The sequence below is a fragment of the Balaenoptera physalus genome (assembly GCF_965194825.1).
Source record: "Balaenoptera physalus genome assembly, chromosome: 18".
Taxonomy (NCBI): Eukaryota; Metazoa; Chordata; class Mammalia; order Artiodactyla; family Balaenopteridae; genus Balaenoptera; species Balaenoptera physalus.
Window position 1 is genome coordinate 50,625,463 of NC_138899.1, and position 144,179 is coordinate 50,769,641.

General features: G+C 34.1%; 1 long non-coding RNA gene across 1 annotated transcript; it reads right to left on the reverse strand.

Annotated features, from left to right (window-relative positions):
• Positions 1–10,276: 10,276 nt before the first annotated feature.
• On the reverse strand, positions 10,277–119,087 carry LOC309647950. The gene is made up of 2 exons (XR_014256408.1): positions 118,314–119,087; positions 10,277–16,453 (listed from the first exon to the last, which is right to left on the reverse strand). It is a non-coding gene; the product is annotated as an uncharacterized lncRNA (long non-coding RNA).
• Positions 119,088–144,179: the final 25,092 nt, after the last annotated feature.

Here is a 144,179-nt window from a genome sequence, read left to right on the forward strand (position 1 = left end):
TAAGGAGATTTGGAGGGATCCCCAGGATAGTTACATTGCAAGATAAGTAAAATTAAGAACACTTACTGGTAACTGGAAGTAATAGCCAGACGTCCATCACAGTTACTCAATCAAAAAACATGTGGAACCTGCATAAAAATGGACTCCAATAAGTGTTTCAACATTATGTCAAATTTCAAAATATATTTGTCAACCTCTCTAAAGAAAATAAAGAGAACCAGAAACCTCTCAAAAATAAAGAAATTTAATTTATAAATTACTACAATGTTTCTTAAAATTCTTCCTCTTGCTCTCTCAGTGCTTAAGATGGATATCCTTTTCACTTTCTCTTGACTCCCCAAACCTTCCTGCAGGTTCCCGTGACCTGTGGGTTTTGTCTCTCCCTCCTTGTTTCTTGCTTTCATACACTATCCTTTTCTGCTGTGGGTGCCTCTCTGCAAAGGAAATTGTACTTGTTCTAGAAACTCTGGTACTTTGCTTAGTTTATCACTTTTTTTTTTAGTAAAATAAAGTGCAGGACAGACTGCAGCATCAAAGACATCTTAGCAGCTGAAGGAGAAAAGTATTTCAGTGATAGTGGTCCTATCACAAAAGTAAACAGTGTTTCTAAAACTGGTTTCTTGAAACCAGGTTTTCAATGATGGCTTTTTAGTTTGACCGAAATCTTAATATGTGCATACTCTGAATTATTTGATTATCTGTTAACCAAATATTGACCTGTGCTTTCATCCACTATTTTCTTTTGTGCTCATTGTGTTCATTGTTCATGGCTAATTTTCATAGCATAATGAGAAAAGAAGAGAAGTGATCTTAAATGTAAATGATGCTTTCTCACCACCCAGAAGCTAAATGATGCCTCTTCAGGGCCCTCAAATTATTCACAACTGGGAAATATTGGTGTAACCAATTTTCACTATTCATCTGAGTGTTTTTTTAGAAGTTATTAATGATTAGATTCTTGATTTCAATTTTGAATATTAAAAATGCTTAATGTCACTTGCATATTTTCTCATTAAATGGGATACATAACGAGGAGAATTAAAGCAGTGTGTGTGCCCATGTATGTGTGTAGAACTACCAGTATCCATGTGTGGTAATGCTCAAACTTTTTTTCAAACTGCTCTAAAATTCCTCCAATAATTTGACATTTTCACCTTTTTTATGCTTTTTTTCCCCCCTCATTCATACTTAAGCTATATTTTTGCTTAAGTTAAGAGTGGTCTGCTTACTGTACACATGGCTTTGCTCTCCTCTTCCTTCCTCTTACCAAGTGTTTTCTACTTGCCTAAAATAACCTTTCTCACTCTTCTCCACCAAAACAAAACAAATCAAAATAAAACCTGCGATTATGTCTATGCTTCTTCTTCCTTTGTTACCATTCAATCTCTATGAAAGATTTTGAATGACATCTGATTTGGATCACAATCACAAATATATAAGAGAACAGGGGACTTCAAGATATGCAAAAACAAAATAAAATAAAAAGGAAAAAGAAAATAGAGCATGGCCTCTTAGCTTATCAAGTATTTGTCTGAAGTTCACTCACTTTAATTGATCTCATTCAAACAGGAAACTACTGACTCAGAACTGTATGCACAGTTAAGTTTATTGATTTAAAAAGATTGGTTGTCTGGTTTGTTGCACCTGACAGCAGATTAGAAGGAACTTCCCTGATAGCTTAACGCATTGAGCTATAACAAAAAAGTAAGAGATAAGAGAGGTGGATCACCAATTAGAAATAAATCTGTGTAATGCAAATTAATGTTTGTAAAACTTAAATGTTTTACAAACTCCTGAGAACATCATTCTATAGACCCTGATACCAAAATAATGTGAATAATGATAATTAAGGTATAAACAAAAGGTATTTATAACAATAATATTAATATCTCATTTAGAAGTATGTAAAAAGCATAATAAATACAGAATTATAAAATCATGTACAGTACTTGGGTAGATCATAATATAACCTAGAGCAGCAACTGCTTCTTTATCATTTCTGACACCTTACCTTTTCTTGAACACTTCACAAGTCAGCTTATTCCATTCTTGGGCAAGTCCAAATTAATAGAAAATTATTCTTCATACTCAATTGAGCCTTGCTTCTCTCTAACAAAATAATTAATCCTAGGTCTTTTTCATAAAACAACTCTGAAAATATGTGCTTTCTTTTCTAAATGACAGCATTTTTAACCCTTAAAATAGTTATGTCTGATTTAAGAAGTATATTTCTTTAGTAGAGTTCATCAGTTTCCATAATAATTATTCTAAATATGTGCCTTCAGTTGTTCCTATCACATATTTTCCAGATTTATTTATCATCCTAGTTATCTTCTTCTGCATAAATTCTAGTGTTTAGGATCTCTTTTTAAAATGTAACTTAAACTAATCTCAGTATTACAGATCTCATAAAAAATAGGATTAATAGCTGTTCATCTGATTAATACTGTTGTATAATTGTAAACTTTACCTAGACTCACTTGTTTCACTTAATTTTATCAAGTAATATCATTTTTACTTGTTAACACACATTTTTTTATATATTTATATATTTAACAAGACCGACTTTTTTGACAGAGTCTATATATTATTCATTTTAAAAGTACTTGACATATAGTAGACACTTGAAAATATTGTTTGGGGAATGTGTGAATAAATGAACCTCTAAAAATATGTTAGTTCATTTTAGTAGTTTTATTCCATTATTAATTTTTTTATCCCATCCATGAAATTTTTAATGTAGTTTTCAAATGTTTTGAAGTTAATTCTGTTCTCTCTGATCTTGAAATTGTGAGATTTATTTTTAATCAAAATACAAGTCTACATTTGTTCTTAATTAAATTTTGTGAGATTTCAAAATTATTGAGATTCCATAAAACCCTGATTTGTCATAAGTTTTATAAAGAGGCCTTGCCAGCTAGTATTTTTAGTAGTATACAGATTTCTTCTCCGTTACTGTATTGATTGGTTAAGTAAAACTTGAATATATTTGTTTATCAAATGTATAAATCATCTTCTTAAGTAGATTGAAGGTCTTTAAACGTTGAGAATGAGTTCTCCATTGTATATGTCTTAATCACTGCATAAACATAGGCCACACAGGCTGAACTAAATTCAGTTGTGTGGTTTGCATATTATGTATTTATTTTCAGCGAAAGATTAATCACTTATCATGTATCATACATTTAAGAATACATAATTTATACCTTCAAATAAGATGGATTTTTCAGATACAAGAGGAATATAAAGGATAATAATTTATCCACTAATAGTTATAACTTTGTGGGGTGAAGATTATTTACTGAATTAATCTATGAAGTTTCTATTCAGCTTTATTTCTCAGAGTCTGAAAAAGCCTTGAAATTGCGAAATTATTGCTGCATATTTTCTCTTAAACTAAGGTAGATTTGATAGATATTTTGGTCTAATTTTGAAAGTATATGGGTGAATGAATACATTGCTATTTACAGGTAAGTAAAATTCTGTATTTCACTTTAATAAATATTTCTTTCTATGTGAAAGATTTCTCTTCTCTCAACTTGATCCTGCTATGATAATGTGTAAATTGGTTATGCTCCCATTAATGCCTTCCTTCTTAACCAAATCTACATACTTAACTCTGATGGAATGTTATTAATGCAGTGCTTTGAGACTATTAACTAACATCTTAATACCTAACACTTAATGAAACTTTACTTTGAAAGACTATTGTAAATATTTTTTCAGGCTTCAGACATAGAGAAAATAGACTTCAAATTGTCTTTCAAAATACTCCACAGGAAAGTATTCCCTGAGATCACAGGACATTAAAGGTTTCCTGGGAAACTAAACAGTCTCCATACTGATGTGCCTGTGTTGTCTGTTATCCAATGACCTCTCCTTAATGGGGGGAGGAGCTAAGAACAAAGAAGGAAGGAAGAGAACAGCTGGACCAGATAAGAGAGAACTGGAAAAGACAAAGCCGTTGACAACAGAATTGGAAACCCTTGAAGCAGTCTGTATCTATTTTCAGGCTAATCTTCATATTCTGTAGAAATCCTTTTCTGTTCCTAACCTAGAAAATAAACAAAATTTCCACCTCCATCCTCAATCTTTTGTCTTCCATCCACTCTTAGAGAAGAGCAGTCATAACAGCTTTTATTCTCCGAGCCATCCACAATCTCCACTCAGTTTTTTTTTTTTTTTTTTTATGTTGTGATTTTACAGAGCATCATTATTCTGACAATGAAATGACCACCCATCCACGCAATCATGAATACCTTCCATCTGCCAGAGTTCTAAGATCCTAGATACCTATACCTGTATTCATAATTTGACTTTTCAAAAATCACCCATTTGGGAAACAATGTGCATTTAATTAAACAAATGAAAAGTATAAAAATTAATTGAACAAGTACCAAAATGACAAAGACACCATCAGATTATAAATTTTATAAGATGTATAAAATTTTCTATGAGATTTCATATTGAAACATAAAATGCCTATAAAAGAATACATACTTGAACCAGGTATTAGAGTTCAGTTATAATTTCAATTGGAAGAGATTGGAAATAAGGAAAAAGCACTAATTATAAATCAGTTTTACCAGAGCCTAAGTTACATAAAATGGGCAATTATAAGATAAAACTAGAAAAGTTGGATTGCAATCACATTATAGCATTTCTTAAATTCTTGGTGGAGGAGTTCGTAGTTAATTCTGCAGGAAATGAGAAAATATAATGAGGAACATTTTCTCAGAAAAATCCCCATAAAACCAGGACCTATTGTTCCACTCACAAAATCACATAAGGATCCCATATCAGGTCTAGGGTGTCAGGGTATTCTCATTATGATTGAGGACTATTATATGGGAAGATAGAAGTAATTTGAAAGTAAATATGAAAAGTTTTGTATGTTATTTAAAAGATAGAGGAAATAAAATATAAATAAATATTGATAAAACATATAAAATGGCAGCAGGAAAGGAATTTGACTAAAACAATCTAAAGGTATTATGCAAATTAAATATCTTCAATAGAAACAGAGGTTAGTAATATGTAGGATTAATAAATAACAATATGAAAGTTCTCTTAAGGGGACTGAGTGAAGAAAAGAAAAGTGAGGATGGAGGTTCTGAGGAAGATGGGGATAATCGATTTCCTTTCTCGTGGCCCCTTTCCCTCCAACATCTTTGTGTCAGGAACTCAGGTGAGCTGTGAGAGAGTGAGCAGAGATGTCAGATGTCAGAGTTACCAATTAAAGTAACAAGACAAAAATGAGAGTTGCGCCTTTAATCACTTACTGCCATGGTATAAGCAAGAGACAAACAGAAGTAAGCGCCAGTCTGCCTCTTCCCTTTTCCCCGTGGGAAAAGCACACCAGGGGAGGGTCGGGTGGGTCAGTGCAGAAGATAGGGTCCTCTCACTGTTGAGGGAATCCAGGACAAAAGTCTCTGACAGTTTTATGGGTCCTAAGGTGGAAGGAGGGAGATGTGGGAGAGCTAGGAGTGGAAAATTACTGGGTACTGAGCCAGAGGAGGAAAGTATCTTCGTTTTTCCCTGCTCCACTTCCCCCCTCCCCCACCGCCCATGATAAGGAGGCCCAACAGAGGAGCCTGGAGAGGACTTCTGCTAAAGGCCTCAGATGAAGGGACCTTGCAATGAAGGCTCCTAGTGTAGGAATACAGTATGTGAAGGGCATGACCAGCCTGGGGCCTGAATCCTTGATCAACTCCTCCTAGAAACTAATGTGTTGTTTGTGCACCAAGTCTGCTGTGGGGAGGGCAGTTTCCCCCACGAGGTCCGCCAGTTAAATTCTCTGTAACTGTCTATGATCGAGTCTAAAAAATCACACCTACTGCTTAAAAAATCAATCAGACTGCTTAAAAACTCTTCACTATGTCATGCAATGAGGGAGAGAAAATACTTTGATCAAATTATTCAAGGTTAGGGCACCTCCACGGACTCAAAGTCCTGCTGTCTGCTTTTCTAATGAAACAGCCCAGCTGCCCAATGACTTAAGTTTCCTTCTTTAAACAACCACACACACACAACTACACAACATGCCACCCCACACTCTTTCCTCCTGCCATTTCTTCCTCCTAGTTCTCAAAGTACAGAGATTTGAATAGAAATGAGATTTTAATAAAACCACTTTTGTGGGAGACATAAGCCTATTTTAAGGTTCTATTCGTTCTTGGTTTTCTTCTTGATAAGAGCTTTGTTAAAACAAAGAAATATGAGGACCCTAATTAGTTGACCAGATTCCCTTTTTAAAACCGATCAATCACCAACTTTCTGTGTTATAACATCAGAGAAAAGGGTTTATCTTCTTGAATGAAAATTTGTAATATGTTTCTGAATGTATTGAGATAGATATTTGAAGCACCTATCAATTAAGAGGCTACATCAATGGTCAGGGATAGGTAAAGAAGAGTTTAAATAAGGTTGCTTTAGTTGAAGGGAGAAAGACAAGACATGTGAAAAGAATGTATCAAAGGTCATTCAATAGGATCTGACATCCACTGGATATGAAGGAGCAAAGAATAGAAGATACCTTTATATGGGAGAGAAATGTTGCCAAAAATAACTAGGAGAAATCACTCCTTCAACAGAAACAGAAAAACAAAAAAGCTGTTTGCTTGGGGAGAGAGACTTTTTTCTATTAAAGTATGTTTGATTTACAATATTATACTAGTTTCAGGTATACAAAATAGTGATTTTTACAGATTATTCTCCATTTAAAGTTATTATAAAATATTGGCTATATTCCCTGTGCTATACAACACACTTCTATATCTAATTTATTTTATACCTAGTAGTTTATATCTCTTAGTCCCTTACCCCTATTTGCCCCTCCACCATCCCTCTCCCCACTGGTAACTATAAGTTTGTTCTCTGTGAAGCTGTTTCTGTTTTATTATATTCATTTATTATTTTTTATTTTTTAGATTCCAAATATAAATGAAAATATACAGTATTTGCCTTTCTCTGTCTGACTTATTTCACTAAACATAATATCCTCCAGGTTGCAAATGGTAAAATTTCATACTTTCTTATGGCTGAGTAATATCCCATTTTATATGTAAACAACATAGTCTTTATCCATTCATCTGTTGATGGACACTGAGGTTGCTTTCATGTCTTGGCAATTGTAAATAACACTGCTATGAACATTGGGGTGCATGTATGTTTTCAAATTAGTGTTTTCATTTTCTTCAGATATATATCCAGGAGTGAAATTGCTGGATTGTATGTTAGTTTTGTCTTTTGTCTTTTGAGGAACCTCTATACTGTTTTCCATAGTGGCTACACCAACTTACATTCCCACCAGTGGTGAACTAGGGTTCCCTTTTACCCACATACTCACCAACATTTATCATTTGTTGTCTTTTTAATAATAGCTATTCTGACAGATGTGAGGTGATACCTCATAGTGGTTTTTACTTACATTTCTCTGATGATTAGCAATGTTGAGCATCTTTTCACCTGTGTTTTGGCCATCTGCATGTCTTCTTTGGAAAAATGTCTATTCATGTCTTCTGCCCATTTTTAATAAGGTTGTTTGCTGTTTTTGTTATTGAGTTGTATGAGGTGTTTATATATTTTAAATATTAACCCCTTATCAACCATATAATTCACAAAAATTTTCTTCCATTCCATAGGTTGTCTTTTGGGTTTTGTCAATGTTTTCCTTTTCTCTGCAAAAGCTTTTAAGTTTAATTAGGCTTTGTTTGTTTATTTTTGGTTTTGTTTCCCTTGCTTTGCACTGTAGTCTGAAGTCAGAGCATGATACCTTCAGCTGTGTTCTTTTTGCTCATGGTTTCTTTGGATATTCAAGGTCTTTTGTAGTTCAATATAAACTTTAGGATTATTGTTTTAGTTCTGTGAAAAATGTGGGTATTTTGATATGGAGTGAATTAAATTTCTAGATTGCTTTGGGTAGTACAGACATTTTTACAATATTAATTCTTTCAATCCTTGAACATGGGATATATTTCCTTTTATTTGTTTCGTCTTCAATTTCCTTCATCAATTTCTTAATATTTTCAGAGTATAGGTCTTTCATCTCCTTGGTTAAGAGTATTCCAAGGTATTTTATCTTTTTCGTGCAATTTAAAACAGAATTGCTTCCTTGCTTTCTCTTTCAGATAGTCCATTACCAGTGTATAGAAAAACAACAGATTTCTATATATTAATCTTGTAACCTGCAACTTTTCTGACTTCAGGTATTATTTTTAGTAGCTTTTTGGTGGTACTTTAGGGTTTCCTATCTTTAATATCATGTCATCTGCAAATAGTGACAGTTTTACTTCTTCCCTTCTACTTTCGATGAATCTTGATTGTTTTTCTTGTCTGATTGTTGGCCTTCCAATACTATGTTAAATAAAAGTGGTGAGAGTGGGCATCCTTGTCTTGTTCCTGATTTTAGAGGAAAGGCTTTCAGCTTTTCACCATTCATTGTTAGGTTAGCTGTGGGTTGGTCATAAATGGCCTTTATTATATTGAGCTATAGTCCCTCTGTACCAACTTTGATGAGAGTTTTTATCATGAATGAATGTTGAATTTTATTCTTTTTCTACGTGTATTGAGATGATCCTGTGATTCTTATCCTTTCTTTTATTAATGGGGTTCATCACATTGATTGATTTGCGAACATTGAACCATCCTTGCATTCCTGGAATAAATCTCACTTGACCATGGGGCATGATCCTTTTTACATATTGTTGAATTTGATTTGTTAAAATTTTCTTGAGGATATTTGTATGTATATTCATCAGAGATATTTGCCTGTAATTTTCTTTTTTGTAGTGTCTTTGTCTGACTTTGGTATCAGGGTAATGGTGAGTTTGTAAAATGAATTTGGGAGTATTCCATCCTCTTCAGTTGTTTGGAATAGTTTGAGAAGGATAGATGTTAACTCTTGTTTACAAATTTGGTAGAATTCCCTTGTGAAGCCATTGTGTCCTGGACTTTTGTTTGTTGGAAGTTTTTTTTTTTTTTTTTTTTTATTTTTGGCTGTGTTGTGTCTTCGTTTCTGTGCGAGGGCTTTCTCTAGTTGTGGCAAGCGGGGGTCACTCTTCATCGCGGTGCATGGGCCTCTTACTATCGCGGCCTCTCTTGTTGCGGAGCACAGGCTCCAGACGCGCAGGCTCAGTAATTGTGGCTCACAGGCCCAGTTGCTCCGTGGCATGTGGGATCTTCCCAGACCAGGGCTCGAACCCGTGTCCCCTGCATTGGCAGGCAGATTCTCAACCACTGCGCCACCAGGGAAGCCCTGTTGGAAGTTTTTTGATTACTGATTCAATTTATATACTAGTGATTGGTTTGTTCAGATTATCTATTTCTTTCTGATTCAGTTTTGGAAGACTATATGTTTCTAGGAATTTATCTGTTTCTTCTAGGTTGTCCAATTTGTTAGCATGCATTCCCTTATGTTTGTATATCTGTGATATCTGTTATAATTTTTCCTCTTTCATTTCTTATTTTGTTTATTTGGGTCCTCTCTCTTTTTTTCCTTAATGAACCTGGTTAAAGGATTATCAATTTCTTTTGTCTTTTCAACAAGCCAGCTTTTGGTTTCATTGATTTTCTCTCTCTCTCTCTTTTTTTTTTTTTTTTTTTGGCTTCTATTTTATTTCTACTCTTATCTTATTTTATTTCCACTCTGATCTTTATTTTTTCCTTCCTTCTGCTGACTTTGAGCTTTTTTGTTCATTTTTTTATAATTCCTTTAGATGGTAGGTTAGGTTATTTATTTAAGATTTTTCTTGTTTCTTCAGCTTGACCTGTATTGCTAGAAACTTCCCTCTTAGAACTGATTTTGTTATATCCCATAGATTTTGAAATGTTGCATTTGTATTTTCATTTGTCTCAATGTATTTTCTGATTTCCTCTTAGATTTCTTTGTTGACCCTCTGTTCTTTTTAGTAACACTTTGTTTTGTATCCACATGTCTGTGTTTTTCCCATTTTTCTTCTTATAATTGATTTCTAGTATCATACTGTTGTGTTCAAAAAAGATGCTTGATATAATTTCTGTCCTCTTAAATTTGTTAAGGCTCATTTCGTGGCCTGGGATGTCATATAACCTGGACAATGTTTCATGTGCATATGAAGATGAGGTGTATTCTCTTGTTTTGATATGTAGTGTCCTGTAGCTATCTATTAAGTCCAACTGATCTAATGTATCATCTAAGGCCATAGTTTCTTATTGATTTTCTCTCTGGATGATTTGTTCATTGATCATGGGGTAAGTGGGGTGTTAAAGTCCCCTACTATTATTGTATTATTGTCAATTTCTCCTTATATGTCTGTTAAAATTTTTTTTTGTATATTTAGGTGCTCCTATATTAGGTGCATATATGTTTACAAATTCGGTATCTTCTTTTATTGATCTTTTTAACATTATATAGTACCTTTCTTTGTCTTTTGTTTAGACTTTGTTTTAAAATCTACCTTTTCTAATGTGAGTATTGCTACCCCAGCTTTCTTTTTATTTCCATTCACATGGAATGTCTTTTTACAGCCCCTCTCTTTTAGTCTATCTGTGTCTTTGGCTCTGAAGTGGGCCTCTTATAGGCAGCATATAGATAGATCTTTCTTTTTTTTAATCCAGTCAGCCACCTTATGTCTTTTGATTGGAACATTTAGTCAATTGACATTTAAAGTGATTATTGATAGGTAAATACTTATTGTCATTTTGTTACTTGTTTTATGGTTGTTTATGTAGTCCTTATCTATTTGTTTCTTCTTTTAGTCTCTTCCCTTGTGGTTTAATGATTTTCTTCACTGTTATATTTGTGTTCTTTTCTCTCTAGGACTTGTGTATCTATTATAGGTTTTTAATTTGTGGTTACTATGGATTTCGTATATGTTGACCTATACCTATATCTACTTGTTTTAAGCTGCTAGACACATCTTTACCTGTGGTGTGATGGTAGCCACCACCTTGGTGAGAGGTAGTGCAGGAGATAGAGGGACAAGCACCAGAGTCATGTGCAAGCCAGGGCTTCTCCTATGCTCAATGACAGTCACCTCCCTATCAGGTGTAGGCTAGGGCCCCAAGGGGCTAGATCAGAAGGCCTAAAGGAGTGGGTTTCTCTCCTGTGTAATGACAGTCTCCTCTTTATTTGGGGAAATGGCAAGAGACTGAGAGCTTGTGCACTTCTGTGCTGGTTTCCCTTTTTCCCTCATTGTGTGCACCTTTGTTAGATACTGGATTGGGTGCTGGAGGGGTTGATGCCACAATACTCTGTTGGTTTCACTCCTGCAGGCAATGTCAGTCTCTATCCTGGAGATAGTTTTTCTCATCCTAAAAATGGGCAAGCATGTGCCCTCTGGCAATGGCTGCCTCTGCACTTATCAGAGGCAGGGTCAGGTCTGAGCTGGTTCAATTCCCTCTAAGTGTGTGCACTCTCCCTAGCAATGGCAGCCTCTGCCCTAGTGGAGAGCAGCACTAGAACAAGAGGGGCTAGAGCAGGTATCTGGTGTGGACTGGGAAGTACACTGGTGTGGTCCCAGCAAGCCAGCCAGAGCTCCAGATAGTTTTTAATCTGCTGTCTACACTGTCAACAGGAGTAAGCAAGTGTGTCCACATGCTCTTCAAGAGCGGAGTCTTGGTTTCTTTCAGACCTCCAGTAAGCCCTACTGGTTTTTTAGACCAGTTAAGGAGACTCATCTTTCTGGTGTCAGACCCCAGGGCTGGGGTACCTAATATGTGGCTTGAACCCCTCACTGCTCAGCAATGGTCCTTAAGCCCTTTGTATCCCCTTCCTCTTCTGGGTTCCCCACCAAGAGTGAGGTTCTTTACCAGATCATAGATCACTCCTCCTCCCTTCCTATCAGACTCTGTGAATCTTTCTTTATGGCCTAAGTTATAGAAGAGCCTTTCTGCCAGACTCCAGGTTGTATTTGGTGAGAGTTTCTCCACATGTAGTTGTGGATTTTTGATGTGTTCATGAGAGAAGTGATCTCAGCATCCTCCTACCCTGCCTCTCCACTTTGACATTTTTCAATTGTACATGTGAAATTTGTGATACTGGCAAAATATTAATGTGATTAGAAGTTTAGAAGTTTCATCTAATAATAGGCAGAACTATAAAAATAATTTAATAAACATTTCAATTAAAGTTTTGAAAGTAGCATAAATTAATGAAACATGAATACAAAGGAAGGGAAATTCATGGATTAGAAGACTAATAAGAGGACAGAAATCTCCATTTTTCCAAATTTAATATTTAGACTTACTGAAATTCTTATCAAAAGCTTAGCCAGGTTATTTTAGACACAGACAAGTTTATTATAAACTTTGTATGCTAAGGTAAAGGACATAGCATATCTAAAACAATTCTGAAAGAGAATAATCAATTTGGAGGACTGAATCTCCCCACTGTTAAGGCTTATTATATAGCTATAATAATGAAGACTGTGTTGTATTGGTGGAGGGGTAGAACATAGATCAGTGGAACAGAATACATAAGAAAAATACAATTAAAACCACAGTAAGATATCACTACAAACTTATCAGATTGGCTAAAATAAAATTTTAAATAGTGTTAACAACAAATGCTGGAAAGGATATTGAAGAGCTGGATCATGCTTACCCTGCTGGTGGGAACATAAAATAATACACCTGCTCTGGAAAATAGTGTGGTAATTTCATACAAAACCAAACATGTAACTATGATACAATCCAATAATTTCATTCTTGGGCATTTATTCCAGGGAAATGAAAGTTTATATTCACATAAAAATCTGTATATCAATGTTCAGAGCAACTTTATTCACAATAGCCCTAAACTAGAAATAACTAAAATGTTCTTCAGTGTGTGAATGGTAAAACAAACAGTGGTACATTCATAGCATGGAATATTAATCAACAATAAAGAGAAATGGGCTTCCCTGGTGGCGCAGTGGTTAAGAATCTGCCTGCCAATGCAGGGGACACGGGTTTGAGCCCTGGTCTGGGAAGATCCCACATGCCGCGGAGCAACTAAGCCCGTGTGCCACAACTACTGAAGCCCACACACCTAGTCCATGCTCTGCAACAAAAGAAGCCACCACAATAAGAAGCCCGCACACTGCAACGAAGAGTAGTCCCCTCTCGCTGCAACTAGAGAAAGACTGTGCACAGCAACGAAGACCCAATACAGCCAAAAATAAATAAATTAATTAATTAATTTAAATAAATAAAGAGAAATGAACAATTGATATATGTAACAACTGGGATGTAACTCAAGGGAATTATATTGAATAAAAAATCCAATATCAAAAGGCACCATAATTTTTGATATATTTTATATAGCATTCTCAAAATAACAAAATTATAGAGATGCAGAATAGATTAGTGTTTGCTAGCGGTTAGAGGGAAAAGACAGGGAGAGAAGTAGCTGTGGCTCTAAAAGGGTAGCATGAGCAATCCTTGTGATAGAAGTATTCTGTATATTGATTGTGATAGTGGTCACATGAATCTACACATGGGATAAAATTTGCAGAAATACAAAGGATCATGAGACTCTGATGAATAATTACATGACAAGGAATTGGATAACCTAAAAGAAACAGATGAACTCCCAGAAACATACAATCTACCAAGACTGAATCAGGAAGAAATAGAAAATCTCAACAGATTTATGACTTGTAAAGAGATTGAATCAGTAATCAACAATCTCCCAACAAAAAATGTCCAGGACCAGATGACTTCATGGCTGAATTCCACAAAATATATAAAGAAGATTTAACATCAATCTTTCTCAACTTTTTTCCCAAAATTTGAAGAGGCATGAACATTTCCAAATTTATTTTATGGACCGGGTATTACCTTGGTATCAAAGACAGAAAAAAGACATAACAAGAAAACTGCTGACCAATATTTCTGATGACTATAGATACAAAATCCTCAACAAAATACAGGAAAACCAAATTCAACAGCACATTAAAATGATCATAAACCATGACCAAATAGGATTTGTCCCTGGGATAAAAGAATGGCTCAATATTCAAAAATTGGCCAATGTGATATGCCACATTAACAGAAGGAAAGATAAAAATCACGTGATCATCACAAAAGATACAGAGAAGGCATTTGATAAAATTCAGTACTCTTTCATGATAAAAATACTCAACAAACTAGGAATAGAAGGATATTAACATTATACTCAATGGTGAAAACTGAAGTATTGCCTCTAAGATAATGCACCAAGTGCCCATTCAGGGATGAATGAATAAAGAAAATACAGTATATACATTCAATGGAATATTATTCAGCCATAACAAAGAAGGAAATCTTGTCATATGCTACAGAATTGTTAAGGCTTGAGGACATTATGCTAAGTGAAATAGGCATGGAATAGAATGATAAACTGAACCTATATGGTGCACCTTATATAGTAAAATTCACAGGAGTAAAAAGTAGAATGGAGATTACCCAGGGCTGAAGGGTGAGGGAAATAAGGAGTTGCTGTTCAAATGATATTGAGTATCAGTAATTCAAGATGAAAAAGTGCTAGAGATTTGCTGTACAACATTGTACTGATACTTGACAATACTTTATGATGCACTTAAAAAATTAAGTATAGGGACTGCCCTGGCACTCCAGTGGTTAAGACTTTGCCTTCCAATGTAGGGGGTGAGAGTTCAATCTCTGGTCAGGGAACTAAGATCCCACATGCCTCATGGCCAAAAAACCAAAACATAAAACAGAAGCAGTATTGTAACAAATTCAATAAAGACTTTTAAAATGGTCCACATCAAAAAAAATCTAAAAAAAAGTTATTAATTAAAAAAATTAACTATATATGTTTTTTTCTATAATAAAAAAACTGCATAGATACAGAAGAGTAAAAATGACACAAAAATCTTCTCTTTAAAATTAACCAAATTAACCAAATATTTAGTTTTTATTTTTCTAATTATTTTAAAGAAAGACATTATTATTATTATTGCACTTGTTATCATATCTACAAGGTAACTGTGGCCTTATCAAAGGCAACTGTGACAGTGTCTGAAAAGTAAGGAATTTCCCCTTCCCTTTGTCACTCTAAGAGCCCCATGGAAATCAGAGAACATGGTTCTATAGTATCACACCTCACCTTAATCCCAGTCTAAAGAAAACAACTGCCTCCAAGTTTTTCAAAGAATGTTTTTGTCCTCCAAAGCATTAATATTAGTTTCCAGGGAAGTTCTGGCATCTCAGATTCATTAACTGGAAGGCCGTATTTTTTTAAAGACCTTACTTTTTTAAAAAAATAGTTTTAGATTCACAGTAATATTAAGAGAAAGGTACAGAAATTCCCCACTTTACCCCTGCCTCCACACATACATACCCTCTCCCATTATCAACAACTCCCACAAGATGGCACATTTGTTACAATTGATAAACCTACATTAACACATTATTATCACCCAAAGTCCATAGTTTATATTAGAGTTCATTCTTCTAGCTGTACATTCTATGGGTTCAGACAAATGACATGTATCCACCATTATAGTATCACAGACAGTATTTTCAGTGCCATAAAAATCCTCTTTGCTCCACTTTTTCATCCCTTTCTCACCCACCCCCATGGCAACTACTGATCTTTTTACTGTCTCCATAGTTTTGCCTTTTCTGGAATGTCATATCATTGGAATCATACAGTAAATAACATTTTCAGATTTGCTTTTTTCACTTAGTGTGCACTTAAATTTCTTCCATGTCTTTTAGTGACTCTACAGCTCATTTCTTTTTATTGTTGAATAATAGTCCATTGTCTTCATGTACCACAGTTTGTCTATTCAACTACAGAAGGACAGCTTGGTTGCTTTGAAGTTTGGGCAATTATAAATAAAGCTGCTATAAATATTCCTGTGCAGGATTTTGTGTAGACAAATTAGATTGCTGTATGGTAAGAGTATGTTAATTTCATAAGAAACTGCCAAACTGCCTTTCAAAGTGGCTGTACCATTTTTTATTCCTACCAGCAAGGAATAGAGTTCCTGTTGCTCCAAATTCTTTAAAGAGCCACATTTTTTTTTTTAACATCTTTATTGGAGTATAATTGCTTTACAATGGCGTGTTAGTTTCTGCTTTATAACAAAGTGAATCAGTTGTACATATACATATGTTCCCATATCTCTTCCCTCTTGCATCTCCCTCCCTCCTATCCTCCCTATCCCACTCCTCTAGATGGTCACAAAGTACCGAGTTGATCTCCCTGTGCTATGCGGCTGCTGCCCAATAGCTATCTATTTTACAATTGGTAGTGTATATATGTCCATGTCTCTCTCTCACTTTGTCACAGCTGACCCTTCCCCCTCCCCATATCCTCAAGTCCATTCTCTAGTAGGTCTGTGTCTTTATTCCCGTCTTACCCCTAGGTTCTTCATGACTTTTTTTTTTTTCTTAGATTCCATATATATGTGTTAGCATATGGTATTTCTTTTTCTCTTTCTGACTTATTTCACTCTGTATGACAGACTCTAGGTCCCTCCACCTCACTACAAATAACTCCATTTCATTTCTTTTTTGGCTGAGTAATTTTCCATTGTATATATGTGCCACATCTTCTTTATCCATTCATCTGTTGATGGACGCTTAGGTTGCTTCCATGTCCTGGCTATTGTAAATAGAGCTGTAATGAACATTTTGGTACATGACTTTTTTTGAATTCTGGTTTTCTCAGGGGATATGCCCAGTAGTGGGATTGCTGGGTCGTATGGTAGTTCTATTTTTAGTTTTTTAAGGAACCTCCATACTGTTCTCCATAGTGGCTGTACCAATTTACATTCCCACCAACAGTGCAAAAGTGTTCCCTTTTCTCCACACCCTCTCCAGCATTTATTGTTTCTAGATTTTTTGATGATGGCCATTCTGACCGGTGTGAGATGATATCTCATTGTAGTTCTGATTTTCCTTTCTCTAATGATTAATGATGTTGAGCATTCTTTCATGTGTTTGTTGGCAATCTGTATATCTTCTTTGGAGAAATGTCTATTTAGGTCTTCTGCCCATTTTTGGATTGGATTGTTTGTTATTTTGATATTGAGCTGCATGAGCTGCCTGTAAATTTTGGAGATTAATCCTTTGTCAGTTGCTTCATTTGCAAATATTTTCTCCCCTTCTGAGGGTTGTCTTTTGGTCTTGTTTATGGTTTCCTTTGCTGTGCAAAAGCTTTTAAGTTTCATTGGGTCCCATTTGTTTATTTTTGTTTTTATTTCCATTTCTCTAGGAGGTGGGTCAAAAAGGATCTTGCTGTGATTTATGTCACAGAGTGTTCTGCCTATGAAAAGAACCACTTTTGAATCTAAGCCTCAATTAATTAAACAAGTAAACTGTTAGAGTCATTCTCACTTGCTTACACATTAAATTCCAAGTCCAGCCTGATTATCTGACCCAGTCTTATGTTTAATTTTCTTGGGTCTAATGTCTATAAAACCTATTTCCACACTAGAATGCTGTTGAAACAAACCCTCAAGATCCTATAATTCTTGGAATAATCTACCTCCTCCTAGAGCTGACATTGCAATTTTCCTCTGAACGGTGCCAAGATTAACATTCATTAGGGGATATGAGGCAATGATGGATGGTAGGACATCTCGAGTTGAATTGGCAAACACTGTGAGGCAGTGGATCACCTGCTCCTGATGAAATCCTTGAAAGGTCATTATGTCAGAGAAGACTGTTTCTTCAGAAAGGAAGAAGGAATTGCTTTCAGATGCATGGAATATTTAAGACGATTTTTAGCTTAATTTTAGTCTATTTCTGTCCTAAAGTTCCAATTATAAGTCTCAGTCTCTTAATTCTTCAAAATCAATATCATAACCTTAGCATATGAACTTCAGTGAAGTTATGTCTTTATCATTACAACTTTGCTACACTCAACATCAGGTTTGTCATTTCATCTTCAGACATTTCTGCCTACCTGTTTCGAGAAGAGATTATATTTTACAATGTTGCCATGAAAGCTTTCTACTTCTACCCTTGTCTTGGGTTGGGAGTTTGAGGCCTTAAAGTTATTATTATTATTTTTTTATATGCTTCCCATCAGTCAGAAGGAGCTAGGACACACTACAGTCTTTGTAGCAGTTTCGATATTATAGCAAATAAATGCAAGTTGACCACCGAAATTCTGGCGTCTAGTTGTGACCCCATTTATCCCTACTACTGGTAATAACTTGAATAATTGTGATTATACATCTCAAAGATTACTAATGAGCCATTTTTCTCAAGTAAGGAGGTTGAATTGAATTCATCATATGTAATAGAATTGTGAGTAATTCAGGGTATGAATTTTATCTTGAAAGACAATTTCTTGGGGCTAGTGATATTAACCCTACCTGTATTAGTCAATGGTCCAGCAAGAAAGAAATCTAGAATATATGGAAACATTTTTTAACAAAGAAGACTACCTAAAAAATTATGAGCTACCTAGAGTATTGTGTTTTTCTAATTCTACCATATCACCATGCCCATGATGTCTGATAGTCCCATTTTTTTGTGTGATGCTAACATTAATCAGTGATTTCAGGTGTTGCTAGACTGATTTATCTATTTTAACACCCACTTTCATACTGTCATTGATTCTTCTGTTATAAAGTTCCACATCAAACTTTCAACTGATGGTCATAGTAGCCATAGAGGAACATGGTCGCATTATTTCCTGAAGAATGGCAAAATGGTGGTTCTCTAATTCTATTATTTGTTCTGCATTTAATAGCTATGATAAATTACTGATGATCTGAAGCAGAAATGTCCCAGTCCAACTACTTGGATACAGCAAATACAGTCAGTAAATGTAGAACATGACAAATCCTTGTTTCTTTCTCTTAATTTATCAATTTTTAGAAGTAATAAGTTGGTGTCTTAACAATCAACAATGGGGAGTGTCATTATAAACTCATTGATCTTTTATGTACTTGATATGTTTCAATCTGTTACACTCATTAATCTTTTTTGTGCTCAAATTATTTATCTTTTTTTTTTTTTTTATGTCTCATTACTTCTTGTTGGTATTTTTTTTTTAAATGATAGCTTTATTTTTTTTATTTTTTTTTTTACACACACACACTGTATTTTATTTTTACAAGAGATAAATAGACTGACACCAAGCATTGTACATGGATGACCACAACAAAAGCAACAATGATTGCAATTACCAAACATGAAACACACTCATACTATGTCATAATATTGACATTCAGTCCAGTAATCCTCCACTGTAACAGCTCCTTTACTTTGCAGTGAAAATTGATTTGTATATTCTTTGCCTCTGAGTCCTTGTGGGATTTTTTTTTTTTTAATTCAGACAGAAAGTCACAAAAATTATACTCATCCTCATCAGTTCACTCAGTCCCATGTAATTAATTGTTTTTTTTCATCTTGATCTTTTGTTAGCACTTTTATGAGTTCATCAGTTTTTCATCAGAGTTCTGAAAATGCTTATTCATTCAGTTCAGCAGTACAGTCAGTTACCAGAAACCTGTACTTGTCAGAGTCTTTTCCATGAATTTCTTGAAGATGAAACCCTTTTATAGGAACATATTTGCAAAATCATCAGAGTACACCCAGAACTGTCTGTAAATGACAAAAGACTTAAAAATGACCACGGTAAAAGATTTGATGAAAGTTCATAATAATGCAGTTGACAAGAAAATTAGTTATTTCTGAGATATACATTTTAAAGTAATAACTAGGATTGTTACTTATAACATTATACCAGAATATATAAGATTTTTAGAAATTTCATGTAATGTCTGAAACATTTATATTAACATATTTCCATACATATTTCCATACAAATACAAATATAAGATTTTTAGAAATTTCATGTAATGTCTGAAACATTTATATTAACATATTTCCATACAAATAACCCAATGAAAGCTTAGTATTAGTTGTTTTGTTTGCTTTTTTATACTGCAGGTTCTTATTAGGCATCGATTTTATACACATCAGTATATACATGCCAATCCCAATTGCCCAATTCAGCACACCACCATCCCCACCTCACCGCAGTTTTCCCCCCTTGGTGTCCATATGTCCATTCTCTACATCTGTGTCTCAACTTCTGCCCTGCAAACTGGCTCATCTCTACCATTTTTCTAGGTTCCACATACATGCATTAATATACGATATTTGTTTTTCTCTTTCTGACTTACTTCACTCTGTATGACAGTCTCTAGATCCATCCACGTCTCAACAAATGACTCAATTTCGTTCCTTTTTATGGCTGAGTAATATTCCATTGTATATATGTACCACATCTTCTTTATCCATTCGTCTGTTGATGGGCATTTAGGTTGCTTCCATGACCTGGCTATTGTAAATAGTGCTGCAATGAACATTCGGGTGCATGTGTCTTTTTGAATTACGGTTTTCTCTGGGTATATGCCCAGTAGTGGGATTGCTGGGTCATATGGTAATTCTATTTTTAGTTTTTTAAGGAACCTCCATATTGTTCTCCAGAGTGGCTGTATCAATTTACATTCCCACCAACAGTGCAAGAGGGTTCCCTTTTCTCCACACCCTCTCCAGCATTTGTTGTTTGTAGATTTTCTGATGATGCCCATTCTAACAGGAGTGAGGTGATACCTCATTGTAGTTTTGATTTGCATTTCTCTAATAATTAGTGATGTTGAGCAGCTTTTCATGTGCTTCGTGGCTGTCTGTATGTCTTCTTTGGAGAAATGTCTATTTAGGTCTTCTGCCCATTTTTGGATTGGGGTGTTTGTTTCTTTGATATTGAGCTGAATGAGCTGTTTATATATTTTGGAGATTAATCCTTTGTCCGTTGATTCATTTGCAAATATTTTCTCCCATTCTGAGGGTTGTCTTTTCATCTTGTTTATGGTTTCCTTTGCTGTGCAAAAGCTTTGAAGTTTCATTAGGTCCCACTTGTTTATTTTTGTTTTTATTTCCATTACTCTAGGAGGTGGATCAAAAAAGATCTTGCTGTGATTTATGTCAAAGAGTGTTCTTCCTATGTTTTCCTCTAAGAGTTTTATAGTGTCCAGTCTTATATTTAGGTCTCTAATCCATTTTGAGTTTATTTTTGTGTATGGTGTTAGGGAGTATTCTAATTTCATTCTTTTACATGTAGCTGTCCAGTTTTCCCAGCACCACTTATTGAAGAGACTGTCTTTTCTCCATTGTATATCTTTGCCTCCTTTGTCGTAGATTAGTTGACCATAGGTGCGTGGGTTAATCTCTGGGCTTTCTATCTTGTTCCATTGATCTATGTTTCTGTTTTTGTGCCAGTACCATATTGTCTTGATTACTGTAGCTTTGTAGTATAGTCTGAAGTCAGGGAGTCTGATTCCTCCAGCTCCATTTTTTTGCCTCAAGACTGCTTTGGCTATTCGGGGTCCTTTGTTTCTCCATACAAATTTTAAGATGATTTGTTCTAGCTCCATAAAAAATGCCATTGGTAATTTGATAGGGATTGCATTGAATCTGTAGATTGCTTTGGGTAGTATTGTCATTTTCACAATGTTGATTCTTCCAATCCAAGAACATGGTATATCTCTCCATCTGTTGGTATCATCTTTAATTTCTTTCATCAATATCTTATAGTTTTCTGCATACAGGTCTTTTGTCTCCCTAGGTAGGTTTATTCCTAGGTATTTTATTCTTTTTGTTGCAGTGGTAAATGGGAGTGTTTCCTTAGTTTCTCTTTCAGATTTTTCATCATTAGTGTATAGGAATGCAAGAGATTTCTGTGCATTAATTTTGTATCCTGCAACTTTACCATATTCATTAATTAGCTCTAGCAGTTTTCTGGTGGCAGTTTTAGGATTCTCTATGTATAGTATCATGTCATCTGCAAACAGTGACAGTTTTACTTCTTCTTTTCCAATTTGTATTCCTTTTATTTCTTTTTCTTCTCTGATTGCCGTGGCTAGGACTTCCAGAACTATGTTGAATAATAGTGGTGAGAGTGGACATCCTTGTCTCGTTCCTGATCTTAGAGGAAATGCTTTCAGTTTTTCACCATTGAGAATGATGTTTGCTGTGGGTTTGTCATATATGGCCTTTATTATGTTGAGGTAGGTTCCCTCTATGCCCACTTTCTGGAGAGTTTTTATCAGAAATGGGTGTTGAATTTTGTCAAAAGCTTTTTCTGCATCTATTGAGATGATCATATGGTTTTTCTTCTTCAATTTGTTAATATGGTGTATCACATTGATTGATTTGCGTATATTGAAGAATCCTTGCATCCCTGGGATAAATCCCACTTGATCGTGGTGTATGATCCTTTTAATGTGTTGTTGGATTCTGTTTGCTAGTATTTTGTTGAGGATTTTTGCATCTATATTCATCAGTGATATTGGTCTGTAATTTTCTTTTTTCGTAGTGTCTTTGTCTGGTTTTGGTATCAGGGTGATGGTGGCCTCATAGAATGAGTTTGGGAGTGTTCCTTCCTCTGCAATTTTTTGGAAGAGTTTGAGAAGGATGGGTGTTAGCTCTTCTCTAAATGTTTGATAGAATTCACCTGTGAAGCCATCTGGTCCTGGACTTTTGTTTGTTGGAAGATTTTTAATCACAGTTTCAATTTCATTACTTGTGATTGGTCTGTTCATATTTTCTGTTTCTTCCTGATTCAGTCTTGGAAGGTTATACCTTTCTAAGAATTTGTCCATTTCTTCCAGGTTGTCCATTTTATTGGCATAAAGTTGCTTATAGTAGTCTCTTAGGATGCTTTGTATTTCTGCGGTGTCTGTTGTAACTTCTCCTTTTTCATTTCTGATTTTATTGATTTGAGTCCTCTCCCTCTTTTTCTTGATGAGTCTGGCTAATGGCTTATCAATTTTGTTTATCTTCTCAAAGAACCAACTTTTAGTTTTATTGATCTTTGCTATTGTTTTCTTTGTTTCTATTTCATTTATTTCTGCTCTGATCTTTATGATTTCTTTCCTTCTGCTAACTTTGGGTTTTGTTTGTTCTTCTTTCTCTAGTTTCTTTAGGTGTAAGGTTAGATTGTTTACTTGAGATTTTTCTTGTTTCTTTAGGTAGGCTTGTATAGCTATAAACTTCCCTCTTAGAACCGCTTTTGCTGCATCCCATAGGTTTTGGGTCATTGTGTTTTCATTGTCATTTGTCTCTAGGTATTTTTTTATTTCCTCTTTGATTTCTTCAGTGATCTCTTGGTTATTTAGTAACGTATTGTTTAGCCTCCATGTGTTTGTCTTTTTTACGTTTTTTTCCCTGTAATTCATTTCTAATCTCATAGCGTTGTGGTCAGAAAAGATGCTTGGTATGATTTCAATTTTCTTAAATTTACTGAGGCTTGATTTGTGACCCAAGATGTGATCTATCCTGGAGAATGTCCCGTGCGCACTTGAGAAGAACGTGTAATCTGCTGTTTTTGGATGGAATGTCCTATAAATATCAATTAAATCTATCTGGTCTATTGTGTCATTTAAAGCTTCTGTTTCCTTATTTATTTTCATTTTGGATGATCTGTCCATTGGTGTAAGTGAAGTGTTAAAGTCCCCCACTATTTTTGTGTTACTGTCGATTTCCTCTTTTATAGCTGTTAGCAGTTGCCTTATGTATTGAGGTGCTCCTATGTTGGGTGCATATATATTTATAATTGTTATATCTTCTTCTTGGATTGATCCCTGGATCATTATGTAGTGTCCTTCCTTGTCTCTTGTAACATTCTTTATTTTAAAGTCTATTTTATCTGATATGAGTATAGCTACTCCAGCTTTCTTTTGATTTCCATTTGCATGGAATATCTTTTTCCATCCCCTCACTTTCAGTCTGTATGTGTCCCTAGGTCTAAAGTGGGTCTCTTGTAGACAGCATATATATGGGTCTTGTTTTTGTATCCATTCAGCCAGTCTATGTCTTTTGGTTGGGGCGTTTAATCCATTCACGTTTAAGGTAATTATCGATATGTATGTTCCTATGACCATTTTCTTAATTGTTTTGGGTTTGTTTTTGTAGGTCCTTTTCTTCTCTTGTGTTTCCCACTTAGAGAAGTTCCTTTAGCATTTGTTGTAGAGCTGGTTTGGTGGTGCTGAATTCTCTTAGCTTTTGCTTGTCTGTAAAGCTTTTGATTTCTCCATCAAATCTAAATGTGATCCTTGCGGAGTAGAGTAATCTTGGTTGTAGGTTCTTCCCTTTCATCACTTTAAGTATATCATGCCACTCCCTTGTGGCTTGCAGAGTTTCTGCTGAGAAATTAGCTGTTAACCTTATGGGAGTTCCCTTGTATGTTATTTGTCGTTTTTCCCTTGCTGCTTTCAATAATTTTTCTTTGTCTTTAATTTTTGCCACTTTGATTACTATGTGTCTCGGCCTGTTTCTCCTTGGGTTTATTCTGTATGGGACTCTCTGCGCTTCCTGGACTTGGGTGGCTATTTCCTTTCCCATGTTAGGGAAGTTTTCGACTATAATCTCTTCAAATATTTTCTCTGGTCCTTTCTCTCTCTCTTCTCCTTCTGGGACCCCTATAATGCGAATGTTGTTGCGTTTAATGTTGTCCCAGAGGTCTCTTAGGCTGTCTTCATTTCTTTTCATTCTTTTTTCTTTAGTCTGTTCCGCAGCAGTGAATTCCACCATTCTGTCTTCCAGATCACTTATCCGTTCTTCTGCCTCAGTTATTCTGCTATTGATTCCTTCTAGTGTAGTTTTCATTTCAGTTATTGTATTGGTCATCTCTGTTTGTTTGTTCTTTAATTCTTCTAGGTCTTTGTTAATCATTTCTTGCATCTTCTCAATCTTTGCCTCCATTCTTATTCCGAGGTCCTGGATCATCTTCACTATCATTATTCTGAATTCTTTTTCTGGAAGGTTGCCTATCTCCACTTCATTTAGTTGTTTTTCTGGGGTTTTTTCTTGTTCCTTCATCTGGTACATAGCCCTCTGCCTTTTCATCTTCTCTATCTTTCTGTAACTGTGGTTTTTTTTTTTTTTTTTTTTTTTCAAATTATTTATCTTTAGGTCCTTCAAATTTGTTTCTTTGCCCCTTAGACGGAATACTAGGGTATTAGTTTCCTTTGCTTTTTTTTAAAATTTATTTATTTATTATTTATTTATTTTTGGCTGTGCTGGGTCTCCGTCTCTATGCAAGGGCTTCCTCCAGCTGCGGCAAGCGGGGGCCACTCTTCATCGCGGTGCACGGGCCTCTCACCATTGCAGTGTCTCTCGTTGCAGAGCACAGGCTCCAGACGCGCAGGCTCAGCAGTTGTGGCCCACGGGCCCAGTTGCTCCGCGGCATGTGGGATCCTCCCAGACCAAGGCTCGAACCCGTGTCCCCTGCATTGGCAGGCAGACTCCCAACCACTGCGCCACCAGGGAAGCCCTCCTTTGCTTTTAAGCACAACAATATGTCTCAAGTTTATCTTGTATATTCCCTGCCCAGATCTGGAATCAGATCATTCTCAAAGAAGTCTTAGTTTATTTCATGGTAAATAATATTTATAAACCACAATCTGGACACTACTGATGTTCATTTCTATTGAGTTATCATTGCTTCTGTAACTACTTAGTTGAAAGAGTTGGAAATTTGTTATTTTTTGTTTTGTTTTTGTTTTTAGAAAGAAAAAAATGAACTATGAGTTCATAGTGATGTTTCTAATTCAGCTTAAAAATCATACAATTTTTACTTAATTTCTTTGATTTTATATTTGCATTTTTTTTCAAATGTTGAAAATTTTGATTCCTAATGACCTTAATGTAATTCTTTATTTGGTTTTTAATACAATATCAACTTAAGATTTCTTTGTGTTTTATGTTTTTCCCCCTAGAATCATTCTAACTAGATATATGCTATCAAAATGTCATGGTTAATAATCAATAGAATTAAATCTTCCTTGTGTGAATATGTCACCAACTGGATATATGTGTGGGTAAATTTGTTTTGTCTTTTAAAGTAGTTTTTAAAACTACTATTGTGGATTGGATTGATTTTTTTTAATCATTTTAATTAGGTAAATAATTATTTGGTTCCCAAGTTAAAATTATAAAATTGAGAGGTCTACCTTCCATTCTTATCACCATCCACATGCTTTATTTTTCTCTCTATTGGTATTAATTTTTCATTTTCCTTTTATTATTTTTAAAATATGTTTACATATATACAAACACACACGTAACACACATATTCTTCCATATACAGAATTTATTACACAAGGTTTACATTATATATATGTATATATACTCTGCTGAAACTTGTTTTTTTTTTTTTTTTTTTTTTTTTTACTTAACAATATGTCCTGAAGACTACTACAGAAGAGTGGAGAGCTCTTCCATATTACTTTTCTCATACATTTCTTTGTAAGGAATAAATGCAGTTCATTTGGACTTTCCCCGATTATGGGGTGTCTGGGCTGTTTCAAGTCTTTTGCAATTACAAATATAATAAATAGTCTTGGGATTGTGTCACTTCATGCTTTTTCTCATACGTCTTTGTGAGAGATTCCTACAATTATAACTTCTGGGTCAAGGGGTCAACACTTATGCAATAATACTACTCCCACTAGTTGCATCAGTATTCATTACCAGTAGCATTATATGAAAGTGAATGTTTCCCCTTACTCACCAACATCTCCTCAAATCTCTGTGGAAACTAAGTAGGAAAATAGGAAATGTAAGTTAATTTTGTAGGCCTTGACTTACCTGTGGTTCCTTGAGAGTCAGTTGTACTTCTTTTGTTTTTTCCTGTTGTATTTGAACATTGTTCATTATTTGTTATTCTGTGCTGTGCTTTTTCCTTCTCACACCTTCGTATCATTCTAAATGAAGGACCATGTTGATTAATCTAAGCAGTTGTCTTAGTTGCCATTTGGTAGAGCCATTTCATCAATGGACTTCCTAGATGAAAATGAGGTATACCTATGTGCTTTGTGTATGTGGGTGAGGCTCTCAATTGGAAACAATTAACAGTAGGGGAATGGTAGAGGAACAAGCTAGCAGGCCCACTCTTGCTTCCCCCACCCCAAGGCAAAATATAAGGGCCTTGCTCTATGACCCTGACAGTCACACTGGAAACTCAAGTTCTATTGCAGCTTATACTTATTAAGATTTTATAGAGACCATTCCTCAAGTTTTGGCATGAATAAAAGAAATAAAGCAGATGCAACTGTTTTGCTTTTGAGGGAAGAGGTGGTCAGTATAGAAATTCCATAAGCATAGTCAATTTTATTAATAATCATTTATTTCTAAACAGTTTTTTTAAAAAAACAGATTTCTGCTGCCTTTCTCTCCTGCTTTTTTTACCTGCTGACTAGAAAGGTAGAGGTGCTCTCTATTCTCAGCCTCCATATTTATCTGCTAAAATGACAATTCTGCCACTTATCTCCAAGATCTGTATAGTTTTGTCAAAACTTTTAACAGACTGCCCTGCTCCAATTTCCTAGTTACTGATCTCTTTAACTTTGTAAGCATTTACCATTATTTAAATGAGATTTGATGATGGAGCAGAGTTAACCAAAAGTGTTCAGGCCTTACTTGATAGATTAATGAAAATAATCCAGTTCATGTAGAATAAGACAAGAATTATTAAATTATATCATTTATCTAGTCATTCCCAAACTTAGACATTTTTTATGGTACCAATATTCTCAAGATTATGCACTGTAATTATACAAGGCAGAACATCAGAAGGCTCTAGACTTATTAACTTATATTTATGAAGCACCTAGGCTGAAAATTTTCACACATTATTATATTTCCACTTTTAATTTTTTAAAACAGTGTTAGATTTACAGAAAAAGTGAGGAGATAGTACAGAGTTTCCATATGTCCTGCATCCAGTTATCCTTATTATTATCATCTTATTTTAATATGGTATTTTGATACAATTATAAAATAATATCAATACATTATTATTAACTGAAGTCATTACTTTATTCATATTCTTTTGGTTTTTACCTAATGTCATTTTTCTGTTCTAGAGTCCTATTCAGGATACCACATTACATTTAATTGTCATGTCTCCTTAGTCCCCTCTTTATTGTAGCAATTTCTCAGACTTTCCTCATTTTTGATGACTTGGACAGCTTGAGGAGTAACAGTCAAGCATTTTGTAGGATCTCCACTATTGGAATTTGGTTAATGTCCTTCTCATGATAAAACTGAGACTACAGGTTTTAGGGAAAAAAAGCTACAAGGTAAAGCACCATTTTCATCATATGATATCATGTCTACATCCTATTAACATGATTTTTGACAGTCGATATACACTAAGGCAGTGTTGTCAGGCTTATTCACTGTAAAGTCATTTTTTTTCTCTTCCTCCTTTCTCTACTATATTCTTTGGAAGTCTCTATGTGCAGACCTCAGTAATGTAAGGAACCTCCCTCTCCTTGAGGGTGGGGTAGCAACATAAATGCATGGAGGATTTATCTCTTCTCTTCCATCTATTAATTTATTCAAACCTTAGTTTTTATCAGAATGGACGCATGGATATGTATTTTATAATTTGGATTATAATCCAATACCATTTTTTAAATTTTATTGCTCAAAACCTTCAGCTTTTTCTGTTGATACCTACTTCAAATGGCTCATGTACTCCTTTGACATACCCTCATCCACGTGTTTTTTTTTTAGCACTTTCTTACTTTATGGCACTACAAAATTCTTCACGCTCTTATATATTTCTTGCCCCAGCCTAGAATCAGACGCTACTCCAAGGGCTCCTGGTTCCTTTTGCTGGAAATGATATTAGAAACCAAGGTCTGGGTGCTTGTTGTGCTTGTTGCTACTGGTTTGTCATTTTCTTTAAGACTTCTGAGCTAGTAGAACAAATCACTATAGGACAAATCATTTTTTATTTGATTGTGGAAATCTGTATCTATGTGAGATGAATTTAAATATTTCTGATTAAAATTTCTTATAACCAGTTCTAGAAAGGTATTTTGGTTACAACTGACACAAATATACCTTTACTTTTGGGACTCTCCTTTGGTATAAAATAGCGTTAAGTCAGTTTGATGATATCTTTCTAAACTCATAGCTGAGTTGTTACATAGTTATACTCATTCTAGCTTCATAAAGTGCTGTCATAAACCACCATTATCTGTTTCTTGTTCTATAAGTCCTTCAAAGGACTTTTCCCAAAACTGTAGAATTTGACTTGGCCAAAGAGGTCTTCTTCAAAATCACGAAAAGCAAAGGATTTCATTAAAAAATTAGAATCATAGGTTTTTAAAAGTGAAATTGAAATGCAACTTAGATATCTAGATTTCCATTGTTTCTATTTAAGTTAATTGTTAACTGATTAATTACTGTTTCCAAAAAAACCAAAAAGCTATTAGGAATGTGTAATCAACCCATGCTTCTGATGGTATCTATAGAAAACATAACTTAAAATGGTTATTGCTGAATTTCAGTGACCCAATTTGTTACATAATATACATGATAAATATTAGATTCTAAGTCATCAAGGACTTCATTTTCCAGAAATTGTGGAATTCTAGAGTTTCTTAATTGCTTCAGGTGTATGTGTTTTAAGAAAAAATAAATTGTTGTTCAATATAGATGAATATACTATAGAAGTTGAAAGTGATAAACAATTCTTAATCTGTACTTTTGTTTTTTACAGGTTAAGTTAAAAGACAGGACTGTCTTGAATATCTGCTTATGAGGTTACAAGGACACTGAACTCATTTAAATCCAATATCCTTAAAATGTCTTCCTTATTCTTATAGGATGCATGTAGTACACATCCATTTAGCACTTGTGTGATAGACACATAATGATCGTGATCACCATTTAGGATAATTCTTTGTAAGTTGTCAAATCTTGCTGAAAAGGCATACCCTAGAGAAGTGACTTTTTTGCTTGCTTTGCACTTCGCTGACTTCGACAGGGATTTTCTAGAAGTTGTAATTGGCTCTTCTGATCGACAATGAAGAGCACATTTCTTACTGCTTTGATTCTCTTTGTGGATTGATAAATGCTGTGAAATATGGTAGTATACTGATGTGAAGTCAGTTAATGTGAAGTGAACGTGAGCTAATGACTTACTAAGCACTACAGGGTGGCAGTAGACTTCATTTTTTGATATCAGTTCTTTACTGCTTCATTTTATCCTCTTCTGGAAAGGTTTTTAATCTTTCCAGCTCAATCAACATATGATTTACCTGACATATGGTACATGACTTTGTTGTAATGGGCCATTTTTGATGGGAAGAGGCAGTAACCATTTGTTAAATGATACTCTTGGCTCCTGGAAAAGTTAATAAAGTTTCCCCAAAGCACCTCACCTCCTTCAAATGAATCATTTAAATACTCAGAGAAACTACCTCAATGATTATCAACACTAGGCCTCACACTTTACAAAACAGATAAAGATACCAAATTATTTGGTTATCTATACAAAATCTCTAGAAGGAAATCTTGTGACAGACCTGTCTTAAAGTAATTTCAAATATTGGATTCTAAACATGGTACAGAATGATTCTTGTTTAATAGTATTTTTTTCAAAGGAACATCTTCTGCATAGTAAACATTTTTATGATAAGTCTTTAGGTCTAAAAGTAACTTTAATTTGTAAATATTCATAAGCTATAATTACTAATTAGTTCTTACCTCCTCCTTTTCTGTAAGTATATTCTTTAATCCCTATTCTCTAGGTAGGAATCCAAAATGCCAAAGTGATTTTTTTCCCAAAGGTTTACTTTCATCAATAATACAATTAGGGATAAAGCTCACAAATACAGGGAGTAACTTGCTTACTTATCCTTAGTACATAATTATCCATAAAGAAATGCACACACAGACAGAATTACATGCATAAAAAAATATATACAGTTGTTTGAATTTTTTTCTTTCTCTCTTTCCTCCTTTCTTTCTCTCTCTCCCTTTCTTTCTTTCCTTCCTTCCTTCCTTTCTTTCTTTCTTTCTTTCTATCTTCCTTCCTTCCTTTCTTTCTTTCTTTCTTTCTTTCTTTCTTTCTTTCTTTCTTTCTTTCTTTCTTTCTTTCTTTCTTTCTTTTCTTTTCTTCCTTCTTTCCTTCCTTCCTCCCATCTATCTACCCATATCTATCTATCTTTACTGTATATATTATATTGCAGATACTGTATGGCAATGCATAGTAAATATTAGTGTGTTTTTTTCAAAGTAAAACATGTTAATTTTTACATATCTAAAGCCTAAATATCATTTGCAGTAAATCAGGCATGACTTCTGCTTGGTTATAAAAGAATAGAAGGTGTTTCACTGGAACAAAAATCTCTCCCATCAACTAAATCAATGAAGATAATGTGACAGGTTGAAGTAAACCTACATCAGAAATTATTTTAAATTCCATAATATAAATGTGAGAACCACTTGTTATTATTATAATAATTGTTTATCTTCTGAATTTCAATTTCCCCTTTTCACTATAAAGGGAAAAGGCAGTCCAAAACCAGAAAATATAATCAATTTAGTGCTTCTCTCTAGAGTGTAATTCGCTACATTTACATGATCTAATTTAATCTCATAACATTCTATGAGGTAGAGAATGTTATTGCCATTAGCAGATGAGAAAACTATATTGGGTAAAATTTAAATCAATAGTCTAAAGACATATAAATAGCAAAAATGTGTTATAATCGTGTTAACACCATCTTTGACCTCAATTATTATCTTGTTATAAATATTGTTGACACTCCTGAAAAAACAGGGGTATAATGACATAAAATATTCTGACTATTTAAGTAATGAAAGGTGCACAGAATTTTCTCAAGCAGTTATGAAACATGTTAGCTATAACTGATTTTTTTAACCAAAATATTTTCATATTGCATGCCTCAACTCTTCTTTAATAGAAAAAAAAAAATCAAAAATAAGACCACACCAGAATGGGGCTTCCCTGGTGGAGCAGTGGTTAAGAATCAGCCTGCCAATGCAGGGGACACGGGTTCGAGCCCTGGTCCAGGAAGATCCCACATGTCACGGAGCAACTAAGCCCATGCACCACAACTATTGAGCCTGTACCCTAGAACCTGCGAGCCACAACTACTGAAGCCCGCACGCCTAGAGCCCATGCTCCGCAACAAGAGAAGCCACTGCAATGAGAAGCCCATGCACCACAACGAAGAGTAGACCCCGCTCACTGCAACTAGAGAAAGCCCGTGTGCAGCAACGAAGACCCAATGCAACCAAAAGTAAACAAATAAATTTATATTTAAATAAGACCACACAAGATTAATATAATTGCATTACAGTAATAATATTTCATAATTATTTATTAAAATCCAAATCAGAGGTTATAATTACATTGCATTATCTCCTTAACAGATCTGGGAGCTAAAGATTTGTGAGTAGGCAAAGAATGCCTCTACTTTTTAAGGCTGTGTTAAAATATGCTTCTTCCATTTCTTTTCAACAGTTAATGCTAGGTCAATTGTATAACTAGATCTGGAGACAGCACTATTTTCTTTCTTATGGGGCAACAGAGAAATTGTGTGTTTTCTCTAATCAAAGAGAAATCAAGAATTTTTAATAGACATTAATTATGTTTTAACATTTACATTACATTTTCCCCTAAGATACAATTGCAATTCTTGTTAAGTAAAAGCACATCAAAGATAGCAACCACTAAATACAAACACACCCGACTAGGCGACGAAAGCATTGCATGTTTTTTGTTTCTGTTTCCTTTTCAATAAACTTTTTTTTAAGAATATATATGGATTTCCAAAGTGTTGTCAAGTTGTGAATTACAGAAAGTTTACATATACCCCATACCCAGTTTCCTATTATTAATATCTTACGTTAGTATGTTACCTTTGTCACAACTCATGGATTTATATTAATAAATTATTATTAAGTAAAATACATAGTTTATTCAAATTTCCTTAGTTTTTAACCTAATATCCTTTTTCTGTTATTGTATCCTAGAGGATACCATATTACTTTTAATCCTCATGTCTACGACTTTGATAATTTTGACTCTCCCCACAGCCCACTAACTGTAAATTTCTCTTCACATTCGGATATAGTACAAATAGATATAGATACGTATTCTAGCGCATCATTTATTTGCCAAAACAATTGCATCACATCTAGCAAGGTGATCTCCTAAGTTATTCCAGTAGCTATGTACTTTCATCAGAGTTCTGTTTATTTTCATCCGTTGTTGCTGTAATACTGATAAATGAATAATGTCCAGCACTGTCTTAACACACTTGCATTATCTTCACTAGAAGGTAAAACATTACTTATATGATGAGCAAAAGTGTCTTGGGTGTTGGCATGAGGTAAAATAAGTGAAATAATATTTATTGTTATATGTGTAAATTGGTAGATTGTTTCAGAAATTTCATCACACACTTTATGGGAGAAGGAGATTTTTGAAAAATAACATTTGTTGATGAAAATTAAAGATTAAATTTTCAATTAGCTTGGTTATATTTGAGCACTTTTTCAGATTATTTGGTCCAGGTGATTGTCCTGCCTCCAATAAGGCTTTATTTTAATACAGCATTTTGCTTTTGTCAAGGATTAATCTCTCTTGCTGAAAAAAAATCAAGATAGCCCAATTTCTCTCAATTAATTCTGTTATTTGTTACTTAACTTGTCATCTTGGATTCTTTCTTTGTAATTGTTTTGTTCATGGGAATTCCAGTGACTCTAATGAATATGTCATATGTCATGTCTAACTTGAGTGGACATCAGATTGGCAGTAAATAATGTTGTTAAACAAAAGTCATATACTTTTGCTCTAAAACTCTGATTTCTTTATTGATTCAGCATGTTTTAATAAAATTGAAGTGAAAAGCAGAAATATGTAGTGGCTAATAATGTATTTCCAATCCTCACATGCCATTGTAATTTTACAAATTGGATTTTTTATAGTCAGCCTGATTCTTTCCATCACCTCTCTTAATGAATCTCATCCAACACTCAGTAGTCCAGAGAAGATGAGAATTCCCATTCAGACAAAACAATCTCTGAACAAGACTGAGGAAACGTGTTTGGAAGAGTGAAGACTGGTGCTTAGATAACTTTCTGCTATCTCCTGACTTTGAGCAACTTGAAATCTCTGTTCATTTATAAAATGGACTTGATACATATCTTTGAAGGTGTTAATAATTAGAAATTATATATGTAAAGTACATCTTTGAGATGTGATAGGCATTCAGAAGCAAATATTATTTATTATATTATTTTAGAATATATTAGAATACATTGTTATTCTACTAATACAATGATGCTGTTACTATTAAATAGACTCTTTAATGTCAGCATGCACTAATTCAATAAGTATTTACTAAGCACTTTCTACATACCAGGCGCTAAGTTCTGGGGATTTACCAATGAACAAAACATAAAAATTCTCTAGTTTCTTAGAGCTTATGACCTAGCAAGAGTGAAATCAGAATGAGGGATCGATAGTGAAGGAGGAGTGAGGGATACAGATAACATGTAGGTGGGTGGTAAATAAATGCTATATGATAACAATATATAAAAATATCTAGGTTGCCACATAAATATAAAATAATTTTATATGAGAAAATAAGTCAGGGAAAGGGAATAGGAAATGCTTGGTGAGAACAGTGTACAAATTTAAATGAGATGTGAGGACTCAGAGAGATGTCCTCTAACATTACAACATATTCATTTATTATTCATTTATTCATTTGTTCATTCCTATTTTTCTACTGTTTTATTTTGAAAAAAAAATAAAACTTCAAAATAATTGAAAGAATAGTAGAATGAATATCTTCACAATCTTCAACTAGAATCCTCAATTCTTAACACTTTGGCACATTTGCTCTCCCATAAAACTGTTTGGCTTTTGTTTGTTGGTATAGGATATCACAAGATGTTTCATTATTTCCTGCTACACTAAAGATTTTTAGTTGCTTAAAACAATAATGATTTATTATTTCACGTGACTCTGTTGGTCTGAGATTTGGGCAAAGCTCAACTTGTTGGTACATATGCTGTACATGATGCTGGTTGCGTTCACTCATGGCTGCATTCAGCTGGGAGTTTAACTGAGACTGGAATATACAAAATGGCCTCTCACGTCATAGGACCTTTCTCCATGTGATCATTAATTATTTGGGAGTGTAGCCTGAACTTTCTTATAATATAGCAGTTGGAATCCAAGAGCAAAGGCAGAAGGTTCTTGGCTGAGGAAACTGAAATTCAAGCCTAAAGCCTTACCTGGGAACGGATACTGCCTCGAATCTGCTGCAGTCTATTGTTCAAAGCAATTCACAAGACCAACCTAGGTTCGGGGAAACGGAGTAGACTTCATTTCATAATGGAAGGAGGGGCAAAAGATTTGTTTTATTTGTTTCCATTTAAATTCTATTATGTCAAGGATTAGTCATTGTATTAAGTTGCACTTCACTTTATCCAGCTTTAATCTAGAACAGTGATTTTTTTTTTCTTTTCATTTTTAGTCAATGTATTTCAATCAATTGTATGCATTATTCTTTTTGATGCTCAAATGATCTCAAAATTGGCTAGTAAGTGCTCCCTTGACTTCTATGTCCATTAAATATATGGTTAAATATATGTAATTTATAAATGCTAAAAAAGGTGTTCTGTGCATGTCCTGCATTTTTTTAAAGCATTGAACATACACACACACACACACACACACACACACACACACGTATACACATCAGCTTTTCATATTATGTGAATATTAACTTTTTTTATTTGTAGACCAAGACAATGCCAAAAATTTTATATGTATGGATATATTTTTATCTTCTGGTTATTTCTGTTTGGCTACATATTAATTTTATTCTATTCATGGTTGGACAGATGAAAAGTACAGTATTATGACTTCTCAGCCATTTTATTTCTCAGCAACTTAAAAATAAATTCGTATTTAAATTATTCATGTATTTTATTGACCTTTATGGAAAACATATATATATAATTTTTGAATATTTCTGTTAATAATTACATTAGCAGCAAGGCCAGAAATGATTTTTAGGAGAGAAAGCATATTTAAAAACTTGAAAATGAGCTCATACAATCATTCCGTTCTTTAAAATCTTGTATATTTGGGATAGCCTTATACAATGCATATCTTACTTCTCTGTGTTACATGGAAGATTTTGTTCTAATATAACCACAATTAATTTTGAGCATTTAGTCTAAGAAGAACTAGAAGGTAATACTGATTAATCACAACTGGTATATTTGCCACATTTTTCAATAAATATTTAAAAAACTCACAAACTCAACCATCCATCCTCTTTTGTTTGTATACCTATAAAGAATGAAGGGTTAAAATGAGTCTTAAATCTCCTTGGTATATCTCAAGGTTATATAGCTATCTGAATATAATAAAGACATCTTCTCACAGAAATGAAGATTCAAATGAAAACAAGAGGAATTGAGTTTTCCTTTCTTGTTGTTCTTATGGAAAACTCGTTCTTCTTTTTTCTTTCTTCATTTCTTTCTTTCTTTCTTTCTTTCTTTCTCTTTCTCTGTCTCTTTCCGTCTCTTTCTTTCTTTCTTTTTTCTTTCTTTTTTCTTTCTTTCTTTCTTTTTTAAATCAGCATTGCTCATTTGATGGAGGTTGTTGAAAAAGCTTCCATTAATATAGTCCCTCAGTCACCTGCCTTTAGATTGCAGGTGAGTACCAAGTGTAGCAACCAAAGTTATCAATGTGCACGTCAAGATGAATTTCAAAATGATTGAATACCCAATGTTCAAAGAAAGAAAAAAAGGAAGGAAGGAGGGAGGGCAGGAAGGAAAAAAGGAAGGAAGGAAGGGAGGAAGGAAGGAAGGAAGGAAGGAAGGAAAGGACCAAGAGGAACCTAACATTCCCTTCAGCTTGCTTAAACTTTAGAGAGCCTCCTTCCCTACTCTAGACCACTGATATTTCTTTTCTTAGAGTATTTTCTTTAGAAAAATTTTAATTGTAAATCCTCCCTCTGCTCCTTTGAGATGTAAATCTTTTATAAGGCCTCTTGCCAGCTGTACTGTTCATGACTCTTTCTAAAGACCTGGGAACCATCCCTTTGAAATGTAATCAAGGAAGATCGTGGCTATATCTCCCAGATTCTGTGGTAGAGTAGGAGCCTAACTTACTTGGACACCTTGATCCAAGTTGTAAAACTATTTCCTGCCATGAAAGTAAGAGAAAGTTTACCTTTGTTTTGGGTAAGGATGATTAGCAAATGCAGACGGCCCAGGAACCTCCCATCCCAGCTGTTAAACACACTTCAGCTGTTTGTTTCAGTGGAGATGATCATCTCTTCCCTATCACAATAGCCTTGAATCAAGTCGGCCTTGCTTTTTAACCTTAGGTACAACTTTTACTTTGGCATTTGGAAGGAAGTAGAAAGGAAAGGAAGAGACAGAGAGAGACAGAGAGAGAGAAAAAAATAAAAGTCTTTCCTTGTTGGACATGGGAAAAGTTTTCCTAAGTATGAATTAAAGTTCTGAAGCAAAAACGCAGAAGTTTGATATACTTCAACACATAGAATTATTTTGTATTGCAATAAGCAAACAAACAAACAAATGTAAGCTAAGTTACAAACCAAAGTGGTGAAAAATTTTCACTTCATATCACAGACAGAAGGCAAATATCCCTAACATAAAAAGAACTCCTAAAAATCAAAAAGACCCCTACATGACAGAAAAATTGGCCAAAGGAACAAATAATCACATCACATTAGAAAATCATTTAAAAAACATACATATGAGAAAGTGCTCAATTTTTCCATAATAACAGAAATGCAAAATAAAATTCTATTAAGATACTTTTACACACCTATCAATTTTTTTTTTTTAAAGTATCTGAACTTTGGCAGCATACTTTATTGTCATTCTCTTTCTCTGTGTGTTTGTCTATATTTCCTTTGATACAATATTTTTGAGCATGTAAAACAAACATAAATTATCAAAATCAGTACTGTGTAACAAAGATTGCTATGGGGGTTCTCAATTCTGTCTCTGCCCCCTACACTTTTCTCTTCCTACTTCCATTGTAAGCATGTGTATTCATTTTTATTTACCCTTCTAGCTTTTCTTTTAGCAAATATATATGTATATGAGTCTATGTACATATACACATCCCCCTCCCTCTTTTTTGCAGAAAAAGTAGCACAAAATATTTGTTGCTCTGCACATTTTCCTATTCCCTTTACAATCCTACCTGTAGATCATTCCAAGTCACTGTACATATTTTTAAGTGTACAAAGTTTTGCCATATGTTGAACCATGAATTTTTCAACTAGTCCTACATTTACCCACATTTGGATTGTTTCCAAACTTCTATAATTACAAATTATACCACAATAAATAATCAAATGCAATAACTTTTTCATAATTTTGGTAATGTTTCCTAGAAGTGGGCTTGCTGGGTGAAAAGCTAAATGCATATATGATTTTTCTAAAAACTTCTAAATTCCTCTCTATCAGGATTATACCATTGTTTACTCTGACTGACAATGTGTTGGAGAGCTCGTCTCCCTCCTAGCCTCCACCAACATAGTATAGTGTGAAACATTTCCATTTGGGCCCATCTGTTAGATGGTGAGTGGCATCTCTGAGTAGTGTTAATTTGTATTGCTCCTATTATAAGTGAGGTTGACCTCAAATGCTGCCTAGCTTTCACATCAATTCTTAGATGAAGAATCCTTCTCATTCACTGAGATAACAAACAAAATAGGATGATAATTTCTTCCATCCTAACAAACACCTTATTATATCTGTGCATATACACTCTACTTACACACTCTACCTTTGGAGAGTGCAGACAATGGCTTATTATTCTAATCTTAAAAGCAAACAAACAAAGAAAAAATTCCTTTCTTGGCCCTATTACCCTTTCTAGGTATATCCCTACTTTTCTGCTTTATAAAATAACTTTGAAAAAAATTGTCTACATTTCCTATCTTCACTTCCTCTCCCTCTGAAATTCGCTCTTGTTCCTTCACTAGCCTGATCTTGTCAATGTTCCCAATGTCCTCCATGTTGCTAAATCCAAAAATCAATCTGGAGCCTTTCTTGTTTGACCTATCAGCATTTTTTGACATAATTGATGACACCCTCTCCTTGAAGCACTGTCTTTGTTTCCAAGAAAGCATGACTTACTTATTTTCTTTTTTATAAGATGTTCTTTTTTCACCTCCAGAGATGATATTTTTCTCAACTCTTAATTCTGAAGTGTTCTAAGGCTGAGTCTTTGAACTTCTTCCATTCTCTCCTGACTTTTGGGGATTTCATCATTTTATGGCTTTGAAAACTAGCTCTATGATGATTAGTTACCAAGAGAAGCAGTAAGCAGGGCTAACAGACAAACAGACTCTGGCTATACATTACTATCTGTTAGTCCTTGAAACAAATAGTTAACTTTGTGTCTCAGTTTCCTTATTGTAAAATGTTGATAATAATAGTACTTTTCTAATAGGAAATTTGTATGAAATAAATATAATAAATATAATAGCAAAAACAGTTCCTGGCATCTAATTAGTGCAATATAAACATTAATTCGTACTATTACTATAGTTTCAGGGCAATTCTCTCCTCCCAAAATGGCAGACTAGTGTTTTTAGTTGCTTTTTGAACACCTACACTTGGTTATTTTATTATTTTATTCCAAACTTAACATATACAGAGTACTCTTGATTTTATGCCTCAAACCTATCTTTGCAGTCTTTCCCTTTCCTCACAGAATTCCCTAAAGGGGAATTCTATTCTTTCAGGTGAACAAGACTTCCTCTCAAATTCCAAATGTAATATGTCAGCAAATCCTTTTGAATTTGCCGTCAAAATGAATCAACAACCTGGCCACTTCTTACCACCTCCGTTGCTACCACTCTAGTTGGAAAGAGCTTATCCCTTATCTGGATTCTTGCTCTTGACTGATCTCTCTGCTTCTGACCTTGACCCTCTTTAACATATGTTTCCACACAGCAGCCAGAGTGACTGAGAATATATATGATCTCTTCTTCTGTTTAAAATACTCCCATGAGTTCCCAACTCAAAAAGCCAAACTCATTGTCATGGCTCACAAGATCACAGAGACTATGCTGCCACGTGCCTGATCCTTCACTCTATGACTCCCCCCGACCCCGCTCCCACCCCACCTGACGTTCTGCCTCAGAGTACTATTTTCTTGTTAGTCTCTCTGGCATGCTCCCTCCATAGGCATCAACATGGCCTTACTTTCTCATTATCTTAAATTCTTTACTCAGAAATCAGCTTAATGAAGAGGTCTTCCCTCATCATGTTATTTAACATTGAGGTCCCTCCTCTACCACCTCTGTATTTCTATCTCTAATACCTGTTTTATGTCTTTCATTAACACTTTTAGCATCTTATATATTTTACTGATTTTTCTCATCTGTTTTATGTCTTTCTCTTACTAGAATATAGATTCCATGGGGACTCCTAATTTTCCCCCATTTTTAAATCCTCACTATCAGAACAGTGCCTGGCACAAAGACATTTATAAATATTAACTAAACAAATCAATGAATTAAGTAGACCATTGGTTGCAAAAATTATAATTTTTGTAGACCTTTATATATTTGAAAGGCAATTTTCCAGAAAAAAAAATCAAAGAAAAATATGCAGAATTTGTTCATATTCATATTTAATAAATTAAACAGAGAAAAGAAAATAAAGAGGTGCTTCAAGCTCTGTCTATATACTACATATATAATTATACACATATTCTAATTGTATGTGTCTTAATTTACATGTTTATGATTGAAAAATTATAAAATATTGCATCCAAATAGCTCAAAAATAAGTCAAAAACAATCCTTCCATATAGAAACCACTGTTGATATTTTAGCATGTACTTCCAATATAGTTTTAATATATATATTTATAGATATAAAAATATATATAAATATATAAAATATATATTTTATATATATATTTATATCTATAAATATATATATATACTTTTTTTTTAGGGAAATTTGAGATAGTTATAAATACATCAATCCTCACTGTAATTAAATAATATATCCCATTTTGGCAGACATTGTGCTGGATATTTCCACAAATTATTTCATATTTATCCATCTTTTACACATAAAAAAATATAGTTCCTTAAAAAGCTAAAAATAGAATTACCATATGACCCAGCAATCTCACTACTGGGTATATACCCAGAGAAAAACCATAATTCAAAAAAACACATGCATCCAATGTTCAGTGCAGCACTATTTACAATAGCCAGGTCACGGAAACAACCTAAATGCCCATCAACAGATGAGTGGATAAAGAAGATGTAGTACGTATATACAATGGAATATTACTCAGCCATAAAAAGGAACAAAATTGGGTCATTTGTAGAGACATGGATTGACCTAGAGACTTTCATACAGAGTGAAGTAAGTCAGAAACAGAAAAAGAAATATCGTGTATTAACGCATATATGTGGAATCTAGAAAAATGGTACAGATGAACCAGTTTGCAAGGCAGAAATAGAGACACAGATGTAGAGAACAAACGTATGGACCTCAAGGTGGGAAAGCAGGGGGATGGTGGTGCTGGGATGAATTCGGAGATTAGAATTGACATATATACACAAATATGTATAAAATAGATAACTAATAAGAACCTGTTGTATAAAAAGTAAAATGAAATATTTTTTTTTAAAAAACCCAATAAAACAAAACTAAAAAACCTATACCTTATCATCTTCTTGAATTTAGATGAGGCCAAGTGATTAGGTCTGTTCAATGAAATATGAGCAGAAAAAATGAACTTCATGTTCATGATGAAGAAAGGAAATGCCCGTCGGATTCCCCTGCTTTGGGCTTTATGGAGTTGATGTAGCCACAATAGGAGTAGTCTGGGTCTCTGAGTCAGCATATGGAGAGCAGATGCCCAGGGTTGCCCAGCCTGCTGTAGGGTCTCCAGAGAGTGAGAAATAAACTTATGTTAGTTTATTAAGAATTGCAGGTTGCTTGTTATTTCCCTTGTTATTCCTTTCTGACTAACACACCCATAATGGTATTTTCCCAAATTTCTAGTTATTTTTCTACATAATTATCTTAGCTCTCACATATCATTCTTTCATAGATGCTTTAAAATTGAAAAGTTAATAAGGTAATAAAAACAAATGATGAAACTTACCAGCTTAAGCTACTTGTTTCTGGTTTGCTTAACAGTTTGTTCTTACACTAGAGAAGTTATTAGCTCTCCTTTTTAATTCTGATCTATTGCCCCTTGTATGAAGTATATTTTGGATTTTCAAATAGATGTAAAATATTTATTCCACCTTTCTATGTGACAATATTGAGAGATCTCCTTGGGTATAAAGTAGCACTCTCACTTTCTTTCCCAACTAAAGGAATGTATGTTAATTTGGAACAATCATTATTAATGGCCACAGTGATCCACTTGCAAAGAGGATTATGACTTGGCTAAATCAATTTCTTCTTCTACCTTAATTTGATGTAGATTCTTTCTAATGAGACAAGATATTTCTAGCATTATAGTACAAAATCAACTGAAAAGGAGATGAAGTAAAAAGCCAAAGAGATGTACTAGACCAGGGCTAGGGTAGTGATTTTGAAGGATGTAAAGTATGACAGAAGTGTTAGCTTAGCTGTGCTGAATAAAGAAAGTGATTGATTGGGGAAGACAGGCAAAAAAAAAAGTTATTTATATACACACACATTTTTGCATCTCCATCTCCCACTGGTGGAATTTGATTAATTCAAGGAAATAAGTATTTTGAAATTAATTTTGACTTCCTGATTAGATCCTTTGATCAAGATAGTGATCTGAGATCTGGCTACATTTCATATAATATGAGTCTCCTACCCCTTTTCTTCTATTAATGGTTCAAACCAATTTTTTGATGACCTGTTGCTTTGTTTCATTTGTCTTGCTCAAAATAGTTTTGTAAGTACATTTGCAATTTCCCAAATTAACCTTAATTTTCTCTTTATTTTTCTCAAACTCACATTTTCTATTTCAAATTATATCCATAGATAGAAAAGGAATCAGATAATTATCACCTAGAATTCTAAAATTCATTATCAGAAATCAGACATTCTGATAACTGATTCGATCCTATGCTTACTGTATAGTGAAAATAAGCTGTTTTCAGTTTATTAGATGACACAGTTGACTTTTAGAGTTGTGGTTTTGTTCTCTAGAGAGAAAATAGTTTGACATTACTAAAATTCAATTATTAAAAAATTAAAGCAAATCAAGTTCGTCATAAACTGTTCAAACAAATTCAGCTTGCTTTGATACATTTAATTCTAGTTTTGATCAAATAAAAATGTGACATTACTTTACCAGAGATCATAAAAATGTAAACCAGTTTTGTCTTCAGAAAATCTCTCAGAGACAGTTAAAAGATACCTTAGTGAAACACAATTTATATTGTATCTTAATTTTATAGCCTAAAGGGAGAAGTTGACATACAGATGATATGATTAACTATCTTCACTTCCAGAGTAGTTCAATATTTTCTTTCTCAACGAATAAAGCTTTTCTCTTACTGCCTCACCCTAGGAAAATGGTGATAAACACTATTACACATAACACATGTCTGTAGCTCTATCACACCTAGTAGACAATGTACAAAACAAATGAGAGATAAAAATATAAAGATGCATGTACTAAACCAGCTTTTAAACAAATGTAAATAAATTCAAAACTCTAAAACTATTTTCATTAGTAAAATTGATAATAGTTAAGAAAAAGCAATTCCTGTTTTAGTAAGAATGTAGAAAAATTTAAAAGCCTCAGGCAGTTAGTACAAGGGCAAATTTTTAGATTTTCAAAAATGTGTTTACATATAACAAAAAATAATTTTGCACATGTATTGACTCAGAAATTCTACAAGGAGAAATTTATCCTCAGAGGAAATAATTATGTAATGTAGAAATATTCTGAAGCTAGGATGCTTAACAAAGTTGTTTATTATCAGGAATGTTTGAAAAAAAAACTAAATAGGTTTAAACAAACACCAAGATATAAGAGAATATATTCATATGATGTAAGACCTTACTTTATTAATGTTACATTGTAGAGGAATATTTTCTCTCTTGGAAAGACTTTCCTATTAAACCAAAGAACAAGCCATAATGTTATTATTCTTTGCATGGATATATATGTGGATATATCACACAAAGAGAGATTGTATAAATATGAAGTTTATATGATCTATTATTGATAAGATTATCTCTGGTATTTGCATTATGAGTTATTTTAATTTTCTTTTTTTAGTGTTTATCTTGATTTTCTACGATTGCAGGTTAATTGGAGCCTTTGCTCCAAGTCATCCTCATCACTCCATGGCTTAAACTCATGGAAGAGTTACCATTTTGAGTGGTTCTTTTCCCCATTGCATTAACAGAGAAGATTTCATGGAAAATTATTGCACTGACTCTTCAAGGTATACCCAGAAGTTAGACATGACCAAGGCAGGTCTCACAGCCATTGCTAACTTTAAAGACATGGAGACGAGCCATTCTATTCTGCATTTGCTTACAAGAATGAACATTGGAGATACTGCGAACAGCATTTGGTGTATGGCTGCTTTGATTTAAAGAAACAGAGAGCATATAAATAAAGGTTTCTCTTACCTTCTTGATGAGAATTGTCTTCCTTGTGGAACTACACAGAAGTTAGCTGTTTCCTATCCAAATAAGAGATTTTCTTGTGGGCTAGATAATGTCTCCAACAACATGGAAGGAGAGAGACAAGACTTCAGAAGGACACAAGGCATCTGAATGCATTGGAAAGGGAATATTTTCCCAACAAAGAAGCTATTGATGCAAGGAAAAATGTGGTCATGTTCAAGATATAGAACCCAAAGCAGCTGAGGTGAATATAAGAACTCAATGGCAATAGAAGAACTATAGGTGGTAAAGAGTGTGTGGTACACAGATATCAAAGGATAGGGCAGAAGAAGAAGAACAGTTTAAAGGGAAGAAAGAAAAAAATAGGAGATCAATTGGTTCTTGAATATTTGAGCAAACACCACAAATCTAGAAATAATAGTAATAAATATCTAATCAATCATGGAGTGTATAAGAGGGCTCCAACATATCCTACCATTGACAATAGCTCTACAAAAGGTGAGATAAATTTAGCCAGTAGAATCAATAACAAAAAATAGAACCTCGCAAAATGGGCAAATGAAACAGATTTAGACACCGAATTAGCTCATAGATAAGAGAGGAAAATATCAAATCACCTGAGAGTTTACTTACACCTATAATTCATATTGATATATTTAATTTGACTACTTAGTATACTTTTATACATGATGGGTCCATAAATTAATCTAATGGGTTCTTTATCTTTAAAAATCCAATGTAAGTAGCTTACTTTAACATAGCTTTTAAGAAAAAGATCAGTGAACCTAGATGGATTCAGCTGATCCTAGGGTAAGACCATCCTTCACGCCTAAAATTCTCCTATCCACCAGTCAAAGAAAGCTCAGAATTAAGTCCTAACTGAAGCAGTTTGACTTAACTTACATGAAATTCATTCTCATAGAGAGATGCATGAGAAATGTAGCTAAAGTGAATTCCCTTTGGAAATGAATTATTTTCGTGGCTAATTATTTGTCTCCTGGAAAGACTGCAGGCAGCTTTGAGTGCCATGTGGCTCCCACAGGGAAACATTTATTAGGGACAAGGACACAAGATGATAATGACATGCAGGCATCAGTCCTAGAAACGCAGTGTTTCAGATGCATGGTCTAATATGTTTGGCAGTAAAAATATAAATGTTTTTATGTGGAAAGAAAATTGGGAAAGTTAGACTATTTGATGTTACTAAAAAGAGTCTCAGGCTGGTATTGAGTAATATGATGATTATGGATAAAATATTATTAGGAATTATAATGCCATCTCAATAGAAGAGTCATTCCAAATTCACCACTTGGAAAGACTGTATTCATCTAATTAGGAATTTTAGGGCTTTATTCACACAATAAAAACACATGAAATGCATGAATAAGACTGTTAATCATGATGATATATTTTAGTTTCTGAGAGACTTTAGCAGGAATGAGGACACCAAGGAAACTGTTAAATTCAAATTAAGGTAATTAAGAGTTACAAAGGATTACTTATTTTTGCACTTTATTAAAGTTACAGTCTTCCAGTGCCCAAATCCCTCCTTGGAATATTACTTTATATTTTCTGGATGTTCTCTTAACTCTTGCTGGTCATTGTTACTAACACAGCATAGCAAAGAGTCTATTTTCTAAAATCTGTCCATTAGAATGCTTAAAAAACAGTAGGGTTTGTTTGTTTGTTTGTTTTTTTTAAACCAGTTGACTTTCTACTGAAAGACAGTATAGTTAGCTTATTTTTAAGGAAAAATTAGTTCTCAATGTCTAATATTTCACTAGTCTTAGGAAAATCACAAACTATCACTGATGAACCTATATGTTGGTCACTATTATGCAATAGTCATCAAAGAGTTTTGTTTTTACTAGCCACCTAATGCACTCTAGTGTTGCTGAGTTTCTTGTATCAGGACTATGGGGCATTTTTTTGCCAACCATATGCTATTAGTGTAGAACAAAATCATTGAGTGATGCTCAAATGTTGCTTTTTCTGGTTTACAGGGTATGCAATCAGTAACCTCATAAACTGGTGTTTTTGAACAACACTTTCAGAGATATTCAATAATTTGGAGACTCAATCAAGAGAGTACTACAAAATATTCAAAATATTTTTCAACATCTGAGAGTTGAAACCCAGCACCGATTATTCATAATGATAGAATAGTTATTGATGAAAAGACAAGGAGGCCACAAGACAGATTTGATCTAAAAGTGTCTATATCCTTTAGTAGCTCTCTAAAGGCAATATGGAGACTTTTCTATTCTCAGCTTGCTCAAATATACCCCCACCCTCATGCTGCATTCAATTCCAAACCCAAAGAAAATATACAGATGGAAAATAAGCATATAAAATACTTAACATCACATGCCATTAGAAATTGTAAATTAAAGCAATGAGATACCACTATACTACACACCTTTTAGAAAGGTTAATATCTAAAACAATGACAACACCAAATGCTGGTGAAGAAGTGAAACAATGGGAATTCTCATTCATTGTTGGTGGAAATGCAAAATGGTACAGCCACTTTAGAAGATAATTTGTTAATTATGTACAGAGCTAAAGATACTCTTACCATACAATCCAGCAATCACATTCCAAAGTATTTACTCAAATGAGCTGAAAACATATTCACTCAAAATTATGCATGCAAATATTTATAGTAGCTTTATTCATCATTGGCCAAATTTGGAAACAACCAAGATATCCTTCAATAGGTGAATAGGTAAATAAACTGAGGCATAATCATACAATGGGATATTATTCAATGATAAAAATAAATAAGACATCAAGCCATAGAAAGGCACAGAGGAAACTTAAATATATATTGCTAGGTGAAAGAAGTAAATCTGAAAAAGTTGCATACCATATGATTCCTATTACATGACTTTCAGAAAAGGAAAAACTTCAGAGACAGTAAATAAATCAGTGCTTTCCAGGGGTCTGAGAAGAGTGGGGGGTTGCATAAGCACAGGAGACTTTTATGGTGGTGAAATTATTCTTTATGATACTGTTATGTTGGATGCATACCATTATACTGTCATCAAAATCCATAAAATGTACAATACAAAAATTGTACCCTATTACAAATCTTGGACTTTATTTAATAACATATTGGTTCATCAATTGTGATAAATATACCACACAAATGCAAGTTGTCAATAATAGAGGAAACTGAGCGAATGGCAGGTAGTTGGAGGATCATAGGGGTATTTGGGAACTCTGTAGTTTCTGCTTAATTTTTCTGTAAATCTAAAACTGCTCAAAAATATAAAGTCAATTAATTTAACAAATTCACTTTGAGTATTTTGAATTAGGGATGAAACTCTTAGGGAGATAAGCTCAACAGATTCTACAGTCCAGATCCATTCCTGCTACTCTTGGGTAAGTCATTTCATCACTTTTTCCCTCAGTTTTCTACCTGTAAAATGGAGTAATAATAATACTTACCACATAATGTTGTTGAGGATTACAACCAGAACAGTGATAGTATACAATAAGTTTATTATTTTTTGTACAATCACTATCCATGAGAGACTGTGAAACTGAAGTAGAACAAGAGGGTGGTATGGCTATGGGGAGAAACTTGTCACAGATATGAGATTCTATGGCCAGAAAGTACAATCCTGGTTTCAAAGGTAGGTCCCCACAGTGAAAGTCACAAGAGCAGTTGTTGGTAAGCATTGCTCTATAATTGATTAATTTCTCACATGGACATGTCTATTTGTTTTGTTCATGTAGTGTCTGTAAAGACTATCGATTCACTCAATTAATTTTGGGAAGCCCATGAAGTAATAGTAACTACTGGAATTTACTCAGCACTTTTTGTTTGGCAGGCACTGTTCTAAGAGTTTTACACCTTAATTAATTTTTACATAAAAATTAGATAGGTATGGCTATTCTTTTAATTTCACAGAAGTGTAACTGAGGTTAGTTGATTTAACCTGCTCATGGTCACACAGCAAATAAGTAAAAACAGAAATTTGAACAGAAGCAGCCTGATTCTAAAATCTGAATTTTTTACCAGCATGTTATGTTGACACCTTTATAATATATATGTTCTATATATGCATTTTTGTTTGTTTGCTTGTTTCCTGTTCTACCATAAGATTTTAACCTTACTCCATACTTATTAATTTTGTGTCCTTAAGCAATTTTATTGGCCTCCTTAGGGACAATGATATTAACAACATCACAGGGTTTTGTAAGGATTAATGACCTAATACACGTAAAGGGCTTTGAAAAGTATTTGAGATAGAGAAAGGACATAATACATGTTATGTCTGTTATATTTTTGTTATTACTCAATTGTTTTGTTATCATCTCAATACACCTTTATTACTGACTATACCAATAACAACCTTTAAAATTTTATATCTTTATTATATATATCAAAATATTTCATATATATGCACAATATTTGATAATGTCTTACGGCCATTAACAATCTCTACTTTACATAGAAATCAGTCTATGATCACTAGCAATAAGGTTTTGAGTAAAGAAGTTCTATCATCAGAGACGAGTAAGCGATAACACTGAATTTTGCATAGCGCCTGGTCCGTAGTAGGCTCTCGATAAATATTTGATGAACTAATAAATAAATAGCACTCAATGCAATAGTACCTTACCAGAGAACAAACATAGGAAATGACAGTACCAACCCTAATACTATGGTTTACCACAAGCACAGGAGGATGTTCAGCCCAACTGAACAAACATCATATACTTAGATCTAATACACTTAGTAAATTCATACATCTTGCAGGGGTCCAAAGAAGTTCCTAGGGAAAAAATGGTGGAAGAGTCACAAAGAAGGTAAAACTTAGATTAGATTTGACAGGTGAATAGAATTTACTGAGGAGCAAGATGCTCCATTCATTAAGTCATGTGCGTTATAAATAAAAGCATCACCAAATAGTGCTAGAATTAGTATATACTGAGTAATGATTAAATATCCTTTCTTTCTATATTATGATCTATTTAATATATTATATAAAGTTCATGTAGATAAATGTAAATTCATACATACCTGACAAAGTTTTACTCAACCATTGCTGCAATAATGCTGTCTAACAAACCACTGCAAATTTCAGTGGCTTAGAATGCTCTTCCATTTACTAGATGGGATGCTTCCTGATTCATGAATCATTGAATAAAGCCAATTATATCTTCAATTAAAAAAAAAAATCATTGGCTTAAACAACACACCTTTCTTCTGCTCCCCTGACTAGAGATCAGTTTTGGTTAAGCTCATCTAGGCTGCATTCTGCTGGTGGCTCTACCTCAAGATGTGAGTCAGACAGGCTTGGCTCTAAGGTCTGGGTTGGATTTAGACCTGCTCTGATTTTCTCTCATCCATCTTAGCCCAGTGTCAACTGAGGAAATGATTCTCATGGAGAATGATAGGAAGTCAAGAGGTCAATCCAAAGACCTCTGTTTCTGTTAGAGCCAATAACTTGCCTTAGGTCAAAGTAAGTCAGTCATGTGGCCAAATTCAAGTACAATGGTGCATTGAAATGTCCTCCACTCTCTTCAGTGCACCAGAAGAAGCATGACCTTCAATCCAATAATTGTTAAGTGTGCCTATATTGCCATTTTGAAGAATAAAAAAGAAAGAAACTGTCAGTCTTCTTTAGGAAAGAATGATCAACTCTGAATTAGCAATAAGTAAAACACATTTAGTTAACTAAGAAAAAATAGAGGGTTGGAGAAATTGGAGCCCCAAAAGTAAGCCAAATGTTTTACTCTAGGAAGCACATTTGGGACACTGTATGTTCTGGGAGTAGACACGTGTAAGAATTGTAACAGGAGGTCAGAGTGTCAGGCAAAGAAAACCTGGACTAGTAATTAGTTGGGCTCCAATATCATGGCAACAAAATCCAGAACTTGGGATTCTTCCTAAACAGAAATGTGCACCCCTTCTCTTAAATTATAGTTACCTATTTGAACATAGTTTGTAACGTCAAAAATCACTGCTGTTTGCTTTGTAATAATGTAATTTTATTTCATGTGGTAGGCAAAATTCTGAGATGACATACACCTATTTATAATATCCCCATGTGTGTGGTGGAACCTATAACTTGCTTCTAACCATCTAAACAAGGCAAAAGTGAAGGGATTTTGATAATGTAATCAAAGTCTCTAATTGGTTTACTTTAGGTGAATCAAAAGTGAGATTATCTTGGGTGGGTCTGTCCTAATGGGCTCTTAATAGAGAGTCTAAAAGAGTCTAAAAGCAAAACACCAGAGAGTCTCCTCCCCCTCCCCTCTCTTTCTTTCTCTGTGTGTTTGTGTGTGTGTGTCTGTGTTTGGCTGCTAGCTTTGAAGAAGCAATATACAATGAGATATAATAAATTCTGCCAACAACATGAGGGAACTTGGAGAGAGATCCTTCCCTAGCTGTGCCTTCAGATGAGAACACAGCTTGCCTGACACTTTGAGTGCAGACCTGCTGAGAGCCTGAGCAGTGGACCCAGCCAGGCTGTGCTCCTGACTCATGGAAACTGTGAGTAAAAACTGTGTGTTGTTTTAAGCTCCTGAGTTTGTGATAGTTTCTCATGCAGCAAAAGAACGGTTTATACATTACATGAAAATAAAGCAACATGGACAATATCATGAGTCAATATGCATTTAGTAATGGGGATCTGATTAAAGGAACCATTCATTCCATTGGAGGATCACACACATGAAAGGAGGCCCAAGTCCACGGTTTCAGAGTAAAGCCTGGATGGTTGTTCTGTCTACCTGGTGAAGCTACTTGATCTTTTCAAAAATGCACTTAGTAAGATTCCTTTACATATCAGTATTAATATGATTAATACTCAAAATGACATAAGACAAGCATTATCCTTTGCTTAAGTGCAAATTGATTTGTATTATCACCTTCAACAGGACCTCCTTATACTGTTTATGTTGGATATGTAATGTTGACACAATGTAATAAAAGAAACATATTTTAATGTACATCAGATATATTGAGAGGAAAAAGTTGAAGGGCTGAATATTGTTGTGTTTCCACTACCAACATCACCCCACTCTTCCATTAGTTCTAAATGTCATGTCACTGGTCAGATTTCCTGGAAAGCAGACACTGAGACAAAATGTGGATGCAGGAAGAGTCTTGTAGAGTGCTCTTGTGATCAAAACCTGTGGGAGGAGAGGAATCAGGATGGATGGGGTAGAACAGTTTTGCAATGTAATGTCACCAAAAACCTGTGCTGCTCCCATGGTAAGCTCTAAAGCTGAGATGACACTTTAGAGATGTCCTAAGCTGGGGCCAAGTGTCCAACCCCTGTCTCTCCTACAGAGACAATTCATTGGATACTGGCCACACAGGGAAGGCTGTCAGCTGAGGGCTGACATCTGACAGCACATATAGTAGCTGGAGGAGAAGTCCTTCAGTCCTACAGGGGATAGAAAGAACATTACCACATTTGTGGTATATCATTTAATATTTGATTATCTTTTAGATTAAATACATTAAGCTGGGAATGGTGAGTACAAGGTAAACCAGTGATTTTTTTTCTAAAACTGAGGCAAAACAACTATTTTTCTTCTTCTCTTTTCCTTTGATTTTCCCATTGATAAAATGAGGATAATAGGAGATATGCCCCTGATTGACCTCATAGTTATGTTCTTTGGATTTAAAAAAGAAAGAAAGAAAGAAAAATGCTAACAAACCAAAAAACTAATGGTTTTTGAAGAAGACATAATAAATCTGAATTATGCTGAAATTAACAGTCATACATTGCTATTAAAATGACATTTTAAAATGGCAGACTTAACTTCTTGTAAACCAATTTGCAATTGGGAATTAACTCCTTTGCGAATTGGTAACATCAGGGTTCTAGCTAAATCCTGGACAGCCTTGCATTTCTGAATACCATTACTGATCTCTGGACACTGAGTGAAAGAAAATGCAGTGGCAGCCACGAAACGTGTAGTGTGGCAGTTGCAGTGCAAGTGATCAAGAGCCTTGTCTTTCACCTTGAGCCTTACACTTCTGTCCTGCGAGGTTTAACACCTCACCTCCAGACTCAGTAAAGTCCCAAGTGACTGTGAATTGACATCACAAACACACCTACAAATTTAACAAGGGAGAAAAAATGGAGGAAAACTTGGGGGAAAATGCGATCAGCAACTTTTGAGTTAAGATGAAAGAACAAGGAAAATATTAACAAAATCATTTTAAAAGGTCATTAAGGAAAGAAACAAAACGAAATACAACTCTCCTGTAACTGAAGATCAGTCTGCCAGGGGAGAGCTCAGCTGTGTCCAGATAAAGTACTATCATACTTTACCTTAATGAACTCTGTACTGACAAGTCTTTTATGACAAATTTTGTGCTCTCAGCAGCTTCAAATCTAAGAGATTTGGAGCTCCATTTAAAGCCGTATCTTGGCCCTGTCACGTTTGTGTGACAAGTTCTCACAGTCCTCATCTGGGTCACTAAATGGAGATCCCATGATAGAGAAAGCCGACATCCCATCCATCTTGCTTTGCATGAGTGCGCCTCTGTCAGGAAAACTACATACCAATGTTAGTTTTATATGCTCTCCAGAAATGCAGCCATGAATTGGTTTCCAGTAGCCTGAACAGAAGCAAACTGCAAGAATCAATTTAGAAGTGTGTTGTTCCCCTACACTGGAAAAAAAGGAAATAAAGCCAGCAATCACTTTCACTTCAACCCTGTATCACACGATACTTCAAAGCTTTTGTATACCTCTTTTTTTTTTTTTTTTTTTTTTTTAAGGAAAGGTTAATTGTCTTCCCTTGTTTGAAATAAGGAAAAAACATATCATGGAAATAAAAGAAATTATTTAACAGTAAGTGGTAAAAACAGTTCATTGTGTAGTTAATTAAATTGTATTAACATTTCACTTCCATTGCTCAAAGGAAAAAAAAAAAATGCCAGCAGTTAAAATGGAAAAGATTTCATCTTAGAGTTGTGGCAGTCTTTGTGCAATGATTTGTTTTTTTCTAATTTTTTCTGTCTTTGCCTTATTTGTAACATGGGTTATTTGATTTTCTTTAATGCAATGTTTAAAAAACAAAACAAAACAAACCCCTGTAATCTCAGTGTTTTCTCAGAAGATCTGAAATATCTCACCATAAGCGTAAAAGTTGAATCTCTAGGAATCCATAAAACATTCTGCAGTTGTTGTTGTTTTTTTTAACATATTTATTGGAGTATAATTTCTTTACAATGGTGTGTTAGTTTCTGCTTTATAACAAAGTGAATCAGTTATACATATACATATGTTCCCATATCTCTTCCCTCTTGCATCTCCCTCCCTCTCACCCTCCCTATCCCACCTCTCTAGGTGGTCACAAAGCACCGAGCTGATCTCCCTGTGCTATGCGGCTGCTTCCCACTAGCTATCTATTTTACAATTGGTAGTGTATATATGTCTATGACACTCTCTCACCCTGTCACATCTTACCCCTCCCCCTCCCCATATCCTCAAGTCCATTCTCTAGTAAGTCTGTGTCTTTATTCCCGTCTTGCCACTAGGTTCTTCATGACCTTTATTTTCCCTTAGATTCCATATATATGAGTTAGCATACTGTATTTGTTTTTCTCTTTCTGACTTACTTCACTCTGTATGACAGACTCTAACTCCATCCACCTCACTACAAATACCTCCATTTCATTTCTTTTCATGGCTGAGTAATATTCCATTGTATATATGTGCCACATCTTCTTTATCCATTCATCCGATGATGGCCACTTTGGTTGCTTCCATGTCCTGGCTATTGTCAACAGAGCTGCAATGAACATTTTGGTACATGACTCTTTTTGAATTCTGGTTTTCTCAGGGTATATGCCCAGTAGTGGGATTGCTGGGTCGTATGGTAGTTCTATTTTTAGTTTTCTAAGGAACCTCCATACTGTTCTCCATAGTGGCTGTACCAATTTACATTCCCACCAACAGTGAAAAGTGTTCCCTTTTCTCCACACCCTCTCCAGCATGTATTGTTTCTAGATTTTTTGATGATAGTCATTCTGACCAGTGTGAGATGATATCTCATTGTAGTTTTGATTTGCATTTCTCTAATGATTAATGATGCTGAGCATTCTTTCATGTGTCTGTTGGCAATCTGTATATCTTCTTTGGAGAACTGTCTATTTAGGTCTTCTGCCCATTTTTGGATTGGGTTGTTTGTTTTTTTGTTATTGAGCTGCATGAGTTGCTTGTAAATCTTGGAGATTAATCCTTTGTCAGTTGCTTCATTTGCAAATATTTTCTCCCATTCGGAGAGTTGTCTTTTGGTCTTATTTATGGTTTCCTTTGCTGTGCAAAAGCTTGTAAGTTTCATTAGGTCCCATTTGTTTATTTGTGTTTTTATTTCCATTTCTCTAGGAGGTGGGTCAAAAAGGATCTTGCTGTGATTTATGTCACAGAGTGTTCTGCCTATGTTTTCCTATAAGAGTTTGATAGTGTCTGGCCTTACACTTAGGTCTTTAATCCATTTAGAGTTTATTTTTGTGTATGGTGTCAGGGAGTGTTCTAATTTCATACTTTTACATGTACCTGTCCAATTTTCCCAGCACCACTTACTGAAGAGGGTGTCTTTTCTCCACTGTATATGCTTGCCTCCTTTATCAAAGATAAGGTGACCATATGTGCGTGGGTTTATCTCTGGGCTTTCTATCCTGTTCCATTGATCTATATTTCTGTTTTTGTGTCAGTACCAAACTGTCTTGATTACTGTAGCTTTGTAATATAGTCTGAAGTCAGGGAGCGTGATTCCTCCAGCTCCATTTTTCATTCTCAAGATTGCTTTGGCTATTCGGGGTCTTTTGTTTTTCCATACAAATTGTGAAATTTTTTGTTCTAGTTCTTTGAAAAATGCCAGTGGTAGTTTGATAGGGATTGCATTGAATCTGTAGATTGCTTTGGGTAGTAGAGTCATTTTCACAATGTTGATTCTTCCAATCCAAGAACACCGTATATCTCTCCATCTATTTGTATCATCTTTAATTTCTTTCATCAGTGTCTTATAATTTTCTGCATACAGGTCTTTTGTCTCCTTAGGTAGGTTTATTCCTAGATATTTTATTCTTTTTGTTGCAATGGTAAACGGGAGTGTTTTCTTAATTTCACTTTCAGATTTTTCGTCATTATTGTATAGGAATGCAAGAGATTTCTGTGCATTAATTTTGTATCCTGCTACTTTACCAAATTCATTGATTAACTCTAGTAGGTTTCTGGCAGAGTCTTTAGGATTCTCTATGTATAGTATCATGTCATCTGCAAACAGTGACAGCTTTACTTCTTCTTTTCCAATTTGGATTCCTTTTATTTCTTTTTCTTCTCTGATTGCTGTGGCTAACACCTCCAAAACTATGTTGAATAATAGTGGTGAGAGTGGGCAACCTTGTCTTGTTCCTGATCTTAGTGGAAATGGTTTCAGTTTTTCACCATTGAGGACGATGTTGGCTGTGGGTTTGTCATATATGGCCCTTATTATGTTGAAGAAAGTTCCCTCTATGCCTACTTTCTGCAGGGCTTTTATCATAAAAGGGTGTTGAATTTTGTCAAAAGCTTTCTCTGTATCTATTGAGATGATCATATGGTTTTTCTCCTTCAATTTGTTAATATGGTGTATCACGTTGATTGATTTGCATATATTGAAGAATCCTTGCATTCCTGGAATAAACCCCACTTGATCATGGTGTATGATCCTTTTAATGTGCTGTTGGATTCTGTTTGCTAGTATTTTGTTGAGGATTTTTGCATCTATGTTCATCAGTGATATTGGCCTGTAGTTTTCTTTCTTTGTGACATCTTTGTCTGGTTTTGGTATCACGGTGATGGCGGCCTCATAGAATGAGTTTGGGAGTGTTCCTCCCTCTGCAATATTCTGGAAGATTTTGAGAAGTATAGGTGTTAGCTCTTCTCTAAATGTTTGATAGAATTCGCCAGTGAAGCCATCTGGTCCTGGGCTTTTGTTTGTTGGAGGATTTTTAATCACAGGTTCAATTTCCGTGCTTGTGATTGGTCTGTCCATATTTTCTATTTCTTCCTGGTTCAGTCTCGGCAGGTTGTGCATTTCTAAGAATTTGTCCATTTCTTCCAGGTTGTCCATTTTATTGGCATAGAGTTGCTTGTAGTAATCTCTCAAGTTTATCATTCTGCAGTTTTAATAAAATTATATTGCTCTAAGTAATTCCTAAATGGTATGTAGATCAAATTAAAGGTGACATTGTCATCTATACAACAAAAGTGAGTCATGCACATAATTTTTTAAAAAAAGCATCAAGAGGATCGCAAAGTCTGATGTGTTACTTCATCATTATGGTACCCAAGGGAAGCCAAAAGAAAAGTACCTAGACCCTTATGAAGCCTGGAATTAACAAACAGAGTATAACCCAGGTAGGTTATTACAAGTGCTTATTAAAGATGAGTTTAGAATAGATTGTAAATTTACTGGCCTCAAATACCAATAAAAAGAACAATGATTGAAAAGGATAGAATGATAAGCTACACTTTACTGTTACAAAAAAAAAGAAAAGTAACTACTGTGTCAAAAAAGACAGGGTTGCAATGCCTAAGACTTTGAAATGCCTTTTAGGAATAATATCTTTTCCCCCAAGATCTTCTCCAAGATACATTTTGTTATAATTCTTCCTGACCTCTTGCCCATTGAGGTGCTGGTATCTGCAGAAGAAATTTCATAGAAATAATCCTCCTGAAATGAAGGAACAGCTTACTTTTGTCCTTCACGGATATAAACTATATTGAAAACAATTTTATGTTGCTCAGCAGCATTTAATACACCAAAATAAAACCCCACTCTTCATCTTCCTCTTAAAAGCAACAAAATTGAATTTCTTAACATGGCTTCTCATATCCGTTTAGTTTAGATTAAATGTAGTTTAAAGCATAATCTTTCTGTAATCTGATCACAGGTTCCAACAAATAGGATGGCTAGGGGCAGGACATGAAATAGAAAATTCTATATTGTTCTAAGCGTGTTCATATCTAGACTCTGAAGCAGAAAGTCCCCAGTGGTTTCCAGTGCCAGCCTTTCATCTTCCAAAACATACGGTATCTCTGAGTGAACTCCCTCTGAACTCCACTTGTCAAAGTAATGGCGAAATAGCAACATCACGTAAACAAAACAAGAGGCTGCATTGCTGCTAATGTTAGCATCATTAAAAATTAAGTATGGCTGATTTGAGCAAATATTTAAAGCCGACAATTCCATTCTTTGCAATGGTTTCCCTCTAACACGGAGAGTTGTTTTTAAAATATTCTACAAGCAGTAAGGTTTTTCTTTTGAGAAACCATAGTTTATTCCCTTTGTCCTATGGTTATAGTTTCATTTTACTTCACAGACCATTTTGTCTATGAGACTTGGGATTTCCTTTAACATATCACGTTAAAGCATAACAACATAAAATCTCATAAAATACAAAAACTAACATTATTTCTTTACAAAATATCTGTTAGAAGTTATATGTGTATTAAAAATACTTAGATACATAAAAATTGCTTGAAACTCCTAATTAGATTCTGAAATATCAAGAAAATCATATCAGATTTAGCTTAAATGTTGAAACAAGTGTTCCATATAGATCTGTAAAGAAGCATATTGGAAACACCTGAAAAAGCCTGTCTCTCAGAGGTTAGTTTTGAGGTTCTGTTGCTTATAATGTGGTTTGCAGTACCTCATGTTTATAGCCCTATTACTGGTCCTGTTTTCTGAAGAAAAATTAAACTTAATCACTTCTGACAAATTAGAACAAGGACTCCATGTCAAGTTTTATATATTCTACTCTCTCTATCTCCATTAAATATGGATAGTTTATTCCTACTATGCTATAAATATCAGTAAAGTTAAAATGTTAGAATCCTGGAGGCATTTGCAGTTTGACAATTAAAAAAAAAAAGCCTGCAGTCAGCGGCATGAAAGTACAGTCATGAAATCTGAGTTTATATGTTCATTGTCAAAACTGGGGTGATTTTGTGGCCTCCCAACAACTATCTGCATAGTCATGGGATTGGGCCTTGTGTTCTTTTAGCCAATATAGAAAGAAAAATATAATTTAGAAAGAAAAATTCTCAAATAAACACAGATTTTATAAGTGATGGATATAGAACTGACCCTAAAGTGATGAGAGACTACATATGTCTTTTCTTAGAACATTATTTTTCTTTTTTTGAAGCTTTAAATATGCCATAGATTTTTTTAAACTTTTTGTTTTATATTGGAGTATATTTGATTAACAATGTTGTGTTAGTTTCTGGTGTACAGCAAAGTGATTCAGTTATACATACACATGTATATATTCTTTTTCAAATTCTTCTCCAATTTAGGTTGTTACATAATATTGAGCAGAGTTCCCTGTTCTATACAGTAGGTCCTTGTTGGTTATCCATTTTAAATACAACAGTGTGTACTTGTCAATCCCGAACTCCGTATCAGTCCCCCTCTCCCTTCATCCCTGGTAACCCATAAGTTGGCTGAATGGATACAAAAACAAGACCCATATATATGCTGTCTACAAGCGACCCACTTCTGACCTAGGGACACATACAGACTGAAAGTGAGGGGTTGGAAAAAGGTATTCCATACAAATGGAAATCAAAAGAAAGCTGCAGTAACAATACTCTTATCAGACAAAACAGACTTTAAGATAAAGACAGTTATAAGAGACAAAGAAGGACACTACATAATGATCAAGGGATCAATCCAAGAAGAAGATATAACAATTGTAAATATTTATGCACCCAACATAGGAGCACCTCAGTACATAAGGCAAATATTTTTCAACCGAATATATGCCTTTGTTTCACATTCTATTCTCCAGTGTTCTCCAGGTCATAAATTACACCCTGCTTTTTCCCTTTTTGTTTTTGCACATCCCTTTTCCTCTCTTTGGAATTTTCTTCCTCTACATTTATTCTGATAAAACCCTGCTCATACTTCATTACACAGGTTAGATTTCACTTTTGTTAGAAAGCCATTAACAGACCCACCTAAGAGCAAGGAAGGTGCTACCTCCTGTGCCCCCAGAACAGAGGATCCTTCTCCTACCTGAACACATTCACACAATGTCATTTGAGGACCAAGACACCATTGATTGTATTCATTGCTGTCATATTCTCAGCACACGATACTGTCTGGCATGAGGTGGGTTCTTTACTGACTGAATAAGTACTATTCTATGCATCTATAGTCCCGTATTTTATCACTCTCTCCTTTGCGCTACATGCTCTAGTCATTTGGAGCCACTTGTCGTCCATCAATGTTCTGTGCTCTCTCCTATCGCCTGGCCTTAATTCCTTTGCCCAGCATTTCCTTCTATTTTTCATCTCTTGCCCCACAATCTGGCTCTCGGAAGCTAGTCATAATTTTTCATCAGCCCATTGTTGACAAGTATGCTTGTCTCAGTGTCTTGCTATCCTCAATCAAACATCATAGAGATAATATTATATTGGAATAATCCAAAATTTCTGACTCCCCAACTTGATTGACATATCTTACGGGCAAAGGTGATAACTTACTTCTCTATGCCCCCTACAGTAATCGATGCATGGAAGTTCAAATACTTAGAAGAAGTTCAAAGGGATTTACTTGGATTTAAAAAGTCTTGAGTCCAGACTCCAAAATTTACTTCTTACTGTATAAGATTATATCTTTGGCAAATGACAACATTACCAAACTTTATTTTTGTTATTGTTGAAATGAGAAAGATAATACTGATGGGTCTGTAGATAAGCATCTCCTCTCTCCTGACATCATGCTTCCCTGTGGATAGATTTCATCTGGAGTAGCAAGGCTCATCTCTTCCCACCCCTCACTCACTCATCCCTATGGAGGAAGTGACTTATCTGGGTGATAATTGTAGGGTTATGTTTATTTTACCAGTCTTACTCCTGCTGATATATATGCTCCACACTTCAGTATGAGACTGTGTAGGTAAGGTTGTGTGCTTCACAAGTAGAGAGTGAGAAAGCCCCTTTAGTCCCTGGCCTAAATCTACATTCACGAATAGGCTTTCTTCCTTATAACAAAAAAAATTTTATCTTCATCTTTTTATCAACATCTGTGACAACTCTTCAGGAAAAGATATTATCACTGAATTAGCAGTACAACAAATTTGGGGTGGGGAATAATACTTTTGAAAAAAATGAGGTTGTAAGGTTGAGCAGGTGGGACACATTTACTATGACGCAGACCTGAGATCATTTCTGCAAATCCCAAGCGAGTCCATTAAGGAAGTTACACATCAGACAGAAATGGCTAGGCCTTTGCTCAGGCATGGCTGCTGTCTGCTCTGCAGAGTGCCAACTTGGTTCCAAAGCAGAAGCACACACAGGCCTGAATCAGCCAATACTTGGGACTGGCATCTAGCGAGATTTCTCATAGCTGGGCAGTGTGCAGCCTGTGCTGGCTTGAAGCAGGCTTTGAGTAGTGCATTTGTGTTTCTCCCACAACATTTCCCTTCAGTCCTTGTCTGTGGACTATAGGTTCTATGAATGCAGGTATTATTTTTTCATTCACTGCTTTATCTCCAGTTTCTTTAAAAGTGTCAAGTATGAGTAGGAGTTAGGGAAATATTTGTTGAATGAATGAATGAATTTGTCTGATTTCTATATCCATCTCTCATTTTATTCCAAATGTTGGCAAAGACAAAGGATGTGATTTACTGGATCTGCTCGAATTCTACCATGCACATGGCTTATCTCTTAGTATTCTGGAAGGATCATATTCAATAAAATATTTCACTTTATATTAAAAATTTCAAAGCCTTGCACAAATGTCCAAAATAAATACTATTTAATTTTATTGCCATTTTAAATTTACTTTCTGTTCTTTCCTTTTTTTGCTTTTTTAAATTGAGATATAATTGACCTATCATATTGTATTAGCTTTAGTTGTACAACATAGTGGTTTTATATATGTATATGTTGTGAAATTATTACTACAATAAGTTTAGTTAACATCCATCACCTCACATCGTTACAAATTTTTTTCTTGTGTTGAGAACTTTTAAGATCTACTCTCCTAGCAACTTTCAAATATACAATCCAGTATTGTTAACTAGAGTCATCATGCTGTACACTAGATCCTTGGGACTTATTTATTTCCTTTTGTTTTCGTATTAATTGCTGCTTTTAATTCACATCATCTAGTTTAAAGAGTGCCTATTTTTGTTTTCATTTTATTCCTCACAACCCTAACACTTCATACTCACTTATTATTACTTCCAAAAGAAAAGAGTGGCAGTGCTACATGAAGAAAGATAGATTAAATTCAAATGAGGAATTATTTTCTAGAAAAACTTATTAAAATATTTTTTGTATGAAAATTTTGAAGCCAGTAGCTGTAGTGTAATGTGAAAAATGTAAATTCGTCACTGATAGTCAAAATGAACTCTCTGTCTTCCACTCAAAACACATGCTACCTACTATTCTTCTATTCTTTCTAAGAGGCATCAAAAACCTCATTGGACTCAGCCTTGACTGCTGGACACTTTTTCAACTGGTGATCATTCTGGGCAATCTAAGTTACCACAACCATGACCTTGCTTACCTATGGCTTCCTTTTCAGAAAATTTAGACTTTTTCCGTTACCTCCCATGCCTCATCTCTTTCTTAAATATCTCCCACTCATACTATCTAAATATATAGAGAGACCCTAGGAAAACATGACATAAAAAGTACTGATTGCAGCAACTTTTTAGGAATATTTAATCTGTGGATCATCCTGTATTCATTTCTTTTCTGTATTTTCAAATTTAATTCTCACAACACTCGCGTGAGCTCGGTATATAATTAATATTCCCTTGATTTTACAAAACAGAGAAAAAGAAAGGAAAAGGAATAGCAAATGTCCCAGACTACACAGCTACCAGGAAGAGGAGTGAATATATATTAACAGAAGCAAAATGACCCCAGAGTCCACCTTCCTCATCAGAATGCTAGACTGCCAAGCTAGGTATTACTGTTTTTGTTTTGTTTTGGTTTGGTTTTAATATAGCACTAATTAGGTCACCTGCTCTAAAACTTTTAATATCTCTTCATTTTAAGTAAAAAAAATGCATTAGCCTGACATTCAAATTGGTCTACAGGGGTACAAACTTACTTTTTCATTTTATCTTCTATCCACTCTTCTCACTCTCATTTTTCTCAACTACCCAAATAGTCAACTAACCATCTCACTCTTATATCTTAATGTCACTTGTCACTTTTATCAGCTATATATCCTTTTACTAGTCAAATTTTATCCATCTTTCGAAAACGAATTTAAAAAATATAAATTCCTCTTAGTTCTTTTTCCAAGGTGCTCCTGTGATACGTGCACTTTTATTACATGCATTGCACATGCTGTCGTATAATGATGGATACCTAAGTTCTATTTTAGAATGTAAACTCGGTCCTCCCTTGAAAGGAGGCTGTGTCACAGTCAGATTCTTAATTCTCACAGCTGTCAGCACAGTGACTTTTACATAGAATGTCCCATAAATTATTACTGAATTGATAGAAGTGGAAAATTAATGCCATTGCTACCAATAAGGAAAGGATACACTGAGAATGAAGTTATAGTTGATTATTTTGTTAACTATATTCTTTACCTGATTTGATATTAAATTTTCACTTAATTTGTTATATATGCATATATTGCTTTCTAAATAAAATGTGTTTAGAATTTTCACTCTAATTCTATAAAGCTACCTTTACAAAAGAGCAGAAGGAATTATTGGCATGGTACTCTTTGCGTTTTTTAGCATCAACTTTAGATACTACTTACCTCTACAAAAAGAAAAGGGCTGGCACCATATAAAAAACTCAAATCTGCTGTCATAACTATTGTCATAGGTCCCTTTCATGCTTCAAAATGGCAGCAGAAAAGCTGTGTGTAGAACAGAATCCCGAAATGTGGGAGCTTGCCCAGGAGCCCCATTGTCCTTTCTGTCAGACTTAAAATGAAACAAAAGGCAGCACAGGCAGTTGGCTAAAGATTTGCCTGCCAAAAGTAATAAATAAAATGTTTAATGGTATGTCTTTTTCAAGTGAGAATGTCTTGATGCTCCACAAAAGAGACATGTTAATTCTAATATACAGTGAATTGTGTAGAGTAGCAGCAAGTTTCTTGATAGATGTGAAGAATTAAATTCAGTTCTCAGATAGTAAGTCTTAGAAAATATGTGGAAAGATATGGTGCAAGAGGGGAACTAGCCTTTGTTTCCAAAATGTACCCAGTGTTATTCCAAATCTAATTTAAAATTTAGCATTGAAGGCTAAGAGGATTGATGTGCTAAAGTAGAAGAAACATAGGTTTGAAGCCTGACAGAAGTGGAATCGAATCCTGGTTCTGTCATTTCATAATTGGGAGATATTGTCTTAACACTTTACTTTCTAGTCTTAAGTTTCTTAATTTGTAAAATTAAGTTTCTAAAATTGTAAAATGAAGATAATATTAAACATCTTATACATATGTTATAGCTATTGGAGATAGTCCTGATGTCTGAAATATAAATGTTTGTCAAATGATAGCTACTTCTGTTAATAGTATTATAGCCATATATGTAAAGTTTCATCAAGAATAATAGCAAAAGACATAAACATTCTGAAATATAGCTCGTGGAAATGGAGCAGAGAGTTTAGGACCCCACTAAAAGTTCCCTCCAAGTTGAAAATAAGCAGTGCCATCTTCTTTTCTCTGGTCCTCAGAGGCTCACTCTCTGCTGAGTGGAATTATGCCCTCAATATAAAAATTGAAGTAAGAGAACAAACAAAAAAATACAAATAGGAGATAAATAAACACTTTGAGAGGAGTCAAATTTCTTTTTTCCCTAGTTATTTCTAATTTCCCATTCTTTGAGATTATTACCTATTAGTGTCCACCTCACTAAGAAGCCACAGTGGTTATAACAAAGGACAATGGCAACTGTCTTTCTAGTTCTAATTTTAATCTGGGATAAAGATGAATACCTGCCTATACTTATTAGCTTTTATTTACAACAAATCACCCTGTAACATATTCATTAATTCACTTTTCTTTCTACTAGCATCTACCAAGTATATTCTACATGCAAGTTGCTGTATTTTATATCGACTTGGGGTTTGTTCTTAAGAAACCAAAATGTTCATCTGAAAGAAGGGGGTAAGGTGGGGAAGGAACAACTTGTCCAGAACCAGTTTAAGCTTCTGTAAAACAGTATATAAGGGGAAAAAGTGTTTTTTTTTTTTTTCTGGATATGTTAACACAAAAGTTAAGCATTTGATCTGCCCTACATTTGATATAGATGGTTACACTGTAATTCATGTGCTAAATCAGAGCTTCTAATTCATACTTCCATTTTCTGTCAAAAAATGATGTGGAAAGCATAAAAGAGACTGTTAAAAAGAATACATTTAATATAAATGAAGAGAGACTCTTTATGATTTAAAATCAACCAACCCAGATATGGTTCATATCAAAGAATTGGGAGAACTTGCAGAAGTACCCACAAAACCACTACTGATGTTATTTGTGGAACCCGGGAGAACAAAAGAGTCACTGGACAATTGAAAACTATCAAGCGTTCTTACTTGCAAGAAACTAAAATTTCAGGCATAGATGTTTCAATAGCTGTTTTGTAACTCTCTAGACGTAAAAACATTGACCATTAGCTAGCAACATATATTCACACAGAAGAGAAGCCAACTCACAGTTTTTCTTTCAAAATTCTACATTTTAACAACATTTTAGGTGAGGTGAACCTGGATTTTATCAAATGGTCTGACAAAATCTCTCTTCATTAAAATATTTTGAGGAGGTTGTGGAGATGGGTCCAAGGACTGGTTGTACAACTAGGTGGTTTTAAATGTACATGAGTTAGTGAGGAAATTTCTAAATAGAGTCTGTAAGTTTATGTCTTCAGTCCTGCTTGTTCAAAATTTTGAATGACATAAATTTGAAAGGTCTAACTAATAAATTCTATATTAGAATCAGAATGTCACAACAGTCAAACAGTAAATTAAATCTAGCATAATAGAAATGACTGGATGACTCTAAATTAATACATTTAGTGACATAAAGCAAACTATACTGGTACTAAATGGCAAGATTGACTTATGCATAGTACATGTGTGTCTGTTGCAAAGTCAAACAAAGTTGAAAAGAATAGTATATATTATTAAGTTAAATCTCTCACTTAATAAAAATATTTCCTGATGATTAATGATTAGTTAGCTCTTAGTTTAGTAGGGAAGATCCTTCCTCTACAAATATTATTTGGATCCCTTCAATCTAAAGTTGTGTAGGGAAGTAAAATTGATCATAACATCATAAAATGTAGTAATCACATAGAAGTGAGGAATCACTTATAATATCACTTATAAAATTATCCCTAAACAACTATTTCTGGCATAACATTAACTTCTATATTAAACAAAGTTTCTTGTTGATTTTCAAATACTTACAAATTGATTACACATTGAAATATATTGGAAATTGAATCTAAAATTAAATGCAAATATTTCAAAAGATGCAAGATTTCACACACACACACACATACACACAACATGAAAGGAATGATGGAGAATATTTGGATTGTATGCAAAGCCTTTACAAATGAGGATCAGAAAGTTTAAACCAATCAAATTTTAAAGCAGTAACATTTAAAAAATATATATAATATTCTGAACACTTCCAAAGAGAATGACTTGACTATCAAAGAATTAAGAAAGGAGACTGGTGTAATTGATGGAGTGTACTACTGTCTCAGGAATGATCCTCTTCATGATCTTGTTGCCAAAGTCGAATAAGAGTTGAAAAATATCATATTGTTCTATTATAAATTTGTTAGAAAAACTACATACACACCCAAAATGTACCAACACTTGATTCATTCTAAGTTAGCTCATAATTTCTGTAATTTAAAATTTGTTGACTATCACATAAAATGTCCACTTTGGTAATTTTAGTTTTAGGATAAACTCCCAAAAAACTTTTTTTTTCACACTTTACTATGAGATTTTTTCACTCTTTACTACGAATTTTTTTTTTTTTTTTTTGCCTTTTTTAGAGTGGTGTTATTTTGACTGCCCTTTTCTGACACTAGTTATAATTATTGGGAATCTAGTCTGCTACCTACAGAGAAACCTCATTTTTCAACAGATTAGATTTGTATACTTCATTACCTATTCATTCATTAAAGTATTAAAAAAATATTTGTTGGATTACTTCCATGGGGTAGAATTATTTGCAAAAGCTGAGGTAGAGCAGTGAATAAAATAGATACAAATCTCTCTCCTCATACATTTCATATATTGAGTTAACCTCTTACCTAATTCCTTTTGTATCTTCTGTCCACTCTACCTTTTGTAGAAATACTTAAATCACCTCTGCAACATAATAGGCTTTCAAATATTTGAAAGAAGTTGTCATGTTTCCCTTTAATCTTCTTTTCTTCCTGTTAGAAATACCCAGGTCCTTTAATCGTATTTTGTTTGACATTGTTTTAAAGCCCATCACCAACCATTGATTTCACTGGAGGCATCATGATTTCTAGATGATTTCCCCATCATTCTTTTCATCCTTCTCTAGTGCCCTCCTATTGTCAGAGATGTTTTCAAAATATAGCTTATCAAAAGTAAATTTGTAGATATAAAATATCCTCAAGTAGAATAGAGAGTAAATATTATAACCCTGTCCAGACATTATCTATCCATCTGTACAGCCAAAAATTGTGTTCACATATGTTTTTCAAAGACACATCAGCACTTAGGGCCAAATTAAGATTTTATTCATCTAACTCACTCACGGTGGTTTAGCTGTAGATGTTGCAAAGCCAGTTATTTTCAATCCTGTATTTCTTTATTTGAGTTGAGGTTTTTAGCACTGCGGCACTTCATATTTATCCCGGTTAAATTTCACCCTGTTGATTTCAGCCTATTGTTTCAGTTTTTGAATGTGATGTTTATGGTTAATTCTGTCCCAATAATATTTGTAATATTCTCCAGTTTTATGTTACCTACAAATTTAAGGATCAGATTTTCCTCTCTCCATCTAATTCAAAAATAATAATGATGAACGTGACACAAGCATAGGTCCCTGTGGCACACCGCTAGAGATTGCTATTGCCTAATTGTTTGCATGAGGATGGTAACCAGGTGTGAATTTCCCTTTCTCTGCTGTTACCCAATTTATATTCCACAAGTTTACAATCAAGCAATCATGAATGCAGTTATAATGTTTTTCTGGAACCAGAATACATAATAGTTAAAATATGCCCTCTAATTTCCCCCAGAAGAATTGTGTAGCTCCTTTCCCCAGGCACTTACTACACTTTTTATGTACCTACAATATAATGCCTACTCGAATTATATGAGAGTCATTTGTTTGCACAGCAGGTCATACAGTGGTACTCAATATTTATTTGTTGAATGAGTAAATGACTGGTAGGTAAGTTTGTGTTAGCTTCCTAGTCAAGGACCCTAACAGAAAATGACATACTACTGGTGTCTTGTACATACTGAATGACTGTTGACAAACTTAAGGTCTTAGCCAACAGGATTTAATATATTAAGATCATCACATGACTGTAAGTTGTACAGATGACAGGAATTTCTACTTGCATTTAGAGCTGGAGAAACCAGAGTAACTAAAAATTATGACTGCTCCAGGGTCTATGACAAAGCAATTTAAGATAGTACTCACATGTCCTACTTTATAGTAATGTTCCACTCAAATCAGGGGCACATCTGTCAAACCAGAGGAGCTGCCTGAGGGTATATCATGTTTTGCCAATGCAAATTAACATAGCAGTTTAGAATTAATATTTTGTGATACATGATTTCTTTTGTTTGCTAATTTTTAATAATGGTGTATGCAACTATTTTTATCATTAAATATTTACCGTATATCAGTTACATAGTAGGTATTCTGCTATGTATGCATAGCATTGTGTAGGGTCTGTAAGAGGCATTAAATACAAGTTATTTAATTTGTTATTTGTAATACATAGATGTACTAAACATTTCCCCTCGCTCTTGGGAACTCACCATCTATTTGGGGAAGATGCATGCATGGGAAAATTAAATAGGTACATGATTAAGTTTAACCAGTAGTTTATAATGTAACAATAATGGTATTTTTTAAATTAATTAATGATTCAGCATATATTTAATGAATGGATACTATGTATTAGTTATGAAATTACTCCACTGAGCAAAACAGTGATGAATCCTGCATTCTTATCACTTTACAACTTAATAGTAGCTACATTGTAGACATTTAAAGAGGAGACATTTGGTTGGGTTGTCTGGTCAGTAGAAGATTCATAAGGATGTTGAACCTGCACTGCATCTTAAAAACTGTATAGTCACAGAATAGAAGGAAGCTCAATTCCAGGCTAGAGAGTAATTGATTTTGCCTATGGAAGAAAAATAATGACAAAAGTAAATGCTATTTCTTAAGAGATGCTGTGATGGGTTTTTTCCTTCTTCTTTTTGTTCAATCCTCCAGATACATCAAATGGAAAAGATAATGATACAGGTTACGATTGGGAGAGGTCGAAGCTTGTGCTAGGAAGGATGAGGACAAAACTGTCTTCTGATTAAATGAGTCTTAGCATCCTTTGAAAAAGTAAAATATTTACTGCTCTATTACATGGAGAATTTATTTTAAGTTCAAAACCTGAAGATCTCATTTATACCCTCTGAATCTAAATGTCAAACCTGGTGTGAAGACTAAAACACGACTTAAAGAGAGAAAACTCTCATACTAAAAGCTTCCAACTCACCTAGAAAAGACCACTGCGGTGCATTTTCAATGCTGCCTCTCATTCACTTTGCAAATTACAGGTCTTCCACTGAACATTGATGATCCATCACTGCCATGATAACAAAAGCGCTGCCTTAGAAACACTCACTGATGGTGAGAGAATGACACACTGCTTATAAATACTGCAGTTGGGAGATTAGTGTAAATTCCAAACAAAGCAACATAATGAATCACACTTTGGAAATGCAATTGTAGTATGTCAACTTATTTGTGTAAAAATGCATTCCAAACTTTCATGTATTAAATTTTCATGTATTTAAATTTATCTACTTCATTGAGTTCAAAAGAAATGCTTATACACATATAGACTTTAAGTTTTTACTTAGTAATTTTTTAATTTGATGGTACATCACTTCTTATTTTTAATCAGAATTAAGAAAAATAAATGTGAAGTGCAGAAACTTTTCAATTTAAGCAATATAGTTTGAACAACTTTTTAATAAATGGCAGTTTTACTGGATGAGAAATTAGAAATATTTTGTAACCACCATTACTTTATCATTTCATAGATAAAAATTATATTTTCTTGTGACTGTTTAAATTTATCTTTTAAAATTATATTTGTTTATTAATTATGTTAGCATTTTCTGAGAAAATAAAGGAGAGTTTTACAATTACGTATTTGAGAAAAGAAAACCACTTAATGTGGGCCTCTTTTAAAAAATGTATTGCAAGGCTAAAACACATATATCTCGTTTTAGTTTTAGGTTGCATAAATTAAAAGGAATATGTGAGTGGAATATAAAATATGTAACTACCCATAATTTATTGAATTATCTATAAATTTCCAATTGTCACCAGTTAAACATCTTAAAGTTACCTGTGAGTATCATGAGTAATTGGAAATGTTGATCCTTACATGACTTACCTTAAAACAATAGTGGCTTTGTGGTCCCACCCTGGAGGGATAGTTTTATTTGTCTATACTACTCATTGGTGTACTAATCTTGCAACATTATATATTATCTCTTTAATGTGTCTCTTTATTTTTTTAATAAGCTTGAGAATAAAACTATTATCTTTGTTCATTTGATCTCTCTATGGTGCTTAGAACATTGCTCAGCACATCATAGGCATTGAATATATATTAGCCAAATTCAATTGAAGCTGATAGAGAATAGTTCTTATTAGTTCATAATTTATGGTGAATACAGCTTTGAGAATACGTGTTAGGTCTTAGTACAAAGTCCTTTGTTTCATCAGAACCACTCTATTGGCAGATACCTTAGCTCTTTGAGCACAATCTCCCTTTCAATTTGTCTGCCATAAAATCCTCACCAATCATTGATTCAGCTTATATTTGGACACCTGCCTTTATGACTTTACAAAAACTCCTTCAGGTTATCCATTCTACACTAGAGATAATATTGTTAGAAATTCATTAGAATATTTACTTGTTTACCAGAAGCTTTTATCTTAATTCCTCTAGGCTCAAGAATGCATCATATATAGATATTTTTCAACAGTAATAATTTAGAATTTTCTACAGAGGGGTACCCAGCTAGTTAATGGAATAGGGATTCAGAAGTGAGTAAAAAAGTGTCTCAACTCTGAAGAGTCCACAGTAAATAAAATGAAAATGCCATATTTTAATTATATGTGTGAATGTGTATATATACACATATATATACACATTCACACGTATGTACATATGTATATGCATGCATATATACATATATTTCTCAGGTTATAAAATATTAATGTTACTTATATGTTATATAGTACTTATATGTTAATAGTAAAAAACAGAAACTTGCTCATAATTGAATAATTACTTAGTGGCAGACTTGGGACTCCAGTTCAGGTTGTCCTCCTCTGTAACACTGACCACAGTATATCAGAAATGTCTAATCATGAGAAAAAAAAATAAAATTCCCATTGAGGGACAGTCTACAAAATGCCTGAGCAATAACCCTCAAAATTGTCCGTGTCATTGAAAACAAGGTAAGTCTGAGAAACTTAACGAGCCAAGAGGAGGTTAAGGAGGCATGAGAACTAAATGTAATGAAGTATCCTAGATGGGATCACGGAGCAGACAAGAGACATTAGGGGAAAACTGAAGACATCTGAATGAAGTGTAGGTTTAGTTAATAATAATGTATCAATTATGGCTCATTAGTTGTGACAAATGTACCGTACTAAAGTAAAATGTTAATAATGAGGGGAACTGAGTGTGAGATATTTGGGAACTCTCTGTACTTTCTTCACAATAGTTCTGTGAATCTAAAACTGTAGTAGAATAAGGTTATTTTAAAAAATGCAAGTTGCAGCATGATATTTATAGTATCATCTTTCTGTTTTTGTTAAAGAAAACGAGTAAAAAACAGAACTAAACATTGTATTAAACATACAATATCTATTATACACATACCTGACCACAGGTTTTGGTTTTGGAAAAATTTGTAGAAAGAAAAAGGCTAGCTATGATCATTGACTCGGCCATTGACTATGTCAGGGAATGGAGAGGATAGGTTCTAAAAGGAAGTTGATCATTTTTCTTTACATGTGTGATTTTCGATTTACTGAGCCCTTTATATATATTTCCTCACCGAGCCAGAACTTTCTATGATTCTTTGAACACTTGGAGATAAATATTTCCTTCCCCTCCTGACACATGCAGTTGTCAGACAATATTCAACCTCTCCCTCAAAGTAGGTATGTTTGATCATCCAAGTTGTCTTGGACACCAGACTTGATATATTCACTCAAAGATTAAGTCTTAGAACTGAACTTTTACAAGCCCTACCACTTTTCCATTTCAGAAAAAAACAAAAACAAAAACATGTTTTTACCTCCTTGCCATTTTTTGTTTCTTATCTTCCTTGAATAAAATTGATGGACTTTAGAAATTTAAATTAAAACATATTTTGGCTTTAGTTGAGATAAAATATTAAACTTCTCCATAATCTGTATACAAAAACTTAAAAGTCAACACTACTAATCAAAATGATATCTATATCTAAAAGATTTCCACTAAGTTAAAATTTTTTTCTAATTTCCGACAGTACCTTGGAGCTCATCTTTCATAAAATGTTGAAAGTATCCTTGCCCTCCATCTTTTGATAAAATGTCATAATCTATTAGTCACACATGAAAAGGAAATATTTTTACATGGTGGTGGGCCAGGAGTTTTGGTCCCTATTTAAGGATTTCTTAAAGATTACCATAATAACATATTGACATTCTCACTAGTTACAATGATCATATATTATTCATAGATATTAAATATAAAATAAAATGCATAGGATAAATGAAGTTGTTATAGGATTATACATTGCTTGAATAAACCAAGTTCAAAGCAGAGAAGGCTTTCAGTATCTATACCAGTTTCTAAAATTATTTTCTCAAACTCCCTCTCTCTAACCATATTTTTTTCATATTTTTAGATAATGTTTAAGATAAAGCATTATTATTTTAAAAAATGCTCTGACAAGTGAAAATTCATCCTTTTTATCAGTCAGTATACTATTTAAAATTTCTCAAGTAGTCATAATTTTCCCCTTTGTATGCCATTTAGCCAAAAAAAATCCCATAACTAAAGGAAAACTCTATTTTGGAGAGAAAAAGTAATTTATCTGACACATATTTTCAAATTTCAAGGAAATAAAAAAAGGCTTAGTGGTATAGTTAAGAATCCAACTTTTATTTTTAATAAAATTAATAATTCAGAAGAGGAATATTTTAAAAATTAATAAATTTAGTAATTATATGTGTCACTATTTCCTGACTTGTTTAAAGTCATTAGGATTAGTATATCCCTTAAAAGTACAAATACTCTGTGTTTTTCTTTGAAGGATTTTCAAAGGTAATAATCATTCAAACATCTAAATAACCTAATTATAGAAAGAATGATGTCACAGGGAAAAAAGAAAAGAAAAAGAAAAATGTGTATCTTAAGAGCAGATATTTTTTAAAATATGTGCTAAATATTATGCAAATTATGGTATTATATTCATATAGAACATTTATTCAAAATATCATTTTTCTAATCCTATCAAAATCAATGCCTAACAACTAATTGCATATTTTACCTGTTTCATATTTCCCAATGATATCTCATTGTAGTTTTGATTTGCATTTCTCTAATGATTAATGATGTTGAGCATTCTTTCATGTGTTCATTGGCAATCTGTATAACTTCTTTGGAGAAATGTCTATTTAGGTCTTCTGCCCATTTTTGGATTAGGTTGCTGTTTTTTTTGATATTGAGCGGCATGAGCTGCTTTTAAATTTCGAAGTTTAATCCTTTGTCATTTGCAAATGACAAATTTGTCATTTGCAGATGCTTCATTGCAAATATGTTCTCCCATTCTGAGAGTTGTCTTTTTGTCTTGTTTATGTTTTTCTTTGCTGTAAAAAAGGTTTTAAGTTATATCGGGTCTCATTTGCTTAGTTTTGTTTTTATTTCCATTTCTCTAGGAGGTGAGTCAAAAAGGATCTTGCTGTGATTTATGTCATAGAGTGTTCTGCCTATGTTTTCCTTTAAGAATTTTATAGTCTCTGGTCTTACATTTAGGTCTTTAATCCATTTTGAGTTTATTTTTGTGTATGGTGTTAGGGAGTGTTCTAATTTCATTCTTTTACATGTAGCTGACCAGTTTTCCCAGTGCCAATTAGAGAAGGGGCTGTCTTTTCTCCACTGTATATTCTTGTCTCCTTTATCAAAAATAAGGTGACCATATGTGCCTGGGTTTATCTCTGGGCTTTCTATCCTGTTCCTTTGATCTATATTTCGGGTTTTGTGCCAGTATCTGTATTGATTACTGTAGCTGTGTAGTATAGTCTGAAGTTCAGGAGGCTGATTCATCCAGCTCCATTTTTCTTTCCTAAGATTGCTTTGGCTATTCAGGGTCTTTTGTGTTTCCATAAAAATTGTGAAATTTTTTGTTCTAGTTCTGTGAAAAATGCCAGTGGTAGTTTGATAGGGATTGCATTGAATCTGTAGATTGCTTTGGGTAGTAGAGTCATTTTCACAATGTTGATTCTTCCAATCCAAGAACATTGTATATCTCTCTGTTTGTATCATCTTTAATTTCTTTCATCAGTTTCTTATAGGTTTCTGCATACAGGTCCTTTGTCTCCATAGGTAGGTTAATCCTAGGTATTTTATTCTTTTTGTTGAAATGGTAAATGGAAGTATTTTTAAATTTCTCTTTCACATTTTTCATCATTATTGTATAGGAATGCAAGAGATTTCTGTGCATTAATTTTGTATCCTGCTACTTTACCAAATTCATTGATTAACTCTAGTAGGTTTCTGGCAGAGTCTTTAGGATTCTCTATGCATAGCATCATGTCATCTGCAAACAGTGAAAGGTTTACTTCTTCTTTTCTGATTTGGATTCATTTTATTTCTTTTTCTTCTCTGATTGCTGTGGCTAAAACTTCCAAAACTATGTTGAGTAATAGTGGTGAGAGTGGACAACCTTGTCTTGTTCCTTATCTTAGTGGAAATGGTTTCTGTTTTTCACCATTGAGAATGATGTTAGCTGTTGGTTTGTCATATATGACCTTTATTATGTTGAGGTAAGTTCCCTGCATGTCTACTTTCTGGAGGGTTTTTATCATAAATCGGTGTTGAATTTTGTTGAAAGCTTTTCCTGCATCTCTTGAGATGATTATATGGGTTTTATTCTTCAATTTGTTCATATGGTGTATCACATTGTTTGATTTGCATAGGTTGAAGAATCCTTGCATTCCTGGGATAAACCCCACTTGATCATGGTGTATGATCCTTTTAATGTACTGTGGGATTCTCCTGGCTAGTGTTTGATTGAGGATTTTTGCATCTATGTTCATCCATGATATTGGCCTGTAGTTTTCTTTCTTTGTGACATTTTTGTCTGGTTTTGGTATCAGTGTGAAGGTGGTCTCGTAGAATGAGTTTGGGAGTGTTCCTCCATCTGCTAAATTTTGGAAGAAGGATAGGTGTTAGCTTTTCTCTAAATGTTTGATAGAATTCGCCTGTGAAGCCATCTGGTACTGGGCTTTTGTTTGTTGGAAGATTTTTAATCACAGTCTCAATTTCAGGGCTTGTGATAGGTCTGTTTATATTTTCTATTTCTTCCTGGTTCAGTCTCGGAAGGTTGTGCTTGTCTAAGGATTTGTCCATTTCTTCTAGGTTTTGCATTTTATTGGCATAGAGTTGCTTGTAGTAATCTCTCATGATCCTTTGTGTTTCTGCAGTGTCAGTTGTTACTTCTTTTTCATTTCTACTTCTATTGATTTGAGTCTTCTCCCTTTTTTTCTTGATTATTCTGGCTAATGGTTTATCAATTTTGTTTATCTTCTCAAACAACAAGCTTTTAATTTTATTGATCTTTGCTATGGTTTTCTTCATTTCTTTTTCATTTATTTCTGATCTGTTTTTTATGATTCTTAACCTTCTGCTAACTTTGGGGGTTTTTTGTTCTTCTTTCTCTAATTTCTTTAAGTGTAAGGTTAGGTTGTTTATTTGAGATTTTTCTCGCTTTTTGAGGTAAGATTGTATTGCTATAAACCTCCCTCTTAGAACTGCTTTTGCTGCATCCCATAGGTTTTGGGTCGTCATGTTTTCATTGTCATTTGTTTCTAGGTATGTTTTGATTCCTCTCTGATTTCTTCAGTGATCTCTTGGTTATTAACTAGTGTATTGTTTAGCCTCCAAGTGTTTGTATTTTTTACAGATTTTTTCCTGTCAGTGATATCTAGTCTCATAGCATTGTGGTTGGAAAAGATACTTAATATGATTTCAGTTTTCTTAAATTTACCAAGCCTTGACTTGTGATCCAGGATATGATCTATCCTGGAGAATGTTCCATGAGCACCTGAGAAGAAATTGTATTCTGTTGTTTTTGGATGGAACATCCTATAAAAAAAATTAAGTCCATCTTGTTTAATGCATCATTTAAAGCTTGTGTTTCCTTATTTATTTTCATTTTGGATGATATCTCCATTGGTAAAAGTGGGGTGTTAAAGTCCCCTACTATTATTGTGTTACTGTCGATTTCCCCTTTTATGGCTGTTGGCATTTGCCTTAGGTATTGAGGTGCTCCTATGTTGGGTGCATAAATATTTACAATTGTTATATCTTCTTCTTGGATTGATCCCTTGATCATTATGTGGTATCCTTCATGGTCCCTTGTAATAGTCTTTATTTTAAAGTCTATTTTGTCTGATATGAGAATTGCAACTCCAGCTTTCGTTTGATTTCAATTTGCATGGAATATCTTTTTCTATCACCTCACTTTCAGTCTGTATGTGTCACCAGGTCTGAAGTCCTTCTCTTGTAGACAGCATATATATGGGTCTTGTTTTTATATCCATTCAGCCAGTCTATGTCTTTTGGTTGGAGTATTTAATCCATTTACATTTAAGGTAATTATTGATATGTATGTTCCTATTACCATTTTCTTAATTGTTTTCGATTTGTTATTGTAGGTCTTTTCCTTCTCTTGTGTTTCCTGCCTAAAGAAGCTCCTTTAGCATTTGTTGTAAAGCTGGTTCAGTGGTGCTGAATTCTCTCAGCCTTTGCTTGTCTGTAAAAGTTTTAATTTATCTTTCATATCTGAATGAGATCCTTGCTGGATAGAATTATCTTGGTTGTAGGTTTTTCCCTTTCATCATTTTAAATATGTCTTGCCAATCCCTTCTGGCTTGTAGAGTTTCTGCTGAAAGATCAGCTTTTAACCTTATGGGGATTCCCTTGTATATTATTTGTTGTTTTTCCCTTGCTGCTTTTAATATTTTTTCTTTGAGTTATTTTTTGATTATTTGATTAATATGTGTCTTGGTGTGTTTCTCCTTGGATTTATCCTGTATGGGACTCTCTGTGCTTCCAGGACTTGATTAACTATTTCCTTTTCCATACTAGGGATGTTTTCAACTATAATCCCTTCAAATATATTCTCAGTCCCTTTATTTTCCTCTTCTTCTTCTGGGACCCCCATAATTCAAATGTTCATTCTTTTAATGTTGTCCCAGAGGTCTCTGAGACTGTCCTCAATTGTTTTCATTCTTTTTTCTTTATTCCTCTGTGCAGTAGTTATTTTCATCATTTTATCTTCCAGGTCACTTATCCGTTTTCCTGCCTCAGTGATTCTGCTATTGATTCTTTCTATAGAATTTTAAATTTCAGTTATTGTGTTGTTCATCATTGTTAGTTTGCTCTTTAGTTCTTCTAGGTCCTTGTTAAAAGTTTCTTGTATTTTCTCCATTCTATTTCCAAGATTTTGGATTGTCTTTATTATCATTACTCTGAATTCTTTTTCAGATAGACTGCCTATTTCCTCTTCATTTGTTTGGTCTTGTAGGTTTTCACCTTTCTCCTTCATCAGCTGTGTGTTTCTCTGTCTTCTCATTTTGCTTAACTTACTGTGTTTCAGATCTCCTTTTCACAGGTTGAAGGTTCATAGTTCCCGTTGTTTTTGGTGTCTGCCCTTAGTGGGTAAGGTTGGTTCAGTGGGTTGTGTAGGCTTCCTAGTGGAGGGGGCTAGTGCCTGTGTTCTGGTGGATGAGGCTGGATCTTGTCTTTCTGGTGGGCAGGATTGCATCCTGTGGTGTGTTTTGGGGTGTATTTGACCTTATTATGACTTTAGTCAGCCTTTCTGCTAATGGGTGGGGCTGTGTTCCTGTCTTGCTAGTTATTTGGCATAGGGTTCCCAGCACTGTAGCTTGCTGGTCATTGAGTGGAGCTGGGTCTTAGCATTGAGATGGCAATCTCTGGGAGATCTTTCACTGTTTGATATTATGTGGAGTCAGGAGGTCTCTGGTGGACCAATGTCTTGAGCTCAGCTCTCCCACCTCAGAACCACAGGTCTGCCAGCTGGCCAGAGTGCCAAGAACCTGTCAGCCACACGGCTAAGAAGAAAAGACAGGAAAAAAAGAAAGAAAAAAAAAATAAAGTTATTATAATAAAAAAAAAATACCTGGTATAAATTAAAAAAAAATAAAAATAATGAAAAACACGAAAGAAAGAAAGAAGAGCGCAACCAAACCAAGAAACAAATCCACCAATAATAAGTGCTAAAAGCTCTACGATGAAATAAAAAAAAACCAAAAAACGGATAGATAGAACCCTTGGACAAGTGGTGAAAGCAAAGCTATACAGACAAAAATCACACAAAGAAGCATACACATACACACTCGCAAAAAGAGAACAAAGAAAAAATATATATATCTTTGCTCCCAAATTCCTCCGCCTCAATCTTGGGATGATTTATTGTCTATTCAGGTGTTCCACAGATGCAGGGTACATCAAGTTGATCGTGTATATTTAATCCACTGCTCCTGAGGCTGCTGGGAGAGATTTCCCTTTCTCTTCTTTGTTCGCACAGCTCCTGGGATTCAGCTTTGGATTGGCCCTGCCTGTGTGTGTATGTAGCCTGAGCGTGGCTGTTCTTCGCTCAGACAGGATGGGGTTAAAGTAGCAGCTGATTAGGGGGCTCTGGCTCACTCAGGCTGGATGGGGGGAGCAAGGGGTAGGGAATGCAGTGTGAGCCTGCAGCGGCAGAGGCTAGCGTGACGTTGCAACAGCCTGAGGCATGCTGTGTGTTCTCCCAGGGAAGTTGTCCCTGGATCACGGGACCCTGTCAGTGGCGGGCTGCACAGGCTCCTAGAAGGAGAGGTGTAGATAGTGACCTGTGCTTGCACACAGGCTTCTTGGTGGCTGCAGCAGCAGCCTTAGCATTTCATGCCCATCTCTGGTGTCCACGCTGATAGCTGCGACTCGCGCCCGTCTCTGGAGCTTGTTTAGGCGGCGCTCTGAATCCTCTCTCCTTGCGTATTGAAACAATGTTCTCTTGCCCCTTAGGCAGTTCCAGATATTTTCCTGGACTCCCTGACGGCTAGCTGTGGTGCACTAGTCCCGTTCAGACTGTGTTCACGCAGCCAACCTCAGACCTCTCCCTCGGATCTGACCTCCAAAGCCCAAGCCTCATCTCCCAGCTCCCGCCCACCCCAGCGGGTGAGCAGACAAGCCTCTCAGGCTGGTGAGTGCTGCTCGGCATGGATCCTCTGTGCGGGAATCTCTCTGCTTTGCCCTCTGCACCCCTGTGGCTGCACTCTCCTCCATGGCTCCGAAGCTTCCCCCCTCTGCCACCCGCAGTCTCCACCCATGAAGGGGCTCCTAGTGTGTGGAAACCTTTCCTCCTTCACATCTCCCTCCCACTGGTGCAGGTCCTATCCCTATTCTTTTGTCTTTTTTTTTTTCTTTTTTCTTTTGCCCTACCCAGGTATGTGGGGAGTTTCTTGACTTTTGGGAGGTCTGAGGTCTTCTGCCAGCGTTCAGTAGGTGTTCTGTAGGAGTTGTTCCACATGTAGATGTATTTCTGATGTATTTGTGGGGAGGAAAGTGATCTCCACGTCTTACTCTTCTGCCATCTTAAAGGTCTCCCCTCGATTGTTTCTTTAATACTTTATCTTCCTGTAATCTCTATCTCTCCTGCCTTCACTCTCCACAATGTCTTTGGAGTTATGTTTTAAAACAGAGAAATAATCATGATAATTCTATTTAAATCTCTTAATTGGCTCTCCATGCCCTACTGGAATAAGTACAAAATTTGCATAGCTTTTTCAGACACTTCACAAATGTTCACCACCCTGTATTTCCCACCATCTTTTTTGTGCTCCATCACACTACTTTTCCTTCTCATTCTGTGCCTTTTCATGCACCCATTACTGTTCTCACTGACAGACAAAGAACTATCCTTTATTCAAGACCAAACAAAAAACCAAGAACATAAAAATAATTATAATGATTATAAAATATTTAATATTTATAAATATTTTACCCTAGATGAGGACTTGTTCTAAGTGCCTATGTGTAAAATTTTATTTAATATTCACAGCAACCATGTTAAGTAAGCTATACTGTTAGTAAGAGACAGAATCTTACTTAAAATCCAGAACTCTCTCTTAAAAGTCTGTGAATTATTTTTAAAGCCTTGTATAGGCTTCAATTACCTCACTTGTAAAATTGGGTCAATTATTGTAGCCTGTTTCATAGGCTCGATATGAAACTTTCATAAGTTAATATATGTGAATCATTTGGAATAGTAACTGGCACACAGAAAGCACCGATTAGCAATGTTTATTATTGACTATTTTACATTCCTGTCTCACTCAAATTTCACCCCCTGTAAGTCTATTATGACTATTTCACTTAGAATAATTTTTTTTTATATTCTTCCAGTATTTAAACTCTGATTTTGTGCCCATCCAAGCATGTTGTGCACATGCATTATATATATTGTGTTTGTCTCTGAGTTTCCCCAAACCTGAACTATATTTTATTTTAATTTTAAAAATATTTATTTTACATATTTATTTTTATAGACTTCTCTTTAACTTGCTTAATAAATATTTATACATAAGCTTTGATTACCTACATTTCAATAGTTTAAGAAAGAAAAATGAAGAGGAAAAAAAAAGCACAATTAACTGAGAAATATTAGTTTTTTACTGAGGCTCTGTTTAGAGTAGTCAGTTCACGCCTAAGGTCACTTAGTCCATCCTTCATCAGGCAGAATCCTACGTGTGTGACATGTGCTTGGGAGCCCTTTATGATTTGTTATTTCTGTCATCAGGGCTGCTCTCTGAATTCCAAACTTAACTTTAGTCAGCAGCATCTTCTTTCACAAAGGCCCACCTCCATTCTTTGCAGCAGTTGAGGTGAGGAAATGGCTGGTCCCACTTTACCAACTTTAGCATGTCTATTTGCATCCAAGGAATGTTCATTAATTCAGTTTTCTTAAATATTTTTCTTTAAGCGGCTTGAGACAAGTTCTCCCAAGGACAAGATGGAGGAATATGAGTAGCGCTTCCAATTATTATATCAAAATGCCTTTCCCATTCCCTAAAATTAATTATGAATGTTTTCCAGATAACTCAACTTTTTCTTTAATTTAGTAAACTAAACTCTTACTTCATATGATGTAGTCCATACATGGATGAGGAGGTACTTTTTAACTCATCCTTTTGTTTGGGTCTTAAGTCTGGCATCTCAGCATGCAACTATGGAACCAAAATTATCCTACTCATTTCTCTGTAAAACAGGATTACTAAAGATTCATTCTAATATGCCATCATTCACAAGGTGAGAATATGAATTATTTTACAATGACTCTAACTGTATAAAATTAAATTAAAGTAGTAAGAAAATAAATATTACATCACTAAAACACTGAAACATCAGGAATTGTTGCTGTATGCAAAATATAGCAAACTTCTTATTCCTTGCAAGTGGATATTAAATGTATATAATGAAATTTTATTCACTCTAATTTACTCTTATCCAGTGGAAAGCCACAAGACAGCCACCTACAAAACTATTACATGCACTGATTACAACTAAACAAAAAGAATACTACTTACTGAATTAATCTTTCAGTGGATCACAAGTTTGACAAGTAACTTTCTTTTGAATTAAATCTTATTGCATTGAACCAACTGTTTTGATATATCACTTGAACTGAACACTCAAATTATGTGTTTTGTTATTTTTGTTTTGCTTTCTTCCACGTGACATTTCATTTATGGATGCCTTAGAACATTCTAAAATTTTCTTAAATTGAAAATGTTTCTGTAATACTTGATTTAGTTAATGGCCACTTCCCATTTAACTATTTACACTATCACTTTACACTAATCAAATTTAGGAATCAAAAGAAGACACTTGTATTTTAATATATATCTAGTTCTACTTGCATTCTATTATTGTTTCTTTGATTTTTTTCACCAGTGAAATCAATGTTGGAGTCTCATATGGCCTGAGAACATTACTGTAATATGCTAAGACCAGCTCTTCTCCAATCTTTGAGATATGATTTCTTATAATTTCTGGACATTACTACAGAAAATTTATTTTGTAGCAATAATGATCAGATACAAGTCAAACAGAATTAGAGCTAATTAAATACATGCACAAAAACTCCAATAAATGTAAAGATAGTATTGACTAATGATGATATTCAGTAATTTACTAAAATAGAAGCATAGCATGAGCATGTTCTCCTTGATTCTACATTCATTATGAGCCTTTGTACTGTATTCTTAGAAGCCAGGCTTTATTACTCAAAAGCAAATTTAAAATGAACAAAATAATAAAGGTTACAAATATGTTCATTGTGTCTTCATATTAACAAAAACATTTGCAAGATTTTCCATGTAGATGTTCATTTAGTATTATCAAGTGCTAAGTCGCTGACTACCTTCTAATAGTGATTTTTTAAAAGTAATTAGTTACATAGCAATATTATGTCTATCATTTCCTAATCAACATTAAAGTTACATCAACCTTCATAAACCATTTGCCAGAGCCTACAATTATTGTAAATGATTCATCTCCTATACCCATCTACTTTATTATTTAATATTAATAATAACATATAGATATGTGACTGCTTAATTTTATCTTTCAGAATGTGAAGACTACAAAAGAATTCTGACTAAAAGAGAATTCTGAGCTGTTTCCTTGAAAATACCTGAGTTTTGGTGGTCAGCTAACTTGGACCCTTACTGCTCAAACTAATGGGGGAAGTAAAGTAAACATACAAAGATTAAAACAACATAAAACAGATATAAATAAGCAAATTCAAAATTATAACAACTTTTATTGGCAATTTTACAAGTCCCTGGGTATCTGAAGTTTTTTTAGAAAAAGTCATTTTTAAGGAAGTGTTTGGTTAGAGAATGCATGCAATGTAAGGCAATGTTAATAGTGACACGTGAAAGAGAAAATAAAGATCATTTTATAATATTTTATATGAAGAAGGTAGTGAAGAACTTACCCTCTTCTATTTATTTCCTTAATAAAAGGATAAAAAAGTTTCTCTATATATTTATCAAGAATAAAAAGTAAAGTATCTTTAATCCTTTATAATGAAATCAAATCTTATCATAAAATGCAAATTATTAAAGGCACTGTGCATTCAGAAACATGGAAATATAGTTATTGATATATGCAAACTAATAATGCTATGTACTTTAAATATGTTATGATATGAATTTAAATATAGCAGTTAATTACGTGGGTTGATATTCTGCCAATGCATTTATTTATATTTAGTTATATACAAGAAATTATGCTATTTAATGTAACATATTTGTTATATTTATTATATGTTATAAATGGGGTGATCATCTTGGTGTTTTAGATAAAAAACTAAGCCAAAAAGGTACAATTAAGTATGAGGATTGGAGATATAACATAACAAGAATTGGACTGAGATAATAGCCTACTTAACTCTTGATTGTCGTTTGAAGATAAGAAGTTAACAGGCACATAGAGCATCTTTCAGGGGGAAAAAAAGCCTTTACAGTTGACACAACTTTTCCAGAGCTTTTGTACAATCAACTGAAAAGGGGTCTGATTCTGCACACTTAGGCAAAGAAAGAAATTATAAAATTTTATAACTCTATTTCACCATTTACCTTCCAAAATCCAGAGAGTAAGAGCCTTAACTATTTTTTCCTTTCTTCAAAAGGCAGGTTGAATCAGTTCCTCTTCAATTGATTGGTTTGGGAAACAGTTAAAGCAATCTAAAATCTGATTTGTAGAAATTCTTCACTGGCTCAGAAAAGTAACATTAAGTGACAGTTGATTTCACAAATTTTCTTTTAAAAATTGCCACCTAGTGACAAGGGAAAAGAAAAAAGATGTCTTTAATTTTAGAAAACTTGTCTTATATTGGTAAAAATCATGATTTGATAGAATAAATACCAAATTTTATAGGGAAGAAGTGATTTATTTGTCTATCTACCATCCTTCCTGTCAGTTTCACATAGATCTAAGAACATGATGCTCTTTATAATAGAAAGGTTATAGAAATGGAGAAAAAAGGAATGAATGGGGTAGATATAAAATATAACTCATCTTAAATTTAGCTTCTGTGTAACTAGTCTGGACACAGGGGTCACATATTTTTAAAAATCTGACATTTCTAAAATAGTGTAAAATATGTATGTAATAGGAAATCAATTTACAATTTTTTAAGACTCCTGAAAGTGCAAAGTGTGATTCCTTTCTCAACACAAGCAGAATTATAATTCTCACTTTTTAAAATTTCTTTCTTGTATACTTCACATCCACAATATGTGCTCCAGGGTTTTTAATGTCAACCCAAATTCTCCAAAATTTTCTTCAGGCACTAACTCAGTGCTGACACTTTTCTCATTCTTTCTTCTTTCTCTATAACTGTTAACATCTCTTTCATCAAAAACTATGTCCTGTTGAATATCAGGGTGGTCTGATACATCTCAATCCTTCCACTTATTTTAGTTGGCCTGATTACGCACTGTAGAGACCTAGGAATTTAACTAGCAAAAACCAGGTTTTCTATAACAGGCAGAGGAAGAGATTTTGTGAACAATGTTATGTTAATTTTTTCCTATCCACACATTCACACACATATTAGCAAGATCAAGTATGATGTAGTGATTCACATAAACCTTAAAGATGGGCAAAATAAAAGCATCAGTGCCACTGCTGCTTTACTGACCTATAATATAGACTTGTCCTTAGTGAAGTCTATTGCTTTGATCTCTACACTTAGTCATTAGTTTGTGATACTGAGTTTGTTAAAAAAAATTACAACATTAGTTGCTGCTGGAACATTTTCTTATTTGATAACTACTATTGTATCTGTGTACTAGTATTGTATAAAACATATGAGCAAATTATTGTATCAAAGTCGTGAGTGCCTAAAACAGCATCTAATAAACGTATGGGAGCCTAAAATGACATCAAGAAGGTAATGGAGTGAGAATGAGAGAAGAAATCAACCATATGCTACTCTCTCAGTGCAGGTTTCTCAGCCTAATCTGAAAGGGAACAAAAATAAGCTATATAACGTTTTGGAACTTTGATATTATACTGGCTTGGAATTTTTATATGTGCAAGAATAAAATATTCTTTTGTTATCTATAAGTGACTAAAACAGCAATGAAATTTGTCTAATATTTTATCCCATAGTGATGAAACTGAGTCTATAGAATAACGTTAATGAAACATTAGTGAGAAATAATAAAATGCTTTCTGCTTCCATCTTTCAGTGCAGTTCATTCAATAAATTTGTTATGTGTAATTAAAAATTTAGAAAAAATATATGGAATAAAATAATTATTTTTTTAATGTTTTCTAAGGAAACAATAATGATGTAAATGTTCTATTATGTAATCTGAAATTTAAAATAAAACATAGTAAAAAGGAAAATAAAGAAGCGGTAGATCAGGAGAAGACAGAATTGGATCCAAATCTCAGTTCCAAAATAATGCAATTTTCTATGGAATAAGGCTGATTACCTAGCATCTGAAAGTTTAGTTATACTAATTAAGGTTAGCTAGTAAAATTATTAGGATAAAAAATGCAGTTATTTCATCTAGATGGCATTTTTTAAAATGTTACTATCCTGAGTAGAGTTCTGTAATAGAAAACTCCCAGGGTAAACAATCTTAATATTTTTAATATTTGTTTAATATTTTACATAAAAGGTCTAAGTATATTGATAGATTGGCATAGTCTTATTACGTTCCCTAAATATTTAAACTGTCTAAGATTTCTAAGTTCTGTTTTCAGATACGTAAAAATGTTTTAGAAACTAACATGTTTTAGAGTACTTAACCTGAGCCTCCAGACATATTTATTTACCTTTTAAAAGCAAATATCTATGAACATTTCATCTAACTATGCATTTAAAGCTAAAATTTCAATGATGGAACAATATACATAGACTTTTAAACTATGACAAGTCATGGAAAATTTTAAAACCTTTTATTAAAGTTTTAAAAATAATAGAATAATGTGCAATCCACACTTAGAGAGGGAATTATATACTTCTTACTTGAGAATAACATATCTACATAATATTTTTCAATTATTTTGTGCAGCAGATTTATCTATTCTCCTTATTCATTTATTAATTTAATTACATATATATCTGTGTAGACTCACTGATATTTATTTTATATATTAGGTTATAATCAGATACTCCTTTATTTTCTTGTTGAAGTCGTTCCAGCTTTGGCCATTAAGAGCTCTTACAGTTGGGTCCTGTGTCCCTTTGACATTCTCAATCATTGTGTTTTTATTGTTGTTGTTGTTTCTTTGGTTTTGCTTGCCCATAATAAATTCCTTCCAAGAGTAAAGTATAGAAGGGGAGAGAAAGAGTAACCCTACAGTGAGAAACTGACAAACACTACATCAAGCCAGGTGATCAAGGTCACCATCAACAGTGATAAGTCATCTTGATACTATGTACCCTTGATATGAGGTGAAGAGTATGGCACTTTGCCTCTCTGGTTTTCCTCCACCAAATCCATAATACAAATCTAATCTATTAGACAAATACCAATGAAGAACATTCTGCAAAAAAACTGACAAGTAATCCTCAAAACTGTCAAGGCCATCAAAAACAAGGAAAATCTAAGGAACTACCACAGATGGAGGAGTCTATGGAGATACACAAACTAAAGGTAATTGGTATTCTGGGTGGAATCCTGAAGCAGAAAAAAGATATTAGGTAAAAATTAAGAAAAACAGAATAAAGTATGGACTTTAATTAATAAATATAATGCATCATTTACATTATATTTAATGTATTTTAGTTAATTGTGACAAATATATTAATGTAATATATTAATAATGAGGGAACTTGGTTTGGGTTATATGGTAATTCTGTCCTCATAACTTTTTAAAATATAAAACTATTCTAAAATTAAAAGGCTATTTAAAAGAGAAAATATTAGAAGAATTAATAATAATGTAAGATATGCATATCTGAGTAGATTCAAAGAAAATGGAATAAAAATTTTGTATTCAGATTTAAACTTCACTTTGCATTTAATATTTACTTTTAAATAGGGACTCAATTCTTTAAACTCTTTGCATCCATAGGGAAAATGATCATTCTAAAGGCAGAATAGCTAGATGAATATTAATAATGCATGTAAATATTATCTAAATTCTAATAAATCCTGGTGCCTAAAATTCTGTCATTGAAAACAAAATTTGGAAGAGGGAAATACTTTGCATACACTTAAATGTTTTTAACGGATGTTTTTCTAAAAAAATATACCACATACTTCACATTTTCTATCTAAATTTATTATAGCATACTGTGGTTGTGGTTACAGAGATATATCCAAATTTATATTGCATAAGATGTGATGGTGGAGCCCAATAGTTCTCACTCTCGCTATATGTTAGAATCCTTTGGGGAAAAAACCACAGTCCAATTAACTTAGAATCTCTATAGGTAAGGTACTTGCATTGGTATGTTTAAAAACTTTTCAAGTAATTCTAAATTTTAGCCAGGGTTGAGAAGCTCTGCAGCCCATTGATATCCTTGTGTGATATACCTCCACATATGGCTGTTTAAGATATAGTCTGTTGTCATATGTTCTGAGTAGCACACAAATTAGATTACATATTGAGGAGCTGATGTAAATTTTTGTTCCCATACAGAATGTAAACTTTCTGTTTCTTGTGGTTCTTCATCATTGGCTAACTCCTTATCTGCCATAGCTCACAATGGTTATGTTTATTTATAATCTCCATTCCTCATTAATATCAGTGCAGTTTTAAAGATACTACTCTAATGTGTTCTTACAAATGTTTCTAGTGCTGTCTTCTTATGTATCCTTTTTTTTTAAACATCTTTATTGGAGTATAAGTGCTTTACAATTTTGTGTTAGTTTCTGCTGTATAACAAAGTGAATCAGCTATACGTATACATATATCCCCATTCTTATGTATTCTTAAAGGCTTCTGACACTTGCTGTCTGCTTAGTTTTGTTCACGAGACTTATCTTCTTTCGATTTTCTTGTATCTTCTGCCTCTTGTCACATTACTCAAACATTACAAAATAGAATCAAAATACCGATCTTATTACAGGCACCAATAGCCAAACAGATAATTCATTTACTGGTACTGAATGGCCCAAACTCATCAAAATACATTAAACTGATGCTGAATTCTTGCAACCTTTGGCTGAATTCACATGATTATTTCTATGCTGCTTGGAAATCAGCCTACGCCCGCCCCCCATTGTTGTTACTGTTGTTGTTATTATGCCTGGTGTTGGAGCCATTTGAGTTTGTGCCAAAAAAGCCACTGAAAAAGTTGGGAAAAGTTTGGTTCCTGGAATAACATAACATCGACTGAACTGTCTCACAGAATCTTATGAGATTAGTTTGGTATTACAGTATCTTCTGAACCTTTGCTCGAAATTATATATTTTGTATATATAATTCAGGAGCTTTTTAGGAAGGCTGGGAAGAGTGGTGGTCAGCCCCATTAGGTCTAGGAGATTATAATTTTTGCATTTCTGATTTGTGCCCAGAGTAGTGAAAGAAACCAAATGATTTAAGATTTTATATGACATCTTGGCAGTAGATGATTATCATAATAACACAAGTCCTTCATATAAATTAAGAGAAAACAAAGTTGAATTTGAAGACAAAAGTATTACATATTATTTCCTTTTTAAAGAGCTAAAGAAATATAAAGTGGTAAAAGTATATAAACACTCCTACTAAACTAAGTGGATTCAAATATAGATCCTACTTTCTATGTGGTGGATTCCAGATTATGATATTTCCCTTAGTTTTGTTCTATCATCATGCTTAATAATGATAATTATAAAGGGCTATGTAAAAATGTTCCTGAATGTGTGTGTGTGTGTGTGTGTGTGTGTGTGTGTGTGTGTGTGTGGTCATAACAATGATGCATTTTATTTGTTTTTACACATTAACTTCAATTTACCAAATACTTTAAGAAGTCTCCTTAAGAAAGATGTATCTTCTCTGTGGATCTATGTATACTTCTGAAGAGCAAAATGCACATTCATGATCAAAGATATACATAGTTGTGTAAAGAATCAGAGTTCATCTGTTATTCTTAGATTATGAAGTGTAAGTGCTATTTTTAATCAATTTATCTATTATCTAACTTTAGTTTTGTATTTGAATTATTTCATACTCAATGTTTATTAAACATATGCAGAACAACACATATTAAAAGTTTAGGTCATCTCATATTTAACACTTGTCACAATGATTACGGAATTTACACCTTGATAGCTTGCAACAATGAAATCCATCAGATCAGAAGAATATAATTTTAGAATCAGAATTTACCTTAAGCAAGAGATAGTCAATATTCTTTATTTATTGGTAAGGAAACTCTAAGAATAAGTAAATTGCCCAAGTCTATGTATCTGGAATAATTAAGATCACAAACAGCTCTTTGTTCTCAATTGCTCATGAGCAAGTATTCTTTTACATTTATTCTGTTCTGATTCTGTCATTGCTACTGTCACTTTATCAAATCTCTTACCATAAAAAGTTTATCCAAGCAGGAGATTTAGATTTATTTGAAGTGCTTATACTAGTTCTCTTTATAGAAACCTTTTCCATGCGTAAAGAACATTATTATCATTTTTAGTGTTTTCATTCAAGGCTAAGTAATTCTAATGTCATCAACTATTGTTTTAAGATGGTATTTTTTGGTTCTTCAATGGTTGTCATTGTCCCTTCTTCTCTGGAGAACTTTCTCTTAATGGCCTCGCTGTCACATACCCTAACTTTTCATCTCAGAAGGACATCAAATTATCTAATAAAAGCTTTTAAACAGATTACAACAGCAAACTAAAAATGCTGAAGTCACCAGCCATAATTTTGTTTTTATCATAAACTTTGTGCTTAGTTATTCAGCCTTTATACATCACCTTGATTTTCTCACAATGTTTTATAATCATCATCTTCTCCATATCCTCAGCTAATATGCAAAATACATAATTGCTAATGAAGAAATATAATAATCATTCATTCATAAACTGTCTACCCCTTTTATTTCTTAAATAAAATTTTTCTATCTAAGCTAGATTCTTTTCATATACAGTTGCCAGTGTATCTCACAGGATGAGAATTTGGCACATAATTTTTATACTGTATAATTCCTTTACATATGGGAACCTTCTAACACCTGAACTCACATTAAGATAACATTTTTTTACTCAAGAATTGTGAAATTTATATTCTCTTTTCAATTTTTACTTCCTTTTTTAGCTTGCTTCAGTTGACTTTCCACTGTTCTTCATAATAAGTAGAATGCTAAGCTATAAAACATTTTATGTCACAAAATTGGGATTGAAAGAATCTAAAGGTAAATTACATATATGCACTTAAAATGTAGAAGAATCGAAAGGGCAGACAGCAGAAGCAAGGAGAACTACAGTCCTGCAGCCTGTGGAACAAAAACTACATCCACAGAAAGATAAACAAGATGAAAAGGCAGAGGGATATGTACCAGATGAAGGAACAAGATAAAACTCCAGAAAAACAACTAAATGAAGTGGAAATAGACAACCTTCCAGAAAAAGAATTCAGAATAATGATAGTGAAGATGATCCAGGACCTTGGAAAAAGAATGGAGGCAAAGATCGAGAAGATGCAAGAAATGTTTAACAAACACCTAGAAGAATTAAAGAACAAACAAACAGAGATGAACAATACAATAACTGAAATGAAAACTACACTAGAAGGAATCAATAGCAGAATAACTCAGGCAGAAGAACGGATAAGTGACCTGGAAGACAGAATGGTGGAATTCACTGCTGTGGAACAGAATAAAGAAAAAAGAATAAAAAGATATGAAGACTGCCTAAGAGACCTCTGGGACAACGCTAAATGGAACAACATTCTCATTATAGGGGTCCCAGAAGGAGAAGAGAGAGAGAAAGGACCTGAGAAAATATTTGAAAAGATTATAGTCGAAAAGTTCCCTAACATGGGAAAGGAAATAGCCACCCAAGTCCAGGAAACACAGAGAGTCCCATACAGGATAAACCCAAGGAGAAATACACTGAGACACATAGTAAACAAACTGGCAAATATTAAAGACAAAGAAAAATTATTGAAAGCAGCAAGGGGAAAATGACACATAACATACAATAACATATAAGGGAACTCCCATAAGGTTAAAAGCTGATTTCTCAGAAGAAACTCTACAAGCCAGAAGGGAGTGGCATGATATACTTAAAGTGATGAAAGGGAAGAATCTACAACCAAGATTACTCTACCAGGCAACGATCTCATCCAGATTTGAGAGAGAAATCAAAAGCTTTACAGACAAGCAAAAGCTAAGAGAATTCAGCACCACCAAACCAGCTCTACAACAAATGCTAAAAGAACTTCTCTAAGTTGGAAACACAAGAGAAGAAAAGGACCTATAAAAACAAACCCAAAACAATTAAGAAAATGGTCATAGGAACACACATATTGATAATCACCTTAAACATGAATGGATTAAATGCTCCAACCAAAAGACACAGGCTTGCTGAATGGATACAAAAACAACACCCATCTATATGCTATCTACAAGAGACCCACTTCAGACCCAGGGACACATACAAACTGAAAGTGAGGGGATGGAGAAAGATATTCCATGCAAATGGAAATCAAAAGAAAGCTGGAGTAGCAATACTCATATGAGATAAAATAGACTTTAAAATAAAGAATGTTACAAGCAACAAGGAAGGACACTACATAATGATCTAGGGATCAATCCAAGAAGATATAACAATTATAAATATATATGCACCCAACATAGGAGCAGCTTAATAAATAAGGCAACTGTTAACAGCTATAAAAGAGGAAATTAACAGTAGCACAAGAGTAGTGGGGGACTTTAACAACTCACACCAATGAACAGATCACCCAAAATGAAAATAAATAAGGAAACAGAAGCTTTAAATGACACAATATACCAGATAGATGTAATTGAGATTTATAGGACATTCCATCCCAAAACAGCAGATTACACTTTCTTCTCAAGTGAGCATGGAACATTCTCCAGGATAGATCACATTTTGGGTCACAAATCAAGCCACAGTAAATTTAAGAAAATTGAAATCATATGAAGCATCTTTTCTGACCACAACAATATGAAATTAGAAATGAATTACAGGGGGAAAAAAAGGGGAAAAAAAACACATGGAAGCTAAACAATACGTTTCTAAATAACCAAGAGATCACTGAAGAAATCAAAGAGGAAATCAAAAAATACCTAGAGACAAATGACAGTGAAAACACTACGATCCAAAGCCTATGGGATGCAGCAAGAGCCGTTCTAAGAGGGAACTTTATAGCTATACAAGTCTACCTCAAGAAACAAGAAAAATCTCAAATAAACAATCTAACTTACACCTAAAGGAACTAGAGAGAGAAGAACAAACAAAACCCAAAGTTAGTAGAAGGAAAGAAATCGTAAAGATCACAGCAGAAATAAATGAAATAGAAACAAAGAAAACAATGGCAAAGATCAATAAAACTAAAAGCTGATTCTTTGAAAAGATAAACGAAATTGATAAACCATTAGCCAGACTCATCAAGAAAAAGAGGGAGGGGACTCAAATCAATAAAATTAGAAATGAAAAAGGAGAAGTTACAACAGACACCACAGAAATACAAAGCATCCTAAGAGACTACTACAAGCAACTTTATGCCAATAAAATGGACAACCTAGAAGAAATGGACAAATTTTAAAAAGGTATAACCTTCCAAAACTGACCAGGAAGAAATAGAAAATATGAACAGACCAATCACCAGTAATGAACTTGAAACTGTGATTAAAAATCTTCCAACAAACAAAAGTCCATGTCCAGATGGCTTCACAGGTGAATTCTATCAAACATTTAGAGAAGAGAAAATACCGAACCTTCTCAAACTCTTCCAAAAAATTTCAGAGGAAAGAACACTCCCAAACTCATTCTATGAGGCCATCATCACCCTGATACCAAAACCAGACAAAGATGTCACAAGGAAAGAAAAATACAGAACAATATCACTGATGAATATAGATGCAAAACTGCTAAACAAAATACTAGCAGACAGAATCCAACAACACATTAAAAGTATCATACACCACGATCAAGTTGGATTTATCCCAGGGATGCAAGGATTCCTCAATATACACAAATCAATCAATGTGATACACCATATTAACAAACTGAAGAATAAAAACCATATGATCATCTCAATAGATGCAGAAAAAGCTTTTGACAAAATTCAACACCCATTTATGATAAAACCTCTCCAGAAAGTGAGCATAGAGGGAACCTACCTCAACATAATAAAGGCCATATGCGACAAACCCACAGCAAACATCATTCTCAATGGTGAAAAACTGAAAGCATTTCCTCTAAGATCAGGAACAACACAAGGATGTCCACTCTCACCACTATTATTCAACATTGTTTTGAAAGTCCTAACCATGGCAGAGAAGTAAAAGAAATAAAAGGAATACAAACTGGAAAAGAAGAAGTAAAACTGTCACTGTTTGCAGATGACATGATACTATACATAGAGAATCCTAAAAATGCCTCCAGAAAACTATTGAAACTAATCAATGAATTTGGTAAAGTTGCAGGATACAAAATTAATGCACAGAAATCTCTTGTTTTCCTATACACTAATGATGAAAAATCTGAAAGAGAAATTAATGAAACACTCCCATTTACCACTGCAACAAGAAGAATAAAATACCTAAGAATAAACCTACCTAGGGAGACAAAAGACCTGTATGCAGGAAACTCTAAGACACTGATGAAAGAAATTAAGGATGATACTAACAGATGGAGAGATATACCATGTTCTTGGATTGGAAGAATCAATACTGTGAAAATGACTATACTACCCAAAGCAATCTACAGATTCAATGAAATCATTATCAAATTACCAATGGCATTTTTTACGGAAATAGAAAAAAAATCTTAAAATTTGTGTGGAGACACAAAAGATCCCAAATAGCCAAAGCAGTCTTGAGGGAAAAAAACGGAGCTGGAGGAATCAGACTCCCTGATTTCAGACTATACTCTAAAACGACAGTAATCAAGACAATGTGGTACTGGCACAAAAACAGAAACATAGATCAATGGAACAAGATAGAAAATCCAGCGACAAAACCTACGCACCTATGGTCAACTAACCTATGACAAAGGAGGCAAGGATATACAATGGAGAAAAGACAGTCTTTTCAATAAGTGGTGTTGGGAAAACTGGACAGCTACATGTAAAAGAATGAAATTAGAACACTCCCTAACACCATACACGAAAATAAACTCAAAATGGATTAGAGACCTAAATGTAAGACCGGACACTATAAAACTCTTAGAGGAAAACTTAGGAAGAACAATATTTGACATAAATCACAGCAAGATCTTTTTTGATCTACCTCCTAGAATAATGGAAAAAAAACCAAAAATGAACAATTGGGACCTAATGAAACTTCAAAGCTTTTGCACAGCAAACGAAACCATAAACAAGACGAAAAGACAACTCTCAGAATGGGAGAAAATATTTGCAAAAGAATCAATGGACAAAGGATTAATCTCCAAAATATATAAACAGCTCATGCAGCCCAATATTAAAAAAACAAACAACCCAATCCAAAAATGGACAGAAGACCTAAATAGACATTTCTACAAAGAAGACATACAGATGTCTGGGAAGCACATGAAAAGCTGCTCAACATCACTAATTATTAGAGAAAAGCCAATCAAAACTACGAGGTATTACCTCACACCAGTTAGAATGGGCATCATCAGAAAATCTACAAACACCAAATGCTGGAGAGGGTGTAGAGAAAAGGGAACCCTCTTGCACTGTTGGTGGGAATGTAAATTGATACAGCCCTATGGAGAACAGTATGGAAGTTCCTTAAAAAACTAAAAATAGAATTACCATATGATCCAGCAATCCCACTACTAGGTATAAACCCAGAGAAAACCATAATTCAAAAAGACACATGCACCCCAATGTTCATTGCAGCACTATTTACAATAGCCAGGTCGTGGAAGCAACCTAAATGCCCATCGACAGAAGAATGGATAAAGAAGATATGGTACATATATACAATGGAATATTACTCAGCCATAAAAAGGAACGAAATTGGGTCATTTGTAGAGACGTGGATGGATCTAAAGACTGTCATACAGAGTGAAGTAGGTCAGAAAGAGAAAAACAAATATCGTATATTAACGCATATATGTGGAACCTAGAAAAATGGTACAGATAAACCCGTTTACAGGGCAGAAATTGAGACTCAGATGTAGAGAACAAACATATGGACACCAACGGGGGAAAGCAGCAGGGGCGGGTGGGTGTGGTGGTGTGAAGAATTAGGTGATTGGGATTGACATCTATACACTGATGTGTATAAAATTGATGACTAATAATGACCTGCTGTATAAAAAAATAAATAAAATTCAAAAATTAAAGAAAAAATGAAAATAAACTATACTTTAAAAAAATGTAGAAGAATCATTGGTTTACACTGCAAAACATAGCTGGTAGTAACAATAATATATATACAATATTTATACACAATTACTTATGCTACATCAAGACTGCTTTATTGTTGATTGTCTAGGATAAATGTTTTTCAAGGCAATATTACTGTTTAGCATTTATATGAAAGGAACAGTGTGTATGCATAAATACATAGGTGTTAGGGTTTTATCAATCATTAGATAGGCATTGGTGCTTATTCATTCATATTGTTTTAACTTACTCTTATTTCACATCTACATATGTTGACTACACACAAAAATGAACTGAGGAACCATGGTATGATAAGAAAACTAGTCTGAAGTAAACAGATTGTCAATAATAAATAACTTCTGTGATATTGGATCTCTGTGATCAACAGTTTCTCTTCTGTAATGTGAGAACTTTGGAATTTTGGTCTCTTAGCCACGGTAGGGCTTACATTAATAGTGTCGTGAAGTTGTTTGTGCTTCTCTTTCACATTCTTTGAGAACTATACTTCGTGTCCTTGTCTTTTTCCTTAATACCTTTTTTTCTCATGACATAATAAGCATTTTATTTTTTTAATTTTTATTGGAGTATAGCTGCTTTACAATGTTGTGTTAGTTTTTATTGCACAGCAAAGTGAATCAGCTGTACGTATACATGTATCCTCTCTTTTTTGGATTTCCTCCCCATTTAGGTCACCACATAGCATTTAGAGTTCCCTGTGCTATATAGTATGTTCTCATTAGTCATCTGTCTTATACATAGTATCAATAGTGTATACATGTCAATCCCAATCTCCCAATTCCTCCCATCCTCCCTTTTTCCCCTTGATATCTATATGTTTGTTCTCTGTCTGTGGCTCTATTTCTGCTTTGTAAATAAGATCGTCTATACCAATTGTTTTCAGATTCCACATATATTTGTTAATATACAATATTTGCTTTTTTCTTTGCAACTTTCTTCAATCTATATGACACTCTCTAGGTCCATCCACATCTCCACAAATGACCCAATTTCATTCCTTTTAATGGCTGAGTAATAGTCCATTGTATTTATGTACCACATCTTCTTTATTCATTCTTCTGTTGATGGACATTTAGGTTGTTTCCATGTCCTGGCTATTGTAAATAGTGCTGCAGTGAACATTGGGGTGCATGTGCCTTTTTGAATTATGGTTTTTCTCAGGGTATATCCCCAGTAGTGGGATTGCTAGGTCACATGGTAGTTCTAATTTAGTTTCTTAAGGAACCTCCATACTGTTCTCCATTGTGGCTTTATCAATTTATATTCCCACCAATAGTGTAAAAGGCTTCCCTTTTCTCCACACTCTCTCCAGAATTTATTGTTTGTAGATTTTATGATAATGGCCATTCTGACTAGTGTGAGGTGATATCTCATTGTAGTTTTGATTTGAATTTCTCTAATAATTAGTGATGTTGAGCATGTAAAAGAATGACATTATAACACTCCCTAATACCATACACAAAAATAAACTCAAAATGTATTAAAGGCCTAAATGTAAGGCCAGACACTATAAATCTCAGAGGAAAACAAAGGCAGAACACGCTTTGACATAAATCACTGCAAGATCTTTTTTGACCCACCTCCTAGAGTAATGAGAATAAAAAGAAAAGTAAACAAATGGGACCTAATTAAACTTAAATGCTTTTGCACAGCAAAGGAAACCATAAACAAGACAAAATGACAACCCTCAGAATGGGAGAAAGCATTGCAAATGAAGCAACTGACAAAGGATTAATCTCCAAAATATACAAACAACTCATGCAGCTCAATATCCAAAAAACAAGGAACCCAATCAAAAAATGGGCAGAAGACCTAAATACACATTTCTCCAAAGAAGACATACAGATAGCCAACAAACACCTGAAAAGATGATCCTTAATACTTTTATTATTTCTTTTTTTTGGAGGCTTTCTCACACATACACAGAAGACATAATAGTTTTCCCACAGCATTTCCACCAAAGATATTTGTTTTTTATTTTCGATGTGAAAATCAGATGATGGGCATGCTGAAAGAATATACCTGGTCAAAGTCATTGTATACCTTTACAACACTGGCTTTCCTATTCATGTTTTCACAGAAAGTTTGTTCTATGGCTGTATATTGCAAGGGAATGATAAGTAATGAGTGACTGAGGAAACAGTAGGTACAGCTCTGGTACTTATTTATGAATGGACTACATAGATTACACCCTAGAGCTGTGGAAATTCCAAATACTTAAAAAAAAAAATGGAGAGGTTGTAAGAATTTTAGACCTCCACCAAAGTCACTGATTTCAGCAGTATTTAATTCCAATTAATTTCTAAGTAATATTCCGAATTGATTATGCACCTACCCACTGAGTAAGCATGGGTAATATGAGTAGTATAGAGTGGTATGTATGTTTATGAGTGTGTTTTGTGTGTGCGTGTGTAGGTGTGTGTGTGTTGACATGAATTGGGGGAGCACTTCCTTTGGTTCTGCAGAATTAAATTCCCATTTCTAATACCAGATATGTAAAATTGTAAGGCCAAATAAATTTGTGCTTGTTCCTATCAATGCTTAAAAATACTATACTACAAAGCTACAATAATCAAAAAAGTGTATGGTACTGGCATAAAAAGAGACACGTAGACTGATGGAACATAATAAAGAGCCAGAAAATGGACCCTTGCATACATGATCAACTAATATTTGACAAGAAAGCCAAGGATACACAATGGGGAAAAGATAGTCTCTTCAATAAGTGTTGCTGAAGAAATTCGATAATCATTCATGAAAGAATGAAATTAGACCCTACTTACATCACTCACAAAAATTAATTTGAATTGTATTAAAGACTTAAAATAAGACCTAAAATTGTAAAACTCCTGGAAGAAAGCATAGGTAAAAAAGCTTCTTGACATTGGTCTTGGCAAAGTTTTTAAAATATGACACCAAAAGCAAAAAACACAAAAGCAAAAATCAATAATTGGGACTATATAAAACATAAAACCATCAACAAAATGAAAAGGCAATCTACGGAATAGGAGAAAATATTTTACAAAGTATATACCTGGTAAGGGGTTAATACCCAAAATATATAAGAAACTCATATCACTCCATGGTAAAAACAACAACAACAACAAAAAAAACAGTCCATTTTCTCCATAGCCTCTCCAGCATTTATTGTTTCCAGATTTTTGGATGATGGCCATTCTGACTGGTGTGAAGTGATACCTCACTGTAGTTTTGATTTGCATTTCTCTAATGATGTTGAGCATCTTTAATGATGTGGAGCATCTTTTCATGTGCCTCTTGGCCATCTGTATGTCTTCTTTGGAGAAATGTCTGTTTAGATATTCTGACCATTTTTTGATTGAATTGTTTGTTTTTTTGATATTGAGCTGCATGAGCTGTTTGTATATTTTGGAAATTAATCCCTGGTCAGTCACTTCGTTGACAAATATTTTCTCCCATTCTAAGTGTTGTCCTTTCGTCTTGTCTATGGTTTCCTTTGTTGTGCAAAAGATTTTAAGCTAAATTAGGCCCCATTAATTAATTTATTTTTAAAATTTTCATTACCCTAGGAGGTGGATCAAGAAAGATTTTGCTGTGATTTATGTCACAGAGTGTTCAGCCTATGTTTTCCTCTAAGAGATTTATAGTATCCAGCCTTACATTTAGGTCTTTAAACCATTTTTTTTTTAATTAATTTTTTAATTTTATTTTATTTATTTATTTATGGCTGTGCTGGGTCTTCATTTCTGTGCGAGGGTTTTCTCTAGTTGCGGCAAGTGGGGGCCACTCTTCATCGCGGTGCGCGGGCCTCTCACTATCGCGGCCTCTCTTGTTGCGGAGCACAGGCTCCAGATGCGCAGGCTCAGTAATTGTGGCTCACGGGCCTAGTTGCTCCGCGGCATGTGGGATCTTCCCAGACCAGGGCTCGAACCTGTGTCCCCTGCATTGGCAGGCAGATTCTCAACCACTGCGCCACCAGGGAAGCCCCTTTAAACCATTTTGAGCTTATTTTTGTGTATGGTGTTAGGGAGTGTTCTAATTTCATTATTTTACATGTAGCTGTCCAGTCTTCCCAATTATTGAAGAGGCTATCTTTTCTCCATTGTATATTCTTGCCTCCTTTGTCATAGATTAGGTGACCATATGTGTGTGGGCTTATCTCTGGGCTTTCTATCCTGTTCCATTGATCTATATTTTGTTTTTGTGCCAGTATCATTCTGTTTTGATTACTGTAGCTTGGTAGTACAGTCTGAAATAAGGGAGCCTGATTCCTCTAACTCCATTTTCTTTATCAAGATTGTTTTGACTATTCATGGTGTTTTGTGTTATCATACAAATTGTAAATTTTTTTCTTCTAATTCTGTGAAAAATGCCATTGGCAATTTGACAGGGATTGCATTGAATCTGTAGACTGTCTTGGGCAGTATAGTCATTTTCACAGTATTGATTCTTCCAATCCTAGAACATGATATATTTTTCCAACTGTTTGTGTCGTCTTCAATTCCTCCAGCTCTGAACCCTCTTACACTGTTGGTAGGAATGTAAATTGGTACAGCAATTATGGAGAACAGTATGGAGGTTCCTTAAGAAACTAAAAATAGAGCTACCATATGATCCAGCAATCCCACTCTTGGGCATATATCTGAAGAAAACCATAATTCTAAAATATACATATACCCCAGTGTTCATTGCAGCACTAATTACAATAACCAGGACATGGAAGCAATCTAAATGTCTGTTGACAGAGGAATGAATAAAGAAGCTGTGGTACATATATGCAATGGAATATTACTCAGCCATTAGAAAGAATGAAATAATGCCCTTTGCAGCAACATGGTTTGATCTAGAGATTGTTATACTGAGTGAAGTAAGTCAGACAGAGAAAGACAATTATCATATGATATCGCTTCTATGTGGAAGCTGAAAAAATGGTACAAATGAACTTATTTACAAAACAGAAATAGAGTCACAGAGATAGAAAACAAACGTATGGTTACCAAGGGGAAAAGGGGAGACGGGTAAATTGGGAGATTGGGATTGACATATACACACTATTATATATAAAATAGATGACTAATAAGAACCTACTCTGTAGCACAGGGAACTCTACTCAATACCCTGTAATGACCTATATGGGAATAGAATCTAAAAAAGAGTGGATATACGTATATGTATAACTTATTCACTTTGCTGTACAACAGAAACTAACACAACATTGTAAATCAACTATACTCCAATAAAAAATGTTTTTTCAATGTTCATAAAGTTTGATGGTCACACAGTCACACTCATTCGTGTACAGGCTGCCTGTATCGGTTTGCTAGGGCTGCCATAACCACAGACTGTACTGGGGGACTTAAGCAGCAGACATTTCTTTTTGGCCATGCTACTCTGCATGTGCAAGCTTAGTTCCCCGACCAGGGATCGAACCCATACCCCCTGCAGTGGGAGCTTCAAGTCCAAACCACTGGACTGCCAAGTAAGTCCCAACAGTCTCACAATTCTGGAGGCTGGAGGTCAGAGATCAATATGTCAGCAGGTTGGTTTCTCGTGAGACCTCTCTCCTTGCCATGTTGACGGCTGTCTTCTCCCTGTGTCCTCACATTGCCTTCCCTCTGAACACCTCTGTGTCCTAATCTCCTCTTATTACAAAAGCACCAGCCATATTGGATCAAGGTCCACCCAGGGACCTCTGTTTAACTTAATCACCTCTTAAAGACCCCATCTCCAAATACATTCATGTTCTGAGATACTGGGCATTGGACCTTCAACGTATAGATCTAGGGGGACACAACTCAGCCTATAACTCAGCCTATGGCTGCTTTTGCACTACAACAGAATTGAGTAGTTGTGACAGAGACCATGTGGTCCCTAAAGACTATTACAAATAGACTTAAAAGTAAAAGTCTATGGACTATTTACTATTCAGCCCTTTACAGAAAAGGTTTGCCAACACCACCCAGACAATCTGTGCTTGCTACAGATACCCCCAATTCCATGCCTCCCTTTCTCATTGAGGATCTGAGCTCCTGCTGAAACTTACCTTCCCTCTCATTTTCACTGAAAAAGTCATTCCTATTCTTCAAGACACCAGCACTGTCAATGGCTTCATGTGTGACCACTCCTGGGGGCATTTGCCTTCAAGCCAAACAAATGAGTCTCTCATGAGATACTTTCAGGTAGTCAGACACACTGAGCAGAAGAACAACAGCCCCGCCCACATTCCACGTATTCCACATGAGGATGGGTGTGGGGGCTGACGGTCTGACACCACAGAGTCTGCATGAGGAACAGGAAACATGGCTGGGACTTAGAGGGGGATGGAGTTGTCATGACTCGGGGAATGGGTGGTTCTGAGGAATGATCTTTAGAGACACAAGTGGGAGGAAAATGCGGCAGAAGATTCTAGGCAAGAAATCTCTAAAAGGTAGGTATCAGAGGAGAGAAGAAGGGCAGCTGGGAGAGGAGGAAAGCCAGGTGACAGGGACTGGGAAGGGAGCTTGGAGAGAGCACAGGGGCACATTGACATCTCCTGGAGACAGGGTCCCTGCAGCACAGAGCATCCCAGTGCCCTGAGTTAGATACTGGTATTGAAAGGAAGTGGCATGGAAAAATGAATCAGGAGTCTGGGGTTCTCATGCCACCAGTCTGCATTACAGGGCAGGTCGACTTGGCACGAGTCTCTTGAGTTCCTGTACCCAGTGATTTGGGGTGGGTTCAACCCCAAGTGACTTGGCGTCTTGTCTGGGCACTGGCACAAGTCACCTGGGTGGAATTGGGAAAGTCACTCCCCTCCCTGGGCCTTAGCTTCATCATGTGCATAATGAGGACTTTGAACTTGATGGTCTCTGAGGCACAGTAGGGAAGCCTTAACTATCTAGTGTCAATATCCTGTTTTTTTCCCATCCTGAATCACCTCAGTGTGCACAGTCGGGGTGGCTGTAGTGGTTGCTGGCTTGATGGCCGCAACATCCTTTGTTTACTCTGAACTCTGGATCTCTGCACTCCGAGGCACTCAGAGGCCCCCCTCAGGCTGGGCTGCCTTTCCCTGCCACACAGGTCCTACTCCAATAAAAATTAATTCAAAAAAAATCCAATTTAAAAATGGACAGATAAACTGAATAGGCATTTTTCCAAAGAAGAGATCCAAATGGCCAAAAAGTACACGAAAAGATGCTCACAAATTATTAGGGAAATACAAATCAAAACCACAAAGAGACAGCCTTCAAACATGTTAATATGGCTATTATTGAAAAGACAAGAGATAAAAAGTATTGGCAAAGATGTGGAGGAAAGGGAACTCTGGGCACTGTTGGTAGAAATATACGTTGGTGCAGCTACTATGGAAAATAGAATGTAGGTTCTCAAAAAAATTAAAAGTTGAACAACTATATTATCCAGCAATATCACTTCTGGTGTATCCAAAGGACATTAAATCAGGATCTTGAAGAGATTTCTGAAACTCTATGTTCATTGCAACATTATTTACAATAGCCAAGAAATATGGAAAGAACCTAACTGTACATCTATGGATGAATGGATAAAGAAGATGTGAGATACATTCAAACACACACATGCACACACACACACACACACACACACACACACAATGGAATATTATTCAGCCATGGGAAAGAAGGAAATCTTGCTTTTTGAAACATAGATAGAACTTAAAAGCATTATACTAAATGAAATGTATTTATTTATACTAAATAGATCAGACAGGGAAAGATAATTACTGCATGACATTGCTTATATGTGAAATCTTTTCTGAAAAAACCAAACTCATAGAAACAAAGAGTAGAAATGGGTTAGCCAGGGACTGGGGAATTGAGAAAATGAGGAGACTGTAGTCAAAGGGTACAAACTTCCAGATATAAGATGAATAAGTTCTGGGGAATGAATGAATTCCAAGATTAGAGTTAACTTAAAATTACATTATATATACTTGTATATTTGAAATGTATTACGTACTTGAAAAGTTGTTAAGAGAGTAGATCTCAAATTTCTGTATTATATACTTGAAAGTGGCTAAGAAAGTAGATATCAAATATTCTCCCCATAAAATAGAAGTGATAATCATGTGAAGTAAAGGTGTTAACAAACCCTGCTCTAGTAATCATTTCACAACACATGTTTTTCAAATCAACACATTATATACCTAAAATGTACATATTACATGTCAATTATATCTCAATAAACCTGGAAAAAATTTAACACAAATACATAAAATTTTTCTTCTTACTATGAGACAAAGGTAAAAAGTTGGCTCCAGAATTTGTGCAACAATTTTGTCAAAGTTTCATAGTTGATTATACGTTTGCTTTGATTATGAGTTTGCTATCTTAGCAATAATAAATAGGGATAGTAAAAAATTTGTGAAAAATATAGATGAATGGTGCAAGATTAAGATGTATGTAAAATCTCCTTTTTGAAGTAGAGCAAACAGTCAAATTTGTACTGAGAGACAACTAGTTTGGTTGAGTTTCCTATAACAGGGGGTTATCAGTCAAGCTGGTGGAGTAAGAAGATATGGAACTCACCTATCCCACAATCGCTTCAGAAATACATCTACTTGTGGAAAATTTCTCACTGAAAACTGACTGGAAACTGGCAGAAAGACTCATATATAACCAAGGCTGTAAGAAAGATCCACAAAAAATTGGGTAAGAAGGGAAAAAAAAAGCATTCCAATTGGGACCAGTGCCCCTGGGAGGATACTCAGAGTAAAAGGGAGAATACATTGGCAGAGATCTGCCCTGAGGTGTGAGTAATTTGAACTATATATTGGGCACTATAATTCTGGGGTCTGACATAGGGAGGACGAGGCATCTTGGCTGCTTGGGAGGCCACTGGGACTAATAGGAGAGCTGTGGGAAGCCTGGACTCCACTTCTGAGCAGCACACAAGCACTGGCTAGCTCCCATGCCAGGACAGAGAGGGCGGATTGAGGTGCTACAGTCTAAGGTTTCCCACAACTGTCTCTGTGCATGCCCCAGCCTGGGCCAGGCAAATGCTCCAGCCCTACTTACTTCACCTCACAGATCCCCACTGGAGTAATGGCTGCCACAATTGGGAGAAAGCTCAGCCATGGGACTCAGAGGTGACTTGGACCTGGGGCCACATCTGAGCATGGCAACATCAATCATAGCTGATGCTTGCATTGACAACACTTTATGGGCAGTCCCAATTTCTGACAGTGCCTTGACTGCCACAGCCCCTGTCCCGTGCATGCCTAGAGCCCACGTGAGCACTGCCTGACCTGCCATGTGGCTCCACAACAGGGAGTGTGTGGGGGAGGCAGGGAAGAGTGATCAGCTGTGAGGGACAAAGGAGACTCAGATGCAGAGAAGCTGCCATTGTTGGTGGTCACATAGGCAGTGCATCAGAGGCTGACTGGATATTTGTCTATGGCCAGGCTGCTGACACCACACAGACTCCTTTTGTCCAGCACTGTTCCTCTCTGGGATGAGGATACCTGTGTTGGGAGAATTTAGAACAAAGACTTAAAGGGAACAGAGCCAGCTTGGATCCAACTCTCAGGGCTTCTGCTCCATCAACTTGGGATCCAACCACGTCTAGTAGGGCAGTGATGGCCACTTAGCAGAGGGAAATCTCCACTTCATAACTGTCTCCTGCCTTACCCCTACATCACCAGCCCCACCTCTTAACAAGGTGACAGCTGCCAGCACACCCTGAGGAAAGATTTGAGTTCTGTTTACACCAAATTCAGCTCTCCCACCAAAGGCACTAGGCACTTGCAGACTGTATAGGGAAACTCCCAGATGAGAAAAACTCTTCAAGGTTACAATAATAAATGTTTCAACTAAATTCATAGAGACAGAGAAAGTTAAGCAAAATGAAAGGACAGAGAAAGTGGTCTCAATTGATAGAGCAATAGAAAATCCCTAAAAATAATGAAACAGAAATAAACAATTTACTAGATAAAGAACTCAAAACATTAGTAATAACAATGCTAACTGAATTAGGAAAAAGACTAAACACAGAATTTTAAAAAGGACCAGTCAGAAATGAATAATAAGATAACTGCATTAAAAAATAAACCAGAAAGAATGAATAGCAGACTAAGTGATACATAATGCATAAGCAATCTGGAAAATAGAATAATGAAAGTCACCCAATAAGAACAGCAAAACGAAAAACAAATTTAAAGAATGAGAACAGTTTAAGAGATCTGTAGGATAACATGAAATGTACCAATATTCTCATTATAGAGGTCCCAGAAGAAGAGAGACAAGAGGGTCAAAAATGCATTTTTATGAAATTATGGCTGAAAATTTCCCATATTTGAAGAAGGAAACAGCTATCTAGGTACAGGAAGCAAAGAGGGTCCCAAACAAGATTAACCCAAACAGATCCACACCAAGACACATAATAATTAAAATGACAAAATTTAAAGACAAAGAAAGAATTCTAAAGGCAGCAAGAGAAAAATAGTCATGTACAAGGGAATTACTGTAAGGCTATCACCTGATTTTTCTGCAGAAACGTTACAGGCAAGAAGGGAATGGCATAACATATTCAAAGTGCTGACAGGGAAAATCCTGCAACCTAGAATACTCTACCCAGCAAGATTATCATGTAGATTTCAAGAAGAGATAAAGAACTTCTCAGACAAGCAAAAACTAAAAGAGTTCATCAATACCTACTCTACCATAAAAGAAATATTAAAGGGTCTTCTTTAAGTGGAAAAGAAAAGGCTATAACAAGAAGTAAGAATCTGCAGGAAAGGAAAAATTCCAGTAGGAAAGGAAAATATTTAGTAAGGGCTGAGGCTCAACCATTTAAATAAGCTAGTATAAAAATTAAAAGACAAAATCTGAAAAGCAACTATAACTAAAATAAACAGATAAGGGATAAAAGTAATGATGTAAAATAGAACATCAAAACAAGAAATGTGTAGGAGGGGAGTAAAAAATTGTAGATCTTTTAGTATGTGTTTGAACTTAAATGACTACCAGTTTAAAAGAAGTAAATATAGTTTTATGTCAACATATGTGAACTCCATGGTAATCACAAATCAAATATCTACAACAGAAACACAAAAACTAGAAAGAAAGGAACACAAGCACACTCTAAACAAAACCATCAAACCACAAGGGAAGAAACAAAAAGGAGAAATGAACAGAGAGAGAACTACAAAAATAAACAAAAAAGTAATAAAATGGTAATAAGTATATACCTATCAATAGTTACTTTAAATGTCAATGGACTACATGCTCCAATCAAAGCCATAGGGTGGCTGATTGTATAAAAAACAAGACCTATCTGTATGCTGCTTATAAGAGACTCACCTCAGAGCTAAAGACATACACAGAGTAAAAGAGAGGGGATGGAAAAAAGAGTTCATGCAAAGGGAAATGACAAGAAAATGGGGATAGCAATACTCATATTGGACAAAATAGACTTTAAAACAAAGTCTATAGCAAAAGAAAAAGAAGTGTATTACATAATGATAAAGGGGTCAGTACAGGAAGAGAATATTAAACTCAATAGCATATATGCACCCAATACAGAAGCACCTAAATATATAAAGCAAATATTAATAGATATAAAGGGAGAAATTGACAATAATACAATAATAGTGGGAGGAGACTTTACCATCCCACTTTCATTAATGGAAAGATCATCCAGAAAGAAAAATCAATAAGGCAGCTGTGGTCGTAAATGACACAATAAACCAGGGGGGAAAAAAAAAAATTTACAGGATATCCCACTGTAAAACAGAATACAAATTTTTTTTCAAGTGCACACGAAATGTTCTTCAGGATAGATCACATTATTGACCACAAAACAAGTCTCAACAAATTTAAGAGGAAAGAAATTATATGAAGCAATATTTTTGATCACAGTGGAATAAACTAGAAATTAATTGCAGAAAGAAAAATGGGAAAAGCATAAACATATGGTAATTAAACAACATCTACTAAAAATAAATAAATAAATAAAACACTCAGTGAAAAAAACCAAAGAGGAAATAAGAAAATAACTCAAGACAAATTAAAATGGAAAAAGTATTTTCCAAACTCTATGGGACACAGCAAAAGCAGATTAAGTTTATAGTGATATAGGCCTTCATCAAGAAATAAGAAAAATCTCAATAAACAACCTAATGTACCATCTAAAGGAATTAGACAATGAAGAACAAAGCCCAAAGTCAGAAGATGGAAGGAACTAATAAAGATCAGAGAGGAAATAAAATAGAGACAAAAAACCCCACAAAACCCCAAAAAACAAAAAACAAGAGAAAGATCAGTGAAACTGAGAGATTTTTTTTTTTTTTGAAAAGATAAACCAAATTGAAAACCTTTAGCCAGGCTTACCAAGAAGACAAGAGAGAGGACCCAAATAAACAAAATAAAAAATGAAAGAGGAGAATAACAACTGATACCACAGAGATACAAAAAAAAAAAAATCATAAGAGAATACTGTGAACATTTATATGCCAAAACATTAGACAACCAAAAAGAAATGGACAAATTCTAGAAACATACAACCTCACAAGACTGAATCAGGAAGAAACAGACAAATCACTAGTAGTGAAATTAAATTCATAATACATAATCTCCCAGGAAACAGAAATTCAAGGCTGGATGATTTCACAAGGGAATTCTTCCAAACATATAAAGAAGAGCTAATATCTATTTTTCTCAAACTATTCCAAAAAATTGAAGAGGATGGAACATTCCCAAATTCATTTACTAGGCCACCCTTACCCTGAAACCAAAATCAGAAAAGACAGTACAAAAAAAAAAAAAAAAAAAAATCACTTACCCATATCTTTAATGAATATTGATGCAAAAAACTTCAGCAAAATATTAGCAAACCAAATCCAATAACATATCAAAAAGTATCACACATCCTAATTGAGTGGGATTTATTCCAGGGATAAAATTGTGGTTCCATATTCACAAATCAATCACTGTGATACATCACATTAACAAGGGAAGATAAAAATTACATGATCATCTCCATAGATGCAGAAAAAGCATCTATGATTTGAATTTGACAAAATTCAACATCTATTTATGATAAAACTCTAATCAAAGTGGGTATAGAGGGAACATATCTCAATATAATTAAGACCATTTATGACAAACCCACAGAAAACATCACACTGAACCGTGAAAATTTGAAAGCCTTTCCTTAAAATCAGGACAAGACTAGGATCCCCACTCTCACCACTTCTATTTGACATAGTGTTGGAAGACCTTGCCACAGCCATCAGAGAAGAAAAAGAAATAAAAGGCATCCAAATTGAAGTGAAGAAGTAAAACAGTTGCTATTTGCAAAAGACGTGATACCATATCGAGAAAATCCAAAAGTCTCCACCAAAAAGCTATTAGAACTAATAAATGAATTCAGTAAATTTGCAAGATACAAGATTAATATATAGAATATTTTGTTTTTCTATACTGCAATAATGAACTATCAGAAAGAGAAAGCAAAAAAAAAAAAAAAATCCCATTTAAAATTTCATCAAGAAGAATGAAATACATAAGAATAAACTTAACCAAGAAGGTGGAAGACCTATACTCTGAAAACTATAAAACAATGATAAAGAAAATTGAAGATGATACAAATAAATAGAAACATATTCCATATTCTTGGATTAGAATAATGAATGTTATTAAGATGTCCATACTACCCAAAGCAATCTATAGCTGTAATGCAACCCCTATCAAAATAACCATGAACTAGAACTAGAGCAAATAATCTTAAAATTTATATGAAGCTACAAAAGTCCTGGAATTGCCAAATCAATCATCTAAGTTTCCACCTTAGGAAACTAAAAAAAGAAAAGCAAATTGAATTCCAAGTAAAGAGAAAAAAAAAAAAGAAATAATAAAAATTAGAACATATATTGATGGCATTGAAAATAGGAAATAAACAGAGAAAATCAACCAAGCCAAAAAGATCAACCTCTACCAGGTTAGCTAAAACTAAAAGAGAGATCACACAAATTACAATGTCAGAAATCAAACAGTGGCTATCACTATAGATCCCATGGACTTCAAAGGATAGTAAAGGAATACTATGCGCAACTCTATGTCCACAAGTTTGATAACCTAGATGCAATGGGCTAATTCCTCAAAAGACATAATCTTCCAAAACTCGCAGAAGAAATAGATGATATGATGAGGCATATATGTGTATTAAAGAAACTGAATCAACAATTAATAAATATTCAAAACAGAATGCACCAGGCTCAGATGAGTTCACTGGTGAATTCTATCAAGTATTACAGAAGAAATTATACAAATTCTTTACAATCTCCTTCAGAAGATAAATGCAGAGAGAATACTTCCTAACTTAATCTATGAGACCAGTACTGCCCTAATATGATAACCAGACTAAGACATTACAAGAAAAGAAAACTATAGACAAATGTCTATCATAAATATAGACATAAAAATCCTCAACAAAATAGAAAATTGATCCAATAATGCATAAAAGGAATTATACACCATGACCAAGTGGGATTTATCTCAGGTATGCAAGGTTGGTTGAACAGTCGAAAATAATTTAATGTACTCTATCACATCAAGATTCTACCATACAACCCAGCAATCCCACTACTGGGCATATACCCTGAGAAAACCATAATTCAAACAGAGTCATGTACCACAATGTTCATTGCAGCTCTATTTACAATAGCCAGGACATGGAATCAACCTAAGTGTCCATCGACAGATGACTGGATAAAGAAGATGTGGTACACATATACAATGGGATATTACTCAGCTATAAAAAGAAACGAAATTGAGTTATTTGTAGTGAAGTGGATGGACCTAGAGTCTGTCATACAGAGTGAAGTAAGTCAGAAAGAGAAAAACAAATACCGTATGCTAACACATATCTAAAAAAAAGAAAAATGGTTATGAAGAACCTAGGGGAAGGAAAGGAATAAAGACACAGACCTACTAGAGAATGGACTTGAGGACACAGGGAGAGGGAAGGGTAAGCTGGGACAAAGAGAGAGAGTGGCATGGATTTATATATACTACCAAATGTAAAATAGATAGCTAGTGGGAAGCAGCTGCATAGCACAGGGAGATCAGCTCAGTGCTTTGTGACCACCTAGAGGAGTGGGATATGGAGGGTGGGAGGGAGATGCAAGAGGGAAGAGATATGGGGATATATGTACATGTATAGCTGATTCACTTTGTTATAAAGCATAAACTAACACACCATTGTAAAGCAATTATACTCCAATAAAGATGTTAAAAAAAAAGATTCTAAAGAAGAACAATTAATATGATCATATAAATAGAGGTAGAAAAAGCATTTGACAAAGTCCAAATTCCATTTATTATAAAAACTCTCAGTAAACTAGGAAGAGATGGAAACTTTTTCAACTTGATAAAGAATATTGACCAGAAACCTACAGCTAATATTATATTTAATAGTGAAAACCTTGAAGTCATTAACACCAGGTACAAGGCAAGGAAGCCTTCTCTCACTGCTGCTTTTTAACATCATGCTTGAAGTCCCAGGTAATGCAATAAGACAAGAATAAGTAATAAAAGCTAAACTGATTAGGAAGGAAGAAATAAAACTGTCTTTGTTATCAAATGACATATGATCAATGTAGAAAATTCAAAAACTGCTCTGAAAAATAAACACTATTGAAAAGAAGAGAGGTAACTGATATTGAATTTATTACTAAGGATAAATCTTCTATTTATTTATTCTAAGAAGAATCTTAAAAAAATTCCAAAAGTGAATTCAAAGTCAAAATAAAATTCTGATTATATTTACCAATGTAAGCTTTCTTATATGGACAGTTTATTTGATTATGAAATTTGTTTGGAGAGAAAAAAATTGTTTCTTGCACAGCAATTGAGAAGCACAATTTCCTATTGTCCTTTTAGAGAGGACTTTTTGTGTTTGTGTGTTCATGTGGGTTTGTGTTTGTGTGCGTTCATTTTATAACCAATTTTTGTTAGATGTTAAATAAAAATATCTGTTATTTCTATAATTGAACATTTGTGAAGAACATTCTGAATGTAACTGATATAAAATTCTAATATTCAGCAGATTTAGATATCTTCAATGTATGTTCATATTTACCAACATTAACTCAAAAGGGCTATTTTATATTTATAAAGTTTCTCAGACAATAAACCAGGATGTCAGGACATCACTCTTGAATTGTCCCACTTTCATACCCTGCATCCAATTTGTCACACACTCCTTTCAAGTATACCTCCAAAGTATAACTAATCCATTATTTTTCCGTATTCTCTGCTGTCCATTTCCAAAGACAAATATTGTTTTTCTCTCTCCTATTTTATTATTATTAATAAGTAAATAATTTTTTTCTCAATCTTCCAATCTTTTTCTTCACAGCATAAGGAATTATCTTCAACAACAACAAAATCTCACCATGTTAACTCCACTGCTTAAAAACGTCAGTGACTCCTCATTGCTTTTAAGAAAATGTTTAAATTTCCTATTATGGATTTGGCAGCCTTATCTTCTAGATTGGCCCACTTCTATATGTCTCTTTTTATTAAGAACTTGTTTAGTTAAAAACTCTCTCTAACCCCACTACACATTATCTTCCTTCTAACTAAAAGACTAAAATAAACATACTTATCACTTGTTTAACACCTACTCATCTTTCAGATTAGATCTTACATGTTACCTTGAGTATCTATCCATGACCCCTAATATCTGTACCGCGTTTATTATAACATGTATCACATTGTGTTTTAATTTCTTGTTAACTTTTTTTTTTTTATAAATTTATTTTTTGGCTGTGTTGGGTCTTCGTTTCTGTGCGAGGGCTTTCTCTAGTTGCGGTGAGCGGGGGCCACTCCTCATCGCGGTGCGCAGGCCTCTCACTATCGCGGCCTCTCTTGTTGCGGAGCACAGGCTCCAGACGCGCAGGCTCAGTAGTTGTGGCTCACGGGCCCAGCTGCTCCGCGGCATGTGGGATCCTCCCAGACCAGGGCTCGAACCCGTGTCCCCTGCATTGGCAGGTGGACTCCTAACCACTGCGCCACCAGGGAAGCCCCTTCTTGTTAACTTTTTGACATCATTTATTATACTGTAAACTCGAAGAGGGAAGAAATTTCATAATCATTTCCCAGCACAGTGTTTTACACAGGAAAGACACTAAATAAGTTTATTGTAAGAAAGAGACAAAGGAAGAGCAACCTCATTTTTACTTTTAGTAACAGCTTGGATGAAATAGCTTAATATGTCACGTTGTCAGGACTTTTTCGTTTCAAATCTAAGCTGGCTTCTCAGAATTCTCAGCTTACCTAATACTCATCTCCTTGATGGCTTATTTTAATAAATCCATATCAAGAGTTGACAGAATATATCTGATGTTGTGGTGATCCATTTATGAGCTGAGTCTTTCTGGGTCAATTTAGTCTTGGTATTTGTATTTAAAATTTTTTAGGGTATAAATAATTCCATTAGCTCTTCAGCTTTGTCTTATAGAAAATAAAGGCAAATTCAATGCCTGGGTTTTCTTCTGAAAGTGTATATTCCTTCCTTTCATTCTCTTTTCCAAAAGAGGTTACACTTCAATCATGAGATTACTAAATATGATTAAATCAGTATTTACACTTGTCATGTATGTAAAAGAGACTTGCTCTGCATTTCACTATTTTATATATATATATATATATATATATATGATTCTATATGCACATACTACTCTATGTACTACTTACAGATTTTATGAGTCATGTAAATTCTCTTCAGGTATGGTGGCATATTACTGTGATTTTTCCTGCCTCTGGCAAATTTTGATCTGAACATTTAGGGAGGTTGTGATTCTGAGTCTGCTATGTGTATTTTTCCATCAGGTGATAGTAACACATTGTCTCCATTAAAAAAAAAAGAAAGAATTTCTACTTTTATTTCCTTAAATTTTTCTCTGTTCTTAAATTGGTGAAATGTTCTTAATTCAAACTTGGATATTTTATTTTTTATGCCTAAAGAATCCATGTTTGACCTAACACACCATTGTAAAGCAATTATACTCCAATAAAGATGTTTAAAAAAAATGTATCCATGTTTGAATTGATAAATTTTTGAAACTAGCTAAGATCTTGGATTAGATTATTCCCAGTAAGCAAAGAAAGGACCCAACTATTTTATCCATAGACAAATACTACTCTTTTCCCCAAATAAGTTGAGTAGTTGTATCTCATATTGGAAATATTGATATAACTATTTGGTTGCATTAATCTTTATCTGAGAGCAGAGCATAAATTGAATTCAATGATTTTTACATTACCATGTCATCTTGATCCCTTGTTTTGTCTTTTGAAATGTTTAGATTCCCCTCCTTAGCAGTAACAGAAATATCTTGTTTAGGTCATCTTTTTTTTCCCCTTAATATCCTTCTCTTTCATTCTTATTTACCACTGGATTTACTAATATTAAAGATGATTAATGTGTTGTTTTGTTGAACATCATAGTTTCCTAGGCCCTTTGTGATAACATAATGAGTTATGGTGTGTATAAGAAAGCAAATGCATTCATTGTAAAGGAAATTTATGAATGCATAGTCAGGAAAAATGAAGCAGTGTTTCCTGGGTAATTCACTGTATCTAAGAATTAGCCATTTATGACAAATTGATAGACAAGAAAATGTCTCAGAAAATGCAAGAAATCTTGCCTCTGCTATGTTGAAAATAGACCAGCTTTAGAATTCAACAGATCCAATGATAAGAGTAAGTCATAGCCCTGCGTAATTTCATCTTGGATTTATAATACTTTCGAGATTTTGCAACATAAAAAGCTATAGTGCCAAAATCGTGTTTTCTGCCAAGAATTGCTTTTAGCATGTGATTAACCTCCTAAATGATAACATATTTCCAAAGGTTGTCTTAGGAGGTCACACTTTGGGAACAGCAAATAGAGTATAATGGCTGATATTATTTACCAGCGACTACTGCTGCTATTTGTTTGTCACATAATGGTCTCTCATTTTGTCATTTATGTAACTGGTGATCATTAGCATACAGGTTTACAGTACTTCACGCACAATAAAAGGAGAAAGAGCAAGTGAGCAAAACTAATTTACTTTTAAAATGGCAACTTGAGGAAATGTATTTTGAAAAAATGACATTTCCTTGAACTCATCTTTTCATCAGTTCCATTTTTAAGGGCCTTTAAAAAGAGACCTCTGTTCCATAAAATTAGTAGAGTGGTAAATGCTCCATCAGATATGCTTTCTTCAATCCTCTACTTAAGAACTTCACATAAGTACAACAATCACAAAAATAACATGTTGCTATTAAATTTTCACCACAGTTCTTTCTAAGAGCTCACAGTGTACTGTGTGACCCCACTGAATGTATTCTTAAAAAAAAAAATCCCTTGTCGAACATTATATAGTTATAAACATCTATTATGGTTTTATGATTTCTGAGGAGAATGAGAAATCTGAACTTATTTACTGGTTTCCCTGGACAAGTTATACTAATTAGTTGCAAGGTTTCTGAGGTTACATGACAGGTGCCTTGTAAACACTGATAAGTCAACTTTGATAATGATTTTTTTCCAAAATGTTTTCACATATCAAATAATTTTGTGAGAATGATACTTTTCCTTCCAAATGGTTTTACTGCAACTTATAAAAAGAGAACAGTATCTGGCAAGGAAACTTTATTGACTTTTTCTGTGAAGCACATTGACTACCAAATTCATCAAAGTTGGTAGAAGAGTAATGGTTTTAACAATATTATTTTAGAGAAGCAACCTGGTTCTATTAGAGTATATGCAAATATGTGCTGACTCTCATGAATGACCTAACTGAAGTCTTAAGAGCTCTGAACTCCTTTGAAAAAGACCTGTGTAAACACAAGGCAATCAACACCAGCACTGGGAAATTACATATGAGTCAATTCAGGGCTCCATTAAATACGGCTGAGATTAACTGGACGATATTTGGCATGGTTTTTACTTATTCTCTTCTGCTTTTTCTGGCTATGCCTTACTTTGGCAGAGCTACTATATTTTTCTTGAACATTTTCAGTCATGTGGTGATTCAGTCTTTCATATTTATCTTCAATTCCAGTAAACAAATAATGCCTTTAACTTGCAAATTTTGCCACTTTTTTGCAATATATTAACTATTGAGGTTGAATCTTGAAAGAAGTAACTATTATTTGCTGCTATTTCTCTTGGTTTTATTATAGTAATGTCTGTGGTGGGGTGAGATGGAGTCAGATAGAATGCAAAGAGCACTGAACTTTCTCCTAGTCTCCATTATTCCACTTATTCAACTATGAGACTTTGAAATCCTCTGAGCCTTGGCCTACATTTCATTAAAATGGTAACAGAAACAAGTCCCTTGTTTTTCATAAGTAGTGACAAAATCACATATGATAACACTGAAAATAATTTTATAATGGAATAAAGCTGCTGTAAACATTCATGTACAGGTTTTTTGGTGAACATACATTTTCATTTCTCTGAGATAAATGAGTGCAAGTGCTAAGTTGTATGATAGTTACACGTGTGCTTATTTAAAGAAACTGCCAAGCTGTTTTTGATCACAACTGTACCATTTTACATCCCTACCAGCGATGTATGAGTGATTGATTTTCTCCGAATATTCACTAGCTTTGATATTGTAGCTATTTTTTTTTTAAATTTTAGCTATTCCTATGGGTGTATTGTGGTTTTAATGTACATTTTCTTAATCACTAATTGATTTTGAACTTCTTTTCCTGTACTTATTAGGCATATGTATTTCCTCTTTAGTGAAATGTCTGCTAATATCTTTGGTACTCTTTCTAAATGGATTTTTTTTCTTTCTTACTGTTGTGTTTTGAGAGTTCTTTAATCTAGATACAAGATCTCTGTCACATATGTAATTTACAAATATTTCCTGCTAATCTGAAATTTGTAATCATCTTAACAGATTCATCCACCGAGCAAAAGTTTTCAATCTTGATGAACTTCAATTTATCATTTTCTTTTCTTTTATGGATCACATTTTGGTGCCAAGTCTAAGAATTCTTTACCTTGTTCCAGATACCAAAATTTTTCTCCTATTTTTTTCTAGAGGTTTTATAATTTTATGTTTACAATCAACTCCATGATTCATTTTGAATTAGTTTTTGTAAAAGGCGTGAGACTTATGTCAAAGCTTATATTTTGCCTATGAATGTCTAATTACTCCACAACTTTTTTTTAAAAAAGTCAGTCCTCTTGAATTGAATTTCTTTTACTCCTTTGTTAAAAATGATTTAGGCATGTTTGTGTTGGTTTGTTTCTGAATTCTGTATTCTGCTCCATCGATTTGCCTGTTCCTCTGTTAGTGCAACACTGCATCTACATTATATCCTTTAACATCTGGAAAAATCATTCCTCCCATTTTATTCTTCTTTTTCAAAATTATTTTGGTTATTCTAGGACCTTTTACCTCCCATATAAATCTTAGAATTAACTTGAATATGTCTGTAAAAAAATCTTGATGATATTTTGATAGAATTTTGAGAATCGATACCTTTCCAAAGTTGAGTCCTCCAATCCATGAACACTATATCTCTTCAACTATTATATCTTCTTTAATTTCGTTCATCAACGTTTTACTCAACATACACAATCCTGAACATGTTTTCTTAGGGTTATATTGATATATTTAATTTTCTTTGGAGTACTTATTAATAGAATTGCATTTTTTATTTGTTTCCACTTATTGTCAGAAAAAAAGCTTATTTATTATGTGTTGATCTTGTATCTTGTCACTTCACTGAAATCACTTATTTTTTAGGAGTTTTTGTAGATTTCTTGGCACTTTCTTCAAATATAATTATGTCATATACAAATAGAAGTAATTTTATTTCTTCTTTTCAAATATGTCTGACTTTTATTTCTTTTTCTTGCCTTAGTGCAGTGGCTAGAATTTTCAGTGCTATATTGACTAATAGTGAGGGTAGACATCTTTGCCTTATTCTGGTTTTTAGAGGGAAATTTTCCAGTCTTAAAACATTAAGAGTGTTCTTCCTATGTTTTCCTCTAAAAGTTTTATAGTGTCTGGCCTTACATTTAGTCCTTTAACCCATTTTGAGTTTATTTTTGTGTATGGTGTTAGGGAGTATTCTAATTTCATTCTTTTACATGTAGCTGTCTAATTTTTCCAGCACCAGTTACTGAAGGGGCTGCCTTTTCTCCATTGTATATTTTTGCCCCCTTTGTCATAGATTAGGTGACCATAGGTGCATGGGTTTATCTCTGGGCTTTCTATCCTGTTCCATTGATCTATATTTCTGTTTTTGTGCCAGTATCATACTGTCTTGATGTTTTTTTTTAAACATCTTTATTGGAGTATAATTGCTTTACAATGGTGTGTTAGTTTCTGCTTTACAACAAAGTGAATCAGTTATACATATACATATGTTCCCATATCTCTACCCTCTTGCATCTCTCTCCCTCCCACCCTCCCTATCCCACCCCTCTAGGTGGTCAAAAAGCACCGAGCTGATCTCCCTGTGTTATGCAGCTGCTTCCCACTAGCTATCTATTTTACATTTGGTAGTGTATATATGTCCATGCCACTCTCTCACCCTGTCACATCTTACCCCTCCCCCTCCCCATATCCTCAAGTCCATTCTCTAGTAGGTCTGAGTCTTTATTCCCATCTTGCTACTAGGTTCTTCATGACCTTTTTTATTTTTTTTTTCCCTTAGATTCCATATATATGTGTTAGCATGCTGTATTTGTTTTTCTCTATCTGACTGACTTCACTCTGTATGACAGACTCTAACTCCATCCACCTCACTACAAATACCTCCATTTCATTTCTTTTTATGGCTGAGTAATATTCCATTGTATATATGTGCCACATCTTCTTTATCCATTCATCTGTCGATGGACGCTTAGGTTGCTTCCATGTCCTGGTTATTGTAAATAGAGCTGCAGTGAACATTTTGGTACATGACTCTTTTTGAATTATGGTTTTTCAGGGTATATGCCCAGTAGTGGGATTGCTGGGATGTATGGTAGTTATATTTTTAGTTTTTAAAGGAACCTCCATAATGTTCTCCATAGTGGCTGTATCAATTTACATTCCCACCAACAGTGCAAGAGTGTTCCCTTTTCTCCACACCCTCTCCAGCATTTATTGTTTCTAGATTTTTTGCTGATGGTCATTCTGACTGGTGTGAGATGATACCTCATTGTAGTTTCGATTTGCATTTCTCTAATGATTAATGATGTTGAGCATTCTTTCATGTGTTTGTTGGCAATCTGTATATCTTCTTTGGAGAAATGTCTATTTAGGTCTTCTGCCCATTTTTGGATTGGGTTGTTTGTTTTTTAGTTATTGAGCTGCATGAGCTGCTTGTAAATCTTGGAGATTAATCCTTTGTCAGTTGCTTCATTTGCAAATATTTTCTCCCATTCTAAGGGCTGTCTTTTGGTCTTGTTTATGGTTTCCTTTGCTGTGCAAATGCTTGTAAGTTTCATTAGGTCCCATTTGTTTATTTTTGTTTTTATTTCCATTTCTCTAGGAGGTGGGTCAAAAAGGATCTTGCTGTGATTAATGTCATAGAGTGTTCTGCCTATGTTTTCCTATAAGAGTTTTATAGTGTCCAGTCTTACATTGAGGTCTCTAATCCATTTTGAGTTTATTTTTGTGTATGATGTCAGGGAGTGTTCTAATTTCATACTTTTGCATGTAGCTGTCCAGTTTTCCCAGCACCACTTATTGAAGAGGCTGTATTTTCTCCACTGTATATGCTTGCTTCCTTTCTCAAAGATAAGGTGACCATATGTGCGTGGGTTTATCTCTGGGCTTTCTATCCTGTTCCATTGATCTATGTTTCTGTTTCTGTGCCAGTACCAAACTGTCTTGTTTACTGTAGCTTTGTAATATAGTCTGAAGTCAGGGAGCCTGATACCTCCAGCTCCATTTTTCATTCTCAAGATTGCTTTGGCTATTCGGGGTCTTTTGTGTTTCCATACAAATTGTGAAATTTTTTGTTCTAGTTCTGTGAAAAATGCCAGTGGTAGTTTGATAGGGATTGCATTGAATCTGTAGATTGCTTTGGGTAGTAGAGTCATTTTCACAATGTTGATTCTTCCAATCCAAGAACATCGTATATCTCTCCATCTATTTGTATCATCTTTAATTTCTTTCTTCAGTGTCTTATAATTTTCTGCATACAGGTCTTTTGTCTCCTTAGGTATGTATATTCCTAGATATTTTATTCTTTTTCTTGCAGTGGTAAACGGGAGTGTTTTCTTAATTTCACTTTCAGATTTTTCATCATTAGTGTATAGGAATGCAAGAGATTTCTGTGCATTAATTTTGTATCCTGCTACTTTACCAAATTCATTGTTTAGCTCTAGGAGTTTTCTGGTAGCATCTTTAGGATTCTCTATTTATAGTATCATGTCATCTGCAAACAGTGACAGCTTTACTTCTTCTTTTACGATTTGGATTCCTTTTATTTCTTTCTCTTCTCTGATTGCTGTGGCTAACACTTCCAAAACCATGTTGAATAATAGTGGTGAGAGTGGGCAACCTTGTCTTTTTCCTGATCTTAGTGGAAATGGTTTCAGTTTTCCACCATAGAGAACAATGTTGGCTGTGGGTTTGTCATATATGGCCTTTATTATGTTGAGGAAAGTTCCCTTTATGCTACTTTCTGCAGGGCTTTTATCATAAATGGGTGTTGAATTTTGTCAAAAGCTTTCTCTGCATTTATTGAGATGATCATATGGTTTTTCTCCTTCAGTTTGTTAATATGATGTATCACATTGTTTGATTTGCATATATTGAAGAATCCTTGCATTCCTGGAATAAACCCCACTTGATCATGGTGTATGATCCTTTTAATGTGCTGTTGGATTCTGTTTGCTAGTATTTTGTTGAGGATTTTTGCATCTATGTTCATCAGTGATATTGGCCTGTAGTTTTTTTTTCTTTGTGACATCTCTGTCTGGTTTTGGTATCAGGGTGATGGTGGCCTCGTAGAATGAGTTTGGGAGTGTTCCTCCCTCTGCAATATTTGGAAGAGTTTGAGAAGGATAGGTGTTAGCTCTTCTCTAAATGTTTCATAGAATTATCCTGTGAAGCCATGTGGTCCTGGGCTTTTGTTTGTTGGAAGATTTTTAATCACAGTTTCAATTTCAGTGCTTGTAATTAGTCTGTTCGTATTTTCTATTTCTTCCTGGTTCAGTCTCGGCAGGTTGTGCATTTCTAAGAATCTGTCCATTTCTTCCAGGTTGTCCATTTTACTGACATATAGTTGCTTGTAGTAATCTCTCATGATCGTTTGTATTTCTGCAGTGTCAGTGGTTACTTCTCCTTTTTCATTTCTAATTCTATTGATTTGAGTCTTCTGCCTTTTTCTCTTGATGAGTCTGGCTAATGGTTTATCAATTTTGTTTATCTTCTCTAAGAAACAGCTTTTAGTTTTACTGATCTTTGCTATTGTCTCCTTCATTTCTTTTTCATTTATTTCTGATCTGTTCTTTCTGATTTCTTTCCTTCTGCTATCTTTGGGTTTTTTTTGTTCTTCTTTCTCTAATTGATTTAGGTGCAAGGTTAGGTTGTTTATTCGAGATGTTTTCTGTTTCTTGAGGTAGGCTTGTATTGCTATAAACTTCCCTCTTAGAGCCACTTTTGCTGAATCCCATAGGTTTTGGGTTGTCGTGTCTCCATTGTCATTTGTTTCTAGGTACTTTTTTGATTTCCCCTTTGATTTCTTCAGTGGTCACTTCGTTATTAAGTAGTGTATTGTGTAGGCTCCATGTGTTTGTGTTTTTTACAGATCTTTTCCTGTAATTGATATCTAGTCTCATAGCTTTGTGGTCGGAAAAGATACTTGATATGACTTCAATTTTCTTATATTTACCAAGGCTTGATTTGTGACCCAAGATATGCTCTATCCTGGAGAATGTTCCATGAGCACTTGAGAAAAATGTGTATTCTGTTGTTTTTGGGTGGAATGTCCTATAAATATCAATTAAGTCCATCTTTTTTAATGTATCCTTTAAAGCTTGTGTTTCCTTATTTATTTTCATTTTGGATGATCTGTCCATTGGTGAAAGTGGGGTGTTAAAGTCCCCTACTATGATTGTGTTATTGTCGATTTCCCCTTTTATGGCTGTTAGTATTTGCCTTATGTATTGAGGTGCTCCTATGTTGGGTGCATAAATATTTACAATTGTTATACCTTCCTCTTGGATTGATCCCTTGATCATTATATAGTGCCCTTCTTTGTCTCTTGTAATAGTCTTTATTTTAAAGTCTATTTTGTCTGATATGAGAATTGCTACCCCAGCTTTCTTTGGATTTCCATTTGCATGGAATATCTTTTTCCATCCCCTCACTTAGAGTCTGTATGTGTCCCTAGGTCTGAAGTGGGTCTCTTGTAGACAGCATATATATGGGTCTTGTTTTTGTATCCATTCAGCCAGTCTGTGTCTTTTGGTGGGAGCATTTAATTCATTTACATTTAAGGTAATTATCGATATGTATGTTCCTATTCCCATTTTCTTAAATGTTTTGGGTTTGTTATTGTAGGTGTTTTCCTTCTCTTGTGTTTCTTGCCTAGAGAAGTTCCTTTCGCATTTGTTGTAAACCTGGTTTATTTCTCCATCAAATCTGAATGAGATCCTTGCTGGGTAGAGTAATCTTGGTTGTAGGTTTTTCTCCTTCATCACTTTAAGTATATCCTGCCACTCCTTTCTGGCTTGCAGAGTTTCTGCTGAAAGATCAGCTGTTAACCTTATGGGGATTCCCTTGTGTGTTATTTGTTGTTTTTCCCTTGCTGCTTTTAATATGTTTTCTTTATATTTAATTTTTGATAGTTTGATTAATATGTGTCTTGGCGTGTTTGTCCTTGGATTTATCCTGTGTGGGACTTTCTGTGTTTCCTGGACTTGATTAACTATTTCCTTTCCCATATTAGGGAAGTTTTCAACTATAATCTCTTCAAATATTTTCTCAGTCCCTTTCTTTTTCTCTTCTTCTTCTGGGACCCCTATAATTCAAATGTTGGTGCGTTTAATGTTGTCCCAGAGGTCTCTGAGACTGTCCTCAGTTCTTTTCATTCTTTTTTCTTTATTCTGCTCTGCAGTAGTTATTTCCACTATTTTATCTTCCAGGTCACTTATCCGTTCTTCTGCCTCAGTTATTCTGCTATTGATCCCCTCTAGAGTATGGTTAATTTCATTTATTGTGTTTTTCATCGTTGCTTGGTTCCTCTTTAGTTCTTCTACGTCCTTGTTAAATGTTTCTTGCATTTTGTCTATTCTATTTCCAAGATTTTGGATCATCTTTAGTATCATTATTCTGAATTCTTTTTCAGGTAGACTGCCTGTTTCCTCTTCATTTGTTAGGTCTGGTGTGTTTTGACCCTGGTCCTTCAATTGCTGTGTGTTTTTCTGTCTTCTCATTTTGCTTATCTTACTGTGTTTGGGTTCTCCTTTTTGCAACCTGTAGATTCGTAGTTCCCATTGTTTTTGGTGTCTGTCCCCAGTGGCTAAGGTTGGTTCAGTGGGTTGTGCAGGCTTCCTGGTGGAGGGGACTAGTGCCTGTGTTCTGGTGGATGAGGCTGGATCTTGTCTTTCTGGTGGGCACGTCCACGTCTGGTGGTGTGTTTTGGGGTGTCTGTGGCCTTATTATGATATTAGGCAGCCTCTCTGCTAATGGATGGGGCTGTTTTCCTGTCTTGCTAGTTGTTTGGCATAGGGTGTCCAGCACTGTAGTTTGCTGGTCGTTGAGTGAAGCTGGGTCTTGATGTTGAGATGGAGATCTCTGAGAAATTTTCTCCATTTGGTATTCCATGGAGCTGGGAGGTCTCTTATGGACCAGTGTCCTGAAGTTGTCTCTCCTACCTCAGAGGCACAGCCCTGATTCCTGGCTGGAGCACCAAGAGCCTTTCATCCACATGGCTCAGAATAAAAGGGAGAAAAAATAGAAAGAAAGAAAGACAGAGGATAAAATAAAATAAAATAAAATAAAGCTATTATAATAAAAATTAAGGAAAAAAAATCAAGAAAGAATTTATTAAGAAAATTTTTTTTAATTTTTTAAAATAAATTTATTAATTTTTTATAATAAAAAATAAGGCAAATAATATTAAGAAAAAAATTTTTTAAGAAAAAAATTTTTAATTTTTTAAAATAAAAAACATGAAAAAACTTATTAAGAAAAAATTTTTTTTTAATTTTTAATAATAGATAATAAGGAAAAAATTATTAAGAAAACATTTATTTAGAAAAAAAAATTTTTAAGTTAAAAAAAAAAAAAGACATACCAAACCCTAGGACAAATGGTGAAAGCAAAGCTATACAGACAAAATCTCACCCAGAAGCATACACATATACACTCACAAAAAAAGGAAAAGGGGAAAAAATATATCCTGCTCCCAAAGTCCACCTCCTGAATTTGGGATGATTCATTGTCTATTCAGGTATTCAACAGATGCAGCTATATCAAGTTGTTTGTGGAGCTTTAATCTGCTGCTTCTGAGGCTGCTGGGAGAAATTTCCCTTTCTCTTCTTTGTTCGTACAGCTCCCAGGGTTCAGCTTTGGATTTGGACCCGCCTCTGCGTGTAGGTTGCCTGAGGGCATCTGTTCTTTGCTCACACAGGACGGGGTTAAAGGAGCAGCTGCTTCGGGGCTCTGGCTCACTCAGGCGGTGGGGAGGGAGGGGTAAGGATGCGGGGTGAGCCTGCCGCAGCAGAGGCCGGCGTGACGTTGCAGCAGCCTGAGGCATGCCATGCGTTCTCCCGGGGAAGTTGTCCTTGGATCACAGGAACCTGGCCATGGCGGGCTGCACAAGCTCCCGGGAGGGACGGTGTGCATATTGACCTGTGCTCGCCCACAGGCTTCTTGGTGGTGGCAGCAGCAGCCTTAGCGTCTCATGCCCATCTCTGGGGTCTGCGCTGATAGCCGTGGCTCACGCCTGCTTCGAGCTCGTTTAGGAGGCGCTCTGAATCCCCTTTCCTTGCGCACTGCGAAACAAAGAGGCAAGAAAAAGTCTCTTGCCTCTTCGGCAGCTGAAGACTTTTTCCTGGACTCCCTCCCGGCTAGCTGTGGTGCGCTAACCCCTTCAGGCTGTGTTCATGCAACCAGCCCCAGTCCTCTCCCTGCGATCCGACCGAAGCCCAAGCCTCAGCTCCCAGCCCCCGCCCGCCCCAGCGGGTGAAGAGATAAGCCTCTCGGGCTGGTGAGTGCTGCTTGGCTCTGAGCCTCTGTGCGGGAATCTCTCCACTTTACCCTCCGCACCCCTGTGGCTGCACTTTCCTCCGTGGCTCTGAAGCTTCCCCCCTCCTCCACCCGCAGTCTCTGCCCGCGAAGGGGCTTCCTAGTGTGTGGAAACCTTTCCTCCTTCACAGCTCCCTCCCACTGGTGCAGGTCCCGTCCCTATTCTTTTGTCTCTGTTATTTGTTTTTTCTTTTGCCCTACCCAAATACGTGGGGAGTTTCTTGCCTTTTGGGAGGTCTGACGTCTTCTGCCAGCGTTCAGTGGGTGTTCTGTAGGAGCAGTTCCACGTGTAAATGTATTTCTAATGTATCTGTGGGAAGGAAGGTGATCTCTGCGTGTTACTCTTCCGCCATCTTGCCCAGACCCCCCCCTGTCTTGATTACTGTAGCTTTGTCATATATAGTCTGAAGTCAGGGAGGCTGAATCCTCCAGCTCCGTTTTTCTTTCTCAAGATGCTTTGGCTATTCGGGGTCTTTGTGTTTCCATACAAATTGTAAAAATTTTTTGTTCTAGTTCTGTGAAAAATGCCATTGGCAATTTGGTAGGGATTGCATTGAATCTGTAGATTGCTTTGGGTAGTATACTCATTTTCACAATATTGATTCTTCCAATCCAAGAACATGGTATATCTCTCCATCTGCTTTTGTTGTCTTTTATTTCTTTCATCAGTAGCTTTTTAATTGAACATTATATATTTTTTAATGGTTACATGACTACTCAGGTGATTTGTTGCATTTCATTTTGGCTTAAAGTTTGTAACTTGAGTTTTTGATGAGTTAATCTGTTTTCCTGAGCTGTTGAATAGATGTGTCAAATTATTTGTTTTAATCATTTATTATCCTTTTAAAGCAGCAGGATCTATTGTGGTATCTTCTATTTCATTTTTGAAACAGGTAATTTATGATTTTTCTCTTATTTTTGTCAGTTTTACTAGAATTTTATCAATTTAAAAACATATTTTCAAAGAACCAGATTTTCCTCTCATTAATGTTTTCTATTTTTTCTTTTTTTCTGTTTTCAATTACATTGATTTCTGCTCTTTATGATTTGCTTCCTTCCTTTGTTTTCTTGGATTTATTTTGCTCTTTTTTTTTTCTAGTTTCTTGAGGTAGAGAGGTAGATTACTGAATTTTTTTCTAATTTCTAATGCAAGCATTTAGTGCTATAAATTTCCCTCTCAACACTGTTTTAGCGGCATTCCATATACTTTCTTATGATTTGTTTTTATTTTCATTCAGTACTATGTATTTTTAAAGTTACTTTGAGATTCTTTCTTTGTCCCATGGGTCAATCATAAGTGTGCTTTATTTTCAAGTGTTTGGAGATTTTCCTATTGTCTTTCTGTTATCAGTTTCCAGTTTGATCCATTATGGTCTGGGAACATACTGTGTATAATTTTAATTCTTTTAAATTTTTATAGTTTTTTTTCTGACAAGTATTATCTATCTTGTTGAATATTTTAAAGGCCCTTAAAAAAATGTGTATTCTGCCATTGTTGGGTGGAGTGTTCTATAAATGTCAACTAGATCTCTTTAGCTGATGGTGTTGTTGAATTCTACATCCTTCCTGAGATTCTATGTAGTAGTTCTATTAACCCCAAAGAGTAGGTTTTGAAGTACTAACTATAATTGCTGATTTGTGTATTCCCTATTTTGTTTCTAGTAGTATTTTCTGATGCATTTTGCAGATCTATTATTTAGTGCACACTCAGGATCATTATATCTTCTTCGTGCACTGATTCTTTTATCATTATATGATATTCCTTATAATTATTTTTGCTCTGAAGTATATTTATTTTATATTAATGTAGCCAGTCCTGTTTTCTTAAAATGTGTGCTACATGTATGTTTAGTTGTCCTTTTACTTTCAACTAATCTATGTTGTTATGTTTGACGTGAGATTCTCTTAGACAACATATAGTTTGTCTTGTGTGTTTTTTAATCCAAATTGCAAATCTCTGTTTTTTTTTTTTTTTTCCCATTGGTGTATTTAGACCATTTACATTTAAAATAATTATTGGTTTGTTAGGGTTTAAGTCTGTCATTTTATTATTTATTTTTTTGTATGTTTCCTCTGCTTCTTTTCTTTCTTATATCTTGTTATCCTATTTGTTACTTGAACTTTTTTGTAGAATTCTATTGTAATTTTTAGTATATTGCTCTGTATTTTTAGTATATTGCTCTGTAGTTTCTTAGTAATATTTCTACATATTACTATATGCATAAGTTGTTTGTCACAATCTATTTGTATTAATGTAGAAAGCTTACTTTCATTTAGGTCCCTTTACTCTCTTGACTTTTAAATATAATTATGATGTGTTTGTTTCTTTTTTTTAACATCTTTATTGGAGTATAATTGTTTTACAATGGTGTGTTAGTTTCTGCTTTATAACTAGTGTTTGTTTCTTATACCTACATTGAGCATCATATCAGAACATATTAAGTTTTTTGCTCCCACCATAAAATATGATTAAAGAAACTCATTATTTGAAAAATTGCCTGTTATGTTTTATTTCTATTTTTTACCCATTCTGATATGTTTCTTTCTTTTGTGAAGGTCCTACACTTCTTTGGTTATCCTTTCTTTTCTCTTTAGAGAGTTTCCTATAGCTATTTTTAAATGACAGTTCTGCTTGCAACAAATTTTCTTTATTTTTAATTCATTATTGAAGGAGATTTTCTCAGGATATATAATTCTGAATTGATGGCTCTTCTTTCAGCATTTGAAAATGTTGTTCTGCTTCTTCTGGCCTCAATTATTTAAGATGATACATCTGCTGTCTTGTGTTCCTCCATAGGTAATGTATTATTTCTTTCTGGATATTTACAAGTTTTTTTTATCTTAATATTAATAAGTTTAATTATGATGTATTTTGGTGAGAATTTTTAAGCTTATCCAACTTAACATTGCTAAGCTTATTGAACATGTAGTAAGTATATGTCTTCCACCAAATTTGGGAAGTTTCACCCAGTTTTTAAAAAGTTTTTTATTCCTATTTTCTCTCCTTCTGACACTCTAATGATATGAATGTTACATCTTTTGCTATTTTTCCATATATTCCTGAGACTGTTTTTAAAAATCTATTCTCTTTGTTGTTTAGAGTAAGTAAATTCTATTGATCTGTCTTTAAATCACTGATTTTATCCTTTACATCTCCACTCTACTGTCACATTCATCCAGTAAGATTTTATTTCAGTTGTATTTTTCAGGTCTATCATTTTCTTTTAGTCATTTTTAAACATCTACATTTTTCCTGAGATTTTTAAAATCATTTTATTTGTTTTAAATATTTATTGTAATGCTATTTAAGTCATGATCAGGTAATTCCAACATCTGGTTCATCTCAACATTGGCATCAGTTGATTGTCTTCCTTCATTCAAATTGTGGTTTTTTTGGTTCCGGATATGATGAGTGACTTTTTGTTTCATCATGGACATTTTGATTATTATGTCAGGAGGTATTTGATTCTATTCTATGCAAGATTAGCAGATAGATTCTGATCTTCTTTTGTGGGCTGTATTTCCCACGACTGTTTAATTTTCAGAGCTCTTATAATACTATTCTATCATGCTTCCTTCTTCAGTTGCTACTGAGACTCCTGCATAAACCCTATCAGTGCCTCCTTCAGGGACAGAAGCTTCTTTCCAATGTTGCCTATTGTTGGTGGGGAAATCTTCTGTGTATGTTTTGGCAGAGGTGGTGGGGAGTAGTGGGTGTAGCAGGGAAGAGATAGACTAGGTTTGAGTGTCCTTATGCTACTAGGTAAAAGGTCAAGACACACAGGTCTCCTCTGCTCCTTTCCCTGTGGGTAGATCTGCTTGGTCACTGGTGCCCAAGGTTTGGAGCCGGGGTGGTTCAGGACATTAAGGCTTTGAAGCTGCTGCTGCAAGTGAATTAACCAACAAATATCTTAGACATGGAACAAGCATTGGCCTTTGCCTTTCCTGGTCCTTTGAGCAGAGAAAGTATATTTGGGTTTATTTATTTATTTTTATTCCAGTTGATGGTTTCAAGTTATAGAACTCTCCAGTGACCAGTCCAACGTACTTGGGAAATGAAAATAAAACCCAAGGAACTAAATACTTTCTTTGTTCCTTAAGGATTAATATTCTTAGCCCATCCTTCTTTCCAACTTTCAAAATACTTTTACCATTGTCTGTTGAATTATTTCTGGGGCATTTAGTTGTAAGTAGAAGCAGGGAAAAGTGAGTCTACACCATCATGATCCAGTAGTGGAATTGTCACCTGCTTTTGTAAATAAAATTTTATTGGAACACAACTTACTTGTTTCATATTTTCCCTGGCTGTTTTAGCCCAAAAATGGCAGAATTGAGTAGTTGCAAAAAATGTCCACATGGTCTGCAAAGTCTGAAATATTTACTATCCAGCTTTTACACACAGAAGAATTTGCTGACCTCCATTTTGAATATACCAATGTGAAGAAAGAAGCTAGGCCAAGTTTAATTCTCCAAATAACTGGAAATGATAATTATTTGATGTTGGATATGGTGGCAACCTGACAAGGAGAGATAAATCACTGACTGGTGCCATAAAGACACTGTCGCTTGCTTGTTTGCTATGAGGTGTAAATCCCCAACTTCATCTCACACTCTTCACTAATAATCACATATCTTACTTTGTAAAGAGTATTTTAACTAAAAGTTGCTAAAATTTAAAATTAGACAAACTCAAACGTGTGAGATACCAAGTTTTAAAAAATTAAATATAGCCAGCTCATTTACTGTTGTTCTCATTGATTGATAAATAATGATAGATAACATAATTTTTATTATCACTGGAATTTTCTCTTAAGGAAGATATTATTCTGTGAGTTAATATATTCATAAGCTTCTTGGAGCGATGAAATTGTTGATAACAGAGAACATTTGAGGAAAAGGAGGGAGAAGTTTTATGCCTAAGTCATGCTAGTTAGGGCAGATCTAGGTTGGAATAATAAATCTAAGTGAATATGGATTTATAAAATAAACTTTTATGAAAAAATGGTGATTTTTATGTACATTTGCACTTCCTATATAGTTGGTTTAAAAAAAAAAACTACATTGCTTTTTCAAAAATCTCTACATTCAGTAGCTGCAATTTTTAATTAAAAATATTGCCACAAGCACTACTTGGATGGTTTTGGGGAATCAAGCTTTTTGGCTTATCTTGTGAGTCAAGGTAGGAAAGTCAATGACTAAAAATTGGACATTGAAACTTGTTGTCTAAAACAAATCATGTAAGCTTAATTTGGTACTAAGCAATTAAGAAGATAAAAGATGATCATAGATTTCTATAAAATAAAAATCTAAGGTGCCAGTTTAGTGAGAAAATAGAATGACAACAGTTTACAATCAGAAAAATGAAAGAAAAAGAACAGAAAATATTCAGTAAAGTGAAAAAGAAAAGAATAACAAAGAGTAAAAGGAAATTTTACTTATATGGTAGAGTTTACCAGAATGGACTATGTTAATGTTTTGTGAGCAATAGAAGTTTTTGTTTGTTTGTTTGTTTTTTCCCAATAAATAAAATAATCCTTTCAGATAACCTGTTATTTTTTTCTCAGTGATTGTGATTTATTTTCAACTTTCAGAAAGGGGAACAGAAAAGATAATTTCAGTAGCTGATCAAGAATTATGTAATGAAAAAGAGTCATACACAAGAGTATTTCCCATGAGAAATATTTTCTCTCCTTAATAGAGAAATATTCAAGTATATTTAATATTTTTAATTGTATAGTAGTATTTAATATGGCTATAACATCTGTGTATGTGTGGCTTGAAGTGTAAAGTATCCAATCTAAAATATAGAGATCAAAGTGAAGTGAGGAAAATAGTACCTTTTGAGAAGAACCAGGCTGTGTCTCAAACACTTTTTTTTTTTTTTAAGATTTAAAAATAAACTTGCAAAATTATTTGAGTAATACATGTTTGTTAGAGAAAAAAAATTTAGAAGAAAAGCATAGTAATAAATTAATATTACATTACCTAGAGCTAATAACTGTTAATTATATATGTGTGTATCCAAATTATTCCCTATATAAGTATGTTCATACACTGTAATAAATTCAAATGTTAAAAAATTAAAATTGTACTTCAACTACGTTTTTCAAACTTTTTGTCTTTCAACAATACATTTGACAATATTTCCTTGTAAATAATTGCACTACCACAGTATAATTTTTAGTGGTTCAAAGTACTTACAATCAAGGCTTGACAGCATTTATTCACCACCCTTGTATTATTGATATGTAAGCTTTTTCAGAAACTACAGTTAATAAAGTCCAAGAGGACCTTCTATCTTAGAATTTAAGAGAGGCAAGAAAGAAGGCTATCAAGGTGATTATAATTTGTATTATCTAATGAATGAGCATAGTTAACTTTTCAACTTAATTATATACATATTAAAAGCTAAATAATGTACAGATATATTTATACTATATATTAATTACTTGTCCTGCCACATTAGGGAAAGTGATAAAATATTTATTTGAGAGTAGTTAAAATAGTTAATGTATATTTAGTATGAATTTATAAAATAAAATTTTATGAATAAAATAATGCTAAAAAAGAAATGTCTTCCTTTTCTTATTTGTTTTTCTTTCTTCTCTGTTTTTCTCTCTTTAGCACTATTCTCTCCCCAAGACCCGTGTCCCCACATCATGGTTTATATGCTGTACTGGAAATGCAGTCAGGCACGTTTCAGTAGAACTTTGAGAGAGGGTGAAATAATTTTGAAACAAATCATATAATTATTTGGACAATATATATTTATCACACGTATATTTGATATTCCAGCTCACTGACTCTGTACTTAAACTGTGATAATTGTTCAACTGCTGATAAATAGCTTCATCCATTGACCTCTTATTTAGTACTAATTATTTATTTTAGCCATCATTTCTTACCTTGCCAACTTATGTTCCATAGCATAAAGCTATAATATTCCCTTCCAAATATTTCAACTCCTTTTCCTTTCATTGCCTCTGTTCTACTACATAAGCAAAACCCTTACTCTGATTTAAACCAATTAACCTCCTCTCTGAGCCTTCATTTCAATATTTGACATTGTTGAGTAAGTCGAATACTGGCTTCAGTTCAATTCAAATTTCAATTTAAATTCATGATTCCATGTTTCAAATGCTCAACACTGCCATGAAATCCTATAGATTCCAAACTAATTTCACCTGTTTAATATACAAGATAATAATTTCAAACTTCATCTCTTTCATCTCTTAGCTGATAGCCTTACATCATACTCTACTGAGAAAATAGAAAATAAATGGATGAACTTTTAACTTAATTCCACCACCACACCTAGCATCAGCTTGTACCATATTCTCTACCTGGTTTCCAGTTCCAAGGAAAATAATGACCTTCCTCCAGTCATGTTTTGATTCTTAAAAGTATTTAAAGTATACAGTGTGATGATTTGATATTACTTAAACATTGTGAAAGGATTCCCCCCAGTGAGTTAATGAACACATCCATCACCTCATATATTTACCTTTTTGTGTGTGTATGAGAGCATTTAACTTCTACTCTCTTAGCAAACTTTAATTATACAATACATGTGATTTTGACCTATGCTAAAATCTGAGAATTACTGTTAACACAACATGATATTTATGTCTTAGGGGCTTTGTTTGTCCTTTTCCACAACTGGAATATTCCTCCTCTGGCTCTTAGCTTGGCATGTTTCTTGAGGTTCAGTGTGTACTGCTGAATCTAAAGGAGGCTCCACTTCCATTAGACATGATTGAATCACTTGTTTATTGTATTATCTGTCACTCTCCCACAAATGCAAGCTGCAGTATGGCAGGGTCTTGTCAGTCTTGTTTAGCATCTAATTATACCACTAGCACTATGTCTGTCACAGAGTAGGAACTCAGTAAATGTAAGATGAGTGCATTTATGGTGGGAATCTGTAAATAGTCATTTGATTAGTTCATAATTTTATAAACGCTACCATGTTAGCTGACAGTTGTCTTTAATTGAAAAGAAACATCTTCTATTTCCCTCAAAAATGACAAAAAAAACCCACTTCATTAATGTAAAATAAATGTGTGTTTTAATGAAAGATTTTGTTATCCTTTTTCTCAATTATCAAATTAATCAATGTTTCGATGCAGCATTCAGTGTCTGGCACAGAGCCATGTGTCATTGGTCACAAAACTACAAAGCTATGTTCAAATTCACATTTCAATTAGTTAGAAAGGAAGAAATTTATACTATCTGTATACCTATATCTATTTTTATATATGTGCATTTATATTGTCACATACATTGTATAATAACAAATGTAATATATATTACGAATATTTTTAAATGTTATAATCCTTTTGGCTTCAGATAATTTAAAAATGATGCTGGATAATAACAACTGAAGAAAAAGGAAATTAATATGTGTTACTTTAGTCAGGAGATAATTCATAGAGTATGTACAACTTGAACTGGGTAGAATATAGGGCTGAGGACAACTCATTTTGTATGAATTGAATGTGTAAATTTAAGTTGAAAGAGAGAAATCTGGGTTAGACTACCTTAAAAAAATCTTATCTGGTTCTTGACTTAGAGTTCTCTGGGTTCTTTGATCTAATGTCTCAGCCTCTAAGTGGTAAGTTGATGACACCATGAGTTTTCCCACATAAGAGTGACAGGAATGGACCTCGAGACTGTCATACTGGGTGAAGTAAATCAGACAGAGAAAGACAAATATCATATGATATCGCTTATATGTGGAATCTAAAATAATGGTACAAAACAGAAATAGAGTCATAGATGTAGAAAGCAAACTTATAGTTACCAAGGAGGAAGCGGGGGAGGGATAAATTGGGAGATTGGGATTGACATATACACACTATTATATATAAAATAGATAACTAATAATAACCTACTGTATAGCACAGGGAACTCCACGCAATACTTTGTAATGAGGTATATGAGAAAAGAATCTAGAAAAGAGTGGATATATGTATATATGTATAACTGATTCACTTTCCTGTACAGCAGAAACTAACACAACATTGTAAATAAACTATACTCCAATAAAAAAATTAATTAAAAAAAGACTCTGCCACCACTTTGTGGTCTGTATACTACCCCGCCATTCTGCAGAAAAATACTTTCATTACAGTCACCAGTCAGTTCCATCTTACCAAGACCAAGTGACACTTTTTAGTTTTATTTTATTTAATCTGATAGTAGCCTTTGACATAATAAACCACTCTCAGTATTAGATTTTGCTCTTCATAGTATTTGTATAACTTGGACTTAACTACTGAGGTACAGACCAATACTATCAGCTGACTCCTGGACATATTCATTTGGAGGTATTAGAGGAACATCTAACTAACATCACTAACATCTCTAACACAGAACTTCTCATGTTCATCACTGTTATGGGAAGAATGGTGTCCCCCAAAATTCATATGTTGGAGTCCTAACACCCGGTACCTCAGAAGGTTGCTTTACTTGGAGATAGGCTCTTTAAACAGGTAAGCAAGTTAAATGAAGTCATGAGGCTAGACCCTAATATAATATAATTGGTGTCCTTATAAAAAGGGAAAATTTAGAGGTAGACATGAACAAAAAGAGAAGGTCATGTAAAGATGAAGGCAGAGATCAGAGTGCTGTTTCAACAAGCCCAGGAACCCGAAAGATTGCCAGAAAACCATCACGAACCGGGAGAGAGGCATAGAATGGATTCTTTCTCATAACCCTCAGAGAGAACCAGCTCTGCTGACACCTTGATTTCAAACTTCTAGTCTCCATGACTCTTTTATTTTCAAGTTTTGTTTACTTACTGACCAGAACAGACAATACATTTCTGTTGTTTAAGCCACTCAGTTTGTGGTACTTTATTAAAGCAGCCCTAGCAAACTAATACAATCTCCAAATTCAATAAATATATAGACAAAAGTTTTGAACATACACTTCACCAAAATAGATAGACAGATAATCAATACACATGTGAAGCTGTGCTCTACATTATTTGTTGCTTGAAAATGCAAATTTAAGCTGACATGAAATGCCATTACACACCCAATAAAACAGCAGCAAATAAAATAACTTTAAAACTAATAAAACCTCTGAAAACACCAAGTACTGCAAGGGGAGCAGAGCAAATGAAACTCTCGTACATTGCTAAAAGCCTAACTCTCTGAAGGCTCTAGGAGTGAATCCTTTCCTTGCCTCTTCCAGCTTCTAGTGGCTGTTAGCATGCATTGGTTCGTGGTCACATCTCTCTCTGTTCCATCTGCACATATAGTTCTCTTCTGTGTGTCTGACAAAACCCCCTCTGCTTTCTCTTATAAGGTTGTATGTTATTGCATTTAGGGACCACACATATAATCTAGGATAAGCACATCTCATTATTCTATTCTTTTGTCTAGTAAGGTAATATTCACAGGTTCCAATCATTAAGATGCAGACATATCTTTTGGAAGTCACCATTCAGCCCTCTACAATAGACTAACATAAAAAGTCCTGTGCTAAATGAAATAAGCCAGTTACAAAGAGTACATTATCCTTTTTTAAAAAAAATTTATTGGATTAGAGTTGATGTAAAATGTGTTAGTTTCTGGTGTACCACAAAGTGATTCAGTTATACATATACATATATTCATTCTTTTTCAGATTCTTTTCTCATATAGGTTATCACAGAATATTGAGTAGAGTTCCCTGTGCTATACAATAGGTCCTTATTGGTTATCTATCTTATATATAGTAGTGTGTGTATGTTAATCCCAAGCTCCCAATTTATCCCTCCCCCCAAAGTTTCCCCTTTGGTAACCATAAGGTTATTTTCGATATCTGTAAGTCTGTTTCTGTTTTGTAAAAAAAGAGTACATTATTCTATTTACATAACGTTTTTTTTAGTGGCAAAACTATAACTAGAGACAGCAGCTCAGCAATTTCTAGAGACTGGAAGTAGGTGGTGAGAGGAAGGAGAGGTGCATTGACTGCAAAGAGATATGAGGAAACATTTCAGGAAGATGGAGATATTCTCTACCATAATAATGATAAGAAGTACAAGTTTGTACACATTTGTCAAAATTCACCCAACTGTATACTTAAAATTGATTAATTGTATACTTTGTAATTTTACCTAATTTTAAAAATCAGAAAGTTGTGACATGTTGAAAGTGTTCCTTCATGAAAGTTTCTGTTTACTTCTTACTCTTAATTAGTTCTCTTAACAGTTTAGCCTCTGTGCTGATCAGTAATGGAAACACTGGATTTTATTTCATGAATTTTCTACTAAAGCTGGCTTTTTGCAATATAAGAATGGAACAACAACAAAAAGACTGCAACAATGTCTGGTACCTTATTACTAAAAGTAGAGTAATGTTAACTTAAGGGAAAAGAGAGAAGAGAGAAAAATAGAGGAATTTTTTGCCTATAAATATTGATTGCTGCTTAGTTTTTGGCTTTATAGTTTGAAGGCTCATATTTGGAATGAATGTAGAAGAGGGTAAGTATATATGGGACCTGAAAAGAGCAGAGATGATTAACAACCATGCCAGATAGTGAGAAAAGGCATTCCAACCATCTCAAGACTGACTTTTCATACTTGCTTAAAGTTTTTGATCTAAAGATACAGTAAATATACATTTCAAAAGTAAATTAGATTATGTAATACCATATATTAAGAAGGAGATGGGAGTATATAATGGAATAAACCAAAATGAAATGTTAATGTTAACAATACATGAGATAAGTAAAAGGATATAATCAATAAAATCTAGATTAAGAAATGATAGATAAATAAATATATTTAGCTAAAGTGGACTTTAGAAAAAAAGTAATACAAACAACTAAATATGAAAACCCAGTTAATGTCACACTAAACAATTAATGTATTGTACAATTTTTGCTCTTGTTCAAAAATTTCTTGTTTTGCTTATTTCTCCAGCCTCATCTATTGACATTCCCTCATACCTTATAGTCCAACAATACCTAAGTTTATGTTTTCCATCATCTCTCAGGGACATACACTCATACTCTTCCCTTTCTTCCTTCCTCCCTCCCTTCCTTCCCCTCTCCCTCTCTCTCTCTTTCTGTCTTCCTTTCTTTCCTTCAGCTATCTACTATCCAAGTAAACCCTATCAACCTCCTCTTTAACCAGGTTCATTCCTATTCATTCCTTAAGTCTCAGACTCAGTTTAGGTCTCAGAACTAAACCTGAGTTTAGGACTACTATTTGTCCTTATCTCCCTAGGTTACCTCACTCCCTGCTAACGTGAAGTGTACTGCTTTAGCTTCCTTAAAAGAACCTATAACTAACCCTACACTAACATATATCATTTATAGTTGTCTGTTCTCTCACTTGCCTCACACAAATGTATTAGCTCCTTGTCTTTAAAGACTATTATGTTCATCATAGTAAGCTAACAGTAAACACAGAACCTGGTGTATCTAGAGGCAATCAGTAAAATTTATTTAATGAATAAAAATACCTAGAGCAAAAGATGTTTCCAAAACAAATGAAGTGAGCAAGGAGGATCCACTGTGAGGCAACTAGGGAGTAGCTCTTAGGGAACCTGTTGGCAACATGAGTTGTCACAGCAGACGTCTCAACAAAAGTCATTGAGCATCCAGTAGGTATAGAGTGCTCCTGGACTCTAGTAAGAATATGATCTCACTATTCAGTCCTCCAAAAAACTACCTGTAGCAATAAATATTTAAAATTAAAAAAGAAAGAGAGAAAATAACCCATACTTTTAGAAGAAGTTTAGTTTCATAATCTATTTTGGTTCAGAAGATGTAAACTCATTTGGATAAGGATGACTTTTTTCTAATTTCTCCAGAGCCTATAAAATCTAAGTTTATTGTTAGAAGGAGACCTCTTTTCTTAAAAAAAAAAACAAATTCTTTTAAACCTCCTTTTCTTACTTTCTATATGCATTAATATGATGAAATACTTCACCTGTGGAGAGTAAATACTGAATACTGTTACAAACTGTGAGATGAGTCTACTACAGGAGCACTGTCTGTAAAGAACTTGTAATTAGTGATTTAATTGGAGAAATGTGTTTTAAATACATATTTATGGAAATATTCATGTGATAAAATTTGGTAATTTATGAAACACATATTTTAATATTTGTTTTCCTAATGTGTATTGCAGATTGAAATTCATAACTTGAAATCTTCTTCATATCATAAACTCCTTTCATTGCCCAAGGAAGTAAACATATATGCAAGAAAAGAGATAAATTGATTCATATAGTTAATTCATATAGTAATAAACAAAATTAGTAGCATTAAAAACATGGGATTAGTGTAACAAGAACTAGCTAGAGAAATAAAATTTAAATATATTGATTTTTTAGTATTATCATTAAGAAAATGAGTTATAATGTAATTTTAAGCTATATATATTTATACATAAAGCTATATATACATAAGTATGTAATATATGCTTATAAAACATATATATATTTAAACTTCCTTTTTAAATTGAGGAAATCTAACTAAAGAATGTGCAAGGCAATGTAATTTAATTAATTGGCCCAACATATATTTACTCGGCATTTAATTCATACCAGATATTCTTCTAGTTTCTGCAGAAATGAAAATCAGGATGGATGATGTCCCTGAATTTACACAGTGTATATCCTAATAAAGTACGTATAATCATAAAGCCAAATCACTTTATTATGGCTGGAAATATTACCTGTTATCTATCTAAATGTGCACCTGTTACCTTGGCTTTCTGTTTGTTATTATATTATCACATTTTTTGCAACTTTCAAAAGTTAAGTTCATTCTTTTTAGAGGCTCCTTCCTCCTTAATATCTCTTTAACCTTCAGTGTATATTTATATTCAATTTTAAAATAGCTTTAATTTAGATTGCATATATGATCTTTTACTCTTTGTGTGACTATTTGAATAATTACAAAGGTGTAACCACATAACCACATTAAAATGTCTACTTATTAGGTATCGAATAATAATGGTACATGTCATGTAGTGACACATAATAACTATACATGCCACATAGTGCTGGTGTTTTATGTCAACAATGATTCACTCCATCCCATTGGGCAGCTAGTTATATTACAGTTTCTTTATTCATTCATTATTATTTAAGAATTTGGTCTCAGCTAAGAGCTAGGCCATGTTCTAGACAAGGGAAATAAAAAAGCTGAGCAGATAATATACAGGTTTTATCTTCAAGGAGCTCACAGATTAGTAGAGGAGATAAAAGGTAATATAAAAGCAAAAGCAAGTAAATACACAATTGTAAACATCGTCTCAAATGGATTTTCTAATCATGGACACAAATTCTTACCTTCCCAGTAAATCTTAGGACCCATTGCAGATCCTAAGAAAGTGTTTCCCATGAAGTTGTTATTTTTCAGTAATCACTTTGCAAATAACTGGATAAGCTATATTAAAATATTAAAGACAACTCTGTCTTCTTAAAATTATTTTTCAGTGTGTCAGAAAAGAACTACCCCTTCCTGAATTACTTTGGCCTATATTTGTACATTTTTTCGGAATACAAAATCACATCCTTTAAATGGGATTTGCAATGACGTAGCAATTTAAAGTTGCCTATTTTAAGTATTATAACTTATACATTATTAATTAAACACATCATCAATTAGGTAATTATTACTTAATTAAGATACAAGAGTGAAGATATGCATATTAATTTCCATCCTTCTTATTCCACTTTTCTTCCCCTTCCCACTACCTACTAAAAACAATTTTCTCTCTTTAATCATAGTGAGGTTCCCAATTATATCCTAAAGAGCCTAAGACATATTTGAGAGAACTATCGCTATCTTAATTTTTACTTTCTTCATGGTAGCAATAATATCTATTAACCCCTTTGTTAACTTTTGGTACCTCAGTTATACATGACTGAGCATTCATGATTTTAAAATATACATGATTTCTGTATATACAAATTTTTAAAGATGTTTATATAATAGTAATTATTTCAAGCATTTTTATAATTAAAAGTTTTATTTAGCATACTTAAAGCATTGTGTGAATATTTTAAGAATATATAGACAGCTTATTTCATCTCTTAGTTTGACTAAGTGAAGAAAAAGATTGGAATTATAATATTCATAAGATACAGATGGCAAAGCAATGGAAAATCAAATGCATCCTAGTTCCAAGGACAAATGCTCACTTAACTTTATACCTTTATAGAATCATTGGCTCTGACACATGATGTTTTGATTAGGCTTGTTCTATTTGGTTATGCACTATCTTTGTAGAATTAGTATGTGGAAGCTAAAAGTCAAATATTGGAAGCCTGATTCATTTATTCAGAGACATTCAGCTTCCACCACACTGTTTCATCCACGAAGAGCAATCTGTTATGTGTCTACTGAAAATGTGATCAAGTCTCTAGTCTGTTTATGTCTTTCTCCCATTCTTTATGTAGTTGCACCATTATAAACGATATTTAATGGATTATGACAAGGTAATTGTGTTTAGTCTATTATCTTCAACTCAACAGCTTGCTAAAATGCTCATTTTTTCCCATTTCCTTTAAAAGAATGTACTTACACAATTATTTTATTGTATAAATGCATGCATGTCATAATGTCATATATACTACTTTTTATTTTTCATTATGTTTACTATTTTAATTTTCTATGGTTCTTTTCTCCCCTTTTCCCTACCCCTCTACAAATCATTCACACTCACACCCAACACATACACACAAATATAATCGATTAGGCATATTTTATTCTGTATCTTTCTCTCTGATTATATATTCTATATATGTGTATATACACCTGTGTAAATATATATACCTGTGTGAATTTATATATGCATATATAATACATAGTTATATATAATTATGTACACATGTATTACACAGGATTTATTATAATTGTATAAAAGTGAGATTGTTGTCAACACGCTTGTCTTCATTTTTAATTCAATTACAATTTATGCTGTTATTTCAAATAACCTGGTATATTTCCAATTCACTTTTACTGATACATAATATTCTAATATGTGGTTATTCCATAATACTGTAATTTAAACAATTATTGCCTTATGAATAGAAATCCACTTTATTTCATGATTCTCTGGAACTCCAAACAATGTTATCATAACCTATTTGCTCCCTGTCCTTATAGACAAGTACTTTTGTATCTGTGGGGTAGATAACCAAGAATGGGGCTGATGGGTTAAACCAGATGTATCTATATATATTTCCCAAATGCTTTGCTAAAAAGATGTAACAATTCACATTTGACATTACATTGGTACATACATACTTTTCCACCAAAAAGTGTTAAAAGAGTTTTTCATTTTTGTCAGTCTGATTCCTATAATCTGACAGCTTATTGTTACTTTACTTTGCATTACCGTGAAAGCTAATGAGCTAAATCGTCTTTTCATTAGAATTTGTTTTTCTGTGAATTGCCTGTTCAGATGATACTTTGTACATTTTCTAATATTTAACACTCTTCTTGTCATTTATCAATTACTATTATAGAGATAATAACCTATCTTCAGCATTGCAAATATTTTTTTATAATTTATTGTCTATCTATATAGTCTGTTCATACTATTTTTCTTCCATGTTCATATTTTTTAAAACCAAGTATGCCTATCTTTTCTTCTTTAGCTTCTGATTTTCCAGTCTTGGTGGAGAAATCCTCCCCAACACTTTTGCCACGCATGTAGTTTCCTTATTTTCCTCTTTAATTTTGTTTACATTTAAGCATTTAATTTGTGTGTAATTCATTTTCAAGATAGTACAATTATCAGTACAATTTTATTTTCTTCTCAGTGAATATATATTTGTACCTTTTCTAACTGACTTTGAATACATTAACTAAAAACATATATAATTGCTAGATTTAACGTATGTTCTGATACTGGGAAGAAAAATGTCCTTAACTAGTTTTACTTGGCTTTACTGAGGACATTTATTATTACATAATAATATTAAAATAATTTTATTCAATTAAAATCAATAACAACTCTGCTGGGACTTTAACGGGAATTGTTTAAGTTATTTACTAGTTTTACAATAACTAAGTTTTTAATAATATTGTGTTTATATAAAAGAACATAAATATTGTTTATATTGCTCAGACTTCAATTTACATTCTTCAACTAGATTTTATGTTGATCATATTCTTTTACTTCAAGATTTTCTAAATTTAAAATATTATCACCATTATGTGTTATACGTTATATCCTTTTCCTATGTGCATATTGCTAAAATGGAGAAAATCATTTGGTACAGTAGTCAACTAATATCTATTCACAATAAAAAAAACTTTCACTTTCATTCCAGTTTTTATTTAACTAAACAATCATATTAATAACAAAGGGAGAGTTATTTCTTCTTTTTTGTGATTGTTCCAGTTTTTAATATCTCGACTGATATGGACAAGAACATTCAAGTAAAGTTAGGAAATGATGAAGGAAATTTCTGTCTAGATCTTGAAATTGATTGAATTGTTTTAATTTTCATTGCAGTTTATTTCTATTCCATTTTACCTAGAATTTTATTAGTATTTTCTTTTCTGACCTATTTTAGCAAATATTTTTGATCATTGGTAAAATCATGTCTATTTTTCTTTATCAATTTGTTGATGTAATAAATTATAGTAGCAGACATCGTGATATTAATTATATTTTACCTTCATAAAGCAAATTTTACTCAGTCATAGTGTATTATTCTTATATTGATTCTTTCGTGGATTCAAATATTAAATTATTTATTATCTGTTCATACCATTACCTATATGTTCATGAATAATATTGATCTATAGTTTTCGTTACTTCAATATTGATAATGCAGTTATGCCATTTTCATAAAATGGATCAGGATGGATTTTTAAATTTTATATGTCTCAGAATAAAGTAGATTAATTGAAATCATTGCTCTTTAAAGTATCTAAAGTTTAATTTCGACCACATCCCTGTTGGCCCTTATACTTTTTAAAAAGTATATCTTTAATCATTTTATCAATATTTTATGATAGTTGCTAGTTTCTCAACTTATTTTTAGACAGATTTTTCTAAACTAAGTTTTTTTGTGAATACAGAGTTTTCACATAGCTTTTTTAAACCTCTGCCATAGATTTGCATGTAATAGGGACTTAATATTCTTATAATTACTTCTGTATCTGTGATTATATACCTTTTATTCTATTTGACATTTCTCTCTCTTTTCCCTTTAATTTTTTAGGCCATTAATCAACAAATATGTATTAAAAGTCTACATTTGCTCTCAGCATATTTTAGACCAGTGCTATCCAATAGAACTTTCTGTGATGGAGATAATCTGTAATGTCATGTCCATTATGGTAGCACTAGTCACATGTGGCTGTTGAGCACTTGAAATGTAACAGTCCAACAGAGGAACTAAGTTTTCTATTTTAATTAATTTAAATTTAAAGAGCTACATGTGACTAGTGATCACTTTATTGAACAGTGCAGGTTTACATGTGGGGAATATAGTAGAGAAAAAAATAAAGTACGCATCCTCCTGGAAATAAGAAAAGTTATAAATAAATAGTCAATATACACCCTATCAGATATTGATAAGTGCTATGTAGAAAAAGAAAACAGAGTAAGGTGGAAAAGTTATACCAGGAAGGAGGAGTTAGTTTTTGTTTGTTTGTTTGTTTGTTTAAGAAATGATTCAGGGAGTCCTGTTTTAAAAGGTGACATTTGATCGGACACCTAAAAGAAGTTAGAGTGCAAACTATGGAAGAAGTGTGCCCTGGTCAGAGTAAGAAATGAATGCAGGGATTTCCCTGGCGGTCCAGAGGTTAGGACTCTGTGCTTTCACCGCCGAGGGCCCAGGTTCAATCCTTGGTTGGGGAACTAAGATCCCACAAGCCACGCGGTGCAGCCAAAAAAAAAAAAAGGAAAGACACACAGGTGGAAATACACACGTGAAGCAGAGGTCAAGTGAACCAGAGGGAGAGAATAGCTCTGCAATTTTTTGGAATATTGTGAGAAGGATAGGTGTTAACTCTTCTCTAAATATTTGGTAGAACTCACCTGTGAAGCCATCTCATCCTGGACTTTTGTTTGTTGGGAGTTTTTGTTTGTTTGTTTGTTTTTATCACTGATTTTATTCCACTACTGGTCTGTTCATATTTTCTATTTCTTCCTGGTTCAGTCTTTAGATATTGTACATTTCTGGTAATTTGTCTATTTCTTCTAGATTTTCCATTTTATTGGCATATAGTCATTCATACTAATCTCTCTTTTTTTTTTTTTTTCATACTAATCTCTTCTGATCCTTTGTATTTCTGTGGTGTCGGACGTAACTTCTCCTTTTTCATTTCTGATTCTATTGATTTGGGTCCGCTCTCTTTTTTCTTGATGAGTCTGGTTAAAGGCTTATCAATTTTGTTTATCTTTTTAAGGAACCAGCTCTTCATATCATTGACCTTTTCAATT